Here is a 144,179-nt window from a genome sequence, read left to right as displayed (position 1 = left end):
TTTGTTTTGTTGTTTTTTTTTTTTTTTTAATCTGTCATACCACTTCCTACAAGGTTTACAATTAGGAAAACAAAGGAAAAGTCAGCAGCCATTACTTCATGTGACAAGTTACTTAGTTTCTACTTTGGGCAAACAGGAATGGATTCTGACTATTCTGTCATTCAGCAGGTATTTAGGATCGCATTGCTTGATGCTAGGGATCTGACTGTTAACTACAGACATAGTTCTGGGTTGCCCACCATAAACCAAGGAATGGCTTAAGGGGTGCTTGAGGCTCCATGTATCAACCAGCAACCCCTATGCTGACCCTCACTACCATTCTTCTGATTTTTCATGATGCTTTTAGTACTAGGAAAACAAAACTTCAAGCCCTCCACATATTACTCCTCTTCCAAGAGATTGCAGCCCCAGGGCCATCCTATATAAAAATTCATAAGCTATCATGAGAACTTAGAGTCTAGTGGAGATAGACAAGCAATTAGTCAGTATCATATAATCCACTACATACACAGGGGTGATGAAGTAAAGGCTTCTACTTTTCTTTATTATTTACAAGATTTTATCCTTATATTAAGTGGAAGAACAAGAAGTTAAGGGCCAAGTCATCTAACACAGTTTCAAAGTAAAGGATTAGAATAATCAGTCACATTTCTTATCTACCAACGATAAGCTATAAATTGTATTTTACATTTCAAAAGTATTTAAAATTTCCACATTTCTCGTATAGTCATATACACCAAAATCTCTTTTGGAATGACATGTTTCTATTTACCAATTTCAAACAAGCCTCGGGATAGGACATATTATTACGATAACACAAAATGCATCCTTTTTTTCAGAATCCTTTTCATGAACTCCACAGCCAGATATTGTGCAGAGGACTCTTCAGCTCAAAATAGAAATTCTCTTCTAGAGACAGCTAAAAGAGATTTGAGATGAAGAAGGTTAACCGCTCTTTTGTGGGTCACGGCACTGATGTGCTTCAGCCCTCAGAGCACAGCTGAACTTTAACTCATTGACTGAGTTTGTTCTCTCTTATTTCTTTCCCTCAATGTCTTTAAGTTGAATTCCTTTTGGCACATTGGTTTATTAACATATGGACCCATATATGGTAAACTCATTTGCTCATTCCTCCTAATCCCTTCATAGTAAATACTGAAGCTCAATTAGAGATGGAAAATGATGCTACCCATAGTAGAAGAGATCCAAATCCAGCCCTCTCTTCCCCTTTGCCAAAAACTTGCCTATGTTGTTTGGGTGTCTCCTCTCCTTTGCATATCCTGGTGGTCAGGAAAGGGAAGGGTGCCCACTCCACCTCGCCTCATTTCCCATTCCCATATGCCAAGGATTAGTTTAGATATGGGCATGAAATATAATTCTGGATACTGTGATGTGCAGGATATCTGGGAAAGACTCTCCTTACTAACAGCAAAAGAGGGTAGCTGGGGAATAAACATCCCCTGTGTCCAACATCACTGTGTCCATGAGGACTCCTGGAGCTGTGGCAGCCATCTTGTAACCATGAGGAGAACTAAGTCAACAGGTCCAAGAGGGCAGAACAAAAAGATGAAAAGAACTTAGGTTCCTACTCTTGTTGAGCAATTAAATCGACCAATCAGAGGCTGCTCACATTGGACATCCTATTATGTGAGATAATAAATGTTCCTCATTATGTAAGCCATTTTGTGTCAGGGTTTTCTGTTGCTTGGCAGATAAACACATCCAAACTGGTGCAAATGGATTAGTTCTATTATCCCTTTATTCCTCACCCAACCAACATTCTTAACATACTTTAATTGGTATTAACATTTTTACATAGGTAGACTTCAGCTTCCTTTGGTGATAAATTTAAATTTATCCTCATGTTTTATACTTTACCTTGGCAATCTACTTAAAGAAACTGAATCTTTAAAAAGATATCTGATTACCATACCCATGAGGCACTAATTATATTCTTAAGGTCATGGAAATAGCAGTATGAGACTACAATGTTTTTTGACAGCCTAATATATCCATTTTGACCAAAGACTCTTTTTCCTTTAAAAAAAAAAAAAAAAAGACAGAAAAGGAAAAACTGGGTTATGTGTGGAAGCTTTCTAATTCCTATCCCAATTTTTCTTTTTTCTTTTTTTTTGGTATAAACTTTCATTATAGCAACTCGTTAAAGCCTGACTCTGGCTTTTACAGTTTAATTTCTTTGCTTTGAGTTAACATTATTTCCTTAATCTCACAAATCCTCTAAGAAAGATGAACATAATGGTGAACTTCATATAAGAAATATTCTATTAAACTGTGAAATGATTAAATTGTATACATAAAAATAAAACATAAATCTACATTGTTATATAACTTCCTGCCGAAAGTCCTGAATTTTAAGCCATCTTTTCACCAATACTTCTAAATGTTTTTCTACGTGAGCTTTATTAAGAGAAGTGTCAGAATCCATAAAATTCACCAGAGCAACTGAAAGCTCTATGCTAATTATAAACCATAACACAAGTCAAGGCTAATTACAATTAGACTTTAAACATTTTGCTTGAGACTACTAAGCTTATTTAGTCTGGAATATATCTTTTTTATGAAATGCTTATACATGGAAGATACACCAGTATAGAACAGTTGAGGGGTAGAGGGAGCAAGTGCTGCCTAGAACTACTAAAACATTACATCTTCATCTCAAAAGTAACAAAATAAGCAGTCTGAATATAAATTATTCTCAGGACCTTTTAGCTTAAAAAAAAGTAAACACCACAATCTCTTAAGCGCTTCTGGGCAATAGCTTTTTTTTCAGGTTTTAAAACAAGATCTGCTGGGTTTGGGGGGGGGGGGCAATAACAATTTTTTAAAATTCCAACTGGTTGGAAGCAAACTTGCCAACACTCACATTCAAATTCATCAGTCAACTTTGTCCGAAAGGGGCTTCACTAATATTTCTTTCACTCCTGTGTTCTAAGAGGAGTTCCCCAGAACAAAGCCCTAAGTCTAAATCAAAGGCAAATTCTCCAGAACCTACCCTACCGTATTTGTAGTGGCTCCCTAGCTCCTTATAAGGAAAAATATTAGAGATGAGGTTAGAAATTCTAAAAAGAACTATGAGATAAAGAACGATCTTATCTGGTCTAGAAAGTGGGCATAGGCTTTCTAAAGTCCAAAAATAGTGAACGGTCTAATATGAAACTGAATAAAGATACTCTTTAAGTTAAAAAAGAAACCCTTTTCCCTAAGAAAAGTTTGAAGGAACTTTGAGAATTGTACTTTAGGTAAGCAAGATAGAAACATCTGGCAGATCTGAGTGGAGGATAGGCAGAGTTCTTATTTTTTGTAATTTTTTGAAAGGTTTCAAATCATGACAAAATGAAAAGCTTTAAAATGTTTTAAAATCATTACTATTTTGGCATGAGAAAGTAATTTGGTTGTCTAAACTGTTTTGCTTTCTGACCAGGGTCATGATAGTTAAGATCACTGTGCTGGAAAAAGCTTCCGTAAGTGGTCCATGGCCTCAGTTCCCATCTCAGTGATACCTAAAGACATCAATCTCCATAGAGAGGTTACTCTCACTCAGCTGAGTTCTGCATAGAAGAAGTAATTTAAAAGCTTCATGTAATAGATGTCAATTATTGTTCAATAAAACTGGAAAAAAAAAAAAACCCTCCATAGACATTCTCCTGAGTTTGGTTGGTATTGGAAATCTGACTGAAATACACTGCTCTTTTATTTGGTGGTTTATCAGTTCCTGTCAAATTACTTCATAACATTCTATTTTTATGGCTCTTTAAAAAATGAAACACAAAATTATAGACCTACAATGGCCTATAATTATAGACTCATAGTCTCTCAAAACAATATCATAGATCATCCTATATTGCACATCCTATATTGTTCTTTTACCCAAAGCCACACAGTACAATCTAACGTATCACATCACACCACAAAACAGAACATATCAGCCAAATGAAATGTGGGAACCTAGGCTGGCTTATACAAAAGATGTACTTATAACAATAGGGGAAAATTAAATATGGAATGGCTACTAAATACTGTTATATGATTACTGTTAACGTCCTCAAGTAAAATAAAGTATTTCCACTGTCTTTATTCTTAAATGATACACGCTGAAGTATTTATAATTTTGGAACTTACTACTAATTTTCAAATGGTACAGCATATGTGTGTATGTGTTAATATATGTGTGTGTTACTACAATGAGTGGACAAGATAAATTATGAAAAATATTAACAATTTTTTTTCAGGTGGAGGGCACATGGGTATTCAAATTTTCTATATGTTTAAAATTACACAGTAGCACTGTACCTCACCAAAAGCCACAACAGCTCTCACAGAAATTGTGCTAAGGACTTTGTTAAGAGCCTTATCGACCCTTTTTAAGCAGGCAGTTTTTCTTTAGTACAACAGACTAGAAGCAGAAAGTTAAAAGAGAAACAGATGTTAAGAGACAGTCATGATCCACTTGACAAACATTTAGAGAATCCACTAGACTCAGGAGACAGCAATGACCACAGTATGATTCCAGCCTTGAAGAAGCCCACAATCCAGCTGGTGACAAAGTCATGCAAACAATTAGCCATAATGATAACTAAGATACCTGAAACAGAGAAAGAGTATTAAGCAGTAGATACAACTATATTAGCAACCAGTGAGCAATGAAACTCAAAGTGATGATTCCCAAGACATAAGGAGAAGGTCAAATTTTATTTCATATACATTAAGAAAGTTAAACAAATTAACATTATATTTTATAAATATTATTATGGAAGTATTTTATTATGTAAAGTTTTAAAGCTTATGGGAAAATGTTTTTACATATTAAAAAAATTTATTTCCCTGGTAAGGAAGAGTCAATAGTCCTAAGATAACAATTTTCCCAACTTGACCTATAGATTCAATACAATCCCAATCAAAATCCTAGCAAGTTATTTTGTGTGTCAACAAACATATAAACTAAAGTTCCTATGAAAAGACAAAAGACCCAGAATAACCAATACAATATTGAAGAATAAAGTCTGAGGACTGACACTACTTGACTTCAAGACTTACTATAAAGCTACAATAATTATCAAGAGAGTGTGGTACTGCTGAAAAAAATGACAATAGATCAATGGAATAGAATGGAGACCCCCAAAATAGGCCCACACAAATAGAGTCCACTAATCTTTGACAAAGAAACAAGGGCAATTCAGCAGAGAAATGACAGTCTTTTCAACCAATGGTGTTATAACAACTGGACCTCCACATGCAAAAAAAAAAAAAAAAAAAGGATCTAGACACTTTTTGCAAAAACACTCAAAACACTCAAAATGGATCATAGGCCTAAATGTAAAATGCAAAACTATAAAACTTCTAGAAGATAACATAGGAGAAAATTAGGTGACTTTGGGTTTGACAGTGAGTTTTTATATAGAACACCTAAAGCACAATCTATGAAGGAAAAAATTGGTAAGCTGGACTTCAAGAAAATCAAAAACTTCTGCTCTGCAAGAGAGACTCTTAAGAGAATGAAAAGACAAGCCCCAGACTGAGATAAAATATTTATAAAATGTATCTGATGAAGGACTTGTATCCAAAGTATATAAAGAACTCTTAAAACTCAACAGTAAGAAAACAAATAACCCAATTACAAAACAGGCAAAAGATCCAACCAGATACCTCACTAAAGAAGATACACAGATGGCAAATAAGCATATAAAAAGAAGCAACATCACATGTCATTACAAAGCTGCAAATTAAAACATCAGTTGGATACCACTACATACTTATTAAAGTGGCGAAAATAAAATTTAAAAAAAAACTAACAATATTAAATGCTGGCATGGATGTGGAACAATAGGAATTCTCATTCATTGCTGATGGGAATGCAAAATGATACAGCCACTTTTAAAAACAATTTGGTAAACCTATGTAGTATGTCAATCTATGATAAAGGAGGCAAGAATATACAATAAAGAAAAGACAGTCTCCTCAATAAGTGGTGCTGGGAAAACTGGACAGCTACCTGTAAAAGACTGAAATTAGAACATTCTCTAACACTATATTCAAAAATAAACTCAAAATGGATTAAAGACCTAAAGGTAAGACCAGATACTATAAAACTTTTAGAGGAAAACATAGGCAGACACTCTTTAACATAAATCTCAGCAATATTTTTTTTGAACCAGCTCCTATAGTAATGGAAGTAAAAACAAAAATAAACATGTGGGACCTAATTAAACATAAAAGCTTTTCCATAGCTAAGGATACCACCAACAAAACAAAAAGACAACCTGCACAACGGAAGAAAATATTTGCAAATAATGCCACAACAAGGGACTCATTTCCTAAATATACAAACAGCTCATACAGCTTAATATCAAATAATAAAAGAAAAAAACAAGCAACCCAATCAAAAATTGGGCAAAAGACCTAAACAGGTATCTCTCCAAAGAAGATATCCAGATGGCCAACAAGCATGTGAAAAGATGCTCAATATTGTTAATTATTAGAGAAATGCAAATCAAAACTACAATGAGATATCACCTCACACTAGTCAGAATGGCCATCATTAAAAAGTCCACAAATGATAATGCTGGAGAGGGTGTAGAGAAAAAGGAACCCTCCTCCACTGTTGGTGGGAATGTAAATTGGTGCAGCCCCTATGGAGGACAGTATGAAGTTTTCTTAAAAAACTAAAAATAAACTTACCATATGATCCAGCAATCCCACTCCCAGACATAAGTCTGAAGAAAAATATAATTCAAAAAGACACATGCACCCCAATGTTCATAGCAGCACTATTTACAATAGCCAAGACATGGAAACAACCTAAATGTCCATCAACAGATGACTGGATAAAGAAGCTGTGGTATATTTATACAATGGAATACTACTTAGCCATAAAAAGAATAAAATAATGCCAATTGCAGCAACATGGATGGACCTGGAGATCATCATTCTAAGTGAAGTAAGCCAGAAAGAGAAAGAAAAATGTGATATACGATATATGAAATATGATATAGCTTATATATGGAATCTAAAAAAAAAAGACACAAATGAACCTATTTACAAAACAGAAACAGATTTACATAGAGAACAAACTTATGTTTACTGGGGGTAAAGGTAATGGGAAGGGATAAACAGAGAGTAGAAATGTTAGGTATCTTGATTTTGGTGGTAGTTTCATAGGCGTATACACCTATCAAAATTCATCAAATTGTACATCTGAAATATGTGTAGTTTGTAGTACAGAAATTACACCAAAATAAAGTTGTTTTTAAAAAAAACAACTTGGCAGTTCCTTACAAAACTAAATATAGTTTTATCATACAATCCAGCAATCACATCTCTAAGTATTTAAGTCAAATGAGTTGAAAATTTACATCTACACAAAAACCTGCACACAAATGTTTATAGCAGCTTTATTCATAATTACCCAAACTGGAAGCAAACAAGATAGCCTCCAAAAAGTGAATGGACAAACTATGGGACATCCATGCAGTAGAATATTATTCAGCAATAAAAATAATGAGTTATCAAGCTACAAAAAGACATAAAGGAATCTTAAATGCACGTTGCTTAGTGAAAAGAACCAGTCTACACACTATATGATTACAACTATATGACACTGTGGAAAAGCAAAACTATAGTGACAATAAAAAGATCAGTGGTCACCAAGAGTTCAGGGAGGGGCGTGGGAGGCGATGAATAGGTGGAGTACAGGCGATTTTTACAGCAGTGAAACTGTTCTGTAGGATACTATAATGATGGACACAAGACATGCATTTGTCAAAACCCATAGAACTGTACAACAGAACGAACGAACCCCACTGTCAACCATAGACTTTAGTTAATAATAAAGTGCCAATATTGGTTCAGTTGTAACAAATGGACCACACTAACACAAGATGTTAATAAGATGGGAAACTGGGCAGAGGAGAGAGAGAACTCTGTACTACCTGCTGAATTTTCTGTAAACCTAAACTGCTTTTAAAAAAAAGTAAGTCTGTTAATTTTTTATATTTGTACTCATTTTCCCTAAATGCCAAATAACGAAGCTCTGTTGGAGTCAGCATGTGTTGCTCACAGTTAAGTCTTTACTTACACTAACCTGGCTTTTTGTAAACTGTCCGTCACTTTCAGATATGCTCAAATAATGAGCACATAAATTATGGGTAGGCCCTGGGCAGGGTTTCTAAAAGTGTGGTCTTCAAACCACCTGCACCAAAATCATTTGGATGCTTGTTAAAAATCATATCCCTACTAAATCATAACCTCAAGGGGTGGGCGATCTGCATTTTTAACAAGTTCCCTGGGGACTGGGATGCTCGACAAATGTAGGAAGCACTGCATTAAGAGTGAATGAGGATACTTAAGGACTATGCCTTTTATTTTACTGCTTATAAAAAGCAAACAATTAAAACATACCAGCTGGCCAGTAATTGGGAACAGGTTTCCCTTCATCTCCGTGGCATAAGATGACAATCAGTGACTTATTTTGCAGTTTCAGGAATTCCAGCCATAAGGCCTAAAATCTCCAGACGCACTTTATTATATAACACCATGGTTGGTTTTTTTTTTTTTATATGCTGGTTTTTCAAGAAAAAAATAACTAGATAGTGAAGACTAGGATGATGCTTACGACCCTTTGTATTTTTGTAACTGAAGCCTTTTGAATCATACTTTTTTTTTAATTGGAGTACAGTCAATTACAATATGTCAATTTCTGGTGTACAGCACAATGTCCCAGTCATGCATATTCATACATATATATTCGTTTTCACATTTTTTTCATTAAAGGTTATTACAAGATTTTGAACATAGTTCTCTGTGCTATACAGAAGAAACTGAATCATACTTTTAATAAAAGATTAAAGAAGCATCCTGATGCTTTATCATTTATTATTCCCCAAACTGAATAAATATATTTAATACAATTTTCAGAGGACAATTCCTTTTTATCTGGAAAAATTAATTTCTATGGAATAATTTTGGTCTTGCCCTTTCTGGGAAGGTATAATTTTACTGCATCTATGTCAAGGAAGGTCACAGAGGCAGAACACAGGGCAATTCTTCATGACGATGTCCCAGAACAATCACAGAGTGTGCCTGATCAATCCTGGCTGTCACCATTTCTTTCAGACTCTCCACCTTGCCCTTTTGTGACCTTGACAGTCCACCTTTAAGCTGTATGGGATTGTTAGAGTCCCAATTTATCCAGTGGTCAAACTTCAAGCAATCTTAGCCATTCTGAACACAGCAGAGACATGTGTCTTTCAAATCTCTGCCTTGCCATTCTGCATCCTTCCCCTCCCCCTCCAACAAATCAGTCATTGTCCTTAGTAGAAAGAATCTGACGTTAGTCATTTATACTATAATCTATGGCAGTGCTGCTCAAACTTGAGCATGCATCGCAGTCATCAGGAGGGCTTGTTAAAAGACAGATCGCTCGGCCACAGCCCCAGGTTTTGATTCAATGGGTCTAGGATGGGGCCTGAAATTATGCATTTCCGATGAGTTTCCAGGTAAGGCTGATGCTGCTAGTCCAGAGACTCCACTTTGAGAATCACTGATATAAAATAATTGGCCACCTTTCTTCTGGTATTTGTGCTGGATGATGTTGTGACAGGTGGTGTAATTCATATAAATTGTTCCAAGACTCACCAGAGTGAGAATCCTAATTAACAACCCCTAGACAGTCTACTAGAAATGAGGCAAATTGACATCTCCTCTTGACCTCGGTCAGGGCTGCCATATATAGTTATTTTTCTATTTTCCCAGAGCAGAGCATACCACAAAAATCTCACGTTAGCATGTGAGAACTCCTGCCTTTCATTTGTTAACCGAATTTTAACTAGCCAAATTGTTCATCTGTCCCTGCCCTAAGCACTTTCACACAATTTCCAATTGCCTGCCTTGTAGTCTTGGCTAATCCGTTGGGCTTGGACTCACTCCATGAAGACCTGCCTCTTCCCACCAGAAACCCACGCCCCCACTGCCACCCTGCAGAACCCAAGCTGCCTTTCTGACCTCTGGTCATGTATCCTCTCCAGCTTGGCTCCCTGAGGACCTGAGGAGTTCCAGCCCAACTCCTTACAGGGCTTTCAGGCTTCTAGATGCGTGATAAATCTCTGGCATCAGTCCTCTTGGCTGCCTCCCCCGGCATGATTAGGAAAAGAATGTTTGTTCTCTCTTAAATGGAATTAGGGGAATGCCAGACCTGAGGCGAGGAAAGGGCAGCACTGGGAACTGGGTAAGTCAAAGTGCCCCTCGGTAGATGGCAGGAGAAAAGGGGGCTTTCCCACAAAGGAGTATATTGTTAAAGAAATATCAAGTCCTACATTCTTTTATTTTCTCTGATATTTTCCTTACATGAAGTGCCATCCAGAATGGTTTCTCACCTTCATGTAAGACTGGCACACTCTGCTGAAAGTTGTTGCACTGGGAAGATCAAGATTAAATCCAGAAGAAACCAAGCAACAAGAAAGGTGGGCTACTTAGCCAGCAGAGGGCGGCAGACCACACAACAAGGGGCACTGCCCAAAGCATCACTTCCCATAGGAAGTTCAGGTCTGTAACTGCTGGTTAACTATGGGGAGTCTAAAGGGAGTAGACTGGAATATTATTAATTACTTCCATGTTATTACTTCTCGTGGCGGGAATGCTAACAAGGAAATGTCAGCACTGTCTAAGAAAAGAGCACTGAACTTAGAGTCTGAAAAACTGGAGTCTAGCATTTTCTACTTCTTTGACTTGGTCAACAACCCAGAGCCTCCATTTTCTTACCTGAAATGAAGGGGGAAAATAATAAAAGCAACAGTAATCACCTGTGGCCCATCAACCTCATAGGTTTGTTGTGGGAGCCGATAGGTAAAAGGAAAAAAATCTATATGCACAACCATTAGTTATTTCCCAAGTTGTGAACTCAAAACAAAAGAAGTATGTTAACCCCAAAAGGTCACCTCAGCTCTTCCTCCCACAGGTCCTAATGCTGAAGAACTCTTTAACTTTATCATGAGTGTGGAAAGATATTTTAGGCACCAGCCTGCGGAGATGGAGGGGACTTCTGGAGGAGTCCATTCAGAGAGGCACCAAGTCCCACTCAGGAATTAAGGGCACAGACCACTTCACTCCAGTCCCAGGGACTTAAGTGAGGCTGGCAAGAGAAAAGCCAGGAGCCATAGTGCAGAGAACTGAGTGGGGAGAAGATTAAAAGAGAAAGACTAAATCTAGGGCTGTCTTTCCCAAACAATTACTGGAAAATTGCAGAAGCAGTCTGCCCCAGGGACCCTCAGGGAAAATACCTGATTGTGTGATTGCATCTTTCACAGAGCACACAGGAGCACTGCCCGGCATGCCAAGGCAGAAGCTAAGGGCTCCGGTGGTTACATGAACACCTTTGTGGGGTTCCTCTGCTCAAAATTTAAATGCCAAAGTTAAAAATCGCAAACTCTGGACTAAACTGCAAGACAAGAGTTCCAGATGATTTCATTCTATTTTTATGTAACAGGCTATTAATTGCCATCACTGCAAAGAATTTTTACTTTAGGACAGCTAAGATTTCTCTTGCCTGCAAGTCCCAACCAACATTGTCCTCTCTGCTGGAGAAATTTCTCCAACCAAGCTTCTTGTCATTTGCTTCAGGGGCTTGTTCAAATTGACACTTGAGGGTTAATTTACACCTTCCCATTTTGTACAAACAATGCCAGAAGAAGGTACAAAATGGTTTAACCCATTTGAATTAAAAGTCTAAATTCTGATTTTCAGTCTCAGCTAAAGATTATATAAATGGGAGCCCGTGAGAGGGACGCTCACAGGAACCAGGAAACTTTTCCTATTCTTTAAATTATTTTCTCAACGTATCTGCGCTGGTTACTTTTAAATCCATCTCTCTCTCTTCCTTAAAATCTCGCGAACAGACAAATCATTATAAATACCACCTTTTTAGGGAAACAATATAAAACCAGTGAATTCTTCCACAAGGAAATCATTAATGAAGATAACTGAATTAGAACAGTTTCTGGAGCAGTCATAACTTTTTTGAAACTTAGAACAGATCTAGGGCCCTTTTAAAATTGTAGCTCATACTTTGTGGAATTTTTTAAAGCTGATAGATACTTAAGACCAACCCAGGTTTCTTTTGAACACAGGCAGCATTACGCTGTTCACTGACACTGCCTGTTGCCTGCCTTCCGGATATATGGTAGTAACACGTTGCCCTGCCCCAGAAAATCAGGCTGAGCCAAGTCAATCACTTTGGCCAGTGAGATGAGAGAGGAAATGCACACGTCACTTCCAACCAGAAGGAGGTAAGACCCAAGGCCTGATCAGCCCATTCCCTGGCCCAATCACCCTGTCCCGAGTGACTAAACCATGAATCAGGGGCCTCTTAGAAACAAAATGGACAGGTAGTGCCAAGGGGTGATGAGCAATAAATCTTTGCTGTTTTAACCTCTGAGATTTTGGCATAATCCAGCCTGACTGATGCCATATCAGAAAGCGTTATCTAAATAACACATCAGAACCCAGGTCTCTATACCGGGCAGAGGTCAAGGAAGACATCACCAGGCCAGACCGCAGCCCCCTCAAACGGCGGTAGGAAACTGTAGAACGAGCTAGGTGTTTCAAATCAAGGCAGGCCAGGTTCAAAATCTGGCTCTGTACTTACTATCCTTAACTACACAGGCAAGTTCTTACACTCTCTGTTTCCTCCAGCATAAAATGAGGATAATAATCCTTTCTTAGATAACAACCTACGTGCAAAATACCTTTCACATAGTAAATTTTCAAAATAGATTGGTAACAGCTACTATTATTGTCACTTGTTCTTACAGAAGAGAAGCTGGAAACGGGCAGTATGAGAGCAGAATAAACATTCCCAACTTGTTCATCTTTGAAAAATGTTAGGTTAAGGATGGCCACTTACATCTTCTAGTTAAACAAGCCCTGTATGGGAAATACAAATTTTATTAATAGCAGTGCTGGCATCTTATGAATGCAGGAAATAATAAATATATAGATGTTAAGTACACAGCCAGTCAATGATAGAGAGGGATTTATTTATTTACTCAATTTATGAAATTGTGACCTTGAAATGCTTATGCAAAAAAGCCATTAATCCCAATTTGTAAAGTACATGAGACCAGCAACAGGAGTGGTAATACAGATAAAGGACAACACATGAAGAACGAGAATGGCTTTTAAAGCAACATTTGTCCACTCCCTTCTCATTAAGCCTGTTTTAAAAGGTGAGGTATGTCCCTGACCCTAAAAATTAAAATTCCTCACCCCAATCAATCTGGTTTTGTACATTGAGATATATTGCCTTCCTCCACAAGCTCCAAAAGATTTCATAAAGCCCCGGGCAACCAGAGATAAATTTCTTAATAAAAATTCAATTTGTAGGGTTTAGATATTATTTACTTCTTGACTGGAGAGCATCTTGTGAACTTCACCCAGCATGGCTACAGAACCTCTTCCTCTGGCAACGGAAGCAAAATTGATTGGATCTTTTCATGGAGCAGCACATGGATTGATCCAAATTCTTTTCACTCACGTCTCAATATTGCCTTGCTACTTACTTTCTGTCAAAATAATCCTAGCATGCCAGCCACCAGGCAAAATATAGATTTTTATGTAAGAATTTCCGTCTTTGTTTAGTAAATGATCCTGTCTGTAACAGATTCTTTCTGCTCACCAAATCTACATAGAAAGAGAGAAAAAAAAAAAAGATAACTCAGGCTTACCCATTTATTCCCCCTCCATCAAAAATTTGCTGACACCGGTCCTTGCTTCTCATTTGTTCCCGTAAGAACTCCTTTCCTTATTTCGCACTTCAAGAGCTATTACTGCTCTTGTATAATCACTCAGGACTTAACAATGCCCTCAGAGCCAGAAGAGATGCACCTACAAGCCCCAGCTGCGGGCCTGCCTGTCAGTTACACGGGCCCTCTTGGAGGCCCTGGCTCTTTGGACTTGGCCGAGTTTCACGAAGCACTGGCAAGACAAGGCAGCCCATGTGGGCACAGCAACACAGGGCTTTCAGAGCCTAAAGGAAAATAAATCCTATTATATTCTCTCTGAATTTACCAGTTCAGGTCATAATTACTGGGACAGGGCCACTCTGTCCCACGAGGGAGTCGCTGCAGGGAACGGGAAGCATGAAAACATGTGGCCCTGCAGTGGCACTCCCAGTAAGCTGTGCATCCGAATGACCTTCCGGCCGATGGTCAATCATTCAGCTAAACTTCAACTGAGGGGGAGAAATACCAATAATAATCCTAAAGCACTCAACTCTCCTAGCACATTATTGGACAATTTCATGCAGAACCCAGGAGCCCAATAACATGGAAAGGGTATTTCAAAGTTGAAAACTGCCTTTGATTCTCTCTCGGGATAGGACAGAGGACACAGTAAAGGAGACACCTAATTGAAACCCCCAGAAGCCTTCAAGGGCTTCAGGCTGAAAGTCACCGAGCATGATGTGGAAACTGGCTGGGTAGCCTGCGTTTCCCTTGGGCCACATCCGAGGAATCTGGTTGTAATCGTGGTTGTTACTGATCAGAACTGGACTTTGGTTGATGGTGTATGAAATGGTATAAGGACATGGGCTCTTGTATGCAAATGTACATAGTTCATTGTCTTTACTGTCAAACTCCCAAAACGCACTCAGTAGAGGAGCTGCCCCAAAGTGGAATATCCATCCAAAACAGTCTGTTACAAGATAGATCAAGGAGACAGCAGCCAGAGAAAGGAATTCCAACGTGACAGATGTTTGACTGTTACACATTCAGAAAAGCAAGGAAAATAGGAAACAGAAGCATGAAGCTGAGGTTAGAACATCTTCTCTCCTGAAGGCCTTGCCCACAACAGCAGCTGCTCAGAAAGCACAAACTGCCATAAAGGCATCTCTAAGAAGACAATCCTCAAGAAGACTTTACCCCTAAATGCTAAAAATCAGAAGGCTGCAGACATCTTGGTCCCAGCCTGGAACATCACAGATCAGAGAGACCTGGTTTAGAAGCCTTTGGTAAGAAATAATCATAGTCTGTTTTGATAACATGCAATCCAAGTAAAGTTGTGCCTCCTCCTGCTTTAGGACAGCCTCACTACACAGCTGTTTTTAAAAACAAACAAAAGCCTAACTCAGGATCATTACTGAAGATTTTCATAAGGGGAGCTGGTTGGGGAGCAATAGAGGTATAAATTGCAATATGCCACATACTGTTAACATTTGCTAAAAATCCTCCTTACTCGTCTCTGTCCCGCAAGTCCTACTTCTTGGCACAGCTGTCCCTGTTCTTATTCTCTGTCTCTAAAATATTGCAGCATCAGTGAGCTCCACTTCTCGCTAACCTGTCAGCATCTTCCCTTTATATTCAGATAGTTTCAGGCTCTTTCGTGGGTTCAGTCATCAATCGTCTGCAGCTTCTTCAGTTTTTATCCCCAAACTGGATCCGATCGTTCTACAAGGAAGAATCTCAGTTCTTGACAAGACAGAAGAGGGAAAAGGTTTACATAAATTGCCTTTTGAATATTCATCTGTCATCGTACACACACACAGAGACACTTATACACTACAGTTACGGGCTACATGGAGAAGCTAAAGGCATTAAAAATTTACTAACGAACTGTCTCTGTTTACCCCACACTTCTCACAGTCTCATCTGTCCACTCCTGTGCTCCCTGAGGTCAGCATTTTGGTTAGTGTTTGGCTGAGTAGTTTCTTATTACTACAAATTAAGTCTCTTAAAACAACACACATTTATCCTTTCACAATTCTGGAGGTCAGAAGTCTGAAATGAGCCTTGAGCCCTGAAATGTCTAAGTGTTAGCAGAGCTTCTTCCTTCCGGGCATTCCCAGGGAGAATCCGTCCTTGCCTCCTCTCACTTCTAATGGAGGCAGGCTTTCCTCGGCTGGTGGCTACATCACTCGCATCTCTTGCTTTTGTCCTCACATTCGCTACTCACTCTGATCTCCTGCCTTCCTCTTATAATGACTTTTGTGGTTACATCAGATCCACCCGATAATCCAGGCTAAGATCTCAAAAGCCTTAACTTAATCATATATGTAAATTCCCTTTTGCCATTTAAGGTGACCTTCACAAGTTCCAGAGATTAGGATGTGGACATCCTTGGTGGGGGGCATTATTCACACTCTCAGATGTCACAAACTTTGTAAAAAACTCAGTACAAATTCAACGCAAGACAACTGCAAAGTAAACTGCCAGACTCACAAAAGATGAATGAATTCATAAAGTCAACAAAAGTTATAGTTGAGAACTGCTGGAATTATGAGCAAAGCCACTGACAAATCATAGTTCAGCAGAGATAGAACCTTTTACAATTTAAAAAACAGAATATCAGCAGGGATGATAACAGCTGGGCACAGCAAAGAAAAAAGTATTTAAATATCACCTGATTAAGAGGATCTGAGGAAAACTGATAAAGCCCTGAAGTTTTTTATTTATGATGCAAAAATGTGAAAATAAAATATCATATACATGACTATATGGTTGTCTTAGAAAAAAATTTTTTTACCAAAAATGAATCAATCTTGATTAATTCCTTGTTCATTCTAAGTTTATAATTGTAATTATTGTCAGTTTTAGTCCAACAAGGAAACTTATTTTCATAAGTTTTAGTTTTACTTTTCAAGACAAGTAACCAGTCTAAACTTTTTCCACTATTTACTGTAAAGTTTTGGTCCCCTATTCTAAGCCATTCATTTTAAATGGCTATTTTCTAGTAAAAATTCACCAATAAGGACAGAAATGACTCTCAAGTTGCAGGCAAGAGGCCTGAAGCCACAACGCAGCTGAATAAGGGAAGCCGTGGAGAGCAAGGCCCTGTATCACCTTACACAATGCCCTCTTCCCTATCTGGGCCCAAGGTTTTCCTCTAATACAGCTTTTACCGTGGGGGATAAAAATCACTAGCCTGCTAAACTTCACACTACAAAGTAATCACAAAATCACAGGGACACATGGGAAAGTATTTAACCTTTCTTAAAGGGGGAAAAAAATCTCCCATTTATTGCATGCTTCCACAGTGCCAGAGTAGGGGACATTCTCACTAACCCTCTGCAAATTAAGTACCACCCACCACTAACTGAAGAAGAGACCGAATTTCTACCAAAACTGAATAATTTTCCCAAGAGCTCACAGATAGGAAATAGCAAAGCCATGGAGGAACTGGAGTCTTCCCCACCCTGAAGCTATTTCTGCTACGCCATGTTCCTTAGCATGACTGTATGCCAGGGCAGGTGTATCCTTGGTCTCCAGGTCCTGCCTCTCCCTGTCATGAGGGCATAGAGAGACTGGCTGGATGTGTAGGCAGGGCACTGTGACAGAAAGACCAGCAGTCTGAGGGAGAACACCCGGTCCTCGGCCCTTTTCAAGACTTGTCATTTGTGCGACTTTGAGGAATAAGGACATCTGGAGCCTCTCAGAAGATCTCTGCTTCCTCTATAAGATGAGAATATTAGTCATACTTCTCCTCATACACCTGCTGACGTCAAGAAAACTCACCTTAGAATTCAGGTGAATAGTTTGTAAGACTCGGTATTAAATTAAAGATGTCCATTTAATGCTGTCCCACTAAAGACACCAACAGGAATATTTGGAATGAAACAAGCTAATTCTAAAGTTAATATGGAAAAATAAAATAAACTTCTAAAGTTAATATATGGTAGAGCCCATGTTTAGCATGCATGAGTTCCTGGGTTCAATCCCCAGTACCTCCTCTAAAAATAAATAAACCTAATTAGCTCCAGACACACAAAAAAAGAAGTTAATATGGAATAATAAACAAAATAGTCAGGGATATTCTGAGACAGGAGAGTGATGAAAAGGTAAGCCCAACCAGAGAGAAAAGGATACTATAAAGCTGTACTGATTAAAGCAGTATGGTGTTACCCTCAAAGGACAGAGCAATCAGGCAGAACAGAGAGCTCTGAAATGGACTCAAATACATACAGGAATTTAAGATATGATGAAAGTGTCCTTCTAAATCGGTAGGTAAAAGATGAACTGTCCAATAAATGTTGTCAGAACAACTGAGTAGCCACCTGGGGAAAAATATATTTCTACCTCTTACCTTTCACAGAAATAAATTATGAATGGATAGAAGATTTCAACATACAAGATGAAACCATTATAATTGCTAAAAGAAAACATGGGAGAAATTTTTACAATCTTGAAACGACTTTAAAACTGTAACATAAAAACCAATGAATTAGACTATATAACAATTTTTAATTTCTGCTTGAAAAGAAATCACAAAGTGGAGGGAAACAGCCCCACTGTTCTCTCTAGACTTCCTGCAGGCCTCAGGATATGTTCACTTGTTATTCCCTCTGCCTGAAAGTACTCTTTCTCCAGCTCGCAAATAACGAACAGGAAAACATGTTGGAATAAAGACTCCAACAAATCAATAAGAAATTATCAACATGTCAAAGGAAAAAATGGACAAAAACAGTGAGGCACAGAAAATGAAATACAAATAAATGGCTTTCCAGCATATTAGAAGGTAGCCAACCTTTCTCAAAGTACGTGGAATTCAAATAACACCATGATTCCACTTTTCAACTGTCATACTGGTGAAAAACAAAAATGTGACTGTGCATTATACTGGAGAGGTGAAACAAATACGCTTATACAATGTCAATGGGAATATAAGTCGAACAACTGCTGGTTCTTAACCTCAAAAGTTCCCAAGTGGAATCTGAAACTGGCCCCCAAACATGGAGGGCAAGGAGAGACTGAAGAAAGAGGCAGCCCACTCCAGAGCAGCAGGTGGCAGATGTAATAAGCAGGGAACTTAACATACAAGGCTTGTCTTGGGGCCACAAAACAAGTAGATTACACCCGCCACCAGAACCTTAAAAGTTTCTAGAGAAGCCTTAACTGGGCTCAGTACAGATACTGTGTAATTGGTCTCAACACCAGATTACTCTCCCAAGGCTGCGTCCCAGCTATGGGAACAGTGGGCAGAAACCACATTCCAGGGACAGGGGAGGGGTGAGGATTCTCCTCTTTCCCAGGTCCAGCTTGCAGGTCAACCAGTGGTCACATCCTCCCAGTGACCTTCTCCAACAACCTCTTCACAGAGAAATTTGGGAATATCTACCAAAAATATAAATGTACAACTTTTTGACACAGAAGTTCCACTTATATCAAAATTAAATGTCTATGAAAATTTTACAGATACATATTTGGATTCTAATGTATCCTATAAAAAATACTCACATGTATACAAATAAGTACATAGAGGGAAATTGAAATGTAACTTTTTTTTGGTAATAGGAAACAATCAGGTGAAAATCAAACATCCTTCTGTGGAGAACTGTTTAAATAGGTGACAGTACAGACATGCAATGAAATATTCTGCAGTTGATAACAGGACCGAGCTAGCTGCAAAAGCATAAGAATATTGTTACATGGAACAAATCAGGGTGCAGGCTAGAACACGTGGCCTGCTGCCACGTCTGAGTGCTTTAAGGTATGTATCCAGTCACATGGATACATTGTAGGATCAAGGATGGATGAAAACTTTTGATTATCATGTTCATATATTACCTATTCAAACAATGAAGAAAAAATGTTCAAGATAGGCCTTAAATCTTAAATCGAAGCAATTAGCTTCGATTTACCATTGCTGGCACCCCTGGGCCTTGTTGTTGACATAGATTAATGAAAAACTGACTGTATATAATCTCTCACTCTTCATCGAGCTCTGAATTCAGTGAGGTCTGAAACTCAATGGGAGAAAGCATGATGAAACTGTGAACACATGGCAAGTATTTGGAATTGGAGGACCTGGGTTCTATTTCCAGCTCCATGTCTTAAAACCTGTGTGACCTGGGAAGAGGCACTTACATTCTGAACCCTGGTTCTCTCAACTACCAGGAGGGACAAATGCTGCAGGAGTTTCTTGTGAGGTTCCAACTGGGTAATGATAAAATTGAAAGTGCCATGTAAACTTAAAGTGACATAAACAAGCTAGTTAATACGTAATTAATTTTTTAAAATTAGGAAACTCAGTGGCCAGCATGGAAGATAACAATATGGAAAATCTTGATGAAGATCACATGACAATGAGGGTTAAATAGAAAAACTCTCGGTGGCTGCAGGCAAAGATGTTCAGTGCGTCCAAGGAGAGGGCGCTGTTCACACATTTGCCCAAAGAGTGGCCTGAGTCTGTGTGTGTGCCTGTGTCTGTGTGTGTCTGTGTGTTTGTGTGTGTGTGTGTGTGTGTGTGTGTTGGGAGCAGGGAGCATATATATTTTTTCCTTTCAACTTGAACCCCACTCAAGAAGTTTTCCCTCCTCTTCGAGCAAGTCAGTGAATTCAGCCCCTCCCTCTGCCCCAGCAGCCGCTGAGCACAAAGGGACACAGCCCAGAGGCAGCTGGCCGCACAGCCAGAGGCCAGTGAAACGCAGGACAAGCCTTCACCAGGTGCGCCAGAAGCATTTCATGAAGTAAATATGAAAGTCGTAATTCCATACAATTGTTAAAGACACGTTATTTAAAAATCTATATTTCACTAACCTCAAATGAAAACTGAAAAAAAAAATCTACAAATAGTACTAAGGCCTCATCTAAAGAAAGGATAATACACATGCAGCAAGAATGAAGAGAATGATCCACAGAACACAGAAAAGTCCAGAGGAATCTGGGTGTGAGCATTTTAATACAAGTCGGCAAATTCTTTGATGCTCCTGTCATGAGAAGGTGGGCGTCTATGTTCCCTACCCTTGAATCTGGGGTGACCTCATTGACGGGTCCACCAATAGCACATGACAAGTGACACTATGCGACCTTCACAGTTTTGGCCCATGAAATCAGCGAGGGCCCCATGCTCAGAAGGGGCCCTCGCTTGGTTCAACGCTCTGCTGTTGCAATCTTGAGATTCTTAATAATTTTAGCACAAGGGACCCACATTTCATTCTGTATCAGGCCCCACAAATGATGCAGCCAGTCCTGTTTCTGAGCCAGGTTCATAAAAGGCAGTGCAGTTCACACCTGGTTCTCTGGGACTCCCATGCTAGAGCCCTAAGCCCCCACAGCAGCACTCTGAATCACCCTCAGGCGCCCACGCTGTGAGGGCACCGAACTATCCAGTCCGGAGACCACAGTGGGGGAGAAGACAGGTAGAGACAGGCCCGGCCACACCAGCTGCTCTAGGCCCCTGAGTTCCGGGTCCTTCACGCACGACAGGCCCAGAGCTGGAGCCACCCGGTGGAGCCCTCCCGAGTTCCTAATCAGAAACCGTCGGAGATAATAAAATGGCTGTCGATAAGCTAAGTCGTCACAGTTTAGGCTGATTGTTTTTCTTTTAACAAAACAACAGTTAACTGAACACTGGGTTATGCCAGACTAGATTTAATCCCTTAAACCATACCTTCTTAAACTTCTTAATGCAACAAAGGAGAAAGGAGCAGGTAAGAAAGAGCAGAGACACTTTCCTGAGACATTTTCCTCTAGTTATTAGCCATCAAACAAGAAAGGGAGCTAGTTTAGGGGAGCGACTGGGCCCGGAATGCAGGAAACCAGGCACACGTTGAGCGGTCCCTGCTGGGGCTGGAGCCTTGACCAGGAGCCAGGTGAGCCAGGGCTGCCTCCACCCCGTGAGCCTAACTGAACGAGGTAAAGAGAGTGAAGAGAGACCATATCTCATTAACCTAGCAACTGATCTCCACTAGGGTGGTGTGTCTCCCGGGCTCACCCCTCACACTGTGGAATCCTGCTGCAACTCCAGCCTCGGATGAGGCTTGAGGGCTCAGGGATACTGGCGACCTTTCATCCAGGACTCCACCTACCCCAGCTCTGATTCCACACACAACTCCACGGGGAGGGTTTTACTGTCCCCATTCGAGGGTTTAGGAAAGGGAGCTTAGCGTCATGAAGTGACTTTCTAAAGCTGACGTCTATCAAGTGCTGATCCTGTGCAGGCTCGGCTGTGTTCCACGTACCTCAGCCCACTGCCTGCACACAGCTGCACTCGAACATAGGGAAATACATCCTCCCTGTCCACAACAGATGACTCCTAGTTTCAGAGAGGTTAGGTAACTTGCCCAGGGCCACAGAGTGGCCTTGAGAAAGCAGGGTTTCACTGGTTTGAAGTCTGCTGAGGGCCTCTCTGCCACGGCAACTCGAAAGGCCAGGCTCGGCCCACGGGATGCTGTGCTGCCTCCTTGCAAAGTGCCTTCTTCAGGAGGAGGGGTCAACATCATGAGCATGACCTTTGGAGCAGGAAAGGGGACTCATTCCTCACTTCCCTGTAATGAGATTATTGAAATGCACAACCTTTATAGGTTGGGAGATTCAAGAGGCCTATTTTCTAACAGATATCATCATAAAACTTTAGTGAGTTCGTCCTGTGCCCCACAAGGTCTCCCATCAGTGGACTGTGCAAGCAGTACAGTGTCAAACAGCACAGTAGAAGACTTGGCAGTGGCCTGGGCAAAGCTCTCTGGAAGCACGGGCTCATCTTGCCTGTGCCTGCATGCAATGTCTTTCTGTGTCTATAGTCACGACTGCTGTTTGGTGGCACTTCTCTCAGACCAGCAAGGCAGGACTGCTTAAAACAAGCAATCAGCCATGCCATCCAGGCTGGGCCCTCTCACACTCACACGGCTGATGTGGAGCCACACAGAAGCTAAGCTTTTCCTGTCTTTTTGGCTTACACTCGCAAGTGTTTTATAACTTTCAGAGCCCATTTTGCTGGCAGCTCCTAAGGTTAGCAACATCACCCCCACCAGACACCTCTTTGCCATCTCCTAGATGGGATCCTACACCATCTATTCCCAATCATTGCTTCTTGCTTATTGTGTAAATTGCATTTATCACTCTAAAAGGACTTGAGACATCTCGACTGTTTTCTCCCATGTGGAACCTGAAATGCATCGATTTCTGTTGCTACAGCGCTAGCTATATGTTTATAATCTGTCAGTTCTAGTTTACTCAGGAGTTGCCTCTACAGAACTTAACAGTCTAAACTCAGCTCACAAAATAAAAGAATCAAAACCTGTACTTCATCCACAGGCTGACACCTGCCATCCGCTCTCCCGTATTCAACGTGATTCTGCCGGAAAGGCCCCTGGCATCCGAGGGCTCGCTCTCCTTCAGTGGCCAGCGGGAAGGCCCTCTAAATGCCTCCGTCGCTAGAAGAGAACAAGCTGTCAAGCCTTGTGATCAAAGTCAGCACTTCCTGCTGTTCCTGCCACCGTCATGAATGTATGTTACACAGCAAAGCCACCGGAGCCGCAGCCCCAGCACCCTCGTACGACTCCCGTGAAGCCAGGAACACACTTATCTCTAGGCAGGTCCTGGGCATCAACCTCAGAGAAATAAAGGCAGGTCTAGAGGGCAGAGGGTGGGCTTTGAGGCCAGACAGATGTGGTGTTGGAAAAGTCATTTAACCTCTTGAAGGGTAGTTTTCTTCTCTATAAATGGTGATGACAACAGCTCACTTGCAGGGTTCATGTAAAAATTAGAAATAATGTCTGAAAAACCTTACTTTCATGCCGAACAGATAGAAGGTGCTCAGTAAACAGTAGCTATTATTGTCATGAAAAGAAACTAAAATAATAACTTTCTTTAAAATGTTACTTTTATTTTTAACAAAGCTACACCTGTGTATATTTCAAATGGTCAAACAGGGCAATCTGTCTTCCTATAAAAGCACTCCCCTTGTGGTATGCTGACTTTCCACTCCACATGGAATGCCAAACTGCTCTGATACATTAACACTCCCATGAGTTCATGGGCTCTTTGATCTGGAAGCTCTTGTCCTTCAATATTGGACTATTTTAAAAAGTATTTTGGGGTCTACTTCCTGGCTTATTTCTTCCTCTCTCCGCCCTTCCACTGAATTTTCATTTCTTCTCTCATAGTTTAAATGTTTAGAATCTCTTTATCGTTTTCTGAATGTTACTTTTTTATAGCCACTATTTTTTGTCTAGAGCTGTAGTATCTTCTTCCAACCCTGATTATATTAATAATTTCCCCTGGTTATATTTTCCTCTTCTGTTGCTTTCCTAGTGCCTGTTCCCTCCAAGATGGCTTTTTACATTCTGTCTCTGTCTGCCTTATTGAATGCTTTTCTAAAAGGTATGAGGATCTCTGGTTGCCTGCCTCTATTTAAAAGTATTGCACTAACAAGCTTATTAATGCTCTGTGAGCGTGGGAGAGGTTTGGCAGCTTTGTTCTTCTGTGTAGTCACCCACCTAGACCCATTCATTGGCAAACAGACAATAGCAAGAGATGAAAGTCCTTCTCTTGGGCTGGTCAGATCTTTCAGATAAGACTCTTCAAAGTCTCCTGCATATGGATAAAGCCTGACTCTCTATTCTGGAACCAGCAGGAGAAGAAATGGAGGGGAATTGGAGCCCCCAGCCACTATGTAAACATTCATCTCATCTCCCTATTTTTAGTGTGGTCCTGGATAAACAAACCTCCAGTTTTCTGCTAGAGTAGGCAAGAGGCAGTCACGTGGTTGCAGAGAGTGGGAGAGAAGATCCTAAGATCTGTTTCTATATTAACTAGGAAGATACTTTATTTCTGTCTCAAAAATAGTTTAGAAGTAGGCAGATGGTCCTAGATGGGTAGGCTGTGCTCCCGGAGGAGAAAAAAAAAAAATCAGGTACATTCTGTCCATTGCTACACCTTCTTCACCTTCTCCTAGGAGGTCCTCTTCATCCCATGGTCAAGATGAACTCATCACATGATAGCTACATTTCAGGCCACAGGAAGAGAGGAGAGAGAAACTGAAGGGCAATCAACTTCTCAAAGCCTGACACATCACATCCCATTAGCTGAAACTGACTCATGTAGCCATCTCTGCCTGCAAGAAAGTCTGTTTAATGAGGAATACATCTTCAGGGAAGACGAGATCAGGAGAAGACAACAGCCATGACATTCTGGAAGCTGCAGAGCAGTTGGATTCATTGCAAATGCCAAAGCAGATTCAGGAAATCTGAACCCTGGCCCAGAGCTGGGAAAGTTAAAAAGGCATTCTGATTAGCACTGCAAAACCCCAAGAAAGCCCTCAAATTGGTGTCACAGGTTCTAGAAGGAGAGGTGGAGATGAGTCAGAGATAGGGGGACTGATGGAAAATCTGCCTGAGAAGCTGTGACAGAGAAAGCTGCTGTCTCCAAATCCAATCTCCCTTTCTTCCTTTTGCAACAGAACCCCCTTGACACTGAGTTTTAGCTGAGCATGTGCTGCCCCCTATCTCTGACTCATCTCCACCTCTCCTTCTAGAACCTGTGACGCCAATTTGAGGGCTTTCTTGGGGTTTTGCAGTGCTAATCAGAATGCCTTTTTAACTTTCCCAGCTCTGGGCCAGGGTTCAGATTTCCTGAATCTGCTTTGGCATTTGCAATGAATCCAACTGCTCTCCAGCTTCCAGAATGTCATGGCTGTTGTCTTCTCCTGATCTCGTTTTCCCTGAAGATGTATTATTCCTCATTAAACAAAACCTTTTACTCTTATTTTAGTGGGATTGGGGGAGGGAGGGGTGGTTAAATACATGTGCTCAATCAGCCAATTTTAAACAATCCTGATTTCACCAGTTTTGATTTTTAATCAGGATGAAAGGTGACAGACATCTACTTTTGGTCCTTTCATGGGTCCTATTTCATATACTAATAAACTCCGCAAGTATCTGTTAAGTGTCCACCGTATGGCTCATTGTGATAGACAATGGAGAGACAATGGCTTTCTCAACCTCATAGCCCAAGGCAAAAGCAGATAATAAATAGTTTTACGACATAAACAGGAAGTAAAAATTAAGAAACATGCAATAAAGAAAACAAACATCACACTGGGATAGAGATTAAAGAGGTAAGAGAAGTCTTCTGAAGTGGAGGTGACATTTGCAGAGGCTCTGGAAGCCACCAAAGCAAGGCACATGTGCTAGACCTGCTTTGTTTAAGGAATGGAAAAGATATTCCTATGCTTTTATGACTTCTTATCTTTACAGTGTCTTGCCTTGAGACTTCTAAATAATCCCATAAAGTTTTTCTCACTTTTCCTTCTCAACGTACAGTTGGTGACACCATAATAAACAGAACTTTATCCTTTGACTCAAAAGACAGGGGTTCAAATTCCAGCTCTGCTGTTTTTCAGCTGTGTGACTCAGCCAAGTTATTTAACTTCTCTGAACAGAATGTCCTCAGTTGAAAAGTGAAATATTCTAAGAGGCTTATTGATAGTGAGGATCAAATTAGACAATTCATGTGGAAGTGCCTGGCATTTAGTTAGCACTCAGAAATTGTTTGCTGAAACTAAACCTGAATATTGAACAGGCTCTCAGCTAACATTAAACCTGGATTCTCGCCCACATTGACAAAAGTCCCATGAGTTAGTTTTCTACTCAGATAATGACAAAAATAAATAAATGCTATCAGTGCATGTTACAGACAAGTATCCTAGGTAAGGAAATCTGAATGGCTGGGTCAGACTCCTGGCTTCCCCCACTTAGAACTGCATCTGATGGTGGCATCCAGAACTGTGTTGTGTGAGGCGGCAGGTATGCCCCCTGACACCTCCTTCCAGGGTAGGGATGTACCATGTCTTAACACTCTCCCCTCCCACAGCCTGTTACAGAATTACAGCTAATGGATTTAGCTAGTGTGGTTTTTTTTCTTTTTTTTTTTTCACTGAAGTGTAGTCAGTTTACATGTTGTGTTTATTTCTGATGTAAGCATAGTGTTTCAGTTATACATATATTTATATATACGTGCCTTTTCATATTCTTTTTCATTATAGGTTATTACAAGATATTGAATACAGTTTTCTGTACTGTACAGTAGGACTTTGTTGTTCATCTATTTTATATGTAGTAGTTAGTATCTGCAAATCCCGAACTCCCAATTTATCCCTCCACCACCCCCTCTTTCCCACCCTGGGAACCATAAGTTTGTTTTCTATATCTGTGAGTCTGTTTCTGTTTTGTAAATAAGTTCATTTGTGTCATTTTTTAGATTGCAGATGTAAGTGATATTATACGGTATTTTTCTTTCTCTTTCTGGCTTATTTCACTTAGTATGACAATCTCCAGGTCCACCTGTGTTGCTGCAAATGGCATTTTATTCTTTTTATGGATGAGTAGTATTCCATTGTATAAATATACCACAATTTCTTTATCCAGTCATCTGTTGGTGGACATTCAGGTTGCTTCACTTCTTGGCTATCTAGTATGTTTTTAGTCATTCTGTTTTTTTCAGCACATATGAAGTCTTGAAAAGCATTAAGCTCCATAAGTTTAGATTTGGGTACTCTTGTTTAGTTTTCCATAACTTAATGTCTTGAATAGTGTGAAATTCTCCTAGTGGTATTATTTAGATTTAATTCAACAAACCTTTACCCTTTGCTTCCTAGACACACAATACCATGCTCATGTAGTGGGAGGAATACAAAGATGATCTGAAAATCTGTTGTCTGGAATATAACAAAATACAGATAATTCCAAAGTCTGTTTTCAGTGATTCACAGGGCACTTTATGATCTTACATCCCAGAGTAATCAGTATGAACATCAGTTACTATTCCACATGCTCATGCTTGTAAGGAAGGCTGAAAAAGGTCTATAAAATACAAAATAGTGGCAAAGGGGTGAATTGTTTTATTAACGTTCCCACGAAGAGCACTCAGTTCTATACGGAACTTGAAGATTTGTTTTGTAGTAACCCAACTACAGAGAGACCTGCCCTCCAGATTCTGAAGTGTTTAGTGGTCAGGTCTAAGTCCTGTCTGTTTTTGCAAACTCAGTACCTACAAGCAGGTGAGGCATGCAGTGTACACTCAGTACAGGTGGAGCATTGGATGGATGGATGGATATCTAAGGCTTTCTCCTTCTATTTATTGCCCTAGAAAATACACAATGGTAAATATTGATATTAGAGACCCTACTAACACACTGAAGCTTGGCATTAGCATCCCATCTAATGATGCTACCAGTTCTACAGCAGCACGTGTGAGTGTGAATAAAGGGTTAACATCAGGCCCGGCTGAGGGGGGCCTGCCTGAGAATGACCTTGGCCTCCCAGGGCCCTGTCTCCTTGGAAACAGTAGAGTTAAGATAAATGGGGAACAGTTGTCTCTCCCTCTGTATTGTGTGAAACAAAAGCCTGGGTTAGGGGATCTGCGAGCTGGCATGCAGACCTTGGGCTTGATGAAAACCATATACAAGATTGGTGGGGGAAGGGGACTGTGGCCTCTTCGTGACAAGGTGACCCCACACACCTTGGCTCTCACACCTTGGCCCTGTGTGGGTGAGGGGACAAAAAAAAGCTTCTCCTAGGGCAGCTGCTGGGCCTCCCATGGATTGATGATGCCACATCTCCTTGCTGTGTCTCCTGCCATCTTTCCTTCCAGAAAGCTCAGGAAGAGAAGTGTTAGATTAAAGCCTGCCTGTGTTTCCTGAGTCTGACTTGCCAACTCAGACTCATAACGGCAGCTAAGCGGTCACAGTCAGTAAGCTTCATACCTGCTCTCCTGCTCCCAAATGTCACTCTCAGCACAGAGAGGAGGGAGTTTAAAAGGAAAAACAAAAGAGAAGAAAAATCTTCAATACTGTGTCCCCAAGGGTGAAAAATAAAATGTTTGAAGATGCCATGAACCCCAGGCAAAACCCAGACCGGCTCCCAAGAGGTCAGCAGGCTTGATGGTCACGTCCCAGCAAGATCAGAATGGAGGGGATTAAAATTAATCCAAGTGGCAGTGTCTGGAGTAGGCACTGCACAATTTAAACTACATCACCAAAGAGAGGCCATTTGGGAAAGGAAGTGCAAAAGAGAAAAAGCAGGATGAGGGTAATTTGATGACTAGGAAAAGGTCAAGAGGGCATATTCGCTGAAGGCCCCGCTGGATCAGTGAAACAAGACGGAATAAAAGCATATGCATGTTCATTGAAATTAAAAATCCTTTTAGGTTGTCCTCTCTGCTAAATTCTTATGGCTTGAAAATGATTTTAAATTCCTGACAGCAAGTCCTTCCCCTCTGAGTAAATGTATAGCCACTTTAAGAAGCTCTGCCTGGGAGTTTGGTATGTGCCTTCGGCCAGGAAGTTTTAACAGGGTCTACAAGTCCCTTCAGGCAGATGCAGTTTTTCAAGCACCAAACAAAGAGAGTCCACAAGCTAAAGAAGACTGAAAAGGCCACACAGATGACATCAGACAGAATGCCACCCAAAACCAGGCTCAGGGCCCTTGGAACTCATGTCCACCAGGATTGTCATCTCCACTATCTTTCATTCATTATCACCTTTTTTTTTTTTTATTGTACAGTGAGCCCACCATGAGCAAATCAAATTGGCCCTAAATTTCTTTTACTTTATTTATTCCATGTATTTAGTTCCAAAGAGATGTGCACTACAGGTAATTACTCTCCACACATTTTAACATGTCTATATCTAGTAACCTTTAATGAAAAATAATATGAAAACGAACATATGTATGCATATGAATGACTGGGACATTGTGCTATACATCAGAAATCGACACACTGTAACTGACTGTAGTTTAAATAAATAAATAAATAAATAAATAAATAAATAAATAAATAAATAAAATCTAAACAACCTTCAGTAGATCAATTCCAAGGAATATTGATAGTTTTAGTAACATCAACATAATATTAAGGCAGATGTCTGTGAAATGATGCATCATCCTCCAATAAAATCCTAAATGCAATGTATTTAAAGTAGTCTGTACATACTCATATTATTTTGAGTAAAATTGATTATATTCCTATAGCTGTTTATACGTCTATCTAAACATTTTACATAAATCGTCTCATTTGATATCCTCAATAACCCTGTGATGTAGTAAGGCTGATATTATTATTACTATTCAGCTCTCTTAGAAAGAGAAAGTGGTTTTAAAATGTCCATAAGAACACAGAGTTGTTAAATGACCTTGAAGTACAAGCCAGATATTCTAACTTCTAACAAAATACTCTTTCTGTTACGGAATTTACTAAAAATTAATGCAAATTTTTTTCAGTTCATTTCTTCAAAATTTCGAAGTCAGTTAAAACAAATGCAAATAGTTAAACGTATCTCTTTCCCTCAGTATAAGGTAGCTAAGTAATTCCTCTGTAAGTTATGATGTCAAAATTAAAGCTCTTGAATAACATGTAACCATTTTTGTGAAGCTACTGGGTAAGGAACTTATTCTATTTCTTTTTAATTTTTCAGGAGGGATTTATTAGACAAATACCAAGTTTAAAAAATTTAATGCCAGCAATACAAATACTTTAATTTCCTAGGAAGAAAAAAAATTTTTAAATCAAAATTTGGACCCACTTCCTTTAGTACTCAGTCTAACAGTTCACCGAGCTCCCTCCCTATTTTGTTTCAGAACAATTCTAGTGGGCATCTCAGCCCACTTGGGTAATCTTCAGATTTGCTTTAAATTCTTCTGGAAGAGTCACACCTTTATAGTTGGGAAAGGAAACTAATGACTTCAATGAAGGATAGAAAAAAGTCTTTATAATGGAATATAGGGGCAGGAGCTTTGCAATTAAAAATACCATTTAAACATTTTACTTAAATCCAACCAAACTGGAGTGTCAGCGCAATTCTATCCGTTAATTTTGACATGATTTACTGAGTATAATCCCCTTAAGTCAGGAGCTGACCTCCACAGCATTCAAGCTTCCTGTGGGATCAAAAGGAATAATAAGAAACATGTTACTACTGTAAAATAAGCAAGTCTGGTGTTGTGTGCAGGTTTCTTCCTATGTTGTCAAATAGACAAGCACACAGCAAATACTCAGCAATGACAGAATAAATGTCCAGAGACCTTTTCCAACCAACCAAGCCGACAACTCAGCGACTTCAAACAGATTTTTTTCTTTCAGCGCCAATTCACTTGCAGTGTAGGCTGATAAAGCAGTATTAATCTACTGCTTTAAATCAAGTTTCTGTCACTGGGCTCCATTAATCTCCCCCCTGTTATCAAGTGTCTCCATAGCAGGAAATTATATTTCTAAATTGAATTTTGTTCTGTTTCGATGTAGTAAGAAATATTTTCCAGACTACTAATAGGATGCATAAAGATTGTGACTCTGACAATACCGTTAGATAAATAAAAGCTATAAATTAAAACCACCTTCATTCACTAACCAGCATCATAGCAAAATAGAAAGCATTGATTACCTGGAAAGGGTAATCAAATAAAAGATTTTAAATGAAAAGTGAGGTAGCAGATGGTTAACTTTTTAATTTACCTTTTTATAGCAATTGCCCATAAAGGTAAAAAGAAAAAAAAATCAATCCAATGAGTCTCTTGGTGCTAATAAAACACATATTGATTCTTAGCGCATATGCTTACTCTACAAGATGCTAGAACTTGGCTCTACCACCAGTAATGCAAGCAGGTACTGTTTACGAGCACTTCAGTGGAGACAAATTTACAGTAAAGAAATGTCTTTGGACTAGATTTATTATCAAAGAACAAAAACTTACAACCACAAGCAATGAAGAGATTTCATTTTATGGGCAGGGACCAGCTCATAGTAGGCCAAGACAATTCTGCCAAATGACAGTTCGGTCACTGGAAGAAGTTTTCAAAATTACAGTCTCCTTTTTTGTTGGTGAACAATACAGTGATTTCAATAAAGTTTAGATTTATTCTATTGCTATAAATTGCTTCATACTGCCTCCTTTAACACAGGTCTAGGTTCTCCCTGACAGTAGCAAAATGGGGGAGTCTTTTCAGCCTGTTATTGAAAGGATGATCCCAAGGTGGTCCATTTAAACCTTCCCATATATAAAGAAACATTGCATGAAGGAAGTTTTCCACTGTGCATCGAAGTAAGGAGTTTGTGGAACACGTAACTAATGCTGCCTATACCAAGATGCTTGAAGGATAAGTAGGGTTTAACAAAAGTACATGGGAATGGGGGGAAGAAGAGAGATGAATGAATACCAGTGCCTCTTTCCCACTCTAATCTATAGATTTGACCTGAATAGATAGGATATGTGGATCAAATCGCATATACCCTCTTTAACTTCACGTTCAGAATATTTCAAACCAAATTATCATGGTAGATTTAAACCACCACACTATCTTCATCAATTTAAGTATTTTGCAGCTCCATTAAACACATAAGGTTATTTATAATGGATAAAGAAATAATAATAGTTTGAATTCACAGATCTTAAAAGCTTACAAAAGTGAAACTAAGAATCTGAGGACAATTATAAAGAATACCTTCAAAATAAGAAATAAACATTAACCAGAACAGAAAAACAAACTTAAGTGGAATGAATTACTCTCAGAAGAGGAAGAAATACATGTTCTTTTTCATAAATAAAAGCAGGTGGTAAAAGGGAAGTCAATATCTGAGAAACATACATCTTCCTCCATTAACTTTTGAGCAGATCTTACATACGTGCGTAAGAAAGAAAGAAACTGCAGCATCACCAAGCAGAGATCACGAGTCACATTCCGTAAGAGCAACCAACGGGTAATGGTACGTGTGAAACCCCGTGGAGCTTATTTTTTATTATTACTATTTAACATAATTTTGACTAGCAAGCAGACAATACTACGCTCCTGGGAGGAACAGCAGCAAAAAAGAACAACGATCACTGTTTTCCTATGTGCTGCAATTTGACAATGTAGTTTGCATAAACGGCAACACCAGATGTCTAGCTTCTGGACTCACTTTTTATCAAAAAGGCCAGCCATCTCATCAAGTGTGATGTACATTTCAAACATTAATACCGTGCTCCATTTAATGCCAAAAGGTTTGGTGGGGTTCCACATGGAATTAATTTATGATCCTGAAAGACAATTTAGGATATTCTCAATTTTAAGCTAAGTCCATCTGCCAAAAAGTTGCTGCACACATGGAATGTACTTGCCACTGGCTAATTTTTAGAAGCATCTCACAGTCACCTACAGGCATATAAAACATATACTTCAACTGCTTATTCACTAAGGGAGAAAAATCTATATTGCCTAAACAGAGTACAAAACAAAAGTCACAAACAAGGAAGTAAAAGCACTTCAGTCTTTCAGTAGAGTCTTACACCACATTTAGTAAAACATTTTCCAGCATCAGGCATTCTCCTGGGCTGATTGTTCAAGATTTTCATTTTCACCATTAAATGGTCCCATTTTAAAAGGACTGTGGTACTTGGCTAAACATATTTAACACCCAGTTGTGTTGGTTCAAAGGCTTCTAGTTCTACATGTTCACAGGTAGAAAAGAGAAGTGTTCAGAGCCTATCTCACCTTGCCTTTTCCTGAGACTTGAAAAAAGACTGACCACACACCAGAACATCAGGATAGGGCCAGAGGTTTCATTCTTCTGCTACGAGACACAGTTTCCTCAGGAAGGAAATCTCAAGTAGGAAAGGAATCAGGAAACTGAAGGCCATGCCAGCCATCTGTAAAAAAGCTCAAAATACTTTTGAGAGCAAAATGTCCAACCAAGCTCTTTTTTTGAAGAGAGAAATCAAATCCCAAGATCTGCCAAAGAGAAAAAGATCACAAGGGATATTCTATCTCTATCTTCAAAAAAATAGTACCTAGTCTCAATTTTTTTAAAATGCATCTTTAGTCACTTCCAAGTGTAGCTTAAATATATTGAGAGCTTTGCTTTGAATCATGGCGCTAGATTTTCCATGGGCATGTTTCCCAGGCCATTCACCTTGAATGTCAATGTGCCCAGGAAGCTTCTTTATGAGAGTGAGCTTCCAGAAGATGCTACCGATCCTTAAAACTTGAGCTGAATAGGAGAATAGATGGTTGATTTTAAAGCATTTTGTCAAGTTCTAGCTGAGAAAAAGGGATGACTCCCAGGGCTAACATAAAGTGTCTTCAAAAATCCAACTTTGTAAATGACTGGCTAATCAAGTGTGAAAGCTTAAAGCGGGACATACCTTCTTAATACCTATCTAGTGCCAAATAGTCAGTATTTATACTAAAAGGCTAAAGCTAATAACTTTTTTCCTTGCCTGTGTCAGTGTTAAGATCTAGCAAGACCTGGAATCTCCTAGAATTCCTTCAGTGATACTCTTTAGCTACACCTATCACCAATTCACAGCATGCTGAGATCAAAGCAAGAAACAAATTAACTAAAAGAGCAGGGCCCCTGACAGTAACAGAATTTTAAGAGTCTTTAATTTATGGCTGCCATTTAAAAATTTGGAGATTTCCCATACATTTCCACATTTCTAACTTTTTAAATTGGAAGATCCACCACCACTAGGCACTCAGTCCAGCCTAGCAACAACTGATTGGCACTGAATGGCGGCTGAGTAAATCCCTGAACCAGATAACCTCCAAAATCTTTCCAGAAACCAAATTCTAAGTGTCTAAATATGACTGTAGAAAATCTGTTGTTAAACTTTTCACCCAAATAGCATTAACAAAATACAATTCGTAAGTGCGAAGCTCAGCACACTTCTCTGAAGTTAAAGTGAATCCCAGAATCATGACTATTTAAAATGACAGGGCAATTCCTCTTATATTAAGCAAGGTTACCAAGGCAACAACACACCAGCAGTAGGGCAACACTAACCTGTCTCACCACGGTGTAATCCCAGCTCACATTCTCTATCAGTGGGTGAACAACCCAACGCTTGGTGAATTCTGCTTCACAATGACAGGAAGTGCTGACACCGAAGGATCAAAAAGCAGCAACACTGTGAATGCTTAGCCACCACAAGCTGGTTATGCCTGTTGGAACTTTTCTGATACCTCCTGCTTAAAGCCCAAAAGGTCAGAAGTGTCGTGAGGCCCCACTTTCATGGTCTATATTCATACTGAACCTCAAGATCAGGTGAGCTTTTGCCCCTCCGCCTCACAGGTTTCTGTCCTCCTGGAGCTCACCTTAGAACACCTGTGTTACCGTGTAACAGGTGTACGGCCCCGGTCCTGGGCGGCTTCTGGCCCCAGTGCCAATACGCTTGTTGAAGGAGATGGAGGCCGTGGGGGGCGGGGGAGGGGTAGTCTAGTACTCAATCATGTCGCAGAGGGCTGAGTGTCATCATCGTCCAGCTTCATCTGCTCTAGACCCATGACCGTGAACCACAACCTCTTGACACTTTCCAGGCCCTAAAAGTTCTTGGAGTTGAGCTTCTGATCCTCACTCCTGAAGCTCTGCACACACCCTGGGACCAGAGGAAGGATGTGGCCAGTGGTGAGGAGGAGGAGGAGCTCACCTACGTGGACCTGTGGCCCCAGGACCAGGACAGGGCTGAAGGAAGAGGAGGCTGCCCAGCACACGATGCTCTTGCCCACGGGGCCTGACAGAGAGAAGGACAACTGCAACATGCACAACCAGTCTGGCCACAGCCCCATCCAGCAGCCCCCCAGGCTGGCTGAATCTAGAGACACCTTTGCTGCACAGCCTGAGCCACCTCCTCGTGGTATATGTGTGCCCTTGTCACTGTGATGGTGAGGAGCATCAGCCACCACAGCCGGCTGACCTTTGTGCTGCTGCTCTGGGTCTGCTTCATCCAGGCAGGACTGCAGCTTCCACCAGCCGGCCATGCTCTGCTTCCCCTTCTTCCTGCTCTGTGGGCTGGCACCGTGTGGTCTGCGCCACATGCAAGTCATGGATCTGCAACCACAGCTGCGACCCTGGGCCAGTCAGCCCACACCAGCTAGGGGAGCGCTGGAGCACACCCGCTACCCCTGCCTGGATCTGGGTGCCATGTTGCTGCACACTGACCTCCTCGCTCCTGCTATTCCAGTCTGCCAAAAAGAAGCTGTTAAAGAAAGCGAAGGCCTCCCCTGCGCTGATGGTGGTCACCGTGGCAGACACAGAGCCCACGAAGGCGCAGGTGCTGCGCCAGAGCCTGTGGGAGCAGATCTCAGGCTTCTGTATCAAATGCTGGATCCGCGTGTGTGTGGGCATTGTACACCGCGGTCAGCTTCACCAGTGGCCTCAGCGTCCACAAGGTCCTCTACGCACTCTTCCTGCTCTGCCTCACCCTCTTCCAGGTCTACCACAGCTTGTGGCGGAAGCTGCTCAAGGTGTTCCGGCAGGCGGAGAGGGCCTACACCATGCTGGTGCGCATGGCCGTCTACACCTCCCCGTTCCAGGCCTTCCCCATGACGAAGCACATCTATGCCAGGCAGGAGACGCCTAGGCAGGGCCGGGCTGGCCGTGGCCTCCTCCAGGACCCCCTGGACCGCAGCCAGGAGCCAGGGCCCGCAGTGAGTGCCGAGCACCGGGCGGCTCCTGGGGGTGCTGGGCCGGGTCCCGGCGGACGGGCTGACGGGCTGGCTGCCCACCTTCTCGCGGCGCCGGGCTGCAGGGCACCTCCTCATGGGAGCTCTTCGGGGCCAAGAGGTGCACCCGGCCAGCTGTAAGCGATCAAAGCCGAAGCCGCGCTGCCAGGCCTCTCAGAAGCCCGCCCCGCGCGGAACACAGCGTCCAGTCTGGTGGTGCCTGAGGACAGGCTGAGACGCGCCTCACGAGGCCTCGTCCAGGCCCGGGTGCGCAGGCGCCCTGCGAGGAGCAGCTCGCGGCGGGGCGGGGCCAGCGCTGCGGCTGCTGCCGGAGGCGGTGGACCAGGGTGTGGCCACCCTGCCGTAACTGTTGCGCTAGTTGGTCTTCGCCCTCAACCATGTCGTCACCGCCTCGCCGCCTCCCTGGTGCTGCCCACGCTCGTCCCCTCTAGGCCAGGCTGCCCATCCCATGGCCCAGCCAGTGCATCTGGATGACAGCCATCGTCTTCACCGAAGTCACAGTGGTCACCAAGTGCCTGTTCCAGCTTGGCTTCTTCCCCTGGAACAGCCGCGCGGTCCTGCGGCGCTAAGGGAACAAGCCCTATTTCCCGTCACGCGTCCTGGGCCTGGAGGACACTGACAGTGTTGTGATGCGGGACCCGGTACAGCTCACGGCCCTCTTCTTCCACGTTCCCAGCTTCTGTGCCACGGCCTCTGGGGACATGGGGAGGACCTGCTCTCCAAGGAGCATGACAGGGACAGTGGGAAGGAGAAGGATGTTGAGGAGGAGCCAGCTGGGAACCCAGATCAAGGAGGGCACAGGGCGCCAGGAGGAGCCAGAGGTGGCCAGGCGGGGGCTCCACGGAAGAAGACATCCAGCCGGAAGCCAGTAACAGGCCCAGGCCCCAGTGGAGCTCAAGACCCGCGACAAAGAGCATTAGTCTGGTTTTAGAAGGAAGGAGAGCCCCAATCCGAGAGGACCCATAACCATGGAAGCCAAGGATGCAGAGGAGGCAGTTTGACCCCTGCCTGCTGGCCATGCTGTTCATCAGCTGGAATAGCCCCAAGGACCTTTCACAACACAGATCGAGGACAGTTTTGGGGCGATGTGGTTCATCAGCCTGCCGAGCCGCACCCAGATGGAGCGGAAGATGTACAAAGGCACCTTTGACATCACCCTGTGCTTTACCTGGAATTTCCAGAGCTACCTGGCCAAGGGCAGCACCAACGAATACACCAAAGAGAAGCACAGTCTGGTCCTGGCCCCCAACCGCACTATGGCATGGCAGCTGGCCAGCCTGCTCAAAAGCACCTCAGAGCAGTCAGTGACAATCCCCAACATCTTCCCCAAGTATATCTGTGCACCCAGTGGGCTTGAATCCAACCCCTGGAAGCAGCCGCAGCCTAGTGAGGAGGCCGACAACCTTGACACCCACATCCATCTTGGAAGGATCATGTGAGCTCAGGACCACTGGCTTCCACCAGTGGTGGGTCATTGACTGCTGGACTGACCAGCCGACTACAGTCTACCACCCATGGTCATCTTCAGTGACAAAGTCAGCCCCCCCAGGCTCAGCTTTATGGCCAGCTACAGGAACACCGAGCTTGATGCACCTATTGTGTTGGTTACTGGCAAGTTTGTGCCTGGCTTCTTCAGCGTTATCTCACACTCTCTGATGTCCAGGGAGCTGCCACCCTCAGACTCTGCCAGGACATCTTCCTGATATGGGAGACACAGGAGCTGGAGCTGGAAGAGGAGTTGTACATCAGACTCATCTTCCTGTCCCACTCCCTCGAGACCAAGATCAAGTGGACCCCAGAGGAGTAGGAGCCAGACAGACTCATAGGGCTCTGTGAATGAAGGAGCCGGCCAGGTGCTCCTTGGGCTACTGGAACAGATGCCTTAGTCCAAGGCTTCCAGCTGTGACACATCCTCCCAGCTCACTCAGCCCTGATACTGCTGTCAGAAGGAAGCTGTGGTCCTTCCACAGCCTGGCACAGGACTGCTATCCCTTCCCATCATCCCCACGGGGCACAGGGGCACAGCCCTCCCTTCCCCATGCTTACTGTATGCTTCCTAATTTAAAAAACTTTTTATTTATACAAATGAACAGAAAAAAAAAAGTCTGTGTGACTGGGAAAGGCAGTCTCATGTGCACTGTCTTTCTACCTCCCCTGGCTACACAGGAATGAGCCTTGGGCCTGGAACACTTCCTTACCAAGAGATAAGAACCCAGCCAGCCTGTGCCGGGCTTACTGCCTTGTGTGGGTATATGTTTTCCTGTTTCAGACTCAGTGGGTGCTCCGTTCTGCTCAGTGGCCCTCGGCTGTGCCCCCAGCTTTCAATGCTTGAGACCCCACAGGGGAGAGGTCGAGGTCCTTCTGCTGTGGCACGAGATGGGTGTGTGTGGGTGATTGTCCTGCGTCTGTAGCCGGAAGCCCCTGCTGGCCAGAAGTGATCGGTGTATCCTCGCTGAGCTCATCTTGCTCCATCTCTTCTCTGTGTGGGTAAAACCCTTGCTCCATGCTGCACTTGTCTGTGTTGTATTTTCCGTGATGACGCTGATACCAAGATGCAGTGGGAAGAAGCGTTGGGAATTCTGTTCCTGGTGGCTGGTGCTGTGGCGATCTTTGCTATCCTCCATGTAGGTGGAGGCCTCCCCTGGCTTTGATTCCTGGTTCACAGTGTTCTGCTCGATAGACCGCTGATGGATATTTGGGTCTCTGTTGGGTGATGAAAATGATCTACACTCAGGTCATCACGATGGTCACACAACTGGATAAATATAAGAGATGGACATGGTAACGATGCTCTGGGTTGACAAAAATTCTCCACAGATTCACTAAAATTAAAGCTGTAGCCTAGGTCCCATGAGGATGATGCTCTCAGGGGACTTAGTCTCCTAAGAAAGAAGAGAAGAAACAATCAAGCCAGGCTTCTCATCTCCCCTACTTTAAACATCCCATTCAGCCTCCATATTCACAGAGATCAAGGAGTTGAAATACAGAAGGAAGCTGGGATGGAAGGGATGGTGTGTACGAGACTTTCCTTTTCCTCGTACAAGTTTCAATACTCTTATTTATGTACTGATCCACCAGAGATGGGTTGGATGTCAGCTTAATGTCATGTCAGCCACTTTTTTTTAATCTATAGCTCAGGCAGGCTGGGAATGTAATTTCAGTCATCAGGCTTAAATTTTACTTAAATCAGATATTCCACTCACTTTTTTAAAAGATGATTTAAATCTCAGCATACTGCTCTTTCATTCTCCTTGATAGCATTGTTTCTTCTATTAAGTTCTTGGGTCCATTCTGAAAGGAGGGAGTGGGAGATGCCTGTATCCCCAAATGCTTTCCATTGTTCACTCAGAAGATGAATCTTTCTACTCCCATTCTAACAGTGGTCAGTGTCAGACGCCTGTGGGGCGGAGGGGTACCTCAGACATCCGTTAACGCCTTCGCAGTACACTGGGCACAGCTCAAGTTGCTATTAAAAGCGACATACTCTTCCCTCCCTCACATATGCCTGGGGTCACTTTTGTTTGGCATTGATACCCTTCACATTATTACAAAACCACCATACCCTGGAGGACTGCTAACTCAGTTTTCTCTTTGCTACATTCAATGTAATTTTTTACATCAAGGTGTTTCTATAGACTGGACAGAGTTAGAGTTCAGCTTCTTCTAGCCAAAGTGTTTAAATTTGACTAGACAGCAGCAATTGCTTTTTAATCTAAGCAAACTGATCTGTCAAAGGCAATCAACTCAAGGAAGTTATTCCAGGAGGATCCTAATAATCCCGGTGAATCACACAGCCCTGTGTGAAATTCAGCCGCTGAACTCTTGACATAGTGTCACAAGTACTTAGAGGAGCAAGTACACAAAGCCGAGAACTCTGTGCTGACACACAAACTCTAGCCTCTCGTGCATGGGTTAATGATCACTGCATCTGGTCTGGTGGAGGAGTACACTCTTATGTGTGGTGATGTCAGTTCATGTTTAATGACATTACATCAACTAAGCCTCATGTCCTATAACCCACTATCCTCACTAACACCTATCAACACTGTGCTCCATTGCTCTGGATGTAGATAAAAGTTTGTGTTGTTGTTTTTAATGGCCTCCTATCCTTTACACAAGGGTTCCCAACCTCTTGATGCCTGTGCCAATTTAGGGCTTTACCATGATCTTAAGCACTCCATCTTCTTTAATTATCGCCAAAAACACCAAACAGTCAGTAGAGACGGTAACATCAATTACATCATCAGTAAGTCACCGGACTGAGACTCAAGATCTGATGGTCTTCCCATTGCTGGAAATCTTGTTCCTGGAGCTGCTGTCTACTGCTAGTCTAGGGTGGCTGGGTCAGGCTGGGAGAGCAGTGGTGAGAGTCCTGTCTTGAGTGGGACAGCACTGTCAGGGTCCCTCTGCTCCCTACAGAGAACCATTCCACACTTTAGATAAGGAAACGGTGGATGCGGAGGCAGCAATAAGTGAGTGGGGTCTGGTAGAGGGCAAGGCTGAAAATTCTCCCTAAGTGATGGGACAAGTCATCTTTGAGAATGATCTCCACTTATTACCAGCTGGAGGAGAGCTTTGAGAAGAATATTGACACGCAGTCAGTTCAGTCAAAGGGCAGTGAAACAGTAGGTGGGCTGGGAGGTAAGCTTGGAGGCATGGTAATAACAGTCATAGTAACAGCTAAAGGATAGTGAGCACTTATTGTTCTCTACTCTTCTAAGTGCTTTTTGTATATTAATTTATTATATCCTCATTATAACCCTATGAAGGAAGCACTGTTCTTCTGAAGAGAAAACTGAGGCAGTGGGAGGTTGATAAACTTGCCTGTGACCACACAGCTGGTAAATGTCAGAACTGAGATTCCAGCTGAGGCAAACTGATTTTCCAGCTTGTGGTCTGATTATTGTGTGGCAGTAATGATGAATTTGGGAAGACCTCCTGAATTCAGAGAAATTTCATCAGTTTTTCCAACTAAAACCAATAACGAATATTTCCATTTCAGGCAGCATTACAGCCTAGATAGCCCAACTGACCTTCTCACCGGAAAACACCCAAAATTGATGCATACAATTAAAAGGGAAAAAACTTTTTAAAAACATGCTAACAAGCTGGCTTGAAAGTAAGGAATACTGAGGTGCCTAAAAATGACATGAAACGTGGACCTGGAGAGGCCAGCGGAACCGTGAAGACGGTGTTCACTTGTGATATCCACCAACCCCAAGGACCTCGCTTTTCGGTTTTCACAGGGTTGTGGGGTGTGGAGACCCAAGTCAGAATCCAGGGCCTGACCGAGGTGGGGAGTCTAATGGGAGACCGCAGTGACCCACAGATCCACTTCCTCCTACATTAGAGATAGTAAGAAAGGCTAATTTCTTAATCCCTAGTGCTAATAGAGGAAGAAAAAAAAAAAACTCTCCTCAGGATTCATAACCACAAAACAGCCTCTATTTGGGTTTCTAGTCCAAATTCACTGGGACCAAAGAAACTTCAGATTCGGAATAGGGTTTAGAATGGTTCTGGGTCGGTGGTGCATGCAGGTTCCCGGCAGAATCAAAAGCAGCCCCACTCTAAAGGAGCCAACCTTAGGGTCAGTTCTCAAAGAATTCCCACAGACGAATTGCCAAAGAATAAGAATTTATCACAGAACACATAAATAAAGTGTCATGAGTGTAGAGCCAGTAGAAACCGTAATCCTAAGAATCAAACCCTCAAAGACACCAGATAGTGCAGTTGTGCACTAGAGAGTGACAGGTGTACCCTGGTACTGCTCTGCTTCAGCTGCACCTCATCTTGCTCTCTGTGATGTCAGTTAGGATGTCTTCAGAAATCAGCTAGGCACTCGTGCACACGTATCTGGAAGTGTGGGCAAATTATCATCCTTGGGTCGACCTTTTGACCGATGGGCTATGAAAACTAATGGATAAGTGCCCCAGTCTTTCATTCATTTAGTGGACAATCCTGAGATGCCAGCTCTTCCAAAGGTCATGGAATTGAGTCCCAGTTGCCCACAGTGGCGATCAGTCCAGAGAGCACCCTGGTACTGGCTTTCCCTCCTTCCTTGTTTCACTGTCTCCAATCTCCCAATCCTGCTTCCCAGGTTAGCTTCCCACAATTAGCTACGTGCCTGAGAATTTAAAATATGAATAAGAAACAAAAGACTAAAACATGAAAAGGAAGATTTGGAAAAAAGAACCAAACAGAACTTCTAGAAATGAAAAAAAATTTTAAATTAACATTTAAAAGGCAGTTAAACAATAGATACAGCATAAGAAAGAACAAACTGGAAGGTACATCAGCATATTTTGCATAATGCAGAAATGAGACACAAGGAGATGTAAAATATGAAAGCGATGATAGAGTGGAAATATCTACAAAAGCTAAATTGAAATTCCTAAAGGGGAGAACAGAGAATCTTTGGGGAGACAATATTCAAAGAAATAATGGCAAAATTTTTGAGATCATGTTACTTAGATCTTTGGATTCAGAAAGTCCTAAATTGCAAAAGAGAAAAACACAGAAAAGTTGGACAAATAAAAAACATAAACTGATGTTTTAATAAACATTAGTACATGGAAATAAATACAAAATATGAATTACTATATAAGTTTAAATGGAAAAATAAACCTGTTTAAAAGTAAAGATTATCAGATTGGATAAAAATAAGTAAAATCTACTTACACGGTGCTTTAAAAAGAAGCCTGTGACAAATATAATAAATAGTTGAAATTAGAAGTATGAAAAAATATATATACAGTGCAAATAACCAAAGTAAACTGATGTACTATATTAATATCAGCCAAAGTAGACGTTAAGGCAAAAGGCACTGAGACAAACCACATAATGAGAAAAGGTTAATTCACGAGTGATATAAAAATTCTAAACACAATTTAAATAATACAGCATGAAACTATATAAAGCAAAACTTAAAAGAATTACAAGAAGAAATACATCAACACACCAGCAGAGCTGAAGGCTCAGTGGTTGACAGCTCACAAAACCAAGCAGTAAGGATACAGAAGATGTGAACAATATAGTTAATCATCTTTACCTAATTGATATGTATAAAACATTTTGCCCAAAAAGTGGAGAATTATTTCAAGCAGAAACAGTAATTCACAAAAACTGAACACATTCTGGGTCATAAAACAAGATTCAACTAATTTTAAATGACATACCATACAGAATATATTCTTTGCCACAGTGTGATTCACAGAAGAATGAAGCACACATGGCCAATAAATTATAAAAATGCTACTTAACTTTTTGGTAATAAGGAAAATGAAACTTAGAAGCACACTGAGATACCATTTCACACTGGCTGTATTGGCAAGATTTTTTAAAATCTGACAATCTTAAGTGTTGGCAAGAATCTAAAGTAACCACATCTCTTATACACAGCTAGAGAGAATATTGATAGGTATCACCATTTGGGAAAACAAAGGATCATCTATTGAAAGTTGGAGATATATGTTCCTTATGATCCAATTTCACCAAAAAAAAAAAAAAATCCTATAGCACATATGCAGACATTCAAGAATATTCATAGCAGTATTGTTTTAATAACAAAAGCTGAAAGCAATCCAAATGCCTACCCTAAACAAGGCCACAATAAACAAATAATGTCTTCCTTTGGACATATGTGAAATTCCTCTGGGAAATACGAAGCATGAGATGATCATAGGTACACACATTTTAATTTTACTAAATTTTTCCATAACTCTTTCCAGAATGGCCCCACCAGTTGACACTCTAAATAGCAGGGCTCAAGAGTTGTCATGTGCTCACTAAAATTTGGTATTTTCTATTTTCTGATATTTGCTATTCTGATGTAGAATCTAATTTGTATTTTAAACTTGCCTTTTTTGATTTGCATGTCTTCATATGCTTGTCAGCCAGTCAGGTGTCTTCATGTGTGAATTGCCTAAACGTTACAACCTTTGCCCCTTTGTCTATTGGGTTTCCTGTCTTTTTCTCATTGACATGACATGATCTGTTTGTGTATTCTATATGTCAATCTCTTGTTGGACTTAGACATCTTTTCCCAATATGTCATCTGTCTGTTAATTTTCTCTGCTGTCCTTCAAATTAAAGAACTTTTTAATTTTCCAGTAAGCAATGTTTTCACTTTAAACTTCGTGCTTTCTGGGTCTTGTTTAATTTTTTCCCTATTTTCAGGCCATGAGTCCTTTAAATAGTTTTAAGGTTTTATCTGTAAAGGTTTTTGCATTCTTTGAGGGGTTATTTCATAGAAACTTTACAGTTTTAGCAGCTTTTGAAGGTAGTGTCTAATTTCCAATTAAATTTTCTTGTTGGTTATTGCTGATAATCATTCTTACCTCCCATTAGTTCTAATAGTTGTTCTGTTCATTCTGCTTATTTATGTTCATAATATCTACAAATAACTTCAATTTTGTCTTTCTTTCTCATCCTGATAACTCTTAATCCTTTTCCTTACGTCATAGCCAAACCTTCAGGATTATGGCGAACATTAACAGTATTCTTTTCTTAAAGCAGAGCTTAATGAGAATTAAAGTTTTTCCATTAACATAGTTGCTGTAGAATTTTTTGGTATATTATCTTTATCAAATCAAGGAAATTCTTATAAATTTTTTATGATAGTTTTTATCATCAGTAGAGATAGAAAAAATGCTTTTATAAAGCATTTATTTCTACATTTATTGATGGAATCATGTCTTTTCTCCTTTATTCTAATAACGTTCTGACATCTAGAACTGTTCTGATAATAAATGTGCGTGGTTTTAAGCCACTAAGTTAGCAGTAATTTGTTACAACAGCAATTGGAAACTAACACAGTATGTAATTCTTATAATTTTACATCTCCTTTATAAATTGTTGCATAGAGAGATCAAGAAACTTGCCCAAGGCCACACAGCTGAAAGGTCCGGCTTCTATTAATTACAAAGGCTTTACCTGGTATTCCTCACGGGGAAGGCTGCCCTCCTCACAACAGACTTGGTGCACAACCAATTCACTGCGGTCCCTGGACGAAGCAGCAGTCAAGGACTCAGGCCCCGCTGGCCAGCCATGCTCTTTGCATATTTGCATTCCTAGACCCTGTACCTACCAGCAGGCACCTTCATTCCTAGGTCTCTATCTGATGCCTAGGACAGAAGTCTTTGGGCGCCTCTGCTGAAACCTCTTTATGAGGGGAGGAAGAGAAATCCTTGAAAACACTGTCCCACTCCACCTTTTTCTAATACTTCTACAATTTACACTACAACCTCTCCTCCTTCACCCTGCCCCCAACCTCAGGGTCCATACAATTGCTGGAGCCTTTAGTTCCGAGTGCCCTCAACAGTTAGACAACGCCCGTGTCTGCGCTGATGCACCTGACCCTGGATCAGTGCGCCCCTCCATGGGGGACATGTAACAGGGAGGGCAGACGCCCTCTCCAGTTTTAGATTCTTGATTGTACCAGTAGGTGATGAAAGGCTTAACGCTTTCATTTTGCACTTGTTATATCAATCAACTACTTCAACACCTGACAGCTCAGCTCGCTTGCTCCCAGCTTTTTTTTTTTTTTTCTTGTCTGCTCCTCTCCTCTCTTTGCTGTTTGGGCTCACAGTCAGGATTCTTGAGAGAGACTACAGTGGCTGGTCTGGAGAGGGTGGGGGTGGAGAAGGGGAAGAGAGGATTGTGGGAAGTCTTCTAAGGCTCCATCAGGAAGCTGGTGGACTGATTAAGTCCATTAATAATAATAGCTAATGTCTGTATGACACCAGCCATGTGCCAAAACATATATTAATGCATTAAATCCTCTCAACGACCCAATGAGTTAAGTTCTTCTGGTATTTCTTATTCCTGTTTTATCTCTCAACAGAGAGGTTAAGTGACTTGCCTAAGGACACACAGATAAATGTTGAAGACAGGATTGAATTTAGATTCTTTGGTCTACACTCTTAGCCATGACACGGAAGTGCCCCTTGAGGGTGAGGGTAGCTGTCTGCAGAGGCCCCTCTAACTCAGTGGTTCTCAACTAGAGGCGATTTTGCCTTCCAGGGGACAACTGGCAATGTCTGCAGGCATTTTTGGTTATCATGACTCAGGGGCAGATACTACTGACATCTAGTGGGTAGAGGCCAGAGACGCTGCTAAACATCCCACAGTGCACAGGACAAGACAGCCCCTTACAACAAAGAGGCTTCCAGTCAAAAATGTCAATAGTACCAAGGATGAGAAACGCTGCTCTACCTGGACCTATATTCCAGATGTAGCCCAAGAAGAAAACAACAGTACGATTACTAGTTCTCCCTCGGCAAGAAACAAGGATGGTCATTAATGCAGCTAGACACTTCTCTGGCTTTTTTAGCATTCATCCATGTCACACTGTTGGCTTCTATAAAGCTAGTTAGTGGTTACAGAAAATCCTCAGGGTCGTTCTCCCTCATGAATTTACTCTCAAGCCACATGTTCCCTATATTTTTCAGCTTTTTGCTTGAAACCAAGATATAAAACCTTAAATTTAGCTGTTTAAGTTTCATCTTGTTTACTGATCCCTATTTTTCCAGTCCATAGTCATCTTTTTTAAAATTGAGATATAGTTGACATATTACATTATATTAGTTTCAGGTATAAAACTTATTCAGTGTTTGTATATATTGCAAAATGATCACCACAGTAAGTCTAGTTTACATCTCTCACCATATATAGTTAAAATTTTTTTCTTGTGGTAACTTTTAAGACCAATTCTCTTAGCAACTTTCAAATATGCATTAAACTATTAACTGTAGACACCATGATGTACTGATATCCCCAACACTTATTTACTTTATAACTAGTTTTTACCTTTTGACCATCTTCACCCATTTTGCCCACCCTCCACCCTCCTGCCATTTGCAATCACCAATCTGTTCTGAAAACTTGAGTTTGTTTTTTATTTTAAGATTCCACATGTAAGTGAGATCATACAGTGTTCATCTTTGTCTAACTTACTTCACTTAGCACAGTGCCCTCAAGGTCCATCCATGTTGTCGCAAATGGCAAGATTTCATTAGTTTTTATGGCTAAAGAATATTCCATTGTGTATTCATATCCACATTTTTCTTCTCCATTTATCCATCCACTGAGCTTGCTTCCACATAACTTGGCTATTATACATAATGCTGCTGTGAACTTGGGGGTGCAGATTTCAAGTATTTTCATTTTCTTCAGATAAATATCCAGAAGTGAGACTGCTGCATCATATGGTAGTTCTATTTTTCATTTTCTGAGGAAACTCTGTACTGTTTTAGAATTTTGGAATTTGAGTAAGAATATTAATTTTATTTGAATACTGTATAGACACCACTTTAAGCACTCCTCCCCACTTCTACAATAAGCTTTTCAAAAAGAATCAGATATTGGCACTCTTCTCTGAAAAACGTCAAGCCATCCGGACACAACAGCCTTCCAAATCATGAAAGCCATCAGGAGATCAGAACTCTCAAGGAATAACCAGAAAATAGAATGGAGTAAGCTAATATTCACTAATTAAAAATTTTACAACTTAATGACTCATACACATTAGTTTTCTTTTACTCTAAGTTTTTCATGTTTAACTTTTTCAGCTATTTGCTCAATCAACAGGATGATCAATTTATTTGTCTCCAAGTCTAGAGGGCAATTTAATAATTCAGTTAGGGCAGATACTTGAAGCTGCCTTGGACAATTTATATGAAACTCTTCTTCCCCTGCACTAATACACTTCTGAAGCTGGTTTTTACATTTAGTAATATGCTACACTGCATTCTTTAAAAACCTGTTTCAAGTAGGCTTTCCATCTGCCCAACTGAATTTTATTTCCTTTAAGGGTAGGTACCTGGTCACGGACCCTAAACCAGTATTGAATACATAGAGGGCATTAAAGGGAACTTGTTGAATTGATTTGAAAAGTTATCTTCACTAACTGTACATCCAGCACCCACCAAGGACTACTTCCCGTCCATTTTACTCACCTAGACTTGACTTACTCACACAAGTATACAGTTAGAGTCATTATAATCTCAGTTGATGGTTTTAATGGCTTTACAACATTAGATGCACAATGTATTTCCAAGCACTAAGTATGCTTGAAATTGAACATTTTTATAAAGATAATAAAAGTTAATGACTACCCATGATCTATGATCTGACAATACATCTGTTCTTTTTCATCCTGAGATGAAGTTTGCTGTGGCACAGTGGGAGAGAAGAAATAGAGTCCTATTAATCATTCTTAACTATCAGCTTATTAAGTTATACGTTCACAACAGGCTTGTCTTACATGACTATTAGCAGACTGCAGGTGTTTTTCTGAAAGAGTCTTTTTATAATGCAGTTATGTCATAAAAAGACAGTGTGGAGTAAAAGAAATACTAATGGACTAAAAATCAGAAAATCTAGGTTCTAAATTCTAGTTTGGTTAAATAGCCATGAAGCCATAAGGAAGTCATCACCTCTCTGGTCTCCAATTTTCTCTTCTGTAAAATGAGAGGACTGATTATAAATTAATAAATTTGTGCCAATTTGCACTAGACCAATAGACAGGTAAACATAATCCCAGGAACTAAGAATTTCACAAAAGACATTCTAAGAGAAATCTTGTCCACATTAAAATATCTTAAACCAAATTATAAAATTGGGATTTCTGTTACTGTTGTCAAACTGACAAGTAAATTTTGTTGCCTAACAACTGTTGAATTACACAGGAAAAGAGGCACATTTCACATAACAAAACAAAACAAAAAATTGTGACTATATACATTGATATGCCTAAGTTGTGGTGAAAATAATCAAAATTTTAATATTAGCTAAATACCCACTCAGAAAGACAGCTGTTACATACACATTCTCCAACTGACAAAAGGGTTGCACTCCAAAAGACTGTAAGTCCATTTTGGGGAAATTTTATAAATGGAGACTACATTTCTAGTTTAACCCATAAGCACATTAAGTGACCCCTGATGTAGTTGAACATTAAAATGCTTGTGAGTTCTAGGTCCTAAGACTGGGGCTTGTGTGGCATAGATGATGAATTTCCTCCCCTATTCTTGGGAAGAAGACTGGAAGGAAGCAATTATTAAAACTAACTCACCCTTGTCACAGCCTTCTACCTCCTTCTAATCTTTTTACATTCTGGAAGGGAACATATCCCTAATTGCGCTGTTGGAACAATCCTATCCAGTCCTACCAAAGGGTTCTGTGTTCCAACAGCCCTTTCTTGGGTCTTCAAACAGTAATTCCGCATCTGTGGAGTAACTGATGACCATTTCAACAACCCAGAAAATGTTACTACTCCTAGACTATAAGCAGTGTTGAAAGAGGCCACCTATTATTTATAAAAGCAAAAATATTAGAAATCTAAGCGTTAAAAACTTTAGAGATATGGTCAAGTAAATTATGAAAAATCCACATGCCAGAACATCATGCCACCACTGAGAAAAAGTTTACAAATAAGCTGTAATGACACAGGAAATATTAATTTATAAGGCTGAATACATAAAGAAGATACTAGTATGGAAAAAAACACATTGAGAAAGATTAGAAGAAAATATAATTGTTAGGAAGTATAATCATAATTGATTGCTTTTTTCCATTCAGCATTATGAATCGTGCTTTCCAGATTTTCCCATATTAAAGAAGTACCACTTTTGTTATTAAAAAAAAAAAGGAAAATGGGGGTGGGGAGTATAAATTCAAATAAATCTCTAATTAATAGAATTTGAGCGAGCTATAAGCAGTGCTAATTATCAGGCAATATGGAAACAGCTTTGTGGGCAAGGGAGGGTTCCTTTCTTTGACTTTGTTAGCAAAAGAGTTTAATCAGGAGACATTTTAAATTAATCACATTATAAAATAAGTTTTGTGATTATGAAAATATTGCTTATTGCTATGGCATTTTATAGATTCAGTAAAACCTATTACTGATACTTACCTTGATTTAGGACACGGGACATTTATTTTAATTATATAAATCATGTAGAAAACAACAGGCTTGTGATTTAGACAAACAGGAAGAAAAGGTTATATGGTGAAAAAGTCTTCATCCCTTACAGTGCTCTCCCAGATATAGCAAGTCTGGCCCAGACATTTTTCTTGTGTATAACCCCATGTATACTGTATTTTTACACTAACAACTCTTACGTTCACTAGTGAACATTCTTGTACAAATATCTTATGTACATCAACAAGTATATCCATAGATAAGTTCTTAGAAGTAGAACTGTTAAGTCAAAGAGTATGCGTGCATTTTTAAAAATCCAATATTGCCAAATTGCCTTCCAAAGAATTTGTACCATTTTACACTCCAGGGGAACACTTCTGATCAACAGATTTTTTTTTTTTTTTTCTAAAGCAAACTCCACTGTTGTCAAGGGCTAAGAAAATAACATAAAGCAGTGAAGGAGGCTGGGGTGGAAAATGGCAAACTGGGAGGCTTGCTCACTCATTGAAAGAAGTGGCTTCTGCTCAATTCCAGTCTGCTAATACCTTCTAGGAATCTATGCCCAAGGTTAAATTGTCTGATTTCTCAAAAGCCAAAAATCCGGACTTCTGCATGAAATCTCTAGATTTTTTAAATGTTGAAAACTCGTTAAAACTTTAGAATTGGCATGACAGACACAACACGTGAGTGGGAATCACCTGTTCGGCCTCCAACCTGTGACTGACGCTTAAAAGCTTTCATTCCCTCTGACACAGCCAACCACGACGTCCCAGCCACAGGCTTGTTCAGCACATTGTTTTACATCTAGGATTTCCTTAGATTACATTACATTTTGATTTTGGATGAACTAGAGGATGGGTTATATTAACTCTGTGGTCACTATTTGAATAACTTAATCTAGTCTTGCCCAGCTATTTTCCTTAATCAGTTTCTGACAATATGCTCCCTTGCCTGTTAGTTTTCTTCCTTGTATGATACTACCACATGTTTTAAGAGTTATTCCTATTAGTGTAATCTTCTTTTACCCAAAGGGGAAGAAAAATCTCTAATCATTTTTCTAAACTACCTTGCATTCAACATATCCACAACTACTTACAGAAAAAAATTGTGGGGATAGAATAAATTAAAAAGACTTGCTGCCTCTAGTTTAAATGAGATTTTTAATCCATATAAAATCTTTCTATATTAACTAAATTCGTATACCTTAAAAAATGAAGAAATATAAAAGAATAAATCCTAAAATTGCTAGCTCCATATAAAAAACTATTCAAATTCATGGATATAAAACCATGAGACTTTTTAAAATTATCTCTTCTACATAAATACTTGCAAAATGACCACTCTGACAGAGGCAATGTATGATTATAAACATAAATAAATATTTGCAAACATTAAAATTGTAAGCAATGTAATATTGAATAAGACAGTTACCTACCTATTTGAAGTCAGAAGGTAGTGACCTCTTGTACAATTAAATTTTTAAAATTAACATTCTTAAAATTAGCTTCATTTATTGTAAATAAAGCATCTGAATCCTAATTTTAGAACAGTAATTTTTCAAAATTTCCTAGTTTTTAATGCAGTATGTTGAGACATTTTAATATTAAAAAAACCACAGTAACAAAAGAGGACCAAAAAAAAATGTGTTAAAGAAGTTTTATAATTTAGCCAAGCTTTCAGTGTATATGCCTATATACATATAATATACAACACATACTTGTCTATACTGACAAATACACTGTCTACATTTGTCAGTGACAAATATACTGGCTGTTCATATGGGAAAATACATATGTATGTAAGAGTCATTTTACCAATAATGATGCCACTGAATGGTCTATTTTTAGTTTCTAGAGGCAAGGTCCTAAACATTACAAATTCCTCCATTAGTTCCCTAAATGTGTGAGTGTTCATATGTCCTCTAAAAGGTATGCTGTAACTACTCAAGTGTGTCTTTTCCAAAGAAAACTGGTTAGACTATCCTAAAATTTAAAAACCCAATGCTCTGTATTAGGTATATATCACTTGAACTCAGCACTTGAATCATAAAAAGCAAATTTAAGAAAAAATTACATACTTAAATTGTAATTTGCACATTGGATTATGTCTTCAAATGTGCCATTAGATTTAAGTCTAAACAAAATTTGTCATCAGAGCTGAGAGATAAAATAAAAGTAATGAAAACAAATATTGTAAAATATCGTATTTTAATTTTATCTAAAATATAAATTAAAATAAAGCATAAAAAAACTCTGACAATATATGCATATGAAAAACTGACCACTGAAAGATGCAAATAATTCATACAATATAGCATAAGCTTTCATATATAAATTAGGTGTCATTTCGTGAGTTGTTTATTAGTCACACCAGTCTAAACTTTACATAATAAAATATTTAAAAGCTAAAAAAAACATTGCAATATAGATTCAATACGGGAAAATACGTATTTCTGGCTTTATACACAACGTCAATTAATCCATTCTATACAATAGTTTTCCAAAATATAAATGGCACTTTACATGCACCAGGACATACCATCCTGGATGTCCTAATATAATTTACTATATAGAAAATAAAAAGACAACACCTTTTTAACAGGACAGTTACATAGCAGATGTGGAATGTAGAGCAAGACTTTACCTTAACACAATTTTTGGTAAGATGAAAGGAATACAAAAAAGGTCAGTTTCTACTACTTTCAATTAGCATTTTTTAAATGAAGACCACTGTGATTTTATATTTTCTATTTGTTGTATCACAAACTGAGAAAATTTAAAAAGGAAAAGAGAGAGGAGGAAAAGAAAACCTGATCCTTTCTGAATTTGAAACATCAGTCCTGCCTATGGGCTGCATTTAGGTTACTTTTCTGTTGACAGTTTCCTAAATTACTTCTGCCACTCTGAATTGCACATCAGCAGTCAGATGAGTTTTCCAGACTTCATTATGCCATTGTGTAACCATAGCTGCCACAATGCAGTGCCACAAGAAGCCTGTCCTTGAGTATTTCTTTACTTGGGTATTCAGGTAACTTGAGCATGTTGATGCTTTAAAAGAAAAATACATCACTATTAAAGAGGAAATCCATGAAATTTTTTATTGTTTTGTCTAGTTGTGAAAACACTACTCAAAATGAACATAAAACCACTCTCTGAAATTTGCATTCAAATTGGAAAACCCTGAAGCAATATTAAAAAAGGAAAAAACAAAAAACCTGCTGCATTGCAGTTTCCTTTAGCATGCAAATGTAGTGGAAGAAAATAAGTTCCTTTCAGTCTAAAATAAATAAGCAATAGGACAATTTAGTTTGAAGTGATGGTGTAACTCAGTGATACTATGACAGTGTAACTTGAGTGATTCTTGAACTACATATATTCAATTAAAGTATAAGTAGGTAGTTTCCTCAAACATTTTCCCTACCAAAAGAGGGGAAGGCAAGAAGTATGTAGCTACTTATTTAGCAGCACTTACAAATGCTGAATAGAGATCACTGTTGAGATTTTCCTCTAAATGAAGCAATATAGTAGTTAACCTTTGATCATTCAAAATCCATCAGAATAATTTTCAATGCATTTAAATAAACCAGCTGAACATACCATGTGCTTGAAGTTGGTAGAAGGTTTGGAGTATATGGCACGGCAGCAATTGTAAAGTTTTGCAGTCCACTTCCACCCATGATGTTAGCAAATCCACCATGTGGGACCCTGGAACTAAGAGTTCATACCTCAGTAAATTGTAATCATGCATGGAAAATCTCTGTAATAGATACATTTCAAATTAGCAAAATGACTGGCCTCTAGTAGACATTCATCAATCTGCTGAATAAATAAATAAATGGTCTGCTTGATTAACTCAAGCAACAGAGGCTCCTACATGTAATCTAAATGATTTCCCTGTTTGTGAAAAATATCTAGAGTCAAAGGGTTTTTGTTCTGTTTTTCACAGTGGAAAAACTAGAAAATTCTTTACACTTCTCTTTCCAGAAATTCACAATATCAGATTTTTTTTTTTAATGTCACCTAACATAATGAGACCACAGGAAGGTGAACAAAGTCAGAAGTTCCAGTCATACCAACCAAATCATGGGGAAGATAAAATAATTTATTAAATGGTATTTAGATATAAATCATTTAGAAAAAAAGAGAACCCTACCTTACAACATAAACCAAAATAAAGTCCAGATGGCTTAAAATTTGGCACATGAAAATAGAAAGTATATAAAAGTTACAGAAAAAAAATGTAGATAAACATATATATATAAAATCTTGGAAGTAGGAAAGAATTTATAAAAGCCATTTAGGAAAGTACTGATAATCAACTTGCAACATAATTATAAAACTTCCGTTACATAATTTTTATAAATTAAATTTGTAATTTAAATTACATGAAAATCTGTAGATTTAACTTAATAAAATTAAAAGATAAACAATAAACTGAGAAAAGTATTTGCAGAGTTAATGTCTCTCTATATAAAGAACATTTAAAACTGAATTTTTGAAAATGATGGTAGAATAATACACAAAAAATAAAGACAGGAGAGCCACACCACACAAAATAAGTATACAAATAAGAGACTGTATGAAAATAAAAATGAAGTCTCTTCAGCAAACGGTGTTGGACACTGGAGTGTAAATCAATGAAGTTAGAACACTCCCTCACACCATACACAAAAATAAACTCAAAATGGCTTAAAGGCTCAAACATAAGACAACATACCATAAACCTCTTAGGAAAAAACATAGGCAAAACATTATCTGACATAAATCTTAAATGTTCTCCTAGGGCAGTCTACCCAGGCAACAGAAATAAAAGCAAAAATAAACAAACAGGACCTAATAAATCTTGTAAGCTTTTGCACAGCAAAAGAAACCATAAGCAAAACAAAATTTGACAGCCTATGGAATGGGAGAAAATATTTGCAAGTAATGAGACTGACATGGGCTTAATTTCCAGAATATATAAACAGCTCAAATAATTTAATAAGGAAAAAAAAAAAACGCAATCCAAAAATGGGCAGAAGACCTAAACAAACAATTCTCCAATGGAGATATACCAATGGCCAATAGGCACATGAAAAAATGCTCAATATCGCTAATTATCAGAGAAATGGAAATCAAAACTATAATGAGGTATCACCACACACCAGTCAGAATGGCCATCATTCAAAATTCCACAAATGATAAATGCTGGAGAAGGTATAGAGAAAAGGGAACCCTCCTACACTGTTGGTGAGAATGTAGTTTGGTACAGCCGTTACGGAAAACAGTATGGAGATTTCTCAAAAGACTAAAAATAGATCCAGCAATCCCACTCCTGGGCACATACCCAGAGGGAACTTTAACTCAAAAAAGATACATGAACCCCGATGTTTATAGCAGCACTATTTACAACAGCCAAGACATGGAAACGACCTAAATGTCCATCTACAGATGACTGGATAAAGAAGTTGTGGTATATTGTGCAATGGAATACTACTCAGCCATAAAAAAGAATAATGCCATTTGCAGCAACATGGATGCACCTGGCGATTGTCATTCTAAGTGAAGTAAGCCAGAAAGAGAAAGAAAAATACCATATGATATCACTTACATGTGGAATCTAAAAAAATGATGAACTTATTTATAAAACAGAAACAGACTCATAGACATAGAGAACAAACTTACGGTTACCATGGGGCAAAGGGGGTGGGAAGGGATAAATTGGGAGTTCAAGATTTGCAGATACTAATTATAATTTATAAAATAGAAAAACAAGTTTATAGTATATTGCACAGGGAACTATATTGAATATCTTGTAGTAATCTATAATGAATATGAAAATAAACGTATGTATATGTATGACTGAACTGTTATACTGTACACCAGAAACTGACACATTGTAAACCGTCTATATGTTAATAAAAATTAAAAAATAAAGAAAAATGATTACATTCTGTAGAATAAAAGGAAGAGGCCCTCTCATTCCCTGATGTGAATCTGATACCTTTCCGAAGGTTAAAGGAATAATATGTATCAAAGTTAGAAAAAGTTATAGACTTTTTTAATCCAAAAATTTCATTTCTAAGAATTTGTCCCATATTTTTATCCTATATATTATATTTATCTTGTATTTATAAATAATCATACTGGCCTCCAAACATATAAGCACAAGAATTTCTTATTTGTTCAGCATTATTCATAAACAAGATAATTTATCAATATAGGACAATATAAGTTAAGGGAGTTCCATAAATTGAAGAATAGACAGCCATGTAAAAATTAGATTTATAAATGGAACAATTTTTAATTATATATTACTAAATTCAAAAGTTATAAAATAGGAACAAAGTTTTTAAAATAAAAATTTATGTATGGGAGAAAATTCTGGGAGAATAACCAAAGTGTTAACAGTGATTGTCTTCAGAGACTAAGATTAGAGGTGACTTTTTAAAAAAATTTGAATTGTCTAACCATCCTACATAGAAAATATAATTTTTGTATAACTTTTAATTAAATTACTCAAATCTCGAGGTATTTCTTGGCACTAAGAAACCAAAAAAACAAAAACACAAAAGTAAAAAAAAGGTTCTGTTTCAAATCTTTAGTCTACAATCTATAAATATTCATGTTTTACTTATTCTTTAAAATTAGATGTGTAGTACAACTCTAAATATTTTTCTAATTATATAATTTAAAAACTAAGAAAATACAGCAAAATATGAAGTGTTATCTCTAAACAATGTAATTACTTAATGAGATTTTCATTTTCTTCTGTCTATATTTTCCATTTTCCAAATTTTCTATAATGGTTATGAACTACTTTAAAAACAAAACAGTGAATTATATATATATAATATATAGATATACAGTCACAATCATGTTTTTAAAATAGGCAGAAAAAAATAAAGAATATATCAATTTATTTATAGTGGTTACTGCTGGCAGGTGATGGTTCTTATTTCTTTTAATTCCAACTTTCTTAGAAGAACAATGTACATTTACATAATGGAACAACTGAACTACATTTTCATTAATAGGACACAGATGAAATTTTCAGATTTTTTCTTTTATCTTTCTGAACTGTAAGTTAAAAGAGGTTTAAATCATTTAGTTTTCTAATATCTATGATATTTAATTGGTTCCAAAAGTAGATTTTTCAAAGTGAAGTATCACAAAATATTTTTTAGGCCATGAATCTTGAGACTTTAAAGTTTGATAAGAACTGGAGAAAAACTGCTGTGTATGGGTATTATATGCTGTGTGTGTGTGCGTGCATGCGTGTGTGCGCATGAGCACGCATGTTGTCCCAGTATTATACAAATATTGGCTATTACCACTGACTTACCCGCAGAATGAAAAGACTACCAAATTATAAAATATTTTGCTGATACTCCTGATTGGGACAGTTCATTTTTTTGTACCTTAAATAAACATTTATTGAGCACTACTATATATGTTTTAACTTTAATGCCTAAATAAATCTTTGTTTAATACCTTAAAAAGGGGAAAGGAAAGGGAGAAACTGACAATTTAGAGTAATAATTCATTTTGAGTTGTTTATCTCTAAGCCATTAAAAATGGAATACATTAAATTCTTTCCACATTATCATGAAAACACTTCTTACCTGCCAGTAACAAACTGCAGGAGAAGAACTCTCTCCTCTGGAGTAATATCTTCCACAACCTCCCAGAACCACTAAGAAAAAACAACGAAAAAACTTTGCTCATATTTCAGAGCAACTGTAGGCTTCTTAATACTAGAGAAGTGTGCAATATTCATAAAGCATATTTTATTCTATGAAACTCATTTATCAAAAATGATTTCATACAAAGTTTTCATATGCAATTCCCATGAGAAGAATTTAAGGGAAAACTTTACTTTGTTAATTAATGTAGGTTTTCATCCAATAGTGCTGAAAAGCTTACAAGATTAAATGGCAAAATTTAACTTCATTCTAAGCTCTAGAGAGATTTTTTTTTTACCTGAATAACTGGATCTTCTCTTTCATAGCCACTTGTGTATTCTGTATTTTTTAACCAATCACTCACATCAATTTCTGGCATGCCAGAAAGCAGCAGCTCCTTTGGGGAAGAAGAAAAATATTTCATTAATCTTCTTTGGGAAAAAAAGCGATTACATTTAAATAGAAAATCTGCTTTAATTAGAAACTAATCCCACGTAAAACTGATTTATTTTTGTGACAGTGTCTGCATGTTACCAACAACAAGCACTACATGCGAGAGAACCCTTGATACTGATAAGCTCAAATATTGTGAGATGTGGAGACATCTGTGCACTGACACAATTTAATTATGAGAGATAATAGTTTACATTTATATATAAATACATATGCTACAACACTTTACATGTGCAACAGTTTTATGAATATTATTATCTTTGGTTTATATTTATTTTTATTTTATGAATTTGTTAAACTCTATAAAGAGACTGTACTCTTAATATGAAAGTGACAACGAAGACTTAGACAAGTCTGGGTTAGGCAAAGGAAAAGATCAAGAAACCCTAATCACTAGAAAAAAAGGAGTTATAATAATAAAAATAGTTATTATTTTAAAAAATACAAAACAGATTCAGGGCTTTGAAGAACTCTATTCTGGAATAATTTTAATCCTTTAAAGTCAACTTGCCCCACGGTGAGAAAAAAATGCAATTTTCCTAAAAATGACTTTTGGTATCCTTTTTTTTCCAGGAAGACCATCAAAGAAACAAAATATCAAATAACTAAGGATGAAATTAAGAATGGCAAAAGTATTTACCACTATGTTTCCCAAGAGAAACGAGGACATGAAAAAAGCTTGTCCACGTCTCTGAGTCAACCCGTATTTCACAGTTGGATGTGTTTACACAGTAAAGTGAGGCAATAACTAGCCTACGCTTAACACTGACAAATCAGAACAGCAGGATTTGTTATTACAGAGATAGATACAATGTGGTTCAAAATCATTTCTACAGCAACTGCTCATAGTATATACCTGACTACTATAGAGTATGCTCTGAAAAGATAAGTGAAGGTTAAGATAAGCTGGTGTCTGAGAACTCTTGGGTGTTTCTGAGATCTATTCAAGGAGTCTGCAAGGTTCTCCCTTTTCGAACTTATCTGAGGCTGGATTTTCTCTATATTGTTCAACCAAACCACATATCATAATAGATTATAAGCAGAAGCAGGTATGAGAACCCAGTTTCCTCTTTTAAGCCAGACATTAAAGAAACTTGCGAACATGTAAAACAATACCACTCTTCCCACTATTTTAATTTTATTCTGCAAAATGTAGTTTTCATTTTAAAATGTTTGTTAAAATGTAATGCATTATTTGTATATGAATTAATAAAATATTTTACATTTGTTTGAATTTCAAACATAATAAATACCAATTACTATAGTCCACATAAACAAAAACTCTTTCCGTGTAAGTGGTCCTAAGACCAAAGAGTTTGGGAACCCCTGGTCTAGGGTGTGTTTTAGTCCTCTTTGCCACAGTACTATAAAAAACTTCTGCTAGATGAAGGCATTCTGGTTAGTGTCCATTTACCACACCCAAATACATTCTCCACCTCTCTTTGCACATTCTGTGCCCCAGGAGGCTGATCCCTGCAGACAGGCTCTCTTGCCTGCTGGCTACAGGTTGGGTTCCATCACTGGGAAACAGGTAGGAGTCTGCAGGTACAAGTATTTTCTGCTCTCCTCCTGCTTCAGTACATCTTTGCAGTGGTCATGTCTCTTCAACTATAGCTACCACCTGGTGTCCCCTTCTGTGTGGTTTAGGCTCTCACAGGACTCCTCACAATAATTCCTCCACTTGTCTTCAATCCTAGGGGTGACAAAGGCTTTCCGCCGTTGCTAGTCTCGGGATGCCTCACCGTATCTTGTTAATATTCTTAACCTGCGCAGGCATCTGTAAGTTCCTTCATTAAAGTTTCTTTATTTGAATCATCCAGGGAAATTCTGTTCCCTGGCAGGACCCTGATACAAATCTGCCAAAAAGGAATGTAGATGATTGTTACATGTTCTTACAACTCATGAGTTTAATCCTCTTTCCTTCCAGGATGAAGATAAGCCTTTAATAATATTAAGCATGCTTTCATTGTTAATTATTAATAAAAATAACTAAGACTATATTCTCTCAAGAAATTTGAAGCATTTCATGAACATCATATGTTACAATTTAGTGAAGAGGAAAAAGATCTTTAGTATCCCACATAATACTTGGGGAAAAAAATTAATTAAATGAAAACAAATGGATGAAATGGGAATTCCACAATAAAAAGTACATGTAACTAAAAGTTTCTGAGTCCCAGTCAATAATTTATTATTAAAGTATGACAGAATAACTGAATTGGTCTGTTGGAACTGGGTGCAACATATACAACCCATACACTAATAGTCAGAAACTGAGTCATGCAGGCATTCAGATCTGTGAGCTTACCTAGTATTCACACAGCTCAGTCTAATATTCTGGCACCACCATGGATAAATTCATAAGCAGCACAATATGGCCGGACAGTCCCTCAGACATGAGGAACCTCTCAATTGTAATAACATTATAGACATAGTAATGACAACAATGTTGTCACCATTTTTGAACCTGAAGATCACCTCTTGACTTGAGATTACATTCTGTCCACATGGATGAATAAATCTCCAGGTCAGGACACTGACACTACTACGTATCTTCTTTTCACTAAAACTCTAGAATCTAATCTAACCTGTATCCTTTAACTCTAATGAACATCTAGCTTAGATGTTTGGGCCAACTTTTTTAAAGTTTCCTATCCTAACCTACCAGAGCCCCTTCCTATGGAAGACACAAAGTCACACAAAAGGTTCCCAAACCAAGTCCTATTTATAACTCATGCCACTGAGAGGCAGTTTGGCAATACTGATGAAGAGAGACTGGGCTGTGGGTCAGAGAACACGGGCTCACAGTCTGGCTGTAACACATACTCTATGAACATGAGCAAGTTTCATATCTTCTTTAGCCTGGTTTTTCTCATCTGTAAAATGGGAATAATAATACCTACTTCAGGGGTCTGATGTGAAGGTTTTGAAAGTTAATACACATGAAGTACCTGGCAAATACTAAATGTTTAATAATAGTAATTATCATCACTGCATAAATCAGCGTTAGGCCTACAACACTGCTCTTCCCAAACAATCCGACCGTCTGAATCAGCTCAACTTAGTAAAGCCAGAGTCTAAGACAGACTAGGAATCCTGACTTAATAAGAACCACAACTAACAACTTACTAGGAGCAGGAGAGAGGTATGTATAGCTCAAGTGGAAGAGTACATGCTTAGCATGCACTGGGTCCTGGGTTCAATCCCCAGTACCCCCTCCAAAAACTAAACAAATAAATAAGCCTAATTACCACCCCCCCCCCAAAAAAACCCAACTTACTAGGAGTAGACCTAAATATGAAAAAACAAAGGAATAAAGCTTTTAGAAGAAAACACAGGAAAATACTTTCATGATCTTGGAATAAGAAATAATTTTTTAAACAGGACTGAAAAAGCTCCATTCATTAAAAAAAAAAAAAAAAAAAGAGAGAGAGAGAAAGAGAGAGAGAAAAAAGTGATAAACTGAGCTGTGTTAAAACTAAAAACTTTTATTAATACCAGAGTGGGAGAAGATATTCACAATACATATACCTAAGAAAGACTCCTATGCAGAATATATAGATTCCTACAAATCAGTTAAAAAAAAAAAACAGAAAACACAACAGAAAAATGGACAAATCACTTGAACAAACACTTCAAAAACAGAGTATACAAATGACCAATAACCATATAAAATGCATGCTCAACCTCACTGATCATCAGGGAAATGTAAGTTAAAAATCTCCAGGAAATACCACTACTATTCCACCAGAATGATAAAAATAAAAAAGACAGGAAGTATCAAATGCTGGGAAGGATGTGGAATACAGAGAACTCTCATATCTGTTGGTGGGAGTGTAAACTGACACACCGCTTTGGAAAACTATTTGCTAGTATCTACCCTAAGGGTATAAATGCACACCCTGTATCCCAGCAATTCCCCTCCAAGGTAAATAATCTACAGAATGCATACATATGTTCCCCTAAAGACATGTACTAAAGTGTTTGTAGCAGCACTGTTTCAAAAAGCCCGAAACCGTAAAGTACCCACCAAACACTCATCAAGAGTAGAAAAGACAAAAATAAAGTATATTGACACAAAATGAGGTACTACAATGAAAATGAACACATTACAACTGCATGTAACAATACGTATGTTTCTCACAAACAAAAAGTTGTGCTAAAGAATTTAGATATATTCTAGGTGATTATTTCATCTGCATTAGGTTTAAAAACAGGTAACCTAATCTATATTAAGTCAGGAGAGTGGTTACCCATGAGGGGTGGGAGTGACTGGAAGAGGACGTGAGTGGGATCCGGATGCTACAATTTCTCAGTTTCTTAATCTGGGTGCTGTTTCATAGGTGTATTTAGTTTGTGAAAATTCATCAATTTACACATTTATGATGCATGTACTTTTCTCTACGCATTCTGTAATTCAATAAAGTTTCATAAACCTTATCAGTATCAGTAAGTTATGAGGTGAAGTTTTTGTCAATTATTTGTGTTGTTACTTGTTTTTTATACATAGGTCCAGAAAATAATGTAATATTCTGTTTAACAGTTCATACATACTCCTCTACTTTCAAATGCTCAAATAATAACTTTCATGGTCATGCAAAAACTAGAGAAGTCTATGCTAAATGAAACCAATAATAAACCTAAAAACACAACCAAAATACTCAAAACTGACACTTAATGAAACTAAGTCACAATGGACTTAAAAATTAATTAGCAAATTTTGTCCACTACTATACTAAGATATACTATATAAGTGATGAATTAAAATACTGGTATATGTAAAATTAACAGTACACACCGATATACTTATTAATACATTAAAATGAAAGGCATAGGGTGAAACTAATTTTATGAGACAGAATAAAAAACAAAGGATACTAAAATTTCTTACTCCAAATTGTAATTTTTTAAATAAGAAAGCAGTTACACTCATTTAAAATACTGTGTGGTTTTTTTTTTTTAAGAAATTAGACAATTCAAAGAGTTTGAAAATAATTTACTAACAAAAATAAAAGAGGAAAAAGGAAAGGGGGTAAATGCAGGCATAAATTATATAAAATTAGAAACCCTGTTAGATCATAGTAACAGGCAAACTGAAGAAGCAAAACAAACCATTCCTTAGAGACGAGGGGCCAACAAAGACAGTGGACTCCATATAGTTTAAAATGGAAAATTATAAAAGCATATACATGATGAATTATAAGCTGGAGAAGATAACAAATACAAGAAAACCCCTCAATCAATTTTTCTTTTCAGAAATACATAAAGTTAGTATCAGTATCCTTTACCTCATTTGGCCAAACAAAAAATTCAGAAATTATGTGAATATTGCTTTGGGGAAGACTGGCTTCAATATCTCCCATAGAGAATACTTTGGAAATACATTCCATTTTTGTTTGTCACCACCTCACTCCATTTCACATTAAAAAACTGTTAATCTGGTTATTAAGCTTAACAGAAGCACGATCACAAATCTTATAACAACTCTCTAAATGTGACTATTAAACCATAATGTCTTACATCATTCCATTCATCACTGTGCTCCAAAATTATTTCTGAATTACATCAACTGGAGTTTTGTGTTGCTGTGTTGTGTAACAACAAAAGAACTGATGTCTTTCCTTACCAATTCATATTCATCAAAAAGTTGTATAAGGGAGGGTGGAATGAACATATGAAAGCCCTGTAAAAAAGCATTGATCTGAGGCTGAATGGCTCTTGTCATTCGAAGTTCCGTAACAAGCTGGACGTATTCCGCCTGTCAAAAAAAAAGAAAGTTTCTGTGATGATTTTTAAAAATTTCATGTACTTAAAACACTGTTGATATGATCATTTCTTATTTAAGAGGTAAAGGTTCAGCATTAATTTGGCACCAATATTCATCCATCTCAGCAAACCAGTAATCTACCATTCACTAAGCTGTTTAAGCCAAAATCCTAGGAATCAATCAACCAGGTTTCTCTCACACCCTCTATCAGCCAGTGCTATCAGACATACCTTCAAAAAGTATTCTCAGTCGGACCTTGTCTCACCACCTCTACTTGTAGCACCTCGGTCCAGGCCACCAGCTTCTCTCACCTGGATTACTGCAACAGCTGGTGGTGCTGCTGCCATTTTTGCCTCTGTACTGCTGCTTCTCCACACCAGTGACTTTTTTAAAAAAATACTTTTTAAAATTATATAATTCAGATCACATAACCCTGCTTCTCAAAACCTTACAATGACTTCCCATGACATCTGGAGTAAAGTTCAAATTTCTTTCCTGGTCCATAAGGCCCTAAATGACCCCGCCTCTCCCCTGCTCTCTCATCTCATGTCCTGCCACTCTTCCCCGCCCGGCTCCCTCACTCTCTCTCCCCAAACACAAGCTTTTTCAGGCCTCAGTGTCTGTGTGCTTCCTGCTATCTGTGACTGAAACGTCTCATTAGATTGTAATCTCTCTGCAAGCAGGGGCTGTTTTGTTTACCAGTATATATGTTCAGCTCTTAAAAAATGGCTTCCACTTTCTAACTGTTCAACAAATATGTGATGAATGTATACATTCAACAAAGTCATTTAAAACACACTTAGAACTAGATAAAATGGTTCATTTAAGTGCAGCCTATTTGATTCTGAGTTAAGGTAAGCTACTTTCACACATTTTATTTTAAAATACACACCATCATCATTGAAAATAGTGTCATGAGAAATTTAACTAGGACTAAAAATGTATTTTAGCTCAGATCAGAATGAATTACCATATATTTCTGTACATAAACTCTATCCATTGTTACCATTCATATATTTTAAAGTCCATCTGAGTGGAACTTCAAGAATTAAAAGCAATATGCTGTATATAGTTCTCATCTCCCAGGAATGAATGCTTTCAACATAGAAGGAGAAAGTCTGTTTTAGGTCTCTTCCTTTGGTTTTTTTTTTTGGCACTAATCTGATGCTCTATTCACCCCAAAAAACCACAGGCACTGAGCCAGCAAATTATATATGACTCTGGCTATGAATTCTCCATACATCTCAGAGCTACAGAAGGGTCACAAAGGATTGCTCACAGCTTTCCCCACACCCCTCACGGCTCTTCCTTGTGCAACCTGGCCCAGGGAAAGCTGCCGGCTCTGCTATTCAATCTATTCCCACCCTAAATCCCACTCCCTGCACCCAAAGGTTTCCCCACTGTGTAGGATTTAATTAGTTTCTACAAGTTACACTCAGGTAGTTATTAGAGAGAGGGAAACAGAAATGCTTCCCAAACAACCAAACAGAAACATAAACAAAATTTTCAGGGTCCAACCCACTAACATACAACACACTTCCAAGTGGCAACCAAGTGGCAATCAGCATTAGCACATGCTTCTCTTTTAACTGATGTCTGCTCTAACTAAAACTGCTTACTGAACATAATAAAATTTTTCTGCCCCATTCACTCACTATCTATGTATTTTAAGTGCTATATGAGATCCTATCTTCCCTTAACGGGAATAGCTTTTTCCCAAGAGGTTTTGCTTTCGTAAACTTAAGGAACAATTCAACAGTCATTGTTCAAGGCCTCAAATTAGGAAGCATGAACTGTTCAAGTATACTTTACCTATTTTCATTTGCCACTGCATTCCAAATTTATCAGAACAGTACACATTTTCTTTTCTATCAATTAATTCCTATTATTTCCTTATACATTCTACTTTTAAAAATTAATTTTCATAAATATACTAACATCCCCTCTAATATTAATTATTTCCCACATTTTTTCTGCAACTCTGGCCCATAGTTACTGAGTATCAATTTGTGAAAATCTGCAACTTCAGATACCAGTCTCCATATTAAGTTAATTTAAATGTGGATGAATCTTGGTCTAAATTATTTCTCAGTAAGACAATAAAATCCTAGCCATCACAAACTCTCCTGAATTGTTTAGTAAAATAAGAGTTTTCCAGGTAGTTGAAAATTAACTATTTAATAAAAAAAATCTAAATCCAACTGCTTCTAAAATGTTTCCCTACCTCCTTAAAGAGCATATCTTCAAACAGAATAACACATATTAACCTGTTCTTGATACAATTATTACTATGAACATCCACTATTATTATTCACTAACATTTTGACAGTTCATGCTGTGCAGAAATACACTGGCTGCATTCCCACTACCTACAAAAGCATCCAAGTGACTCACCCCTATACTTTATGCCCCTGGGTAACTATATCAAATATCGTAAATACTTTAAGAAAACAGTTGACATGTAGATGACAATCAGTCCACAAAACACAGACATAAAGAGTTGCACAAATAAACATTAAATGTAAATGAAATCTAAAATCCCACTTTGTTCTAAGGTATTTAAAGAGAGGATATAACTTGGGGGTAGGGGATCTTTTATTCCCAATAGATGGCATATCCTAGGAGGAATATTTGCTCCCACCTGAGTTTTGCTGTTAATTCTTTGAGAGTATAAAATAATACCAGATGCCACAGAATTAAATTGGAGAATTAACCATATAAAGAATCTGAGTTAGTACCTGTACTGGTAAAATAGTTATGTTAATATTCATGTTAATATTTTAAAAGTTTTCAACTTAGAAAGACTCAGCATAGACAACAACAATTAAAAAAAGAGCCTTAGCAACTTCTTTCTAGCTCAGAGGCTGCGCCTCATAACTGATATAAGGTAAATAAGAAAAAAAAAGCTGCAAAGGGAAAAAATAAAAAACACTAAGATTGAGATTCAATTTTCAGGCATTATGTTCCAGTTAAACTACATGTCTAGTTACAGAAACACTTTAAGAATCTCCTAGTCTTCTGAATGTGTGGAATGAATAATATCATGTCTGGAAATCTTAAAATTTTAACCTTTTTCAGGCTTTGAACCTAAATTATGTCTTTTTTTTCTTTTTTGTCCACATTAAGTTTTTAGTAGCTGGTATGCATTTACACTTATAGCACATTTCAATTCAGATGATCCACAGTCCAAATGCTCAACGTGTACATGTCCTGGACAGTATACTTCTAGAAAATACTGCAGGAGGAGCCAATCCTTCCAGATGAAACCAAATATACAGATAACATGAAGGCAATTTCTTTACATTTTAAATGTACTAAATCATGTTAGCTTATGAGGAATGGTGGTAGTTTTGAAAACTGACACTTTTCTTTGAAGCTATTTTTCTTCTTGAAAATTTTTTTCATGATTTCATGAAAGATATCTAAATAAAGCATATATATTTTTATAATAGTTAACTTTTAATGGTGAAAACAAGATGTTCTTATTCCCCCTAATTAGAATGATAAACTTGGACACATTTATAAAACTGTTCGGAACAGTTATTTTTATTTTTAAATTAAAAGTTTAAATGGCATTATGACTGGCATAATTGAATTCACTGTTTGAATACAAATCCTTTAGTAATAAAAGCTTTTTTCCTGGGCTTATTTATCCACCTGGTTATTATTGCTCTGGTACATTAGAATTCTCATTGAAAATTTATTCACTGAAAGATCAAAGGATACCAGTTTTCTTCAGCAGGAAGAAGTAAATATAAGAAAATGGAGTGGCACATTTTTACAATGTAATACTTTTTATATAATTTATTCTTTACCAGTATATTCTTATTTTTAAGATCACAAATCAGTTACAAAGATTGATAGTCTGGTAAAAATCCTACTTCTTCAGTTTCCTTGCAATAAATTCAGTCATTAAAAACTGATTCTTTAGGTTATCATTTCATAGATTTGGTGATTTTTAAAGTGAGTTTTTAGAATATACCAACTAAAATGCTGAGGAAATATGTTCTCCATGTCTACAGGAAGATAGTAAGGATAATTTAAAACCCAATCTAATAATATACACATACACTCAGTATGGAGAACCTTAGATCTAAACTGTTTTAAAAGTTTTCAGGGTAATAAAAAGATCTCACATGGTATATTTTTCTGAACATGCAAACAAGTAATTCACTTTAATAATCTATATAGACAAGTTTGTATTTTTGGGTTTACATGCACATCAAATGTATCTCTATGTGAAATAAATCAGTGAAACTAGCAATAAAATATAAGGTATTAACCATACAAAAATGAAATGGAGGAAAACATACTAAATTTGTATTTGCTACCTTGTTCATATTCACTACCTTAGTTAACGAGAGGCCAAGCAGTTATACGATCACACAGGCCTCGATTTAAACTGAGGGTCCACCAGTTACTAATTCTGAGCCCTTAGACAGTTATTTAATTTCTAAAGCAATACAGTGTCATAGTTAAAGGCTGAGGCTTGAAATTTATTGACTGCTTGGGTTCAAATCCACCATTTATTAACCATATAATTTGGAGGAAAGCTACTTAACCTCTTTATGCCTTAGTTTCCTCACCTGTAGAAAGGGGTATTTATACCTCATAGGACTGTTTAAGAGTAAGGTAATACACATAAAGCACTTTTAACAGTGCTGAGCATATTATAAGCACCTGATAAATATCAGATGCTTTTATTAATAAAGCTGTTTCCACAACGAATTAACAGAAATAACTATCTTACAAGGCTGTTACAGTGAGAGATGCACAAAGAACACACTTCAAATACACAAGAACACAATACAAATACACAAAGTACTCAATAGGCAGTGGCTATTATCATCACCAGAAAACAGAATTGATGTGATGAGGTTGAAGACAGGGTGGATGACACCACCATCCACCATTCCGGAGCCCATCCACGTAAGTGGCTCATCCTCTGTCCTCTTTTTTTTCACCTTCCCAAACAGTTAATTACCATGTTCTAGAAATTCTACATCCTCAAAAGCTATCTCATTTTCTCCATCCTCACTGTCATTGTCTTATAAAATCCCTCCTGCGTGCTCCCCAGACCAATGCCACAATCATTTATCAGTTGCCCTAATTCCAGTATTGCCCCATTTCAACCCATTCTTCACACTCCAAGCTGAATTTGGTTTTGTCTTTCTTTTTTTTCTCTTTTTTTTAAGGTTTTGTTTTTCATTTAAAAAAAAAAAAAACAGAAATTTGATGATGTCACTGTCCCCTAGAGCATCTGTAATCATCCCCAAGCCTTCGGAATAATTTTCAAATTTCTAATTGTGTATGCAAATTTGGCCCCTGTCTACCTTCCCCACCTCATCTTTTCCCACTCACTCTGCAATTTGAGCTGAGGTCTACAACTCTGATCTACCTGTGGTTCCCCAAATATATCACACTCCATCATCTCTATGCCTTCTGTAAGCGCAAAACATTGCCTTCTCCCTTCCTTATCCTTTCTGATCATTAATACTTTCCCTCTATTATTCAACTTCCATGCCACCTCCTCCATTCCCTGATATTCTTTCTGTCCTATCCTACCCCATTTTTTTCCCCTCAGCCTGAATGAACTTTATGATTAGTATTAGTAAAAGTGTTGTTAACACTTAAAACCCGCGAAGCTTACTCTTCAGTTCTAAGAGCTAGAATTGAAGGTCTAGCAAAAACATGTCACCCCTAACTTAAGATTTTATGGTTCCGCGGGGTTGGTACAGCTCAGTGGTAGCGGGCGTGCTTAGCATGCACAAGGTTGTGGGTCCAACACCCACGACCTCCATTAAAAATAAATAAATGAAAAAACCTAATTACCTCCCCCTACCAAAAACAAACAAACAAACAAAAGATTCTATGGCTCTACAGTTTTAACCTTTGAGTCAAGAATTTAAAAGTGAAATTGAAAAAGTGAGAGCAAAACTTTTTATTTATTTATTTTAATTTTTTCTTGGGGGCGTAATTAAGTTTATTTATTTATGTTTTTTTAGAGGAGATACTGGGGATTGAATCCAGGACTCCGTGCATGCTAGGCAAGCCCTCTGCCACTTGAGCTATACCCTCCCCACCAAAACTTTTTAAAAAGCTGAAAACACTATTTAAATGTAAATGTTCAGCTCCTGGTAATTCAGCCATTTTCTAAAGTAAAACCAAGGGGATTTTTTTTCCTCTAGATTTTAAAACAAATCTTTGACAGATACAAAATTAAATTTAAAAGCGTATTTTATTTCAAATGTGGAACTGATAATATATTGTTCTGCCTACATTACTTGTATTTATCAATGTACTTCTTTTTAAACAAAAGTACTTTTTCTATTTGGTTTCGGACTATAATTACCAAAGCCTTTCAATAAAATGTAAGAATAAATGACTCCCCCATGTGGAGATCAGCTTACACAGACTCTTTCTTACTAACAAGCTTGGCAAGTCATTTAAGCTTTAATATGCTTATAAATTCTGAAGTTGAACTCCAAACGTGACAATTATAACTTTATACTTATAAAGATAAGTAAGTAAAAGGCTAACCCTACAGTAACAGAAAAGTTCATAACAGGAATGTATGTTAACAAATAATAATAATACTTCTAAAGAATGTGGTTTGAAAATTTTATTTGTAAATTGAATAACAATTCCAAGTACAGTGATCAATTTAAGATGTAGGGATGTTTCTAAAGATTTTTAATGTTAAAAAATTAATCAAGTTGCTTACTGAATAAACATTAAAGGTTTAAGCATGATATATAATTACACTTGATTCTTACTGGTAATATTAGAAAATGAAGAGGCTCAATTTATTGTGAGAAATGTTTATATTAGAAAAACAAAAGTTGAAAAGAACTAACTTATTAGTGATGAAATCCTGCTTTTAAAATCTCTATTACCAAAGCTAATCATTAAAAATAAAGTTAGCCTGTCATTAACAAAGCAATGCCAGTATAAATAAAAATGTGTTAAACTGAGAAACAAAAGTTCCAGGCTCTGTAATGTTATAGTAGTATTCTGGCCTCAGGTTAGACTCATAATGAAGGGTATACCTTCAATGAAATATATCCTAATTTGTTGTTATTTATTAAGTATCTTCTTTCTGGACCTCAATAAAAGACACAAATGCAAAAGAATTAATAAGATACACCTTCAAAAAAATCTAAGCAAAAATCAAGTCATAGTGGAGGGGGCTGTTAGGAGATGCAAGTGTAAATATAGCTATCATGCAATTGCTAATGAGTCTTTCCACTTTGTCATGTAAAATATATCTGAGAGGAGTGACAATGCACTCACCAGATAGTGCATTCACAGAGAGGAATCACCTATGAGGTTTTCTTGTGAAAAACAATCATTTGCTTATAATGAAGATTCTGACTTCGTTACTCCTAATTGAAAGGAAGTCTCCAGGGTAAAATAAAATAATAAAAGCACTATGAGGCAGACAATCTAATAATTAGAAGATTTAAAAAATACTTTCATTCACTAGCAAGCTGATATAGATTTTAAAACTTAATTTAAGCATTTTACTATTTTAATCTTCTAGAGCTTAACATGACTCATTATATTAAAATCAAGTAAGATCTCCAAGATGATTAATTTTGCTAACATGATGACGACTTGAAAAATATTAGACTTGAAACTGGGAGAACTGGGTTTTAGCCCCAGATTTACTAGTAAATCTTCAGGCTTCAACGCCCTCATGGGTAAAATGAAAGGACAGAGTAAAAAAATTTCTAAGTATAAATGTGCAACAACGCAGCTCCTGATTTTATTTTCAAAAACTGAATTTTATGCTTTTTTAGTATGTATATAGAATCTAAGTTTCAAAAAGTAAAATTATGTAGTTTAATTTAGGTCTTCATTACTGTACCTATGTGAAACATAAGAATCTCTTCTTATAGAAAACCAGCCAATAACTACTAACTTCTAGCTTTTTGTTTTTTTTTTAATTTACAAAATGCTAAGAACAATCCTATATGGGAGCTATTATTATCTCAATTACACAGAATAGAAACTGGGGCTCAAAGAGGTTAAAACATGGCTAAGTCTTTTGGCCTTTGAAAAAAAAAACTATATTTTACTAAATTTCTAGTCTATAAAATGATTCAATGGATATACTTTTTTATAGTTAGCTGATTCTGTCCATTTTATTTTATTTACTATTATTTTTTGGTGGGGGCAGGTAATTAGGTTTATTTATTTATTTATTTATTTATTTTTAATGGAGGTACTAGGGATTGAACCCAGGACTTTGTGCATGCTAGACATGCATTCTACCACTGAGCTACACCCTCCCCCTATAGTTAGCTGATTCTGAAGCTGTCTTGGAATTATAATCCAACTGAAGGAAAGGAAAAAAGTTTTAGTCCTATTTAACCAGAAGTTGCTTCTGGTAAGTGACAGAACCAGAATTCTGAAACCAAATTTTCTTGACTCCCAATTTCCTACATAATATATATAAAAACATAAAATAAAACTGTATTATATATTAAAGTAACATAATTTTCAACAGTGTATTTAAAACATGCACCAAATTTTAAAATAATATGTACAAACAAGAAACATAATAATAAATGAAAAATAAATTACAAAGTTAAAAAAAAAAAAAACCCAAGTTCAGAGGTCTAACAGAATTTACTGGAAACCAGAAGTGTGTACAAAGTTTAAACATTGGGAGTTTTTTTCTCTGTTGGAACTCTTAATGTCATACTTTTAACACATGAGTTAGTGCAAATATGATATTGATGCAAGTTTATATTTCTAATTGAATTTTTTGATATGCAGATCCCCAATTTATACAATCAACTGGACTGTGCTCTAGGCTGCTTCAGAAACTGCCATATCTAACACAATATTGAAACGATCCTTTATAATTCAAAGTTTGGTAATTGATGGTTTAGTTAACTTAAATCTTATTATAAATGCTATGAAACTGTAACAGAAGTTTTTCGACGGAATGCCAGGAGACTATTAGAGTAATCAGCAAACGATCAGGGCCAAGTTACAAACAAAGGCTAAGGTAAGAATTCAAATACTTACTTTGTTATTTTGTGTCACAAGAGTACTTCCACCCCCGGGTTTCAGAGGAACCTCTTCCATTGCTCCAAATACATCAGTCTCAACAGAAAAAGTTAGTTCTAGGCCCAGATCACTAATATCATTATCTAAAATCCACTGCAAATTTTTGGCATATTCTGGATCAATGGATGCCACATCCTGGTAATTCACAGGAATACCTAAAAATGTAAACATACAGCAGTTATATTCTAAATGTTTCCACCTCTCCTTATCTGTTTAATGGTGAAATACTGCCCTCTACAGATACTCTATAAAACTGCAAAATATAATCCAATTCACAGCAATGATTTAAATGAATACTAATAACTGAATTTAGAAGTCTGTAAATTTAAGCTTATGTTTCTTCTACATTTTTACTATGTAATCTTTCTTTGAAACAGCTATTCAGAAAAATTTTATAAACTTTAAAGTGCCAATTCTCAAGTACATTCATATTAAAATGCATTCTTAGCATAAACATATACATGCTAAAATAAAAAGAAATTTTTATCAAAAATGTAGGTTTTTTCTCTCCCTCAGGCCCCCAAATACCCTACATACACAGCCAGTCTCCAATCAAAATAAGATTATTCATCCAAAATGTCATCACTTACCTACTCAGTTTTCCCCAAAGACTGTAAGAAAAACAATTTAAATAAATGCCTATGGAAATAAGAGTAGAGCCATACCAAGAATGTGCTTGTAGAATGATCTAGTGAAGTAAATGTTAACCAGCTGCCTATGGTTCAAAGCTAATCCCAAGATCTGTCCAGCAAACCGAAAATAGTTCAAGTGATCAGGATTTACATAGGAGTTGCTGTTTGGTTGAAAAGTTGTTCCTATTAAAATAAAGATAAAATAATTTATGTTTAAGACCATGCAGAAGAGACATCATTTCAATGCAGATAAATTAGTTCACATACAACTTCAGCAAAGCTAAGGTTACATTATATATAAACTTCCACAAGAACGGACAGTGGAATTGGAAGAATAAAATTTACACATACTTATCAGAGTAAGTCTTGGTGCAGAGAGAAAATTTTAGAATACTTTTCACTGAAAGTAGTTAGAAGATGTCTCAGAGAGATCCTGGAAATACACACACCCACGCACCCACACCCACACGTTTTGCCAGGCAGTGTGGAAATAACTACCTCAGCTGTGAATTAGGGCAGATATTGTCTCATTCATCTATACATGTCCAGTGCAGCAGGCACTCACTACATTTTGCTGCTTAAGGAACAGAGCACTACAAGAGAATAACTAAACATTTTAAATGTACAACTGTTTTCCTCATGACAAATAACATGACGTATAAAAGTAATTAATAACGGCATTGACAATAGTTACTGACTACTGCCAAACTCTAGTGCAATGGAGTGCAATTCTGTTTACATGAAAAAAGTCTGGAAATGTGGTGAATGTACTTAACGCTACTGAATTATACATTTTTAAATGGTTAAAATGGTAAATCCTATGTGTATTTTACCATAATTTTTAAAAAGCCCTCAAAAAAATCTACTGTAATGGAAAAACCTAACACCAAGATCTCAACTTTGAATAACTCTCCCCTTCCTTATCATTTTATGTGATCACTCACTCAGATTTACAAATTCTCTCGTTCATTCAACAAATACTTATTGATGCTCATGCTATTTACTACTCTTCTAGGCACCTGGGCTAAAAGAAAGAAAAACTGATAAATTGAATGAAATAGCATCAAACATAAGTAAATAAAGAAAAAGTACTAGAAAGTGAAATGTTTGGTTACTGAGTATACGTATTTTAATTCTTTGTGCTTCACTGGTCTTTGATTTATTGGTGCTGGCACCGAATGAAATTACCATAACCAGTAAGTTTACTTAGATATAAGGTATACATTTGGAAGCGTATGGCTGAATGACTTAAAAGGGCCACGTGAGCTATTCAATCACTGCTAAGTACTTCTGAGAATCATTCCCAGTCATGATGTAAGACTGGGTATCAAGAGTCAAAGCAAAGTTTCTGTGAGATGAAGAAAGACTTCAAAGACAAAGAAACCCATAATTCCAAAAATAACAATATTCTGAGAATACTCAGAAATATTTTTACCTATAAAACAGTGAATGCTTAGAGTTATTAATGAATCAGCAAAGATTTCTGATGATTCAACTTTCTTCCCCTAGGGCTGTGCATAATTCCTTCTCTACCTTCTGGGAAAAGTGGGATACTAAAAAGAATAGATATGGGGAAATCAAAAGGAAAAAGGAAACAAAGTGGGGCGAGAAATCTTCAGAAAATGAGGAATAGTTTTTAACTTGAAAATGAATTAAGACAGAATATAAAGTTTGTTATGTTTTAAGTTCAAACAAATATAACCGTGACACTCTCAGCTATTTTCATAGCCTGAAAGAAATCCTACTGCATAATATCATTTTCACAGAACAATAATAACAGCATCTACTATTTATTTCTGCTTTCTATATGCCAGGCACTGGGCTAAGCATTTTTATACAGCAGCTGACTGAGTTCCCCCTACATTACAAAACACAGGTTATCACCATTTTCAAACGAGGAAATCGAGGTCCAGAAAGGTTACATTTACTGGCCCAAGATTATAGCAAAAAGAGCCAGGATTCACATTCAGTGGAATGCCACAAAGGCCAAACTCTTAGCCTCTCTACTATACTACACTGCTGTACAGTAAGCATTTAATTTAATTAGAAAGCCGTTTTAAATTAATTATTATAGACATTAGGTCTACTCAAATGTTTCCCAAATTTTCTTGTCAACTAAATATAAGAACACAGAAATATTTCATCTATGTATTAATTTATTAACATTGCAATTCCAAAGAGAAGACTTATATGACTTACAAAAATGAAAAAAATCACAATCTTTACAGTCTATGTGCTTCCACATATGATCTGCTATAAATTTGTAAAATGAGCAAGTACCTCAACTAATAATTCCACACCAAATCTGTTTTTCAGATATGAAACTAAGTAGACAGATTCAGCATAAGGGACTATAAAGAAAAGAAGTAAATCTAAAATACAGTGCTCTAAAGCTAAATCTTGCTTCAACGATTAGGCTTAAATAATAAACTCAGGTCCTCATCAAGCTTGTTATAAAATCACAAACACACCAAGTTCATCTCAGAGCAAATAATCAAAGATTACAGAATTAAAGCAGGAAGTCCCATATTCCTAAATAATTTCAAACACACCAGGTGTGTCTGAAGAGCCCACCACATAGGTGAACAGAGGTGCAGCTCCCTCGCATCACTGCAGCCCACCCCCACTTGCCTCTCTTACTCAATGGAGATTTGTTGCTGGTTTGGTTGGATGCAATCATACTACAATTAATTAGACACTTGTTCCTTATAAAAGAATTTAAACACTGGGAAAGAAAAAATCTTCAGGAAATAAAAGGAATGGTGCAAAGCATTTAAAAACTGAAATCCCACCTTCTCTTGGATGTAAATCTTTATTCAGTTAAAGAACTCTCAGATACAGTGAAAAAGAATGTGACAACGAATATACGTTCATGTGTAACTGAAAAATTGTGCTCCACACTGGAAATTGACACAACCCTATAAACGACTGTAACTCAATAAAATAAAATTAAAAAATAAAAAGAACTCTCAGATATATCTCACACAAATGAGGTGGTAACCATTTCCATTTAGCCTACAATATCAAATTACAATTCTGCAGGTAGCAAACACCATCTCAAAAAGAGTTTTTTATCTGTACTACATGGTTAAGAGCTTTTTAGTTGCCAGTCTTTTAAAAGGACTGAAAACAAAGTTATTATACATAAATGGATTATAAGTTAAGATTTAACACCATGATTTCTAGAATTTGTTTTTAATGACCAATAAATTTTATGACCTAGAAAATCAAATAGGGTTAGAAATTTTTAATTCTTCCAAACAAGGACTTGAATATTTTTAAAATTCACCTACTACCACTACTTTACAAAAGGAAATTTTAACTCAAGAAAAGTAGACTAAAGGACAATCCTTTGATTGAATAAATTAAGTTTTATTTTATAAAGAACTGATAAAAACCTCCTTGAGGCCAGCACTAGTCCGTGAGACAAGCATGTGAGAACCAACTGTTTAGAGGAAAGAATGCTAGACCAGTCAGCTTCCACACATGATCCCACCACTCATTAACTGTTAACAGAGACAAAAACTCTGAATTTCAATTTTCTCTCCTATGAAATGAGAACACCCCACCTAGCTCGCAGGGCTACTTACTATAGGAATCAAGGGATAAAATACAATGAAGTAGTCTGCAAATGTGACAAGTCACAGAGAAAGTCATCTAGACTGAACAACTTACCATCAGCTGATTGGGTAAACAATGCATAATCGGGATTGACTATCTCATTAGACAGAATATCAAACCACTCACGCACAACACCTTGCCCCTGGAGTTCAAGAAAATAAAATGAAGTATCAACACAAATACGGCAAAATTTGTTTTCTAAATAATAATAAAATTAAAATTGTATTAAATTTCTTCCATTATCAATTGAACATCAAACTTCATTCAAAGGCATTTCAATCTTTTATATATAGTGATCTTAACAGCACTTATTCTTATACCCACCATGCCTTCTTCTCCATGGAACCGTACAGCAATTCCTTGCTTTAGCTTTGCACAATTTGCTTTTGACACAACTTCACAGCTACTCCTAAAAATAGAATCTAAATATGTAGCATTGGTTAATTTTACATATTAAAATTTACAATAACTAGTATTTCATGCCTCACACACACATTGTTTTATTTGTTAAACATACCTCTGTGAACCAGCAGGATATCGTTTTCATTCACTGGCCTGTGCACCATGTCTGAATCTGGCTGTCCTGAATGCAAATGTTCATAAAACCATTCACAGCGATCTTTAAATGGCTACCACAACAAATAACAGTGAAATATGTTAGCAGCACTTCAGTCACCTAGCTATCAGATTTACTTAACTAGCAGGCTAAATGCCCTATCTACCATTAATCATTCTTAGACCTTTATTTATTTTAAGTAGTTCTAGATAATGTTCTGACATATCAACCATTATTCACAAAAAGGCAGATTTGAGTTGAAATACTTTGACTACCTAGAGAGTATATTGTTTTAATTCCCTACATTTTCAACAGAAAAGACTTAATAAATTAAAAGAATTTAATATCACATACGCAATTGAATATATTCTCAATTTCTTTTACTCCAAAAAGGCTTGTTAGAATGAATTTCCACATCCAGAAAAATTGTTTCATGTTCCATTTAATTTTTCATGAAAATTAATCTTTACACCTAATTTTAATTTCTATCCTTTGAATATATGCAAGTAACTAGAAAGGAATTTATCCTTTTTCCCTCCCTTCTTCCACCCTAAACACTAAAGAATAAGATCTTGTGAACAGTAAAGAAAGTTTCTACCTTTTGTTCATTTGCCAGATACACAAACTGCAAGTGATTTGTAATTTTTATTAAACACAAAGTATTACTGAGTACCTAGTATGTGCCAATACTGCAAAGCTGTATTCTAACATAAGAGCTGTAAAAACTTCATTGCTAAAGACTGTTTAATACAGTTAAAGAGAGGAGAACAATGCATTAGGACAATACAACACATATAAAATAATATCAAGTTCTAAACATACTATAATGCACTAAGAATTTAGAGAGTGTGCAGATGGATGGAGTGGAGTACAGAGGCTTCATGGGGTCCTGGTTTGAACCAGGACTTAAAGGTGGGCAGGACGCGCTCAAGCAGGAGGGAAAGAAAGCACACCCGGCCAAGGGAGACAAAGGAAAAGGCACAGAAGGAGAAACTGTCTCTCCCTGGAAGATGCACTGGCAAAACCCTACATATGATGAAGGAAATAAATTTGTGTAAGTAAATCAAGGACATAATTACAAATCCCAAGAATCAAGTAAAAATTAGGGGTCACCAAAGATATTTGATCAGAGGAATAACATAGTAAATGCAGAACTGAAGACGAGAGTAGTACCAGGATACAGGGAGACCATCCAGGCAGCAGTTGAAGTAACAGGTATTGGGTGATAAGGTCCTGATCATGTTAGGAAAGAACAATAAAGCAAGTCTGAAAGACATTACTCCTTTGAATAAAGAAGAAAAGTAAGGAAGATCTCTAGGGACGGAACTTAATAAAATGGCTGGCGGGGGGTCGGGGGACCCTCTCCTCACAACCTACTCCCACACTCCTAGGAGGCACTGGGGAAAATAATGATGTTTTATATATTTTGAATTTACAGTTAATTGGGATATAACTACTAAGAGCTTGGAAATAAATACTGGAATGTGCTGCAGCTGATACACTGGAAACAGTCATGAACAAAGCTGAAATTGGAGACAAAATAAAGTCCCTTATTCAAGAGATTAAAGATACAGGGACAAACACCAACAGAGAAGTTTATGAGCACAGGTCAGGACTGAGAGTTTGCTTATTAGCACATGATACACACAGCCAGAAAAGTCAAAGGTGAGCCAGGGTGGTGCAACACCACAAAAGCCAAGAGCTCCCAGAGATAAGCCCGACAAATGCCCAGCACCACAAAGAGGTTCTCTCTCAGGCAAGTTTTAAGGACACCGGTAAATTTCTTCATCTGAGCCAAACTAAATACTAGTTTTGCTTCAAAATACTTAAATATTAATTCTCAATGAAAATATTTTTATGAAAATAACTGGTGTAAGATTAACTTTTGCCTTTTGATATCTGCTCTTTCAGTAAGAGAAGAGTAAATATTCCCTTTTCCAAAGTTAAATGTATTACGTACTTCTAGTAGTCTTCAATATTTTGAATAAAACACTCCTGTTACTATGTTCATTACTGGGCATATAAGTTAAATATTCCATTTTTAGTAAACAGGCTAGAAAGTTAAGTGCTTGAAATTTTAATATTGATTATTCCTAAAACTTGGGTAAAAGAGGAGAGAAAAAAATTTATATAGAAGCAATGTATTTAAATATAGGCTTTGAAGTTTGATAAACATGGTTTGAAATCCTGGCTCTGTCACTACTAGGTTTGTGATCTTAGGGAAATTACCAATCCTCTCAGAACTTTAGTTTTCCTACCTGTAAAACAGGGAAAATAGTATCTACCAACAGTTAATTCTGAAGATTAAATCAAATAATGCAAACATAGAACAAAATAGTCATAACTCTAATCATAAATTAGCTAATGTTTATTAAAGCACCTATAAGCCAGGTATTGTTGTTAGCATTTTACACGTAATTTCACATACGTCCTCACACTATGAGAAAAAGTAACTTTTATTATCCCCATTTCACAGAAGAGAAAAATGTAGCTCCAAGAGGTTAAGTAATCTGTGAAATACTCATCTCCCAGAATGCTAAATGATATTGTTCTCATCACTCCCAATGTTAAAATTATTGGCAATAAGTTATTTAAAATGACAGTAAACTTACTTGCCATTATTAGATATTAAATATTAAACTCTAACCTTTATAAAATGTGAGCCAAGAAATAACAAATGACGATTTTTTAAAAGTAATGCAAAGGTAACATTAAAAGGTACAAAATGCTACTTCAAAAGCTAGTAAATTATCTGTAAGATCAAAGCATCCACACACACATATATATATACCTACAAAGCCAAAGGGCACATTTTTGTATGTAAACTTTCTGAGTACCTGCATTTCCATAAAACAATTCACAAAACAGGACTGATTACAGAGGCTCCTCTTAATAGCATTTGTACAGCAATACAAAATGTCTCTCCCTTTAACTACCAGGCCACCTGAAAACCACCAACAGAACAAGAAGTCAATCCCTTAGCAGAGGTAGTTGTTTTTGTTTTTATTTTTTCTTTTAATAGCCTCCAAGGTACAGAAAATTTCTAAGTACAGTACAGTGCAAAGGTGTTTTTTTCCTGAATGTGAAAGTAAGTTGCTCACATGATATCCAGTCACCCCTAAATACTTGAATGTGTACTTTCCACGAACAAGAGAATTCTCCTACATAAGCAGTTCACAACCATCAAAATCAAGAAATTAACACTGTACATTACTATATACCTAATCTTCAGACCCCATTTCAAGTTTTGCCAGATTCCCTTTACAGAAAAATGACATATGAATTGCATTTAGTTGTCCTGTCTCTTTCATTCTGGTATAGTTTTGTTCAGTGTTTTAATTTCACGATCTTGGTATTTTTAAAGATTGCAGGTCAGTTATTCTGTAAAATGCCTCTCAATCGGAGTTTGTCTGATGACTTCTCAGGATTAAATTCAGGGTGTGCATCTTTGGCAGGAATATCAAAACAATGATGCCACATTCCCAGTGCGTCCTAACAGCTGGCATACTGGTATGTGTGCTGTGATCACTGCCGAGCTTCTCCAGCATAAAGTTCCTTTTTCATCTTTGCAACCAGTGAGTATTCTAAGGGGACATACTTTGAGACTATAAAAATATCCCACCCCTCACCAAATTTACATTTATTCATTAATTCTTTCAGTACAGACTTATGACTTTACTTACAATATTTTGCCATCATTATGTATTTTGATGTTCAAATTGTTCCAGATTTGACCAGTAGAGTCCAGCCAAACTGGTTCTGAATTATTCTGCTATAATCCCATCATTCTCTGAACAATGTTCTTGCACAGTAAGATGATCCAGGCTCATCCTGTTCTTTCCCTGAACTAGCCATTTCTCCAACAAGCCTTAGTTCACTGAGAATGGTACTCAGAGACAAAGAAGTGGGTGCCAGGTTTGCTGTATCTGTCTACCTACGTTGGAAACTAAAAGTTCACACTGATATCTCCAATTCCAGCTCAACAGTACATGGTTCATTGTGTTCCTCCATTTTTTAACTCCTTTCACCAAGGAGTTAAAGTAGGCTCCCATTATCTTTACCGCACTTAATCAACTGCCCTATCTCATATATAACCAATCTTCTGTCACTGACATGGACCATTCACTGTATGGATAACCTACACCCCACTCAAGCTTTGTCAAACTACTCTCAGCAACCGTCCCCACCCTCCACATTGGACATCCTCCATATACTGCTGCAACCCACATACTCCATGCTAAGCCCCTGTTCTGTACAAATATCCCCCTTAGCACACCCAAGCTCCAACACGTCTCACTGGTCAGGCTACAAAACCTCTTCTGTGGGTCAAAAAGGTGGACGGCTACTGCAGATGCTTTTTGACTGAACGGTTCCAGAAGTGAAAAGCAGAGACAATATTGAATATAGCAAACTACCTCTTTCAGAAACTGTAAGTTTCTTTCAACTATAATCTCATTTACCCTAGAATGCAGTCACCTAGTGTAGGTTAAGCAAGTGAACTTAAGAACCAGACAGACTTTTAAATTCTGGATCTCCTACTTAGTAACTAAATGACTTAAACAAGTTACTTAATCTCTGCAGCATCAATAAAAGAGTCCCTATCTCATACGACTGTTATGAAAATAAAATAATCTATGTAAAGTAAATGCATGGAAGGAAACTGACTTCAAGTTAACATTCAATAAATATATTATTATTCCTACCTTCTCTTTTACAGTATCATCATTAAACAGATGTCAAAGGAGACCTATATACATGTGTATAATTTTATAAGGATTAGTGCTTAGCCTTCTTTAATTTCTGAAAAGGACAGTGTCCCTAAAGACATTTTAAAACACCTATACCATTTATCTTATGACTACTAATCAAACCACTGCCTCCAGTCTATCCTACATTTTGGACAATTATTTCCTAAAATTTTGCCAGGATGATGTCATTCTCCTAAAGTAAAGCTATCAGTGGCTCCTGACAGCCTAGCAAACAAAGAAGATTCTTCAGTCTGGCAATCAAGGCTCAAGACACTATTACCCCAATCTACCTTTCCAGAATTATATCTCATTCCTCACCTACAACCAACTTAATTTTTTCACTTTTCCATTTCTATGCCCTAACCTGTATCTTGGCTAGAATGGTCATCTTCCCCATTTACTCCCATAAAAATTTTGCATGTTTTTCAAGGTCCAGAAAAAAAATCCACCTCCTCTATGAAATCTCCCTTGACTACAGCAGCCAAAAGCAAACTCGTCCTCCCTTAAACTCCTGAAGAACCAGGTTAATACTGCAATTACTATTTTACAGGTACATTATTATCTCCCCTGCTAGACTGAATTAAGGTCCTCTTGGAGAAGGAATGAACATAGGCTTCTTATCTTCAAAACAACTACCATTATTGAACATATATACCAGTCACTATTTAAAACTTATTCCTCACAATAGAGGTTTTATGATGTTAGTGTCATTATCTCTATTTTACAGATGAAGAACCCAAGGCTCAAGGATGTTAGAAACATGCTCAAAGTCACATGGCTGGTAAGTAGCAAAACAAGCCTCTTCCCAGCACGTTTCATGAAACATGAGATATATGGAATCAACCCTTGTGGGGGAAAGTTCTCAGGTTAAACAAGTTTGGAGGATTAACAAACTTAAATCACTATTTTTACCAAAAGGCTTCTCAAAGCCTTTGGCAAGCTGCTGATATGCTTTATAAATCTCCAACAGAGCATATGTATATTTCCCAAATGTATTTGGGGATAAAATCCCAAAGAACCATCAGCCTCACAGGACTGGTGTTCCATTTCAGGAAATGTGGCAATATGCTGTCTTTGCACATAGTAGGCACTCAGTACACATTTCTTAAAGTAACTCCTCATTCTAAAGTCACATACTAATGTAATCATACAGTAAAGAATAAGGTAATGTCACTCTACTTACAGCAGGTGGTTTCAAGTATAACAATCACTTCACTGAATAGTATTCAAATTAAAAAGTCAGTTTTCTTTAGACAGACTAAAAACAAGATTAAGAGAAACTCTACCTGTGCTTTGATGATATGCATGAATCTTGACATCAATTCAGGACATTCAAGGAGAAAGTGAAAGTGGTCAAATATAATCTTGGGATTCCTAAAAGAAAAACGTATTTTGTCGACAGGGACAGGAAGGTTGAGTAGCATTGAGGGACATGCACATTCGGATACACTGATACTGAAACAGAATTTAAAAATGCATATTAATCCACACCTACTAGACTTTTACTTATCACTGAGCATTTTTGAATAGTAACAGAAGTAACACTTTTTCTGTTGAGATAAAAACTGTAAGTAAAGAAAGAAAAGGCTACAAAAGCAGTCCATGAAACCAAGAAAGCCTTACCTGTTAACAAAGCATTTTAAAACTTCATCATGCTTGCAGACAAATTCAATGAAACGGGGTGAAGTCATTCTGTGGGAGGTAAAAAAAATCAGAACACATACACAAAAAAAATAGCAAATTTGTTAACTTCGCATTGGACTGGCTTCTAAATTGAAAAAAAAAGGGGGGGAAAGTTGGATTGTCTTTATGGAATCTGAGGGATGCCTCATCAATTTATAAGTGAAATATATATACACATATATACATACATATAAGCAAATCTATATATTTCCAATACATAACTGAGCCTATAGAAGGTGACATTCACCATTCTACAAATAATATATATGCTTCAAACTCAAATATTTTGTACTAATTCCAGATTACTTCAGTGAGTATCCTAAAGATCAGAACAGAAGCAAAAATAATAACGTATTTTCTGTTATTTCTGAAATGACAAGAAATCATAGCTTTTCTTCTTCTATCAGAGAAGGAAATAATAAGCATGTAGTATAAACCCTGATAACTGGGTTTTCTCTTCACTTTCCAATGCAAGTGCCTGGCTGAAGCTTTGAATGTAGAGGCATCCACTTCAAAGATGGCTGTCTCAAATAAACACAATGCCAGCCCCACAACTAGGTGAAGAGCCAGGCTACCCCACCACTCAGGCACCTTTATTTTAGAGATCTTGGTTGATTCTGATAACTGACTATTTGGGCCACTTATTTTTTCCTTTTTCTAAGCTTTAAATTCCCACTCTTATGTTTTAAACTCACCAATAAAAAGTGAACCCTTGAAACCCTGGTCCCTCCATTCGACCCCAGGGCTTGTGCCTTTGCACTCACACACTCTCCTCTCCCTCTCCATGATATCCTCGCTGTGTGGCCCAGGTGTGCCCTGTAATTTCCAGATCATCTAAGAAATAAATACTTATTTTCCCCAAAGTTTCCCAATGGTTATTGCTGAAGGACATCCCGCAATCTTAAGAATCACAAGGGCTGGTCCAGCCACACCACTGGTTACTGATAGGCGGAGACAAGCACACAAAACAATTGGCATAGGTGGCAGGACTGCACGACTGCCCTTGCAGTGAACCAAGAGGAATGCCCTTTAGCTGCAACTTGCTTACTACCACCTGACTCAGGAGGGTAACACCATCCGAGGAAGTAGCACCACTTGCTGGGGGTCTGTCTTGCTGCAATGTTCTTTTGTGTATTGCCTCTGTCATGCGTTGTCTAGGCATCCAACCCTAAAGGTTATGGCTGCCATTATAATCCAACAACCTCCCACAGCAGTGTGATCAAGGCCACACTGTCTAATGAGATGGTGAGACTACCAATTATAAAGGCCTTAATTGATTATTAACATGTGTGAGGGTCCTCCAGGCCTCAAGGCCAAGGAGAGCTAAGGCGGGTGAATTGAATAGCAAGGATATTACCAGCACCCAAAGTGAGTCTCTGGGTTAAAGGCACAAGGAAAAGATTCCACAGGTGAAGAGAAGAGACCTCCACTTGCAACCACAGAGTCGGCAGGTAGTGCCTAGACTATGTGTCCTAACCCAGAAGAGTGGAACAGCTCTGCAGTGGAAACCACTGGCACCATGAGAGGGAAATACAACAGAGCCCTATGGTCTCTGTGTCACCACTTCACTCACTCTGTCATTCTCTGTCCCCTAACCCAATGGGATACTGCAGGTCCAACCCCAGGTGTAACGCTGCTAAAAGATGAATGGACAAATGTAAATGTTCTAAACCTCTGGTGCCAATACCTCCTACAAACCCTGAGGCAGTATATCAGCTCCTTAATAAATCCACAACCCCACGGTCATTTCTTGGGCGTTATTCAGTGCCACGCATACTAACACGCCAAGACACCGGTATTACATTCCAGAAGCCTGAGGGCTTTTACCAAAGAACCTGTGGATAGGATGCTAGTAGAGACGGACCTCAATCCTGGAGTGCTTTCTTGGGACAGCCTGGAAAGGAAAGCAGCTATCTACAAAGCAGCTCACAGTGACATCATTCAAAAATTTCCAGTAACAACACATAAGATGAAGGTAACAGAAAAAAACAAGTAGAAACTGAGATCAAAACTATTCCTTAACTGATATTCACCCCTTTCCTAAATATTTTATGCACAGGAAGAAGAGGAAGGAGCTGACTACTGCAGGTTTTCTTGTTTGTAACAAGCTCTAAATTATTACGACAGTCAAAATGCATCAACTGGTTGGTATCTCTGAAGACTCTAAAATCCATAACCTTCTTAACGATCCATTTGGGCCACAGGCTTGTTTCCTCCAGAGACCACAGATCCTGAGCCCCTTCTCGCTTTCCCCTGAACGGGGCAGAACTAAGAAACATGCCTCACATGGCATCCCTGTCGCCAAGGCAAAAGTTGACAGGGTTATGGTAGACTCTGGTGAAGAAAAAATGGATACGAGAAGGCAAAGGCCCCCCAGACCCCCAATATTCACACTAACACCCCTCCTCTCCTTGCCTGGATATTTAATGTCACCATGCTGACCTTCCATCACAATGATCACTACTAAGGCTCACTGTTAATGGAAAACATTCAGATGGGACCCCTCTGCTGCTGCATAAAATTAACATGGTCCAAGGGGGTTATCATTTCCATGACCACAGTAACTCAACAGACCCCTTCATTTCCAACCCTGGAGTAGCCCCATTTGACCCTGAGTCCAGACAATTATTTTCACAGGACACTCCCCCTAATTACAGTGTGGCCCTACTACATTTTATTGGGAATGCCAAGACCATCCAAAAGGCACTAAAAATCCTAGTAGAAAACCTACATTCTTTCTCTATCCTGTAAGATTTAAGTTTTACCATGTCTTTGAAATATAAATATCCCAGGAGGTAACTAAAACTCTGCCCACAATCACCTGAGACAGAAGGGGAAAAAAAGGAGGGGAGGAGTGAAAAAGCATTTTGAAATACAAACTGTTATAAAAGCACTCATGCCCAAAATCTAGTCCACAGTCTCCTTAAGATTACTTGTCAAGGACAAATACAAATCTTGAAAGTCTTCTCCACAAGTATTAGTAAAAAGCTTTAGCCACCGAAGCAGGTAACCTTAACTTGGTCTGTCTGCCAGACACAATTTGGATTCAAACATGATTCATAAGCCAGTAAGTTGTACATTGTTGTACCTAATTCACAGCTAAAATTTTGGAATGGAAGCTACAGGGTCTCTGTGTCTGTCTGCACATTTATGTACATTGTTGGATGTATATTATAAGTGACTTTTTGCCCTCTACCTCTGGATGATGTTGCTAAAATTAATTTGTAAAAGAGCTGTTATTTAATTTAGGCTTAAAAAATAAGTACTATAAATTAAGTATTCCTAAAGCTCAGTAATATAGAAATTAATCCAAATGTTTTTCAGGTTCATGTGATCTGGGACAATCTTCTGTAAATAAAAGCTAATTTAAGTTTACTGGTTTAATTAAAGTAAGTATGTCTCAGAGTTATCAACATTAGATATAATGCAGACATTCTACCTTTTATTCTACTTGGCTTTACTATTCAATTAAGTTCGTTATCTAGGTTACAAAATCTGTCAGCAGCTTGGGAAGACAGCTGACTTTGTCTAATGCCTCATAAGACTTTTGTGAGTAACCTAAACATAACAATTAAGTACAAGTGATTTAAATAGAGGAAGCAGAATAAGAGTTTAGGTGAACTTTTCAGTGATAGTTAAGTATTATGGTATGTCTACTTAAAAAGTTGCCCAGATATCTTTGGTAACTTGAAACTTTAGAGTTTTGTGAAGTTAAATTAAATGACAGAAAATTTACTGAATATCTAGATCATTTCCAAGTAAGGTAAAATATTGAAACATTAATCACTGAGCAAAGGTTTATTTACATTTTGGCTTCCTATTATAGAGGAACTAAAGATAAATTTGCTTCTACTGGTAAACATGTCTTGTACCACACTGAAAAATTATACTGTAAGGAAGCATATGCTTCTAAAAATTATGAAGTGTATTCACAGATTTGCCAATATAAAGAATGCTGATGTAGTAGGCAGTTTACAATTGCTTCTCAGTTTTCACAAAAAATTTAAGTTCCTAAGGGTTAATACTTCTAATTAATATCTGTAAGTGAGACAACTGGATATGATAGAGGAAATGTCTCTGTATGCAACAAGGAAAGCAGAATATGTTCTGGGGTAAGAAAGGTATGAGGTACAGACATGCATTTTTGTTAAGGGAAATGAAAGTAATTTTGTCCCGAAGTAAAGTTGGTTATTTCAGAATAGGAAAGAGGAAAATAAAGGACAAAATTGTGTATAAAGTTTGAAAGATACAGAATGAGAGGATTTTACTTTATGTAGTGAAGGTGGTCAAAATCCAATTGTTACCATAAGGGTTTCTGTTTAATAAGTTTTAGTATCAGTGGTATGGTTAGGTAATTTTCTTTCATCTGCTAAAAGGAGTTTTCCTGCAGTATTGGTCTGCTCCTGATGAGAGACCATGAAAGGTTTTTCTTAACCATTTAAGTAATCTGGCTAGAAAAAAGCAAAGATTTTGTGTTTTATCAAAATAATTTCCTGTGTGTCGGATGTCTAAAATCAGGTCTTTGATTACTTAAGAAAAATCTTAACACAAAGAGTTAAGATTTGCTCACAACAATGTAAGAGTCTGCATTTGCCTTTAAAATCATCTGTTACTTCGGTTAAGCAGATAATTAAGTACTGTTTCATAATGATCTGTGATCCTATTTAATCAAGTGTCAAAAAACTTTTGATATTTTTTGACGAACTTCTCAAAATCAAACTCTAAATAAGTCTTTTTGACCTAAAAGAACTTTGGGGTTTTTTCAAATGGCCTCTGGAACATCTCAAATATATGTTACCTCTCCTTATAAAAAGAGAGACATTAAACTAATTAGGCTTATTTGATACATTAAATTACATGACAAATAAGAAATAATGTTAAACCTTCTTTACAGATATCCTTGTATGGATATATATTATTATGTGTGCCAGAAATAAAATGAAATTCCTAAAAACTTGATATATAATATTATCAGCCATAATTCTGGTTATCATCTTAAAATGTTGTATGTCACAGAAATAGCCAAATTCCCCTGTCAAGTGAATTATAATGAGTTCTCATAAGATCTTTAACCGTGGGCATTTTTAAGTCTTTTTCCATTATAGACAGTTACTGTTTTACTCAGATGCTTTTGCAAAAGCGCTTCATCTTCAAGGAGATTCATGGAAAGGACTGTGATAAAATAGGTTTCTGATCACTTTCAGATCATACCACTGAACTGGGTAAGCATTTACAAAACTCTAAAGGATAACTGAATTCATAAAACTGCTAACAGAAGCTCAAGATCAAATATTAATTACATAGGACTAAATGAACTGGTGAGGGTGATTATAATTTTGTATGAATTTTTGTTTGACATATTGCTGGTTCTTTAATCTTTCGTTTTCCAAGTTTAAGGAACCTTTCTTTTAAGCCAGCTATGACACTCCAATTTGATAAAGTACACCTTTGTGAATAAAGATGAAACAATTACTTTTTCTCCCTACCTGATCCCTCCAGAATTTGGAAACTCTCAGTGAGTATTCTTACTTACATGGCAATTATAATGACTTGCATTAAATTCAGCAAGAATCCATTCTCCTTGTAATAGGACACAATTGAAAACACTGGTTATATTACTAAGGCTTTGACTAGAATGTCATATTCGAGAGAGAAATGCATAGACTCAGATATGACCACACAACTTAAAGGAATTAAGGGTATTAATTTTATGGAGTCATTAAAAGCACTTGGAAAAAGCGACCCGACACCCTGCTTACAGGGTTCCCAGCAGATTTACTAGGTGAGTAAAGAAGGTCACTTCCTGGCAGGCCCAAAAACTTCAGAATATTTTGGAGAGGAACTCACCCAAATCTGTTGGTATTGCAGGCAAAGTGTGATGGCAAGTCCCTGGCTTCGCTTCTTGGCCTCTAATAGGTTTTAAAACTTTCAATATGAGATTCCCTATGAAAAGTTCCAGTAACACAGACTTAAAAGAGACTATATGGTCAATCACTATTCTTGCTCTGCTTATGTAAATAACCAGGTCAAGATTAACAAGTCTAGATGTATACTGCATACAAATTAGTCTTACTGTGATTATCTCTGATAGAAACGGAGGCAATGGTAGAGACAAAAATTATTTCAATGGAAAACCATAGTGTACCCCTGTAGCTAACAGATTCCAGTACTGTTAATTAATTGTCTTTGAGATTTTGTTTTCTACCTGCAAACTGGACTGGATACTGAATTCTTCTCATTTCTCCAATATAATGCTTCCAATTTTTCTCCTACCTCTCTGACTCGGAATCGCTGAGACCTAAAACTGTCCCTTTTCCAAATTCATACAAGATAAAGTGGGAATATTTGATGCAAGTTTCAGAGAAATAACCACAGCAGCTCATATATGGCCTGTTGCTATATGGACCACTCAGAAAAATTATGAGATACATTCAAACTGCAAACCAGGAAAATATATCGGATTGCCATGCCTACCCAGTATCTAGAAATCTTGACTACTGCCTTCAGAACTCAGAGACCAGGATCATAATTTTCATCAATCATTAATGTTTGTTTTTTCTTTTGGTTCTATAGAAATGCCTTTTATAAAATAACCTGATGCAAATACATGTACCACACAGGCCTAACTTGGGGAATCCATCTCCTGAAATGACACAATCCTTTAACTCAACGGACCTATTCTCAGAACTGAGACAGGTTCGATGAGATATGAAGCTATCTACTAACTCAGAACAAGTTCAAACCTTACAGCAGATGGCCCAACATGTTAAAACATTTCACATTATTACCAAAATCTCAGAAGATTCCTAGGGCCCCCAGATCACTGACTTAGCTTCACTACAAGACCCTTCAAGTTTGGGACAATGGGTATGGACTGAACTTCAGACTATTGCCTATTTAATTCGTATAGGATTTGCTACTATATTCCTATTTACATGTGTACCTTTTGGGTTACAATGTGCCCTACCCCTGACTTCTAGCATATCAGCCACCTATGCAGTTAACATCCTCACCACTAACTTGGAGGCTTCAGCATCACATGATGGATTGCACTGCAAGCCCAGACAGTTCGGTTTTCTTTTTTTTTGTAATGTGAGTGCCTGCCTTAAGCTATGAATATAGAGGCATCCACTTCAAAGATGGCTATTTTGAATAAAAACAATGCCAGCCCCACAACTAAAAAAAGAGCCAGTCCCAGAATCTCTAAGCTCCTTTGTGTTAGAGATCTTAGTTGGTTTTAATAACTGACCATTTGGGTCACTGGTGTTTTCTCTTCCCTGGCTTTATTCCTGCTCTCGTGTTTTAAATTCACCAATAAAGAGTGAGCTTTCGAAGTCTTAGGCCTCAACCCCAATAAAAGCAGAACCCCAGGCCCATGAGCTCTCTTTCTACCGGCGACCTTGCCGTGTGGCCCCAGGTGTGCCATGTAATTTCCAGGTCCTGTAAGTAATAAACCTTTTTTTTTTTCAAAGTTTCCTGATGGTTATTGCTGTAGGGTGTCTTGCAATCATAATAAGAACCACAAGGGCTGCTCCAGCCACAACATTGGTTATTGACAGGCAGAAACCAGCACACGAAACAAGCAGAAACCTTCTTACCCTGGAGGCATCTGACAAGAACAGCACATGTAAAAAGCTTGAATGACAGCACTTAGCCGGTTAGCTGTCATAGAAATAACATCCTGACAGTCTGCACTGGCTTCCTGTTTCCCTCCAAGAGCATCTGGTTTAGATTCCCCTGTGCCAGTGGATAGATTTTCATAGCTCCCAGGTCCTGGAGGTTCAAATGGAGGAATGGAAGTACCATCTTGATCTTGGCCTTTTTGTTTCAATAAAATAGAAGTGATGTCCGTTGAGTCCTTTTTGTTTTTCATCAGTTCTGTAGCTATTAAAACTAGCCATTCATCTAATGAATGCCAAAGCAATTCGAGAGGCTAAGAGAAAAAGAAAAGTGTTTTTAAAATATTCTTAAACTACAGGATAAAAAATCCACACAGCCAAAACAAGAATTATAAAAGGGAATATTTATTCTAGATTCTTCTACTCTCCCAAGTTAATGTGACAGTAATGCGTAAAGGTAAGTAACAAAAATATACGAATGTCATATAAATGATAATCTCCTCACTTTTAGAAAAATTTAATTTGCATTTATTTATTCCTTGGAATAAAAAAGGGAAAACCAAACTCCAACAAAAAATTATAAGCTATCTTTCTTCTTTTAAAAATTTTCAAATATTTAGAATAGTTTTAAAACCGTACATTACTTTTATTAGTACAATCCCCCTAACCTTTACTGTACTAATGTGTCAAACATTTTTAATTGTACGTCTTTTTTCAATTAAAAAAAATGAGAATTCCTAAAGAGCTTAAAAAGAACTTAGTTTACTACACTCTTTTCTTTACATGTAATTCCTGAAAATTTATGACAAGAAATTTAAAAATATGACATATTTATATATACACACACATACACATACAAAGGCATACTCACACACAAACACATACTCCATCTCTAATACCTATGAACTATCTAACTAACAAATTCATAATTCAGAGTAAAAAGATTAACAGCTTAATAAAAAAGGAAAAGATTGGAGTAGTTTCTAATTTCTACACTATTTAAAATATTCTTTTGAGAATAATGAAATGTCTTTTGCAAATTAACAGCAAATGAATTTTATTTTTAAAATATTATGTGATCACAGATGCTACAACAGGACTAAGTACTAGAGAGATCAAATATATACATCATTTCTAGTAATTCATGTATTTTTTTTAACACAGGCAGACATACAAATGCCCAACTACTAGTAAAAGACATGCTACTGGGGATCTAACGTGCAGCACGTGACTTGGTCGTCAAACTGCATTGTACACTTGAAAGCTGCCATGAGAGTAGAGCTGTAATGCTCCCACTGTAACAACAATGGCAAAGTGGTAATTATGTGACATGAAGGATGTGTTAACTAACCTGATTGTGGTAAATATTTTGTAATTTATACCGTATCAAATCACACTGTACACCTTAAAGTTATGCAACCTTATATAATAATTATATCTCAAAGCTACGGGGGATAAAAGGCCTTTTAGAACATTTTTAATTGTAAATAAAGATTAATAGTGAAAGCACATGGGGGATCAGAGGGAGGAGTGGTTACATGGTCTTCCCATTCCAACACTTTTAAATATTCCTTTTGAGAATGATAAACTATCTTCCTACAAATGAATATAAAAGGTAATCTTACTTTTTGATTCTTACATGATCACAGAACACTATAAACTAGACCATGTGCTTCTGAAAGACCCACTTTTAAATATTCAACTAAAAGAAATCATCTTACTTTTAAAAACCACTATGTAAAGAGATAATACAATCATATTTGCAACTTTAGAAAATGTTTAGAACATTGCAAGAAATTCTTTGCAATTATTATCTAATAAATCCCCGTTATTATCTTTAGCCTTTCTTAAGATTTCCAGAACATTATTTTTTGACAATATTCTAATTATTGGCTTTGCAAAGAATTAAATCACCCCTAACTCTTAAATATGAAACCAAAAAATAGGGGGGCAGAGGAGACTTACCACCATCAACAAAAAGTTACTTCACTCATGCAACAAATATTTAGTTAGCACATTGTAGATGAACAGGTAAGCAAAGTAAGGAACAAATTTCTGAGAAATCCTTTCTGAGGTTCTCCCACAAAGTAGGTTTTTTCATGGTCAGACACAGAAGCTGGGTGCCTAACTGCTTAACCCGTCCCTGAGCTGCTGAAAAGAAGGGCAAGAAGCGCCAGCTGCCATCAACACTGACATGCTACCTTCACTGAAAACATCCTAATTTTAATCATGATTCAAGTTTGGGTCTATAGTGTCTGTTCATGAGAAAAACATGAAACCTGCTATAAAAGATGAAAAAGAACTTCTTACGTCGGCAAAACTATTCATGTAAACATCAGAAAATGAACTTCCAAAAAAGAAGGAACAGGTGGTAATGTAAAACTGCTTGAGACAAAAGGAAAAAGGAATAATTGGCCTCTAAATGAGAAGGGCTAAAACCCAGGAAACCAGCACACCAGATGAAGGCGAAGCCTAAGGCAGGAAGTCATGCCTGCTGCTCATGTGGACAAGGGCACTGAGCCTGAACTAGAGCCATACTATTCTCAAATACTGACAACCTGCAAAATTCAAGACGAATTCTGAATAACCCAGAAATACCATCCCCCCCAAAAGCCAGATATGTGTAAAGTGATAGTGACAATAAAGATACTGAGAAAAGCTAGAAAGGAACACAGCTAAGAATTAAAAGAAAATGAGGGGAAAAAAAAGAAGAGTAGTACAGCATCTTAGCTCTTTCTTTACTTTTCTTTTTCCCACTGTTTCCTTCTTTCACACATGCACTAAAACTAAATCCCAACCTTAAAGTATTTTTACCTAGAGAGTCATCCCTTTGAAGACTTGTTCAGAAAATTCACTCCTCAATAACAAAAAAAAATACTGTGAAAATAACTTTAATTTCTAACTGTGGTAGCAGCCACAGATAAGAAGGGCTAAAATTAATTTTTTAAATTAAAAATAAACAGTTGCAAACAATAGCTGTGATGCATTTTATATTCATAAATAATAACAAAAAATATCAGACACAAAGCACTGTACATATCAATTGTTACAGGAAAATGAATCAGAGCTTCTTGGCACTATGAAAACACATCACTTCATTTTATATTACTGAGTGATCTTCACCAAAGAATTATATTCTACCTATAAGAACAATGATATGACAATCATATAAGAGTTTCAAAACATTTCAAGTTAATAATTTAAAACTATAATATATAATCCCAAATTTGTTGGACAATTTAAAAAATTTCAAGATCCATGTGCCAAAGTGAGATACAAATTTGACAGGAAAAGCATTACTAACTTAAACTCATTAACAGTATCTTAAAATTCTCTGTTAATCTGACTATTCTCAACTTGATAATGTCAAATGCCATAATCCAAAAGATAAGATCTTAAGTTTCTCAATTTTTCTTGGCTTCCAAATACTCCCAGTTACAATTCTATGAAACAGTTAATAGTCCTAGCTTACTACTCACAAGGAAAGTGCATATCAAGATTCAGGAAGCCTAAACTGTCCTCCCTATGGTCATCCTGCTTCAATAACCAAAACTACCTTCTCCTTCAGATGCTGCAAAGGCTCTAGATAAAAATCTGTTAACACTGAAAAAATGGCTAAGTGTTAAGATTAACTTAAAGGACTTCTAAGATAAATCAGAAAGCTAGTAACAGGATGTTAAACAATTTCACCTACTAAAAACACATGGCCTATAAACCCACTCATTCTTAATGGAAAACCCATTAGCTAATTCTAACAATAAAGTGACAAGTTAGAGTACCTAGTTAATGAAATGGAAAGTAGGGATCAATTGCTCCCTTAGACTAAATGTGGTAAAAATTAAAAATGGTATTTCCAATCTAACAATGCAGGAACTCAACAAACGGTTCAGATTTTTACAACTTCAGTCACCATACAATGAACAGAAGACCTTATATACATAGATGAGAATGTAGTTTGTATTTTTATCCTTGTAAGTGGGATGCCAAATCTTTTTGCCATCCTTTAAAGAGTCTACATTTAATTAATAAAATTAGATGGAAAGAGATTAATCAATCCTTCAAAAGTAACACTTGTTAATGTTTTTAAAAATTGGCTGAGTTATATAACACTGTTTTACCAAAGTGAAAGGTCAAAATTTAAGAGAAAATAAGTGGTCACAGACAAAAGCAGTTGTCAATGATACAGAACAAAAAAAAAAACAACCTTAAAAAAAGAAATAAAGATACTTACAAATGAAATAAAATAGAAGGAAAGAACTTTATATGTTATATATATCACTGATATATAACAATCAAAACATGAAGTCTGGATTCCATAGAAGAAAAGCTAAAAGAAAAACAATGATACACCTTTCTACTCTATTGTATCTGTGCTAACTGGCTAGGCAGCAAACAACATTTAGATCAAGCACTAAATGACTAGAGAGGCTACTTAGCACATATTTTCTGCTATCATTAGCAATAGGTGGCATATCGAAATTTTAACAAAACAAAAAAAGGTAATAATGAATATAATCTATACCCAATTTGTATAATAGTGACTACATCTATACTTGGTTTGATTTTCTGTTCATCATTATACATGAGTAGAAGGATGAGGACAAAATCAATCAGGGGTAGATTCAGTAACTAACAGCATGAGCCATACCAGAACACATTAATAACAACTTCCTGGAATGTGAATGCTTAAACAGTAAAACCCACTTAAAACAGCACTAACAAAACAGAGGATCGATAATGAAGATTCAGATTTTTACAGAAACAGTAAGTTATTACTTCTAACTAGTATTAAAGGAAGTCCTATGTTAAAAAGCTAAATCTGAATTACAAGAAGATGCATAACTTCCTTCTTCCAGGAGATGGCACAATAGGGGGGAAAAAAAGAAGAAAGAAAAAGAATGGCACACACAAAAGAAAACAAGGAGAGCAGCATGCGCATGTGTGGCTGAACATTCTTTCATACTTCAATTTTTTTTTAAAAGAGAGTGAAGCCAACAAACAGATGCACAGAAACTTACATATATCTATCCTAAAAGGCTATATCATTCCTCTTCTAGGTATTGGAGACTCGACTAGCGTCAAAATGCTTGCAAACCATTTATTTATAAGTGTCTGTCAAAAATTTGCCGTGTAGGAAAAGAATCACTTAGCATACACCATTAATTTAACTTCATTTAATTTCAAATTTTATAGATAGTAAAGCTGTCAATTATAAGTAGATTTTGAGGAAGTGGCACATAAAAACACTTATATCATCTTTCTGATAAGACAACTTATATTTACACCCAAAAGGCTGTTTAAAGAAATGTAATTTTTCATGAACTCTAAAGCTAACTGCATACTGTGAAAAGCTCTCCAGATAAATTACCTTTAAAAAAAAAAGTGAAAACAGTTATTAAATTATACATTTGTCCAAAATCTGAGTGATTTAAAAATATAATGCCACAAAAAAAGCATTAACAATAGCAATTATAGCCATGTTCATTATGTTTACTTCACAAAATTATAATTTGACATGGTTACACTGCCTTGGGAATTCCACTGGGAAGGATTCCATTCATAAATGTGCAAAGCAGCAGCAGCTGAAGCAATACAAAATATACTAAGAAAATACCTCAATGATTCTTCCTTGAAGTTATCCCAGGAATTGTTAGTAAACTCAGTAAATGAAAGTAAACTTACTTTAAAAAGACACACAGATACACACAGAACACACACGATTAACAAAACCAAAAATAAAAACTGGATATTTTCTTTCTTTCTGAAAAAAGTATTTTTTAAAGTGTGATAGCAGCATACTGCCAAATTAAAGACCTATAATCCAATAAAAAAGCAAATTTAATTAGATTTAAACATTAAATATCTTCACTCATAGAATAAAACACTAATGAAATTAAAATTTAACTTGTAAGAAAAATATAGAAAGCTCATTAATTTTGAGACTTGCTGTTGATTAGACAGAGATGAAAGGAGAAAGGTGTGTCTAAGTTTAAAAAGTGACACAGGTATAAACCAAACTCACACCCTGTTTATGAGGTTTCTGATTAACGAATGTGTGCTTTTTGTCAAGTTCATCTTTTACATCTATCTTCCTAACAACAGCATATACTTTTCTGACCTTGAACACCTGGCTTCTTGGAGTTTTATTCCCATTGTAGCCCATATCAATTCCATTACTAGGAGAAGACGGACCAATTCGAAAGACATGACAAAATATCCTCACAATCCTTAGAAGGCTCTTCATTTGAGCATCGTAATTACTAGATATGCTGAAAATAAAAATTAAAATATGAACAGATTAGATTCAATGAAACAAATTACATCTTAAAATATTTATTGAAACATTTTTATTACATTTACCATCTATTTCATAATGTAACAAATAAAATCCTTTTCTTTTTCTTTTTTAAATTGAGGTACCATGAGTTACAATGTGTCGATTTCTGGCATACAGCACAATGTCCCAGTCATGCATATACATATGTATATTTGTTTTCATATAAAATTCCTTTCTTATCATGATATGGGATGGAATGTTGTGTTTACCAGGCAGTTAGCAGATACACATTATTTGGATTGCATATGATTTGTTAATCCTTAAGCAATTAGAATACAGCCAAAACATAAAATATTAAGAAAATCACTACTATAGAACAGTATATTTGTAAATTAAATTGATTCTTCAGAATTCTGAGAACATTTCACTGAGAACCAATAGCAGAAATGTTGACTATGATCTTAGGCCAACACCTAACATTAAAACAATAATGATTAATAACGTGGAAACAGCAAATGCCTACACTAAGTACTCCAATTTGATAAATGACAAATTAGAAGATATTTTCTATTCTAGTGACAACTGAACCAAAATTTCCTGACATTTTTATTTCAACATTCATGTTGTTTTCCATTCTAAAAATTATTAAATTGTTAAAACCAGTCAGTAAAAGTTAGCTCTCAGTTACAAGTGTTAGTAAAATATAATAGCTATTGTTACCCATACTGTACATGACTGGGTGGGATAGCTACAACACATTAGCAAAACTTTTACATCATTTTAGTGACTTGGAATCAAATGTGTATAGAATCATTGTTTAACTTGCACTGGGTTTTACATATTTGTCTTTACAAAGTTGTTTCTGATTCTATATCACAAGATTGTTGAGACTGTCAAAATAGAAATGCAGTTTGGTTGAAACCACTTCCTTCTTTTACTGTGTTGCAGCTCTCGGAAGTTAACTCCAATGACTCTCAAATTCTTCTATGAGAAAGATATGAATTTAATTTTCCTCTGGGAAATTACCATATATATAAATTTTTTTAAGCACCTGATCTAGGGAATACTTCATGAGTTATCTTAGGATCTTAAGGTAAGAAGAATTTTCTTACACAATATAATGTGAATATCATCAATTATTAATATAGTCTAATAATGTTACATTATTTTACCCAGGTTAAACTTCTTCCAAGCTAAGTCGCTCATCTAAAAAATGTCATTTTTCACTTTCCAACCAGTGAAATATCTCTTTCATATTTTACAAAAAGATCATAAAATCCAAACTTCATCACATACTTCTCTAGTTCATTACAAAATGATCATTTTTTCCCAAGCCACTAGGTCTCAATACAAAAATTTTTAAATTAGTTTCCTAATTCAAAGCCCTGTCAATGTACTTACCTTTGATTAATAAAAGAGTATACTTTCACTCAGTGTCTTACTTAGCAAACAGCTGTGATTTCTCTTTTCATTTGCACACTGGTAACTATCTTTACCTTCAATTATAAATATACAGAAAGCAAGATAACTCACTTATTTAGTGAAAAACAACACAACACTATGTGCAAAAGGGTCCTCAGTAAATACTTACTTGCTTTAGCAAATATTCCTAGAATTAGTTAGACAAAAGGCTATTCATTTTTCCCAAAATGTGCTAAATAACAAATCAATCATCACAATTCATATAGATTTGAATCAGTTATTTTCTTAATTAAAATTTCTATTAAAGTAAGTGGCCAAAATTACATCACACTGTGGGTTAAGAAACATAAAATGACTGACAAATAAATGAACAAAAGAAGGCAATCTGTGAAAGGACCATTAAATATAAACTGGCAGAGGAGAATAATTTGTATTCTTAAGAATCTACCTTGGTAGCGTAAGATAATAGAAAATATATATACTGTTCTCTGCCTCTGGTTCCTGACACAGAGTTCCTAAATCCCCTGGAATTTCCTCGGTGATAGCAGTACCTTCTGTTCTAATGAGGGGACTCAGTGGGCTCTTTGATGGAGGCTGGTCACCAGAAAGACCATGCAACAATTAGAAGCTTACAATTTTTAGTCCTTTCCCCCATTCTCCAGAGAAAGGTGACGGGCTGGAAATGGAGTTAATGATCAACACGCCCATGTGATGAAGGCTCCATTAAAAAAAATTAATAATAATAAGGGGTTCAGGGAACTTCCAGGTGGTGAACACACCCACATACAGACAGAGTGACACACCTCAACTCCATAGGGACAAAAGCTCCTGTACTAGGGACCCTCCCAGACCTCGTCCTATATATCCTTTCATCTGGCTGTTCATCTGTACCCCTTACCATAGCCTTTAATAAACTGGTAAACCAAAGTGCCTCCCTGAATTCTGTGAGCTATTCTAGGAAATAACTGAATCCAAGGGGGAGTTGGTCATGAAAACCTCTGAGTCATAGTGAGCCTCAACAAATGTTATGGGTAATTTGGGGTTCCACTACTTGCAACTGGCATCTGAGGTCAGGAGCAGTCTCTTGGGATTGGGAGGTATCTTAATCTGTGGGATCAGATGCTGCCTCCAAGTAGATAGTGTCAGACTGAGTTAAACTGTAGGATACCCAGCTTATGTCACAGAATTGCCTGGTGTGGAGAATAATAAATAAAACCCATACATCTGGTTTCACAAGTGTTGTGAATGTGACAGTGGGGTGAGACTAAAGGAGAAACACAGGAGGAGGACGAGGTTTTGCCAAAACAGTAACAATACAATAAATTCTAACACAATGCTAATAACCAATACTCATTACCAACCCCAACAAAGAGATTTATAGACCAAATTAGTTGTAATGACCGATTCTATAGAGCATTTGAAAGGTATCATCGTAAGTGTTGAGGCAGCACAGGTTAGCAAAGTAGTTTTAAACCTTGTTCTCCCATGGGTCCCTCTCTCCTACCCTGTTTCTCCTGTTCCACTAAGATTCCTGCCATTTTTAAGAACTAAATTGGAGCCCAGGATCTGCTCTTTATTAGTAAGGATATGCATCCTGGTTCTCCTATGTATTAGTCTAGCAAATCACTGAACTTCAATTTTCTTGTAAAATCGAGATAACAATACCTATATCACAAAGGTACTGTGAGGTTTGAAAGAAATAATGTATTTGAATATTCCTTAGCTTATTAGTACCTGCTTGGTACATATTAAAGATGAACTGAAAATAAAAACATAGATACATAGGGGGCAGGTGCCAAGATGATAGAGTAGAGAGACTCACAGCTCACCCTCTCCCACAAATACATCAAGAATTACCTACAAACCCACTGAATCACCAAGAACATCTACTGAACTCTGGCAGAGTGTAATCTCACTTTGAAATACAGGAGGATTCTCACAAATTCCGATAAACAACAAGCTCATAATGTATAGCACAGGGGAACTATATTCAATATCTTATGGTAACTTTTGGTGAATAAGAATATGAAAATGAATATATATATGTTTATGTATGACTCAAACATTTATAATAATGCTATATACCAGAAACTGACAGAACACTGTAAACTGATTATATTTCAATAAAAAATATATACATATATAAAAACCATAGATACATAAAAACATAAATGCTTTCTGATTACTAGGAAGAGCAGAAAATAGTACGAAGTTTTAAGTAGAAGAAACAAGTTTTCTAATGTAGGAAAACAGGTTAAAGGTATGGGGAATTTTAAGAAAGAATCATCATTACCTCCAGCAGCAGCATCATCTCTACCATGTGTCAGACATTATGCTGGGCACTTTGCAGCACCTTATCATTCCATTCTCACAACAATTCATTAAGATATTTACCATTATTTTCCAACAATGAAATAAAATCCTAACTAGACTGTAAATTAAATGTAAGGTGAGATGTAGTCTGTTTTATTCACAGTTATCTAGCAGATGGCCTGGTGGGTATCAGGCACTCAAAAATATGTCTCAGATGGATGTGTGGATGACGAAGGGAACTCCACAAAGTTACTTGCTGAAGTCACATGGTAGGTGGTGATGTCTGGATTTAAATTGAGTCTGGCTGACTCCAGACCCTATGCTTTTACTTCCTATGTCTTAGAAAGTCCTCATCATATAAACGGATTAACAGAAACGACTAAATAAAAGGAGAGCATTATATAAAGCTGGAATTCAATGAATTTTATAGGTAGTCTAAAGTCATCTCAAACGGAGAAAGAGACTAATTAAAAACAAAATTAGCGAACAGAAGACTGAGTAGGACTGCTGAAGAAAGCTAATGGCTAAAAAAACAGAAGCTGATCTTGGTACCATCAAGTCTAAGGGGCTTTCTCAGTAAGTAGCACAGAGTGTGATTCTGGTCTGACGTATATGAAATGTACGAAGGGAGACAGGAATAAAGGACTAACATCATGGATTTGACATGTAGCTGATTTAAAGAAGCAGTATGGAGGTGGGAGGAAGAAAGTCCAGGTGCATGTACAGTGGTGAGAGAAGACCACGACCTATTCTGATTGTCAATGTATTAAAAGTCAAAGTGAAGAGAAAACTATGAAGGTAGAAAGTAATCAAATTAGAAGTGGGCCAAATCTGTAAGCTAAGAAATAACACATTAACCATTTCTAAATAGCTGTTTACACTTAATTGGGCTGGCTAAACCACATACAAAGAAGCGTAGTTGCGTGAAAATGCATAAAGGCATTAACTTCATGACTTAGTGAAGAGCCATTAAAACCACAGAATTTGGGGGGAAAGGATAAAGAGATGAACTGAGGGGGAACAGTTCAGGGAGAAAACTTTGTAAAGAATCACAAGGGTGTACTGAGAGGCTGAACAGTCGCCTATATCCAGTTTTACAAATTAGTGATCAAGATTCCTAATTACTTTCTTGATTCTTTTTTATGAACATTTTACTTATATGACTTAGTCTAAGCAATCATTTTACAAAATTCTATACATATATGCCCAAATCCACTTAAGTAAATCTCTATTTTGAGTCTCTTTAGAGAGAGAAAGTCTCCTCAGGAGTAGCTGATTGCTGTGGTCCTTTGAAACAAAACAATGATAACTCAGCAATCTTTAGAACATCTTACACTGACAAAAGGCACCCAACAAAATAAACTTTTCCCAGAAAAGCCTAAAAGGAGACAAAGCTGACAGATATTTCTGCCTATTGATTTGCTTATATTTTGAAACACTTACCTAAGCAATTTATGACCATTTGTTGTGGCAACTTCAGCAAGGCTTGTTAGAATCTTTAAATACTGACTTTCACTTTGCTGAGACAAATGTTCCAGAACCTGCCGTAACTAAATTTTTTATAAGTAAAAAAAAAATGTGATTACATGATAATCCATTAAATTTTATCAAGAAATGAAGTACCAATTAGTTTAATAAGTATCCCAACATTCAATTAGGTGCAATCAAGTCCTTTACAGTTATTTGCCCTTGCATAAATTCAAAAGCTTATATAGATGACATAAAATCTTTTGTTCAAAATCACCCAGTAAGAAAGTAAAAATAGAACAGAAATTGTCAAGTTTATTTATGGAAAATGAATCCCAAACCTCTAAAATGTAAGAAAAATTTAAACTCAACAATTATTCAAAGAGTAGAGTAAACTAATGATTACCCATTACAACATGATATTCCTCCTTAGATTCTTTCTCTCCACCTACAGGAAATATTCTAATTACCTTAAGGAGAGACCAAAGATCCAGAGGAAGGAAGATTAATAGGCCCAAATATTAGCAAAGTTTATTAATTGTTATATAATTCACACGTATCCTTTAATGCAGATAAGAAATTCAAATTATTAAAATATTTGTAATAATAAAATTATTAAACACATTTGTAAAATGTCATATACACTAAACATGAACAATCATTTTACAAGCTAGTAACACAATTACATTACCATGTTTTCTCGGAGATCTTCATTCTGTGTCATCTGAATAATTGTTTGGAAAAGCCTAGGGTGATACTGAATTAATACTTCACAGGTCTCTCCGTATCCACCCTAAAAACAAGATTTTAAATTATTTATGTTTAAAAACAAAGTCCCTAAAGGAAGATTTATTTCTTTTGCATATAAGTCTGAAACCAAATGTGTAGGTTTTCCACACCAACCAATTCTCCAATTCTTTGTGGACATCAATTGAGTGTCCTACAATTTAATTCAATTCTAATGATAACTGCCTGGATTTAGCACAGACCACACAGCAGGGGCTCAGTCCCAAAAGACCACCTCCACTTCAGAAGCCAATCACAAGCCCATAATTCTGACTCTCCAGCCACAAGCAAGGAGTTCCCAGGACCTCCTCTTTAGGTTTGACAATTTATTAGAGCAGCTCACAGAACTCAGGGAAATACCTTACTTATTACCTGTTTATTATAAAGGATACAACCTCAGGAAGAGCCAAACAGAAGTGACGCATAGGGTAAGCCATGTGGGGAGGGGCATAGAGCTTCCATGCCCTCCCTGGGCATGCCACCCTCCCAGCACTTGGATGTGTTCACCAACCTGGATGCTCTCTGAGAACCACACTGTGAAGCTTTTTACGGTAAAGTTCCATCATATGGGCATAGTTGATTAAATTATCAGTCACGAGTGACTGAACTCAACCTCTAGTCCCTGACTACTCCTGGGAGTAGGGAAGGAGGCTGCCCTCTAATCACATGGGGGTTGGCTCCTCAGTCGATCAGCCCCTTTCCTGAAGCTATCTAGGGCCTTTCAGCCACTCGTCATCTCATTAATATACAAAAAGACATTCTCATCACTCTGAAGATGTCAAGGGTCTTAGAAACTGCGATGAAGATCAATATATAATTCTTACACTATTATAGTTCCTTTTAAAGAGCATATTCTCCACAGAACAAAAATCTTTGCACCCACTCTCTCATTTGAGAAAAAAGTGGTTTCACCTGTCTCAGTTTCTATTATAAAGTAAGGAACTAAGAATATACATTAACAATGTACCTGTACACATAAATCCAGAGGGGTTACTCCATTTTTATCTGGCAAATATTTGGCTCCTCTTAACAGAAGAATCTGTGCTGTGTCTCTCTGACCATGACTGTACAGGAATAGAACCAAGTTAAACACATAATCTTTTAAAAGTCTTTCCTATAAATTATGCACAGTTAATACCAATCAACAGAGGATTAACAATTTTAAAAAAACCGAGAGGAAGACCTGAACACAACATTTATAAAAGCTTCCCAATGTTAAGCCATACTAATACAATATAGGTAAGAAATCTCAGAGCTGAACTTGGGACCCATACCTATAATAAAGCATAATACTCTGGGATAAGTAGCTGTCACTCAGGCTTATTTATGCTTTTTTTTTTCCCAATCACTTCCTTCTCAACTATAGCCTGACTTCCTTCCTACCACAAAGTTCTAAGTCTCCAGACTTCTTGGTCCAAAAGAACCTCAATACTTAAAACAAGAGTACATTTTATAACACTTAAATCCTTGGTAAAAAAAAAAATAAAATAAAAAGGAAGGAAGGAGAAAGACAAATATCAAAGCAGGTGAATGGGGGAGGGATTAATTATTAATTAGCCAAAAATACTATCTATATTCCAATCTTCGTTTTATCAGCGCACTCAGTTTGGCTTCTGTGGACAGCTATTCAATCTGACCTAGAACGAGCAACTCTCTTATTCACATGCCCCACTCTTTCTACTTGCCCTTCCAGTAGGTGCAATGACCACTCTTTCAGCTAGGAGGAAGTACTTTAGGGATAGCAATCACTAGACTCTAGGTTTCATTACTAAATGAGCTGATTGGACCCTAGATACAGACAATAAAAAATAAATTTATAATGCAGGGACATTAAAGTTTAAAGCTAATTTTACAAAACACTCACAGAAGTCATACAATTTGGAAGAGTATCTTATCAAAAATTTTTATTTGGTAGATGAGAAAAGCTACTAACTCAATCACAAGTGAAACTAGAACTCAGAACTGTGCTCTTCTAGACCAACAGTCTTTCCAGAGTACCATTTCCTACAAAGGAATGTCATTTTGGAAAGAGAAAGACTACACAGATTCCGCAGAAACTTAAACAAAAACAACTTATTCATTCTTTTCCACAAAATGACACTGTGTAAAGTATAACTAGTGTTCATCTTAAAAAATAGGATCTTACTATGAATTTGGTGGCAGATATGAGGTATATCATTCTCTTGATACTTTACTATAATACTGACTGCGTTCCTCAATACAAATATCAATAAACCAAAACTAACTTAACAATATTTAATTTACTCCAGAAAAAGCAGAAAATAAAAAAACCAAGTAAATCAGTAATCCCTCTAAAAGCAACAGTAACTAGTTTTATTTATCTACATCAAGAAAAGTCTTCATCAAGCATCATCTGTCATTAAGCTGGGAGTACTGGCCAACACTTTATACATTACAGCTAATAGTGATTAGAATTAACACTGTTCTGTTCTGTATAATACTTAAAAATAAGGGTTAAGTGAAACGAAACCACATTGAGCTTAATTTACTTAGGGAGACAGTGATGTCTTTGCTAGAACTGAAGGTTCTGAGAAGCCCAGATTTACAAAGCTATTCCATTCAATTTAATGACATTATTTTTACAGTTATTCATTACCTATACTAGGTATGTTCAATCTTTCCAGCTAAACTGTAAACTTCTTGACAATACACCTATTCCACAGCACCAAGCATGGCAGTTGGTTTATAACAGGTACTTAATGTACCTACTGACTTACATGAGCTTTAATTTTAGACACAATTCATTTGACAAATAAACATTAAATAAGGTACTAAGCTATAGAAAATAACAACAACAAAAAAAACATGAATCAGAATTTATTTAGGATCTGCTAGATGACAAGAATAATGCTCCATTCTTCACACAGTCTGATTTAGTCCTGACATTGTTATAAGTATTCAGGTCATTGAGAAAACCGTAACTCGAGAGTATAATGGAGTTATTCAAGATCAGCATTTACATGGCAGGACAGAATCTGAATGTAGATCAGTCTGATTCCAAAATCTTTCATCTATATTATATTGCTCCACCAAGATAAATAAAGTGTTTGCCTACAAAGAGTTAACAACATAGTACTCAAGAGAGTACGGTGTAAGATGCAAGGTGAGGTACGCTATGAGAACAATGGGGATCACATAGTATGAACAGACAAGATCACTACGTACAAATAGGACATTGCTCAATATACATGGTTTTTAAAAAGTCTCAAAATGATTAATTTTGTACCATATATAGCAAACAGAATAATTAATATCAAGAAAAAGAAATACTACTATTATATTTTAAGAAAGCTGGAGTAATTTCTAAACTGCACTAAAATCTCATCTATGACCACGTGGCATTTCATTTCAATAACAAATTAGAAGCAAGAAATAATTGCTAATAGAGAGAGGCAAGATGGTAGAGTAGAACGACGCTTGTAGCTCACCCTCTCCCACAAATACGCCAAATCTCACATCTACGGACCTACACAGCCAACCAGAGCACCTGCCGAACTCTGACAGAACATCATCCTCTTCAAAAAACAAAGACGCCAAAAATCTGGTAGGAGAAAAGGAAAAAAGAAAGAAGAAAATGCAAAACAGTGTGGGACCGGTTCCGTGGGGAGGGAGCGGCAAAGGAGGACTGGCACTTATTCGCTGGGTCTTCCCTCTCCAACGGAGAGGCCAGCAGAACAGAGAGGGAGCCTCCGAGGCTCAGATCTGCCCCGAGCACCCCTTGACTGACAGAACTGAGTTAAACTGGCACAAAGGGTCCCCACAACACCCAGCCTGAGACGTGAACCAGCAGCTGGGACCAGGACAGGCTTCCTGAGCCCGGCGGAGCACTGGGGCGGCTGCACTGAGGCAGCCCTGGGGGACTGCAGGGGGCTGCGCGCCGTGGCTGGGAGGGGATATGGAGCAGAACCACCTCGGTCCCCCATAAATTGCGAAAAAAGCAAAGCAACAGGGCTGGTGTGCCCTGAGGGGAGGGGCACCATAGCCTTTGTCTCCTCAGACCTGCAGCATCATTACTGGCGCTTCTCGCGAGAAGAGAGGAGGGGTGCAGCCACAGCTGCCATCTCCTCCTGTTCACAGTGCCCAGGCAGGGGTGGGGCCGAGACCTGAATCCACACCCAGGGGCTCCACAACCTCCTAGGCAGGACTGAGACTTGTTTACAGTCCCAGGCAGATAGGATAGTTCTGCCCTGGCACCTCAGAGAACTCCCGCCGCCATGACAAACAAGGAGCTGAGATTTGGCAGGGAGTAAGGGTGGAGCCGTTCCACAGTCTTCCCCAAGCCCGCCTTCAGAGAGCCAACCCGAGGTGGAGCAGGCAGCTGCACAGAGCAGCAGAGCAATGGGCACCGGGAGAAGGCTGGCAGCCACTCACCTTCCTAGCAGGAACGCAGCACCTGATGACGGTGCTGGGAGGGGGTGCAATCTGCCTACCTGCCTCGCCCAAGCGCAGCATCTGACTGCGGCATCGGGAGGGGGAGTGACCCTCCTGCCCACTGGACCCTCCTGCCCAGTGTTGGAAGGGGGCACGATCTGCTAGCTGACAGCCACTGGGAGCAGCACAGACAAGGGCGTCATTGAAGGGCCTCTGGAAACAGCAAGCTGAGTTTGCGAAACAGGGCAAAGACACAAAGACCTCTCGATAAAATCATTAAGAGCACACCGTCTCCAGGAGAAATAGATAACTGGTACTCCTTAAGCCACAGTGCCAGAGAGATATGAGCAATATGAAGAAGCAGAAGAACCACTCCCAATTAAAAGACCAAGAGAAATCCCCTGAAAGCACAATCAAGGAAATAGACATTGATGGCCTACTAGATCAAGATCTCAGAAAAGGAGTGATCAAAGTACTGAATGAACTAAAAGAAATAGTGTTTAGAGATATAAAATATGTCAAAAACGAAATAGAAGCTATAAAGAAGAACCAAGTAGAATTAGTAAACTCGTTTGCTGAGATGAGAGCTGACCTAAAGGCTGTACAAAGCAGGCTAGATAATGCAGAGGAACGAATAAGTGACCTAGAAGACAGGACAACAGAAAGCACCCAATCAGAACAGCAGAGAGAAAAACAAATAAAAAACAATGAAACAATATAAGGGACCTATGGGATAATATAAAGCGTGCCAATCTACGCATAATAGGGGTTCCAGAAGGGGAAGAAAGAACAAAGGGGATTGAAAAGGTATTGGAAGAAATCATGACTGAAAACTTCCCAAACCTAAAGAAGGAATCAGATATCCAAGTACAGGAGGCTCAGAGGGTCCCAAACAGGAAGAACCCAAATAGACCCACACCAAGACACATCATAACCAAGATGGCCAGAGTCAAGGATAAAGAAATGATCCTAAAGGCAGCAAGAGAAAAACAAAGAGTGAGTTACAAGGGAACCCCCATAAGGCTCTCAGCTGATTTCTCTACACAAATACTACAGGCCAGAAGGGAGTGGCAAGATATATTTAAAGTCCTGAATGAAAAAAAGATGCAGCCTAGGATACTCTATCCAGCAAGGCTATCGTTTAGAATAGAAGGAGAGATAAATAACTTCACAGACATGGAAAAACTAAGAATTTAGCAACACCAAACCCATGCTAAAAGAAATACTGACAGGTCTACACCAAATAGAAAAGAAGCAGGATTCTACAAAAATGAGAAACTCATAACTGGAAAGGAGATAACTGCCATGAATTACAAAAAGAATAAACAAAATTGTAAAAGAAGACATCTAAATCATTAAGAGTGGGAGAGGGAAGCAAGGAAAGCCACTGTGGAAAACAGTATGGAGATTCCTCAAAAGACTAGAAACAGACTTACCATGTGACCCAGGAATCCCACTCCTGGGCATATATCCAGAAGGAACCCTACTTCAAAATGACAACTGCACCCCAATGTTCATAGCAGCACTATTCACAATAGCCAAGACATGGAAACAGCCTAAATGTCCATCAACAGACGACTGGATAAAGAAGATGTGGTATATTTATATAATGGAATACTATTCAGCCACAAAAACCAAAAACATAACGCCATTTGCAGCAACATGGGTGTTCCTGGAGAATGTCATTCTAAGTGAAGTAAGCCAGAAAGAGAAAGAAAAATACCATATGAGATCGCTCATATGAGGAATCTAAAAAACAAACAAACAAGCAAACAAAACATAAATACAAAACAGAAACAGAGTCATAGACACAGAATACAAACTTGTGGTTGCCAAGAGGGCAGGGGGTGGGAAGGGACAGACTGGGATTTTAAAATGCAGAACAGATAAACAAGATTATACTGTATAGCACAGGGAAATATATACAAGATCTTGGGATAGCTCAGTGAAAAAAAAATGTGGCAATGAATATACGTATGTTCATGTATAACTGAAAAATTGTGCTCTACACTAAAATTTGACACAACATTGTAAAATGACGTTAACTCAATAAAAAAATGTTAAAAAAAAAAAAGAATTGCTAATAATATATAAAATCTACATAAGCTCATTAGGGCCTCAAGTGCCTTATCTGTAATACTGCAAGAAATGAAGATTACCCTGTAACAGACTGCCCAGAGAGTTGCATGAAAGATTTTTCAGTTCAAATACCTGCAAAAATTTGCTCAATGAATAATTACTCTTTATAATTCAACTTTATTTTTCAAACTGATTGAGATAATACTCCCTTCAAGGAAATGCCAATGTATTTCATGGAAGCTAGGAAGCTGGCAAGATTTAAATTAATAAGAAACCAGCAGAGCTTCTAAAGCACTTAGAACTGATTCCTCAAGCACTTTCTGTCACTAACTTTAGGCTCTTAGAGTGATACGATTTGAAAACTTGGCTAAAGTGCATATAGTACACATTGCAATGTTTCTTGGAACTGCTTATGAAACAAACAGGCCATATTTTCCAGTAGTCCTTTCCTATTCCAGAAGTTTTCAGTTTGAGTCTGTGGGCTGTTTTATGTGTTCACTCTCATTTTGAGTTCACTAAGTGAAAGGAGTTGCTTCGCAGTAGCTACAAACCATGTTCAGAATCTTACCTCTTTCCCAGTCATTACAGATCTCCAAAATTCCATAAAAATCTCACTAATTTACTGTATCTATATAACCCCAGCTAAATAACAGAATAAAAGTCAGCTAGCCGCAGATACAGAAAATATCTGAAAATCATTACACACCAAAACCTTTACTTGAAGAACCCAGTTATGGGAATGGGAAGTATTATGCCTGAGTATAAAACCAATCTAAAAATGCAAGGACTTGATGCATACATAGATACCATAAAAAAGGCCTGAAAACAAAGGCACCTGAAGACTGGGGATGGAGTCAATGTGTCTACAGTCCACATGAAAGAAAGCTGATGAATTATAATGCCTTGTGCAAAATATCTAGAGAAGAAAAGTGGCTAGGAAATAGTTCCCGTCATAATTTTAGGTCAAAATCTATCTGAAATGATTCACTCACAGAAGCATCAGTTTATTACATAGCGCTCAGAATTAGAAGAGAAGCAATACAAAGGAAAGAAGGAAAGGCCTGTATGGTGGGAGAAGAATCAAATTTCTTAGAAAATCCTGCACAGCAATGAAACTGAACGAGGACCATACAACTTTGTGCCCACTGGGGAGTGGAAACGTGTGCTAGAGCTTAGTGAGCTCTTACCAACTACTCCATGCAACATCCTCTGCAGGATGCTTTACAGAAGCTATCTCATTTCATTATCACTAGTCCCACAAGGCAGATGTCCGCATTTCCATTTCACAAACAAAGAAACAAAACTTCAGAGGTCAAGAGACTTGACTAAAGTTTCATAGCTTTGGGGCTGAGATTTGAATCCTGCCTCCTACTTATTTCAATGCTTTTTCGATTTAACTAAAAAAAAAATAGTCTCACCCTTGAAAAAATAGTTGATCCTTGAATTAGACATATGATGATATATCTAATAACATCTCTCAACGAATAAAAACTTACATTAAGTTCAGCATTTTATCTTAAAGCCCTGTAAATGGTAGGGTCAATTTCTTCTATTTCTCACATTCCTTTCCCTTTTGGTTATCAGAGACAACACATTAGGAATAATTTATATTTTTAATATATACTTGTATCTAGACATCACAAATATAATTAAAAGTCTGCCTACAAATGAACCATTTTCCCATGTTCCATATCTATCATCCTGCTACAATGAAGAATTTATTTTCTAGTTTCAATTTTTATCAGATTTGCTTAACCATCTTTGTTCAAAGAGCTCTAATGTTTGCCAGATTAAAACTTAATGATGGGTATACAATGCTGCCAGAAAGTACTTCTAAAAAACTATTTTACCACATCCCTATGCTTAGACTGACTTTACGAATATCCCAGTTCAGTACAGCACTAATGCACCTATATTTTACCAGTATACATGGCGTTGTTTTATATAAGATATTTTTCATAGTGCTCAGAATTAGAAGAGAAGGAATATAATGACTTCAATCATTCAAAACCATTTACTAAGCATCCAAGCACAAAGCACTGTACTATATATGGAACATTAAGTATGAATAAATACACAGAGTTCCTTCCTTCACTGAGCTTTCAGTCTAGCCAGGGAGACGTTAATTATAAACAAGTAAATAAACATTATAAAATACACAGTGCTATGAAGAAAATGATCATGACGCTGTGACAGGAAATACGGGGAGAGGCCTACTGAGATTGGTCAGGAATTGCTTTCTTAAAAAGCAAGTGAAACAGTGACATGGAGTCAGACACATAAAAAGCCTAAGGAAGAACATTTGAGGCAAAATAAACAGAATGTGGAAAGCCTGCTGTAAAGAGTCCACTGCATCTGGCAAACTCAAAAGGAACCAATGTGGCTGAAGCCAGAGAGCTAAGCAGGGTCAGACCATGCAGGTCACATGGAGGAAGGCAGAGTTTGGATTTTATTTGAAATGCAACAAAGAGGCACTGAAAAATTTAAATACAAGGTTTAAACACAAAGTGACAAGAGCCAGTTAATTTTTCTTAGATCACTTTGGCTTCTGAGGAGAAAACAGGAGAAGGGAAACAACAGGGAAATCAGGAAGATGCGTTAAAAGTCTATCGCAGTATTCTAGACAAGAGATAACTTCAACTCAGGTGGTTTAGTGAAGTGGAGAGAAGTGAAGAGATTCAGAATATATTCTGTAAGTGGAATTTATAGAACTTACTAATATATTCCAAGCTGAGGGTCAGAGAGAGAGAGAAAAAAATGACCTACTTTCTGGTTTACACAACTCAAAGCATAAGGGTTCTAATGACCAAGATGCAAAAAATTAGAGGAAAGGTTTAAGAAGGAAATCAGAAGCTGTATTTTAGAAATGCTAACATCTGAGATTCTGTTGAGACTTGCATGTTATGATATAAATCAGGCAGGTGGGCATTTAAATCTGAAGTTTCAAAGAAAGGTCTGATCTAGAGATAACCCCTCACGATAGGCTATTATTTCAGGGAATCAAACAGTGATATTATTCAAAAATTCACAACACTATAGAAGGAACTGGTACTCCAGCCAAGCAACCAAATCACAAGTATAAGAAAAAGCCTGGATTCAGATAAGATCTAGAAGTCTAGAGATCCAAAAGTCCCTGTATGAACAGCCTCAATTCAAGGCTGTTCAATGATGATTTGAATCAATCTGATCAAAGCAACATCAGAGACCCTAAAGAGAAGCTAAATAAGAGGAAACAAAGATCTTTCATGTAAAACAAACCTCCAGTAAAATAATATAAAAAGGAAAAAATACAACAAAACAGAAGCTTTCTAGAAAGCTCTGTATCAAAAATTAAGAGCCTAAATAGATACTATAATTCCTATAATCTAAACCAAAGAGAAAAATCAAGTGGCTTGTGAACTGCTCCTAACTGCAACTAAATTTACACAACATGTTACATGGCGGGGTGGGGGGTTTGTATGTGTACAATTATTACACTGTTAGCTCCTTAAGGACTGGGGTTTATTTATTATTGTATCACTAATGCCTATAATAAAGCATGGCACACAGTGAGTGCTAACTGAATGTTTGCTTATCACATGAATGAATCAATGAACAAAATGTATGCTTTAAGAAAATGAACCAAGATAGAAGTGTAAAAACAACTCAATGCATAATTTAGTATCTACTGAGAATGATTCAAGAATTGTTTTTAAAGTGACAAATTCAGAGAAAGCAAAGACTTGGCTCTGGACTAAGACATACTTTAATAGCTCATCCCACTGGAACTGACTTGGTACTTGATAAAGAAAACTACAGAAATTACTGGATTATTGATATATTTTTTTATTAATTAAAAAGTAATTAGTCTAAAATTTAAATAATCAACTAAATCAAAAGCTCCTAGTTATAACATATAAAAACACTGGCAATATAATAGAAAATACTTTTCCTCATGCAATTAAATAACAGAACCGTAACACTACACTTCATCTGAAAAAAGGGAGCATAGTATTTCTGAGAAAACAGAGATTAGAAAATATACATAAATGTTTGTATTTAGAAATATAGCAGATACAACATTCTTTACTGAGAGCATCTGGAAATATAAAATACCATACCTGCAAGCAAAGTACAGTGGAGTGGCTCCTGACACATTTGGCCTGTTAATGTCAGCACCACTGTCTAGCAAGCATTGCACTGTCTAGGGGGAAAAAAACACAAGTAAAGCCAGAGGAGTCAAACAAAGACACAAGCAGTACAATTTAAATCCATATAATTCTAATTTTTCTTAAATTCAGATTATTAAATAGTATCATAGCCAGTTTAGCATATCTTCATAAGCTTCATGGACCACAGACGATTTACTAGTTCCCTACTATGTAACTGTTTGAGAGTCAAGCTCAAGTGCCTAGACAGTTACTTGTGTTTCATTTTTAAATACTGCCCTTCCTAAATCCAAATACTTTTTACAGTATTTCTGTATTTTTATTTATACTGTATAGCGCACAGTACAAAAACAAATTCGCCATTAGACTAACATTCCTCTATAAGGTGGTCGACAAACTTCAGGCAAATCATAGCAAGAAAGCATAACTTACAATATGAACTGATACACATTTCTATCATACCACTGTATACAGGAAATATCCTACAAAGACATTAAAAAATTCTTTTAAGAGATAAAAGCACTTAATTAACAAAGTGGAAACAGCTCATTCCAGCATTTTCTTTTACATTCATTAATCTTTCTGCTTTTCTGTTAAGATATGTTAAGATCCTCAAAATATTCAACTATTAAAAGAAACATATTTTTAAAAAGCTTTCAATAGCTCACTCGTAGATAAAAGTTTGCCTAAAGACAAACAGGGAGAAAAACCCATTTCTCTCAGAGTAAGAATAAAAAAACACATAAAGGAATTTGAATGTGAAGGATTAAAAAATTGCCTTGCAGCACTGAAATGAGTAAAAGATCATCAATCTTTGTGATTAAAAAAATGTTTCAGATTTATTTTTGTAGAAGTTCTGAAACAGGAGGAGAAAGGAAAATGTAGAATTAAATTATACAGTAAATGGCATAATAAAAAGAGCAAAAAAGTCACATAACCTAAATCACAGGGTTTTAAAAAATTTTTTCAGTCTATATAAAACTGCTTATATGTATACAAAGCATAAAGTAACTTCAAAAGTTAAAATTTAAGTGGAATATTTATAAAATTAAAAACATAAAAGCTCTTGAAGAAACAATACTACCTGAGGATTTTAAATTACACAGAAGCAAAAGGCAAAACATAATCAAAGGGAATAAATTCTGGATTCAACTAAATTCCTAAGGATCCTCAAAAGCAGGTATTTTCAGCAACAGACACAAATCAGATACCACCTTTTATAAGAATCAGCACTATCAATATACATTTCACTTACAGGTACAGAAGAAAAAAAGGACAAGGGTCATTTCGGTAGCACCAGTAAATAAAGAATAATAAACAGACAAAGCATAAGAAAAAAAATATGAAAAGGAATATATCCATGTACATGTATGACTGAAACATTATGCTGTACACCAGAAATTGACACATTATAACTGACTATACATCAACTTAAAAAAAAGAAAAAAAATGACAAACATTCAGAAATGGAAAGAAAATGACAGAAAAAACTACTCAGAATGATACTGCATTTGACTTGTCCATTTTCCAACAAAAATTTCAACATCTGTGTGTGCTAGTAGCATAAACCACTCTAGATGCTGGAGTCACAGCAATGAACAAAATGGACAAACATCTGCCTTCATGATGCTTACATTCTAGTGGAAAAGGAAAACAAAGGGACACAAGAAATAAAATATGTAGGGTGCTAGATGGGGATTGGTGCTACCCAGAAAAACTGATAGGATTCTCTACAACAGATTTGGATTCAATTTGTTTTAGCAGATTTCTCACCCCTAAACCCCTACACACAAATACTTCTGCAAAAACTGCTGCATCTGTTTAAAAGACTGTAAGCTGTGAAGTCCAAAAAGAAAAAAAAAATCACTGTAATTTACGATGGTTGTGAGTTCTGTTCTCAAAAATGTATGGCTTCTCATTTACTGGTAAAATTAAGCTCAGTAGCTTACAATTTAGTAAACGTGAACGTGTAAAAGTATACTAACAAATATCTGTGACTGGTAACTGATCACCTGTATCTTCCAAGTTACAGAACACATATAATTTTAAGAACCACACTGAACTAAAATCATGTTATGTGTCTAATTTAGATCACCAAAATACGCTTTGTTTGTTTTGGGGTTTTTTTTTTTTAGGGGGGTGAGGGTGGGAAGGAAGGGGTAATTAGGTCTATTTATTTATTTTTAATGGAGGTACTGGGGATTGAACCCAGGTCCTGGGGCATGCTAAGCATGTGCTCTACCACTAAGCTGTAACCTCCCCAACAAAACACGCTTTTAAAATAATTCAGAACTTCAAATTCCCTGTCCAAGCCTCTCCCCATTAAACACACACACACAATTCTCCTACTCCTAGATAACCTACGATGGGAGGCTTCCTCCTTTAGAATAAGAAACTACTGGGAAGGAATCTTAAAAGAAAAGCATTGAAAAGGGACTTTCATATGGCCTTCAAGAAATCCTTAAGAAGAAACAACACATTTTCAACAAACTTTGTGACCTTTCAAGTGATAAAACAACATCCTGAGTGGAAAAACTAATGTGCAAAGCTAATGTTTGGGTCAATCTCAAAAGTCATTTAATTGAAGGCAGTAACTAACCAAGACCACCTGTGCCCAATAAACGGATAAATTACAAAGCAAGAAATCCAAGGCAGCTCTACTTTATCAATGTCAACTCTCTGGACAGCACTGATCAAAGTAAGCAGGAACAGACATTCAGTGTTAAACTACAAGTAAAACTCTGAGTTGTGGTACTATCATTTACTAAAATAATGACAACCAAACAGCAACAACAAAAAGATTTTATCTCTTATTAAAAGTAATTCTGATGACAGGACAGCAATGCACAATCTATACACTACGAAAAATGGCCAATTCGTTAATCAGTGACTGGTTTATAGAGGTCTTCTCTAGAAACCTGTCCACACAAGCCCATCAAGACTCTGAACTCTCATGTTATATCCAGTAAAAATCAGTATTATCCAGTTGTGTCAGAAAAATCACAATAATAGAGGAACTTTCTATTATTTGCTCATATTTCTCAGGAGTGATTGAAGGAAAATTCTAACATTAGAATAAATTACTCTGAACCTAAAAATATATTCTAAAATATTAACTACATCTACATTTCTGCTTCAAGGCCGAATTCAGCTAATGTTTTTGCAAAAGCTCTCAATTAAGTTTACATGGCTGTCCTGTAATTGTTTGGATGAACAGCTTGGAAACTAGCTAAAGATATCAAGAGAGCTGACTGAACAGCAGGTGAGCACTGTTCCTTAACATGTCTACAATTTTAGTTAAAAAAGAAATGCAGTCAGTTCTATCAAAGATAATCTACTCTAAGCAGGGTTCAACTACCATTTTATACTGTTCGTGAAGCTTCATATTCAGCTATATAAATTTAGCAATATAAAGGTTATTTTGATAAAAACAATTTTTTAAGTGAACTGAAACTAGTCCATGAATTAATCCTGCTGTGTACTCTAACTTACATAAATTGAGACTGAACCATTTAACAGTTCTCTAAGGTTTCTAAACCCAAGTTATTCCAGGGAAACAAGGATCAACCATTTATGGCAATTCAACACATTAATAAATCTTAAAGGACTAGTAACAAAGAAAAAAGTTACCAAAACATAAGTTCAATTTACAGCCAAAAACACTGGAGTCAATTATACCTACGTAGAATAATATTAGGTTTTATACACTTTCTAAAAAATGAGATTAAAAATCAAACAACACACGGGGTCTAGCTTATTGCACAAAAGTATTAAGAGTCCAGACAGTACACTCCGTACTGTTCTTTCAGAATCACATCATCCATATTAACAATGGTAGTAATAGTACCAACAGTATCATAACTCTTAAGTGTCTTCCAAAGTGTTCATAACGCTTTCCTTAATTATGTAATCAGTAGACAGAATATACTTTAGGAGCCAGATAAGGGCAGGGGAAGAAAAAGCTGTCAAAGACTATATAATAAGCGAGATGAATAACCAAAATCTCAAATGTTTATTTTAAAACAATATCCAAAGACGAACCATAATTCTGATATTGTACAGCTAGTAACAGCTGGCCTAAGGGAAATTACAGAAAACTAAATTTTTAAGGAGTTGTTATGATCATTTCTTTTATCTGATCATTTTTATATTAGAAGCAATTTTAAATCACAGTGCTATTATGCTGCAAGGACAAAGATGGTCAGACTGCACTCTTCAACTGCCTACACCACTTCCTTCCAACAAGAGGTTGAAGAGGCCCTTATCTTGGTTTACTTCTAATGAAACAGATATATCTATATGAAATCATGGCAAAAATTACTTGATTTCTTACTTAATGACAAAAATCAATCTTTCTTCCAAATCTTTTATCTGAAAAAAAAAAGTAATATAAATCTGAAAATTATTTGTCATCAAAGCAAGAATACAGAATTCAATTATAAATTCTACAAGGCTTTAGAGCTCTTGGTCAGTTGTTCAAAATCTTTTCATGCATTCTTGAGATTTACCCTAAAATGAGATTAGAAGGTAAATTTCAAGGGATTTCTTTATCAAATCAGCTTCTTTAATTTGAAAGAGCTGATAAGCTTTCTAAAATATTTTAATGGAATCTTTCCCCCTTTAAAGTTTTAACATTTTATTCTATAAAATATATAAAACCAATGTATATTATTAATTTTAAACTTAAAAAAAATCTTGAAACCTATGTGCTCTGGTATATATCTACATGGACACAAGTTTTAAAGACCTTTTAATGAATTTATGTAAAAACTGGCTACTGTGAGACAGTGAAAAGGCCATTTTCATTTGCTGACACCTGACAAAGCATTTCAGACCCAATGTTCAATTTATGGAAAGATACACAAAGGGTTAAAAAAAATCAATAATCCCTACCCTGTAATAGCTCACCATATCTCAGTCCTGAAATCATATTCAACTCAAAATAAAACAATATGCTCAACCACTGAGACTTGAACATATCTCAGAAATACATGAGCAAGTATGAGATATAGGTAGTTATCAGCACAATTATCATCACAGATTTTTAGAGGTGTAATTCAACCTGGAGGCTAGGAGATAGACTGATGTTTCAAGATTTCTTCTTGCCCTAGTTGAAGGATTAAAAATGCATACAACGAATCAGAAAACAGTGCTAACCATTCTCTTTGTATGTGATCCTCGCAGATAACTATAATGGAGCAACTATGACAGAAAAGAATCTCAATTAATCACAAGTCACCGTGGCTTTTTTGTACCCTTCCTCCTCTACTATATCTGTAAAATCTCACCTTGTGAAACTCATCACTACAGTGAAATCAGGCCCTCTATAAATCTGAAAATACAATTCTTCAAAGGCATTTGACTAAAAGGAATTCTCCCCTAATTTTTTACCACACCTGCTTTAGGTTGTAAAGCATATGGAGTATATTAGACTTACACTAACTACTCTTCAGTAACTTCAGAAGGCAATTCTAAATTTTTAATGCACCCTATAATGCACATGTTTTGAACTAAGGTTTTCTGAGTAATTCTTGCTTCTTCACTGGCTCAAGGCAGCTAAAATTAGCTTTTGTACATAATTTCTAATCTGAATTCCATTTTTTACTATCAAGTTCCTGGGCAATAAGTAGGGTTTGCAATCTTAGTAAATGACACTCCACTCACTTCTTACAGCAGAGAGAGTTTACATGAAAGTAGGTCCTCTTCTGTCCTGGAAAAGCTGCCAGCAGGACTCCTTCTCTAACATGCAACAGTTGCTTAAAACCTGGGGCCATTCAAGATTAGAACATTTCAGATAATTTTTATTTCCACATAGAATACTTCTTAAATATAATAATATTTATATTAAATGTAATAATATTTAAGAAGTATTGTAGAAAGTAAAAACTAATGATAAGGTATACTCCTTGAGAACACTGGGTTAGTTTTTAGATGATAAAAGACAAAAGAATAAAAATGAACATTGGTATGCAGAAGAAATTTCAGGAAACCAAAAAAATTATACATCCCTCTTTTTATCCAATTCTTACTAAACATAAGACGTCAACCTTGGTCTCACTATCTTAAAGAACAGTAATAGTCTGTGAATGAAGGTCATACTTAAAAAGCCTCTAAGTACACAGGATCCTACCTCCTGAACCCAGGTTAGGAAAAAAGTATCTGCAGAGATAGAAATCCATATCCCACCTACAATTCTCTCAACAAAAATATAAGGCTCAGAAAAAGTATGTACAAGAACAAACAAACTTCTGTACCTTTGTAGATGCTGGTGATTTTTTTTGTTTTTGGTTGGTTTTCACTGTTGTTATGGTTAGCTAGTTAATAAATAATATTCTATTATCAATAATGTTAAAAGATTGGGGGGGAGGGACTGAAAGTATCCAGAATAGGAAATTACAGAAAACAGAAATCCAATAAAATCTTAAGCTAACAATCTTTAAATAAGGCAGCAGTCTCCTAACGAGAAGGAAAACTATTAGCAATTTATTTAATATTTTTTTACTATTAGCAATTTTAAAAGCCAAATGTTTATACACAGGGATAACAAAAAATAATTGTCATAAAACAAATGCATTTTAGAAACCAAGAGTAAGAAATAAAACAACTGTGCCATCATAATACTTGTATCATATTCCAGGAGAGTAGAAATACATGACAATCCAAGATGTACTACTTAAGCAATGTCAGAGCTCACTTTCTTCACTGCCTAATCCCCAAAATCGAGTCTTAATGGTAAAAAAACATGAAAAAGTTATTTGATAAAACTGAGAACAGAACATTATAACTGTTACAATTATACATGAACACACATTTAAATTTTAATATATTCAGCTATTAAAATCTGTGAATCAAAATATAATTGAAATCTAAATTACAAACACTTTAAACATTTAAAAGCACTATTTTCTGTTCCTTTCATCCACATGGCATATATTAATTAGATCATGTGATGCAGAATTGTTATAAGATTTTGCTACGATGCTTCATGTTCCCAACTTTGTATCAATTCAAGGTCTTCAAAAGTAAACACATGGGGGGAGGGTGTAGCTCAGTGGTAGAGTGAGTGCTTAGCATGCACAAGGTCCTGGGTTCAATCCCCAGTACCTCCATTAAAAAAAAACAGTGAAAAATAATAAATAAATAAACCTAATTGCCTCCTCCATCTGAAATTTAAAAAAATAAAAACACCACAAATTTAAAAATTTTTTTAATATTTTTTAAAATAAATAAAATATAATAAAATAAACACATGCAACTTAATTTAAAGTCCTCAAGGTCTAATTTACCGTCTTGTGACCGTTCTGGCAGGCCACATGCAGTGCTGTCTGCCCCATCGCGTCCTCAACATCAACGTCACTGACGTGTTGTACAAGGTCATGGAGTAGCTCTGTCCGCCCATTCACAGCCAGCCAGTGTATCTGTGCAGCCATTTAGTTACTCAGCATCAATGTAATAGTATTTCATATAAAAATAGTAGATAAATACTGCAATTATTTCTCAACTGTGAGCATGACATGCACAGGAAAGATTGAAACTAAAGCCAATATACTTTTTTCCTTATTTTTATTATGGGGGAAAAATGCATCAAAATGTAGATTATACCACCATGTATTTCAAAATCAAGCACTTATGGTTCAAAGTAGGTAAAAATCCTAAACTTAGGATGACCAAATATTCTGCTTCTTAGATGACCCTGGACTGTATATACATACAGCTTATCTCTAGAGAAAAGGTACTGGATATTTTTCCTCCCCTAGAAGCAAACATAAGTTAAAAAGTAATTAACACAATAGATGTCATATTCTTTCCTTCTTATATTTTACATGTAACACATGTATTATGTATAAATAACACACATAAGGAGGATAAAAAAATATTAAACACATGCCAAGTCCACCACTCAAAGATAATCAATGTTAAAACTTTGGACTATGCTGTCCATGCATCTTTTACCTGATTTTTTTCTATTAAAAAATATATCATGAAACTTGTTTTAAAATGGTAGCCCTGAACTCTTGCATCAGCTTCTACTTCTTCCCCAAACACCGTTGAAGTGACAGTAAAGAGTACTTTTTCTTTAAGGACAGACCTATTAAGATAAAGAAAAGGAAAGAATACAATAGCAACACATTTTGGGAGATGGAAGCTTTTGTATGACTTGTCAGAACAAAAACCTGAATCCTAAACCAGTAATAGAGAGCCAAGGAAGAAGACTCAGATCACAGAATTCCCAAAAGGCTCAAGAACAGGTAGTAAGCACCCTGCTGCACCTCTGCAGTAGGGTGAATGTGGGACTAAAAACAGATCATTCAAAGTTTATTGAATAAGATTTAGACCCTCAGATCCCCATCTGTTCCCAACTCTGCAAGGCTAGTAACTGCCCCTCTGCAATCTGACGGAACACAAGAAGCTTGAAAACAGAGTCGCTACATAAGACACCAGGCCCACCAAAGCAAGAATATCACACTGAAAAAGGGAGATGATGTGCAAGTTTACATACTGAATACGGAAATCCTAAAGCATTCTGGATGCTGAGCAGAGGAGAATGCTAACATCCTCCTGGCAGGTGGAAGGATTTTCTGAGGAATCTTGATCAGCTCAACAGTAAATGCCTAGAGAAACTGATATTAGGAAGGATTCTAAAGACAATTGCCCAAGCAGATCACCATACACTGAAGCCCACAGTGAGCAACCGCACATATTCAGACAGCTTTCAAATAGCCTTTTCCTGTTCCACCAAGCATTTGACGAATGCATCTTATTTGAAAGACAAAATACAAAACAAAAAGTAAAGAAGAAAAAAATATAGAAAAAAACTTCAAAAGAAAAAAGTACATTTAACACTCTCAGAGACAGAACATAACGACTGCGTCCTTGAAATGAGAACAGAATAATATTTTTTTTAAAGAAGCAGTGGGGGGAAAAATTCTTGGAAATTAATACTGTGATTAAAACATACATACTCAAAAGAGTCAGAAGATAATATTGAGGAAGTCTCCCAGAAAGCACAAGAAGACAAAGAAATGGAGAAATAAGAGAAAAGGTAAATTACAAACAAAAGAAAATTAAAAGGCTAGCACATGAGGCCTAATATTCAAATAACAGGAATTCAGAAAGGAGAGAACAGGGAAAACAGTGGAGTAGAAATCATCAAAGAAATAATTCATGAACATTTCTCATGAGTTTCCATTACATGTTTCTAGGTTGACAGAGCCTCAGTATTATTCAGCCAAATGGATAAAATTCATCCAAACCAAGACACATAATCATGAAATTTTAGAATACTAAGGACATAACAGATTCTATAAGTTTCTAGAGAGAAAAGAACAAAACAGGTTTCATAAAAAGATTCAAGAATCAAAACAGCACCAAACTTCAAAACTGAAAGCTAGAAGATGACAAAGCAATGCTTTAAAAATTCTAAGGAAAGAGGTCCAGTCTAGGATTTACTACTAACTAAATTATCAATTACATAATCAGACAGACTCAAAGACTCAAGTATTATTCAGTCATGCAAAGAATCAACAAATTTACCTCCTATGTACCCTTTCTCAGTTAACTATTCGAAAATGTGCTCCAGCAAAGTGACAGAATAGTTATCAGGAAAGACAGGCACAGAAGAACCTATAGACAGGCATACCTTTGTGTTTATTGCACTTTGCTTTACTGAGCATCTCAGATACTGTGTTGGTTTTTTTTGCTTGTTTGTTTTCGCAGTTGAAGGTTTGTGGCAGCTCTACTACATCAGGCAGTTGTATCGCCACCATTTTTCCAACAGCATTTGCTCACTTCATGTCTGTGTGTCACATGTTGGTCATTCTCACAATATTTCAAACTTTATCATTATTATTGTTATTTGCTATGGTGACCTGTGATCTTTGGTGTTACTTCTAAGTGTTTTGGAGCACCACAAACCAAGCTCATATAAGACAGTGAAGTTAATCGATTGTTGAAATGGCAACAAAGGATTCAGAAGACAACATAAACTTAGTCAATAAAGCAGCACCAGGGCTTGAGAGGACTGACTCCAATTGTGAAAGAAGTTCTACTGTGGGTAAAATGCTATCAAACAGCTCTGCACGCAATAGAGACTTTGTTCATAAAAGGAAGAGCCAATCAATACAGCAAACTTCACTGTTGTCTTATTTTAAGAAATTGCCACAGACCGCCCCCAATCTTCAACAACCACTGCCCTGATCTGTCAACAGCCATTAACATCAAGGCAAGACCCTCCCCCTCCCCCAGCAAAAAGATTAAAAGACTCACTGAAGGCTCAGAGGAAGGTTAGTACTTTTTTAACATTAAAGTTTTTAAATTAAGGTCTGTACATTGTTAGACACAATGCTATTTTTATTGCACATTGAACAGACTACAGTATAGTGTAAACATAACTTTTATATGCACTGGGAAACAACAAAAAAATTGTGTGACCTGTTTTGCTGCAATATTCACTTTATTGGAGTGGTTAGGAACAGAACCCGTGATATCTCCCAGGCATGCCTGTAAGTAAAAACCCAAAACCAGAGAAAGGCAAAGGAATCTCCAGGATGATGGTGAAGAGACATTTCAAACAACTCTATAAAGCAGGCCTAGAAATCAATCAATCCAGCTTAGTCTCCATAAAAGACTCCTTCAAAATTTATCAAGATGAAAGGTATTGAATAAATGTTATGAGGATACTTACAAAGCTAGGTAAAGTTTGATAATAAATTAATGATAAGTACTTAGAAAACTTTAAAAAAATTAGGGTGCAATAAAAGAAGAAACAGAAATAGACATACAGTTGGAAAGGAAAAAGTAAAACTGGAAAGGAAAAAGTAAAACTATCTCCATTTGCAGATGACATGACCGTCTAAATAGAAAATCCCAAAGAATCTACAAAAAACTCCTAGAATAAGTGACTTGACCAAGGTCACAGGATACATGACCAACATACAAAAAGCAATTGCATTTCTATATACTATCAGTGAACAAGCACAAATTAAAATTAAAAACCTAATGCCATTTACAATCACTCCAAAGGAAATAAAATACTTAGCTGTACACTTAAAACATGCGTAAGATCTGTATGCTGAATAATACAAAATTCTGATCAAAGTAATCAAAGAACTAAATAAATGGAGAGACATACTGTCTTTATAGATTGGAAGACTCAACACAGTAAAGATGTCAAATTCTCCCCAAATTGATCTATGGGCTTAATGCAATTCCAATAAAAATCTCAGAAAGATTTTTTGTCATAGACAAGTTTATTCTAAAATTTATATGGAAAGGCAAAAGAATCAGAGTAGTTAACACAATCTTGACAAAGAAAAATAAAGTGGGAGGAATTACTCTACCTGATAGTAAGGCTTACTAGATAGCTGCAATAATCAAGACAGTGTGTTACTGGCAAAAGGACGGAGATCAGTGGAATGGAATTGAGGACCCAGAAATAACCACGTACAAATATGCCCACAAGATTTCTGAGGAAGATGCAAAACCAATTTCATGCAAGAAGGATAACCTTTTCAACAAACAGTGCTAGAGTAATTGGACTTCTTAGGTAAAAAAATGAACCTTGATTTAAGTATCACATACAAATATTAGCTCAAAAGAGATCATACATTTAGACATAAAATGTTATAAAACTTTTGGAAAAAAATAGAAAAATCTTCAGGATCTACAGCTAGGCAAAGAGTTCCCAAACTTCATACCAAAAGCATAATCCATAAATAGAAAACCTGATATACTGAACTTCATCAAAATTTAAATCTTTTATACTACAAAAGACCTTGTTAAGAGTTTTAAAAGGCAAACTAAAGACTGGGAGAAAATATTTGCAACTCACCCACCCCACAAATGTCTAGCATCCTCAAATATAAAGAATTCCAACAACTCAACAGTTAAAAAAAAAACCCAATTAGAAGAAAATGGGCAAATGACACGAACTGACATTTCACATAAGAGGATATACAGATGGTAAAGAAACACATGAAAAGCTGTTCAACAACATTAGCAACTAGGCAAATGCAAATTAAAACCACAATGAGATAACATTACACACATATCTATCATAATGGCTAAAAACAGCGACAACACTAAATGCTGGTAAGGATACCAGAAAACCAGATCACTTATATGTTGCTGGCAGGGGTATAAAATGATACAGTCACTCTGGAAAAGTTAGGCAATGCATTTTAAAACTAAACACGAAAGCACCACACAACCTAGCAACTGTGTTCCTGGGCATTGACTCCAAAGAAATGAAAACTTGTATGTTCACACAAAAAATTGTACACTGTTTATATTCACAGCAGCTTTATTCACAAACAGGAAATGACCTGGATGTTCTTCAACAGGTGTATAGTTTAAACAAACAGTGGCACATCTACACCCAGGAATACTAGTTAGCAATGTACAGGAAAGAACAATTGATAAACACAACCTAGATCCATCTCCAGGGAATATGATGAGCACACAAAAGCCCACTGCAGAGAATCCATATAGTATGATTCCATTTACATTACATTTTTGCAATGACAAAATTTTAGAAATGGAGAACATACTAGTGGTTGCCAGGGGTTAGGCACAGGAGTGAAGGAAAGAAAAGGTGTGGTTATAAAAGAGCAATACAAAACATCTTTGTGGAGTTGGAAATGTCTAGAATATTGACTGTGGTAGTGGACACATGGACCTATGCAGGTAGTAAAACTGTCTAGAACTCAATATACATCCCCCACAGGTAAAAGGCAGAAAGAAAGCAGAGGCTATTTTTACACAATATGCCTTCAGAATTATTTGACTCTTTAAATATATGCATGAATAACTTTTTAATAAAAATTTTAGTTTTAAAAATTTTATACTTCACTTCCCTCAAAGTTCAGCAATGAAGGGGAAAAATTAGCAGATAAAAACTTTTGCAGTTAAACAGACTATGTCAATACTGAACAGCTTATCTTGCCTATACTAGTGTGCTAAGGATAGAGCTATGTCAATTCCATAGTTTTGTAACCCTCTGTGGTAACTACCATATCACCATAGAATCCTGTAGATATTTGGAATAGTTTTTCTTCACAGACTAGATGGCACTATATTGTTAATATATAACAAAATCTGGATTATCACAGGAATGGTGATTCCATATAATAATGATGACTGAGTTTGTTCTTTAAGAAGTCATTTATAGAATAATCTAAATCTTAGGAAAGCTAGTTTTTCTATGCCCCAGCTCCCTCCACATCCACCAAAAAAATTTTTAATCAGAAAGGCCTTGAAAACTAGCATGGTATTTAAATACTCAATATTCTTCTTAATTCACAAATTAAAAGATTCAAAATCTACAGATACTACCAAAGGGTAAAAATAATTTTTCTTCAGCTTTATTGAGATATAACTAACAAAACTGTACAACATTAAAGTGTGCACTGTGATGGTTTGATATATATTGTGAAAGGATTCCCATCATCCGGTTAATCAAAACACCCATCACCTCACATACAGGAAGGTAAAATTTAATAAATAAAATTTATTTTTTGTCACAACTTCAAAACAATTTCTTCATAATCACATAATTCTATTTCATCTCTACTTCTAAATCAAATAACACTCCATTAAATGACAATATGATTAAATTTTTCAGATTTCAGCAATCTCTTCAGAAATATCCCACACCACCTCCCTATAATATCTGTGTGGATCAAAAATATATTAACTTATTTTGAAAAGAAAACAACATGACAAAATGGATAAAAATACTAGTTTAAGTAAGATATTACAAGTCTGAAGGAAAACAGGCCAAAATATTAACAGTGATTATCTCTGAGTGCAGGGAGTAGAGGTGAGTGATCTTTACCTTCATAACCTTTTCTCCCTTCCTTTTTATAACTAAGATGAGTTATAAAAACATAGCCATCCAATTTTTCTACAATGTACACATTAAAAAATTTTAAAGGACATAATGAAAAACAGCTCTCCTACAATGAACACACCTTAGCAGAGACGCTCCTACGAAGTTCCTTAAAAGTCAGTGACAAAAGCTAAGGGGAACAAGACTTCAAAATAAATGAAGGGTCATAAACTTAAAAAGGAGAAAGGAGAAACGTGGTGAACTGTAACTTAATAACTAGAGCTGAGAACTGTATCTCAAATCATTGTTATCTTCTCAATCACGACAGAGGAGTAACTTGCAGAAATACCTGTACGTTGCATTACTATCACCTTCAATATTGTTTTCTAAAAAGTATTTTCAAAATATCAGATAAAAATTCCTAGCACTTACTGCTGTAAGGCCTTCATTATTACAAATGTTGACATCAGCACTGTATTCTAATAATTTACTCATGCATTTCTTCTGCCTGAAAAGAAAAAGAGACAGTCACAGATAATTAGTACTAGAAAAATAAACAAATGACAATTATTTTACTGAAATATTAACTACACTCAACATTAATTGATGGCAAGTATGAATCTATACCCGCAATATTTTTAAAAATACTGTAACATCTGAAACAAAACAAAATTGTTCCTATGACTCAAAGATAATGGGATAAAGAAAAAGCACAATGAGGTTTTCATGCCATTAGGATAAATTCATCATTTAAAAGGCTGAGAAATTTCTAGTGTCGACAGAATATTTGGAATGGTAACCTTCATTAGAACTATAAGACAATATAAGTCTAATGGAAGGGGAATGGATAGAGGAAAATGATGTCTCAATGTTCTATGCTACATTCTTAATTGTAAAATATTTAAAATACCAAGATGAGTTATAAAAACAACCACAAAATTAATAAAACGCATATCTATGCATCCACCTACCCACTTCACTTCCTTTTCAATTTTTTTTTTACTGTGGCAAAATACACATAATATACATTTACCATCTTAACCACTTTTAAGTGTATAGTTCAGTGATATAAGTATATCCATATTGTTGTCCAACCATCACCACCATTCATCTTGAGAACTCTTTTCATCTTGCAAAACTGAAATTCTATACCCAGTAAACAGTAACTCCCCATTCCGTCTCCCACCAGCCCCTGGAAACCACCATTCTACTTTCTATCTCTACGATTTGGGCTTACCTAAGTACCTTATAAAAGTGGACTCGTACAGTTTGTCCTTCTGTGACTAGCTTATTTCATTTAGCGTAATGTCCTCAAGGCTCATCCATGTTGTAGCATGTCAGAATTTCCTTTCTTCTTAAGGCTGAATAATATTCAGCTGTATGTAGATACCACATTTTGCTTACTGATCTGTCAATGGAAACTTGGGTTCCTTTTGTTTTTGCTATTGTGAATACTGCTATGAATATGAGTATACAAATATGTCTGCAAGACCCTGCTTTAAATTTCATTGAGTACATACCCAGAAGTGGGATTGTTGGATCATATGGTAATTCTATTTATTTTTGAGGAATCACCAAACTAGTTTTCAGAGCATCTGCACCATTTTCCTTTATCACCAACAGAGCACTTTTTATTTTCTGTTTTTGTGATAGCCATACTAATGAGTGTGAGTTGGTATCTCACTGTAGTTTCAATTTGCATTTCCCTGATTAGTGATATCAAGCATCTTTTCATGTTCTTATTGGTCATTTGTATATCTTATTTGGAGACATGTCTATAAAAGTCTTCTGCCCTCTTCTGATCTGCCTACCCATTTCAATTCGCTCACAGTATCTCCTAGCTTGATCCATTCCTAGTCACTATTCGATATTTATCTCAATTTCCTCTTCACTAAATAATGAAATGAAAATTCATGTTTTGGAAACAAAGTGATATATACACACACTATATATTTATATATATGTAATATATATTTTATGTATATGCTTAACTATGCTTAGTACTGAATTAATCCATGGCTTAAAAAAGTTTATGCTCTATTTGAGTAAATGACTATATAGACACATAAAAAAATACAACAAACAGATACACATAATAGTATATCACATATAATGTTATACAACGTAGTATATATAATGTGTATATATAGTATTAATATGAGTACTGAGATACTGTGATTTATAGGAAAAATATACATTTGGTCTTAATCCAGACTTACTGGCTCACAGCTCCCAAACCCTTGGAATTTCCTAAAGTGATTAAGACCATTGGGCCTCCTTTCCTGAAACCGTTTCAGGGAAGGTGCCTTTGGATCCCACTCAAGGGTAGGGGCTGGCTGCCAGGAGAACCAACCCTGTGATTAGAGGGTACTTTCAATCCCCATTTCCAGGGAGGTGAGAGGGGCTGGAGGTTGAATCAATCCCTATTGGCCAGTAATTTGCGTCAATCATGACTATGTAATAAAACCTTCATAAAGATGCAAAAGGACAGCTTTTTGTTCCTTTCAGGGAGAGCTTCCACGTAGGGGAACCAAAATACTTCTCCTTGCCACACATTGAGGACAGAAGCTCCTTTGCTCAGAACATCACCCTATGTATCTCTTCATTTGGCTAGTGATTCATATACTTTATACCCTTTTACAATAAATCAGTAATCTAATGAGTAAACAAATGGATTTTCCCAAGTTCTGTGTGCTGTTCTACCAAATTAATTAAACTCAAAAAAAGGGATCATGGGAATCTCTGATTTACAGCCAGGAGGTCAAGTATTGGTAAGAGCCTGGACTCGTGATTGGATCTTGAGTTGGAGGGGGTGGTCAGAACCTCCGATTTAAAGCTGGTCAGTCAGAAGCACCAACTGTGACTGAGCTTGCAACGGGCATCTGAAGTGCAGGGCAGTCTTACAGGACTGAGCCCTTTCCCAATGGAATCTGCTTCTATCTGATAGTGTGCACAGTGCCAGAATTGAGTTGAACTCTTGGATACTCTGCTGGCATGCGAGAATTGCTTGCTGGGGTGGGGAAGCCTACACACACATATAGACACACACTGGAACTGGGGCCAGGAACCCTTTGCAAGTATGCTACAATACATGGCATATAGAAAGTATACATAATCACATAGAATATATGTATATATACTTTTTTACTCAGATCATAAATTTCTTCATGCTATGGATTATATCTTATTTCTTTCATCAATTCAGTACTAAGCACAGCTAGGCACTCTCAGTAAAATGTAATGAAACTTTACTAATTATTATTCAAGCTTATAATCAATAACTAACATTTTTATTGACTGAATAAACCTTGTAAGAGAGAACAAATTACTTTTCTTGATTTAATTTTTATATCCAAAACGACGTTCAATATCATTTAAAATCAGCATTATAATCAAAGTGGAAGAAAATAAGGCTCTGAGTAAACTTCTAAGTTCAAACATTTACAAAGTTCTTTCATTGAACACACTGTTACGAAAACCTTAGGAAATAAATCTTCAATAACTGTGAGACAACAGATCAGAAAATCCTATTAAAATTAATTATATTTGTGTGTGTGTCTGTACCCATATTGCTGGATTTCTAAAACCTACTCAGAAGCCTGTTGTGGACCACTAGACTACTGTCAAAATAAACACTTAAAAATAAACTGCAGAAAGTGCAAGACAATATGAAAAATATATCCTCTTTTTCTTACTTAACAATCATTATTGCTATTTTCCAGAACCTGAGTAAATCAAAACAACCCACTAAATGAGCACCTATTTTGCTTAGAATTGGAGCCAACATATTAACTAACACATGAGCTCTGCCTTTTATGAGCTCACATGCTAGCCCAAAAAATTAAGAAAAAAATGTTTCAAATCTAACCAATATACAACTTAAGGATACACAATAATTTTTAAGTCTTCCCTTTTAACGTTCTCATACAATCCTGAGCAGCAATGAGCAGCACTGGATCCTACTGTTTGGGAAGCCAATTATTTTCCTGCCCAGATACTGCAACAATTATAGGAAGCTTATGGTAACCCAAATGACACAGCGACCAGTCATCCAAGTGCTCTGAGGCAGCTTAATGGGTCTTCTATTGGAAAGGAGGGCAACTTGGTATTAATGCACCCAGCACTGATGGGTGAAGAGAGAACTACTAAAGCAGGCCAAGAGAAATAGTCTACCCATCTCAAGATGACCGATAAGGGAACAAAACAAAAAAACCCAGAAATCAGATGAGCCAGCAAAAAGGGCAGAATTCACCTATGACTTCTATTTCAGTGTAGACAAATCCAAATTCATAAAGAAATTACAGAAAAAAAGCTATTTCTGAAAACATCAAAAGCTACAGGAAGCAATAAGTGATGAAGTAACTTAGCAAACATTTACTGAGCACCTCTAAGTTGTACAAGGTATCCATTCAGTAAACAAAAACCAAAGTAGTTAAGTACTGAATATCAAAAGCCCAAAGTAATCTTTACAAAAATAGAAAGGCATCTGTTATATGTTATGTTAGGGTTATGGACTCTTCTTATTCCTTTTCTCTTCACTGGCTTGCCATGCGAATTATGTAATAACAACTGTCATATTTCTTCATCTTTAATGTCATTGTCTCCAACTTGAATGTCTAACCAAAAAAAAGATAAATATGTACGGTGATGGGTGTGTTAATTAACTAGACGAGAGAAGTCCTTTCATAACATGTAGATCAATCATCATGATGTACACTTTAAATATCTTACAATCTTATTTGTCAATTATACCTCAAAGAAGCTGGGAGGAAAAAAGCAATGGTCTCCTAAATGACTCAGTCTCCTACTACAATGACAGCATTTTATCCCCACTGTGCACCAATCTGCCCTTTCATTTACAGTTGTGGAGACAGTGTACTGAGGTATTTTTCTCTATGTAACTTTCAAAGAGCTCTATCACTATCCTACCAACACCTAGAACAATGTATCTAGACCTGAGATCAGTTCAGTAAGGAAATGAATGATCTACTCTTTGACCTTGGGTGTGACACCCTACCACATACCTAATGTGGTCAATTATTATAAAACAATTGTTGAATCAGCATGTTACTTCTTACAACAGTGGGCAACTAAACTGGTTCACATGCTAAATCAGGAAATGGGACAAACCAGAAGGATGAAAGGACTATGCCTCTCCCCTTTCCAACCCAGACATCACTATGGTTCTTGTCTTTCTGGTTCCTCTTTAATCCTGGTATGCAAAAATTTGGCCTCAGACTGACATAGTGGACAATTTTAGCCCCATATCGATCTCACTTAGGCAGCCACCTCAACTACCTAGATTTCCTGTTCTAAACAAGCAACAAAAATATTTTCAAGAGTAATCAAAAGAAGAGACATATAGGAATATACTTTCACAGAAAAGTTTTCTAGCATTCAAAAAATGTTTATAAGTTCTTCAGGTCTTGACTCAAAAGCTATTCATTTTCATTTTAAACATAATTCTAACCATTTTGGTCTGTTTTCTCAGTCCAACAGAATTTTAAGAAGTGAAAGATAGTGTAGAGGCAGACACAGAGATGTGACCTCTGAAAATCTTGACAAAAAAGGAGAAAGAAACCCATTTAAAAACAGTATAGTAGGTTTAAAATAGCACACAATGAGTTAGTACAGCTATTTCACAAATAATTATACATAAACTGGGTGTATCTATTCTGTCTTTAATTGTATTAATAATATTTTCCAAATTGTTTATTTAATTAACAAGCAATTTGGAAAATAAGCCCTGGAGTCAGATGTGGCAAAAGACTAGCAAGAAAAAGGACACTAAAACGAAGAGGTGAAATTATGCTTTTCAGAAAATAAAATGTCATTCTAATACAAGTAAAAATGAACTGACAAACATATTTTCAAGAACAATATTAGTAAACATCTTAGTAAGTTACTAAATATTACAATTATTTAAAAGTTGAACATAATAATCCAAGATCTTTTTCCCAAGGCAAATATTGGAGAGGGGGGGGGAATCCCTAAATAAAGACAGAGTGCCTTGAATAGTCTTAGTCGTAACTGAGTAATACAATTTAAGCTACTTAAGAAAAAATATTTACCCATTTCTAGCTGCCAAATGAAGGGGTGTACAGCCTGAAATATCTTGATAGTTAGGATTTGCTCCTTTCTTTAACAGCAGAACCAAGCATTCCACCGATCCACAACTAAAACAATATTAAAAACACTTCAGAGACATTCAACAGTGAGCCATAGTTGACCTAGCTTAATTGAAAAACAGAAAGTTATGTTAAACACATTATTTTGGGGATCCATATTAACCTACAATTTAATTCCTGTCACAAACAGTAAATACCTTCTACTTTAAAGATGGTACGTTCTACACCAAAAGCTATGAAGTATTTGAGAAGTTCACATTAAGCAAAATAAAGTATTAGCACATAAAAGAAATCATATAGTACTCTCAACTTTTGGCCTTCCAGAAGCCAAATTTATATTGAAAAATCAACTTTATTTAGATAGAGTTACCTGAAAGATGGCCAGATATAAATGAATTGGTTACAAACTGTAAGATTATGAATAAAAATAAAAATTCTCATACCTAAGTAAAAAACATAAAGCCAACAACTTCACATGTAGTTAGCATATAAAAACCTCAAAGTAAAATTCTGGAATATGTGTCCTCTTAAGTAGGTCCAAGAAAGAGAATTCCTGTGCCTAACCCCCTCTAATCTGATCTAAAATAAGCTAAAACAGCAGATACAAAACTGAGTCCAGTCCCAAGATTAACAATTTATCTAGAGAAAGAATACAAGCACAGTATACCACGCCCTCAGCAAAACAAAGAACCACTCAGCTGTCTTCTCATCTCTCTCCATAACTACTGTGGAACACACTATTCAAAGCTTACTGATTATTACTCTAGACCAGAGTTCAATCCAAAATATCTGTAGTCTTACTTTGCTGCAATGTGAAGCAAGCTTCTTTTCACACGTCCAAATGCGTAATTGACATCAAACTTTGAATTTGATAGTAGTTCAGAAACAGACCTATGCCAAAAGAAAATTTAACAATGTCAAAAAAAAAAGTTTTTAAAAACATAATAAACTTAAGTTAACAGCTCTTTAGTTATTCTTACCAATTATTCAAAAGGTTCTGTCCCACATCAGCCAAAAAACAAGGCACTATTCTAAGCAGAGCACGGCAGCCAGAGCAGCATCATCCAAAACCCACTGCCCTCACCTATAAACTGGTGCTGAAGGGCTCCTTGTCTGCCGCTCTGACTATGTCCCCTGCCCTGAGGACACCTAAGTTGGCTTCAGCTCACTCTAGATTCTTGAGAAACAAAGAAAGTAGGGCTGGCTGCTCCCCTTGCAGAAAGTTGAGCCTATCTATATTAATTTTGGCCAAATAAGAAAAATCAGACAAACACGTTTTAATTATATCAAACAGGAAGTTCAAAGCAAAAAAAACATTAATATTTTAAAGCTGTTTCAAAATACAGTCTCTCTACTTTCTCCCCATAATACCAAACTACCCAATGGCTAACCACAGTACAGCTGTCTATTACAAGTGTAAACACCTCATCACCCTGCCAGATAACCGTACCTCATTCGTGCCCTGTAAAAAAAAATTGTCAACACTACATCAATAAAAAGAACACCGAAGTAGTAGAATAAGTTGTCCATAAGCCTTAGTCTTTTGCTATAAAGAACAGTAGTGACCTCTAACAGAAACCATCAGTGCTTTTTTTCACTGTCAGTGACCAAGCAAACACTTGTCTTAGTATCTGACTATTCATTTAGAAAATCTCTTACCATAGAATTTTACAGTTGACATGAACTTAGAAAATCTTTTCATTATTTCACAGACAGAAAATGGTAGCAGAGGTAAAATAACTTGCTCCAGGGCATATTTGTGTGTGTGTTTGTACACAACATTTAGGTAAACTGATATTCTCAAAAAGTATAAATTTGTGGAACAGGTACTCACCTGTGTTGATCCGCCATAACCATTGGCATTAATGTATAAACAGCAGTTTCATTATCTAAATATTAAAAAAAAACAAACAGAAAAAGAATTAATCTCCCCCTTTTCCCAAAAGGTATACTATACTTAAGGCCACTTTAGTTTTCTTAACTCAAAATAAAAAGCTAGGAGAAGAGGTAGGAGAAGGTTAAGGATAGTGTAAAACACAAGAGGCATTGCAAAATTTGCAATAATGCAGAATTTCTTATCCTCTCTAATGCTCGTTCCCGCTACATCATCGCAAAAGTGCTTTGATTTGAGGGGAAAATTAGAGACCTGTTATTTTCTGTAGCTTTAACAACTGAAATTTTCTTTCCAAAAGAGTGTTTATCGACTTTATGTTTCATCGTACTTACGTGCACTTTGCAGGAATTTTAAGTATATATGAATATCAAAGATACGTATGTTAAAATAATTTTAAGCCACTAAATATACATAGTACTTGCTTCTCATCAATATAACAAAAGAAATTATTTCAGAAGCTTTTATGGCATACTTTTACTGATTAGTTAATTCACATTTCCATTTATTTTCTTCTATGGAATAAATCCAAAGAAAGTCAACATCTATGGTCTCATGTTACACCTATGCAAATTTCAGCTAGTGTATGAATTTACTTTTATACATTAGTAATGGTCATTTCTCAATTCAATGCATTTCAGAGGTTTATATTTTTTAATAAGTTATTTACAGAGTAGTAAGCCTTAGCCCTTAAGAAGTTAACAGCAACGCTAAAATTAATAAGAAAAGTTTGAGACAAAGGATATTTGCATAGTATCAAAGTATCTCCCCCAAATATTAGTTACAAAGGAAAAAGTGAATTTACAGTAGAGAACCAGCAGATATCACCTCAAATCAACTGATAAAGGGTAACATCACCAGAAGTAGTACATAATGATACCATGTAGGCCGTGAGACGATCCACTGAGATCACTTCTGTAGTATTCTTGCCAAAAACCTGTAACTTTAATCTAGTCATGAGAAAACATCAAACCCAAATTAAGGGGAATTCCACAAAATACGTCATTAGTCCTCATAAAAAGTCTCAAGATCATTAAAGACAATGAAAAGCTGAAGAGTTATCACAGTTCAGGGGAGGCTAACGAAATATGAAAACTAATGCAACATGATAATCTGGATTGGATCCTAAAATAGAAAAAAGACATTAGTGGGAAAACCCATGAAATTCTAATAAAAGTCTGTAATGTAATCAATATTATTACACCAATATTAATTTCTTAGTTTTGATAACTGTACTTCCGTTGCATAAGATGTGAACGTCAGGGGAAGCTTGGTGAAGGGAACGCTACTATTTATACAACTCCTCTGTGAGTTTAAAACTGTAAGACGGAATTTGTGAGAGGAGAAAACTGAATATGGACCAGGTATTTGATAAGAATAAAAAATTACTGTTAATCACGTTGGTTCTAATGACAGTATTGTGATTATGTTAAAAAAAATTATACATTTAAAAATACATACTACTGTATTTAGAAGAGAGAAAAGTTATTACCCTTTCTTCACAATTTTGTTCATTGTTTTACTATTTTTGAGTAAATGCATGAAGAATAACTTAGTCCTAGTCAACATTCACAAGTTCAGTATGCAGATGCAATAACTCTTTTCACTATAAAAAATAAATAACCAAAGAACCCTATTAACAACAGGCAGCATGTTTTAAACCATTAACGGCACTTTTCTAAATCCTTTACAAGCACATGCATCACCTCGTTTATCCTCACAACCACCTTATAAAGCAGGTACTGTTATTATTCTCACTTTACAAATGAGAAAGGTGAAGCACAAAGTAACAAGCTGTGTGATGGTGAAGTGGCTAAACTGGAATTCAAAGCTAGCCGATTCCAGAGGCCCCAGAGGAAACAATCTTACAGTGCACCCAGTTTGCATTGTATATAGTAGCCAGAAGGTCTACTATATTTGTTCTTAATATATACAATACAGTCTAATTTGTCTTATTCTCTCCTATTTCATCTTTTCAAAATGCTGATTGCAACTACTAAATTATTCTCATTAACTACCAGCGAGTCACCACCAGTAGGTGAAAAACACCGCACTAAGCCTTCCTCAGCATGGCAACATTCTTTATCTCTCATGTAATACGCGCCCCAATAAAAATCTGAACTTCTAAACAATGAGTTTCAATCAGGCCACTCCATAATAAAGTCATCAACAGGAAATACCCTTACTTGTGAATTTAAACTTATAAATCAAGACAGCACATAATTTTAAGTGAGCATCATGAGGTTCATTCACATGGTTTTTACTTACAGGATATTTAGATAAAATTTAGATGTCAATCTTATTTTTTAAGTCACATCTAACCTTATGAAAAATACAGCTCACATACACTAAAAGGTATGAAGACATAACTATAACCACAAGTATGGTGCTAGAAGGAGACTATCCAGGAAATACTATACTAAGAACTGAATAAAATTAGTTGTTGGGTGCTGCCTTCTCCACACTCATGAAGAAACCATGAGGACTAAGTATATAATAAAAGTTTTGAGAGTGATAAGAAAAGTTTAATCTCTCACTTTATCAGATATGTTGGTCATTTTTATTAATAAAGTTCCAGAACTCAACAACTAAAAGGAAAACCTTAAAGAATAGGAAGCATAGATTCATTATACCATATACAATTTCTCCTCAAGTCATAAAATGGGAGCAATTAAAAAAAAATTATCCTAATCATCACTCAAATACATATTCAAATGGCTCAAGCTTTATTATTTTATTAAACAAACTACATTCACTGTAAATGCTGTAGTTTAAGATTATTTTTCCACATAAGTGGACAATATAAACCAACTTTTTAAGTCCACTGAGAATTTATATCCTTAAAGTAATTGTTTTCCCTTCAATTCCCCTCCCACAAGAATATTCCTATGTCAGCCCCGCCTAGGATGACTGAACAACCTGTATGCCACTACTTTGTGGGAATACTCAGGTTTTCACCATCCAGGGAAACATAACTGTGTCCTCCTAGTGTCCAATTCAGTAAATCAAATACCTGCAGTTTAATCCTATGAAACAAAGTTAATTTTCGAGTGAAAGCTGACTAAAACCTTTCCAACCTTAATAATTTGTTCCAAATGCTTATTAATCACTGAGTTCTAATAGGGCAAGATAAATATCTGACCATTTCCTAAATTTACAGAGACCTCAGAACTGCTCAGCCCTTAAAATGCAAGTAAGCAATCTGGATTTTTACAAATAGAATATAACGTGCACGCACGCGCGCGCGCGCACACACACACACACACACTCGAGTCAATCTCTGAGAATTCAAAAGATTCATCAGAACGTAGAAACAAAGATAAATTAAAAGAGTAAGATGAATAAACTCATTACAATCAAAGAAAACCAAGTATCAGCAACATGGGGAAAAGTTTCTAGTTTCCAGGGACTCTCAGACTGTCGGTGAACTTTCCAAAGAGTAAGCTGAGAGGCTGATACTGAGAGCCTTAAGAATGTCGATATAATGAGATCTATATTCTTCTATATAATAATCCTAAGGAAATATTTACCGAAGCAGACTAAGACTTAAACATGTGCAAAGCTGTTCCTCATAAAATCTATTATAAAAACAAAAATTTGATTCGTTTGTTACATGTTATCCTATGAAATTCTACAAAGTTATTTAACATATTTAAAGACATTAAAATGTGTTCTTTTCTAAAAGCAAAATAAAAGACTATAGACAGCATGATCTTAATTTGCTAGAGAAAGAAATAATGGAAGGAAATAAAATACTAACATTGTTTACTACTGGGCATTAAATAATAGATTATTTTATTTTTCTTTCTTTTCAAAATCTCCTACAATGAAAATATTACTTTTAAAACCAGGAAACATTATCAAAGTCTTCTAAACCATATTTATGTAAAAATATTTGGATTTAAAATAAGCAATACAAATTGCCATGTCAATGAAACTACACATGCATTCTTCTTCCCCAAACCAGTAATTTGACTGTGGAAAACGAGAGAGAGCAGCACTTAAGAAACAAGACTCAGGAGGTAGGGTATAGCTCAGTGGTAGAGTGCATGCCTAGCATGCACAAGGTCCTGGGTTCAATCCCCAGTACTGCCATTAAGAAATAAACAAACCTGATTACTTCCTCCACTAAAAGAAAAAAGAAAAAAAAAAGGAAATGAACTCAAAAGTGCAAGGTGGAAAGAAAACAAAAAGTTGAAGCTGAAAGTCTAGTTACTAAAATCAGGATTATTTTCAGTCTACGACTTTATATTAGCAAAGTACCAAGTACAAATATTATTTTGGAGCAAGTCACCACAAATCATCCTATTCTGAATCATAAGTAGAGACTGGGGAAATTTTTCAAGAAAATTATCTCCAAAGTCCCCAACCCCACATTTCTTTGATGATTCCCTCCCAAGGTCTCCCTTAACCTACAAATCACCTCTAGCAGCAATTCAAAGAAAGTTTTGAAAAAACTGAAATGAATTAATAGAATGCATTAAAAAAAAAAAAAAAAAAGAAGTCACCAGCAGCCATACCACTACCACTTCTCTCACTTGGGCACACAGAACCAAAAGCCTCTTAGAGGCAGCACTGCCATCTCCCCGGGCCACTAAACCATCCGAATTCATGAGGCTGCGAACAAAACGGCTTTCTTTCTCACCTCTTTTATTTCTAGTGTTTTACCTGTCCTTAAGGAATCCTGGCACACTGAACTAAAATTCCTAAACTACAGGCATCATGCCTTCCTCCTCTTTGTAGAAGCGCCCCAGGCCCCACCCGTCTGATGAATAACTGAAGAAGGCGGACTTGCATATTAAAGAAAAATGTTACAGATGTAAACATAGTAATTTAAGTGCACGTTTGACATTTGACACCTTTTTGTTTATTGTCAAAATACAACACTGCTCTACATTTTGAAAAAAGAAAAGACTGCTTAATTCCCCTCAGCAGCCTAAATTAAACAATACTATCTGGGGGTATCGCTCCATCCCCGCAAGCAGCGACGATATAAAAAGGCCCACAACTGTAATGTTTTGTGAATCCGGGTCTCCGCCATCCAGATGATATTTCCGTCCCTTCGTCAAGACCTCTAATCGATAGTCAGGACAGACTTCGGTCTGTCCGGCTTCTTCCAGCAGCAGAATCCGCCCGGCCCGGGCCGCTCCCAAACTCCCACCTGCCGCATCCGGAACAGCGGGCGAGGGGTAGCCGGGGGTCCCAGCCCAGTCCCTCCCAGCCAAGGAAAGTAAATGTGGGCGTTAGCTCAGCTTTCTGTTAGTTTTCCCACCGGACCTCGCCGCGCCCCGAGCTCCGCCCCTCCCCGGGGCCCCCGCGCCCCTAGCCCCGCGGCCCCGCTCACCGTCCGGCAGCTCCACGGTGCGCGCGCGGCGCAGCGAGCGCGTCAGGCGGTTGAGCTGCTCCATCGCTCTCTCCATCCTCGGCGCACCCTCCGCGATCCCCCTGCCGCGCCCGCGGCCTCCGCGCCCAGCGCCCTACATCCCGCCCCGGGCCCGTCCCGCGGGTGGAGGCGCCGGCTCTCCCCGGCCAAGCCCGGGGCTGCGGGGGCCGCTCGGGAACGCGTTCTCCGTCTGGGGCCCCGGGGCTGTCGGACCCAACAAACACGAAGGAAGAACCCTCCACCAAAGCAGTCGCTCGCGCCCTTCCTGCCGCCGCCCCCGCCTCCGCTTCCCTCCCGGACTCGCACAGCCTTCTGGGAATGGTAGTTCCGAGCCGGCCGAGCCGCGCGCCCGGGGCGGAGCCACGCTGGGTGCGCCCGTGGCTCCGCGCCTCCACGGCGGGAAGCCGTGCCCAGACTGGACGTACCGGCAAGTTTCTGGAGAGACCTCCCGGGTGTCCCCACGCCCCCTCCTCCCGCCCCGCAGAGCTGTACAAAAGCAGCTCCCTTCAATTCTGTCACTCCCCTATATAGCCAATTGGGGATTTGCACAATTGTTCTTAAATCGGTCATCATCAACCATCCACTTTTGGTACATTTGTTTTCCAAACACATAAACTGCTAAAATATTATCTTTTCATATGTTAAATTTAAAGAATGATAAAGTCAAACAAATGCAAACGTAGAATACACTTTTTCCTTCATTGCAAGTAACTTAACCATAGCTTAATTATTTGTCTCCCCTACTGAGCGATTCGTGAGGGTGAAGACGCCACTCCATCTTGTGCCTTGTATTCCCGTACTTAGGGGAAGATACGGATGACGACATCCTGGAACAAAATTTTAGTTTATTTGGTACAATGCTGAAGTGTCAAGGTTATGACAGATCCAAGTGGGAAATCCAAAGACTAATTTTATGAATTGCAAAAGCTTGATAATACTAACAAAGTGTGGAAGAAATGAATTACAGGGAAATTAGTGGGGGGAAAATCAGACACAAAAGTTGAGCACAAATCAGAATAAAAACAGAAATCTGAAGCTGCTGAAACATGAAAGAATTAATCCAATCCAAGTAAATATGAGCCTACAGAACATAACTGACAATGAAAAGGGAGGAATTTTCTCTTCTTGGATATAGCCAGTGCCAAATTAAGCTAGAGTAATACAGAACCAATGAGCTTGGCGTTTCTCAACTCCTCCTTCCTCAAAGAGGTGAAGCTGTTCCTGCAATGAGCGGGCACATGTATATTAATGATGTATATAGGCTGGCCTAGAGGAAGAAAGAGAATCTCATCTTCCCTTCCAGGATATGCAGGGGCAGATGGTGGCTGGCATGAGTGTTCCCTACCAATGCCATGCTAAATCAATTCCAAGCTGCAGCTATTGGTCATTTGTGCTGGCGATGCAACAGGCTCAGGGCAGACCTCCTAACTAGTTGGTTCAGATAAGACTTAAGCCAGTCTGGCAACAAGGTGGAGATGTCAAAGTGTCAAAGGAATGCCAAATGCTATGGGCCAGGCCATGTCCAATCCTTTGCAACCTGGCTTCAACTGGAAATGCTCCAGTCTTTCTTGGTCTCCCTGTACCATGCAGAAAGTCAAGATCCCCACTGCCGTACAGAAGTTAGCACTTCAGCCCCTGCTATCACTGCAATTCCTTAAGCTGTTGCTCCATATAAATCACTTCCCATGTTCCATGGGCACCAAGCCTGGAGTTTATGTACAGAGCAGGAGCCACCAATAACCTCCATGGTGGGCATCACTCCCCATGCTGGTCACTGTTCACCACAGGAGTAGAAGATGCTGGAAGAATGTTACAGAATGCTACTGTAAACTGTCAGTTCTAAATTCTGCACATGATGCAGTCTCTCAAATAGTTCTGCTCCAAGGTATATGAAGCTGTGAATGATAAGCTTATTATCTCCTGTACAATAGAACTTTCTGCAATGACAGAAATGTTCTATCTGTGTTGTTCAGAATAGTAGCCACTAACTAAATGGGGCTACTGGGTGCTTGAAATGTGGCTAGTGCAACTAGATTTTAAATATGTATTTAAATGTGATTACTCTAATTAATTTAAATCAAATAGCCACATGTGCGTAGTGGCTACCATA

At 37.0% G+C, this 144,179-nt stretch overlaps 1 protein-coding gene and 1 pseudogene across 2 annotated transcripts; one reads left to right on the top strand and one right to left on the bottom strand.

The window, feature by feature from the left end:
- The first annotated feature begins 37,192 nt into the window (after positions 1-37,192).
- Positions 37,193-38,018, top strand: LOC105077388 (piezo-type mechanosensitive ion channel component 1 pseudogene; annotated as a pseudogene).
- Positions 38,019-52,320: 14,302 nt separating this feature from the next.
- On the bottom strand, positions 52,321-142,361 carry HACE1 (HECT domain and ankyrin repeat containing E3 ubiquitin protein ligase 1). Of its 2 annotated transcripts, XM_074368578.1 has the most exons (24): positions 142,031-142,361; positions 136,630-136,684; positions 135,597-135,686; positions 134,739-134,843; positions 129,100-129,175; positions 122,126-122,257; positions 114,792-114,874; positions 105,188-105,284; positions 104,126-104,227; positions 103,411-103,517; positions 98,074-98,224; positions 91,935-92,269; positions 84,277-84,345; positions 83,940-84,027; positions 77,867-77,978; positions 77,674-77,771; positions 77,404-77,491; positions 73,762-73,911; positions 73,055-73,251; positions 63,875-64,006; positions 58,094-58,192; positions 57,736-57,806; positions 53,729-53,842; positions 52,321-53,179 (listed from the first exon to the last, which is right to left on the bottom strand). In XM_074368578.1, the coding sequence occupies exons 1-24, from the start codon at positions 142,104-142,106 to the stop codon at positions 53,077-53,079; spliced, it is 2,730 nt and encodes a 909-aa protein (XP_074224679.1). In that variant the 5' UTR covers positions 142,107-142,361; the 3' UTR covers positions 52,321-53,076. The 2 variants fall into 2 exon arrangements, with proteins under 2 accessions (XP_074224679.1, XP_074224680.1); XM_074368579.1 differs by lacking the exon at positions 122,126-122,257.
- Between the last annotated feature and the right edge of the window lie 1,818 nt (positions 142,362-144,179).

This window comes from Camelus bactrianus, chromosome 8, assembly GCF_048773025.1.
Source record: "Camelus bactrianus isolate YW-2024 breed Bactrian camel chromosome 8, ASM4877302v1, whole genome shotgun sequence".
NCBI lineage: Eukaryota > Metazoa > Chordata > Mammalia > Artiodactyla > Camelidae > Camelus > Camelus bactrianus.
Note: the sequence above shows the minus strand (reverse complement) of the source record. Positions and strands in the feature narration are given on the sequence as shown.

Excerpts from the sequence above, each read along its gene's own strand:
- HACE1 (XM_074368578.1), bottom strand. The coding sequence starts at position 142,106 with ATGGAGAGAGCGATGGAGCAGCTCAACCGCCTGACGCGCTCGCTGCGC. Across the intron at positions 136,685-142,030 it reads CACCGTGGAGCTGCCGGACG|ATAATGAAACTGCTGTTTAT; the intron begins GTGAGCGGGGCC and ends TTTAATATTTAG. Across the intron at positions 53,843-57,735 it reads CTGCAGTTTGTTACTGGCAG|TTCCAGGGTCCCACATGGTG; the intron begins GTAAGAAGTGTT and ends ATGAACTCTTAG.